The 134,120-nt window shown below is 45.9% G+C and overlaps 2 protein-coding genes across 5 annotated transcripts in view; both read left to right on the top strand.

The window, feature by feature from the left end:
- The window catches only part of EIF2B5 (eukaryotic translation initiation factor 2B subunit epsilon), a 30,711-nt gene extending 922 nt beyond the window's left edge, over positions 1-29,789 (top strand). Inside the window, exons 2-16 of the mRNA XM_032225881.1 lie at positions 7,248-7,372; positions 8,756-8,941; positions 9,753-9,930; positions 12,371-12,451; positions 14,404-14,481; positions 15,157-15,466; positions 17,210-17,355; positions 19,690-19,828; positions 22,528-22,629; positions 22,717-22,824; positions 23,022-23,112; positions 24,665-24,788; positions 26,316-26,441; positions 27,638-27,748; positions 29,453-29,789. Coding sequence (XP_032081772.1) covers positions 7,248-7,372; positions 8,756-8,941; positions 9,753-9,930; positions 12,371-12,451; positions 14,404-14,481; positions 15,157-15,466; positions 17,210-17,355; positions 19,690-19,828; positions 22,528-22,629; positions 22,717-22,824; positions 23,022-23,112; positions 24,665-24,788; positions 26,316-26,441; positions 27,638-27,748; positions 29,453-29,518 — 1,971 coding nt within the window. The 3' untranslated portion in view covers positions 29,519-29,789. The remainder of the gene's footprint in view (positions 1-7,247; positions 7,373-8,755; positions 8,942-9,752; positions 9,931-12,370; positions 12,452-14,403; positions 14,482-15,156; positions 15,467-17,209; positions 17,356-19,689; positions 19,829-22,527; positions 22,630-22,716; positions 22,825-23,021; positions 23,113-24,664; positions 24,789-26,315; positions 26,442-27,637; positions 27,749-29,452) is intronic.
- Positions 29,790-44,631: 14,842 nt separating this feature from the next.
- On the top strand, positions 44,632-126,979 carry DVL3 (dishevelled segment polarity protein 3). 4 transcript variants are annotated; one of them, XM_032225446.1, is made up of 17 exons: positions 44,632-44,864; positions 85,296-85,365; positions 89,215-89,336; positions 89,924-90,030; positions 91,382-91,517; positions 93,640-93,733; positions 95,937-96,006; positions 96,861-97,000; positions 100,611-100,687; positions 103,356-103,423; positions 107,184-107,234; positions 107,350-107,499; positions 113,650-113,781; positions 118,292-118,459; positions 121,060-121,272; positions 125,189-125,581; positions 126,215-126,979. In XM_032225446.1, the coding sequence occupies exons 1-17, from the start codon at positions 44,698-44,700 to the stop codon at positions 126,244-126,246; spliced, it is 2,190 nt and encodes a 729-aa protein (XP_032081337.1). In that variant the 5' UTR covers positions 44,632-44,697; the 3' UTR covers positions 126,247-126,979. The 4 variants fall into 4 exon arrangements, with proteins under 4 accessions (XP_032081337.1, XP_032081339.1, XP_032081338.1 ...); XM_032225448.1 differs by lacking the exon at positions 107,184-107,234; XM_032225447.1 differs by having other exon boundaries at positions 125,189-126,979.
- Positions 126,980-134,120: the final 7,141 nt, after the last annotated feature.

Raw genomic sequence — 134,120 nt, 5'->3', positions numbered from 1 at the left:
AAGTCAGAGGGCACCAAGGACTGCGCAGTTCAGTCCTGAGCTACAAATATTCTCTTCTGGTTTATGAAATGAGAGCAGACCACCCCTCCCTTTTAGCACTGATGATAATGAAATGTCTGCAAACACCCCCCGCCCCCCGACCAAACTGGGAAAGCACAAAGGACTCCGTAGTTCAATCCTAAGCTACCAATATTCTTTTCTATCAATTTAATAAAGATTTTAACTAAGCTAAAGCATGAAGAACCTTTATTTTATTCAGTTGGGCAACTGTCAGTGCCAATTGCATCTCTACTGAATGAAATGTCATTTTTATCGTTCGTAAGGATTTTCTTGCAAATGTCTATGCTTTTGATAACTGCCTGTCATTTTACGCTTGACATCATTTGTCTGATTATGAGGCAGGAAGTCAACTGCTAAAGTAACAATGTATTCTTTTGTATGCATGGAAAAAAATGATAGCTGGTTTGCTTCACTAAGTGTGACACTGCTACAATCTGTGATAATAAGCCATAATGTGGGTTGACTTTGGCATCTTGTATAGATCTAACATTTATTTAATAAACCCTCCCGATTAAAATATGGCTTTGAGTGCCAATTTATTAGAAATAGAGATAGAAATAAAGAGGGTGTGAATTCTAGTTCCTGCCTCAGGCATGAAGTTAGCTGGGTGACTTTGAGTAGTTGCTGTATCTCAAATTAGGCAATTGCCAATAGTCAAAACTGACACGAAGGCAGAAAAAAAAGATTTAGCTGGTTAATGTCTATGGAGTTTCTCAGTCATCCAGTTCATGGTTGTCCCAAGGGTACTTTTTAAGAGGCATCTGGACTTTCTGGTTTTTCTTTTGAAGAGATTTCTCTTCTCATCCAAGAAGTTTCTTCCGCTCTGACAGGATGGTGGGGAATAGGCTCTCCATTCCCCACATCCAGTCAGAGCGGAAGAAGCTTCTTGGAGGAGAAGTGAGATGTCTTCAAAAGAAAAACCAGAAAGTCTAGTTGCCTCTTGAAAAAAGCACCTTTGGGACTCCAAGTGGCCTCAACGACTCTCTAAAAGGATGCAAATGACCAGCTGTCTGCAAGGAGTATAAATCTTTCCATTCCCCACTATCCAGTCAGAGCGGAAGAAGCTTCTTGGATGACAAGCGAAACCTCTTCAAAGAAATACCAGTTGCCTCTTGAAAAAGCACCTTTGGGATTTAGCTGGTTATTTGAATACATAACTTATTTCAAACCAAACAAATTGTGTTTTCTGTTTTAAATTTGATTAAGTCCTTGGATGGGGTTGGCTTTGAAGACAAGACTGGCAGATTCATTTGAGAGATCTTGGATCTTGTAAGATTTCTACCAGTTGGAAGAGACAGTACTGAACTAAATAGATAAGTGATCCCTATATGTTCAAGGCACTGAAAAAGTACTTTACACCTGATTTAAGTAGGATTCCAAAACTGGTTTTCCAATCTCTTTTGTGCCATACAGGTAGTCCTTGCTTAGTGACCAGTCCAAAGTTCCATCTGACTTCCCAAAAGTTATTTATGACCCAATTCCGATACTTGCATACACCCAAGCCTTTGTGGATCTGATTTTGCCAGAAACCAGACATAACTGCCAATTTTTGACTAAACTTAAATAGATCGTGGTCACATGCCCGTTGGAAACTCTAAATGTTCGTAAATATAGTCTGGTTGGTGAGTGCTCAAAATGTCATGTGACCGGGGGGCGTGGCAACTCATCGGAACCTCAAATACAAATCATCAGTAGCCCCCATTAGATCTGCTAGAACAGGGGTCTCCAATCTCGGCAACTTTAAGACTTGTGGACTTCCAAGTTCCAGAATTCTGAGACTTAAAGTCCACAAGTCTTAAAGATGCCAAGTTTGAAGGACCTCTGTGTTTAGTGCTTACTCCATCCTTTGGTAGTATATCAGTTATGGGAAGACAGGCTAGGCAAAGTTTTCCAAACCCGCATTGGTAAATATCCTTGTTCACTTCTCCATTGCCTGAGTCACTATCTTGCAAGTAATTCTGTATTGCTTTTGCAATGAAATGGTAAGTGCGAGGGATAATTGAATGTTCCTACATCCAGTGGCATGAGGAAAGAAAACTTCCAGTTTTTGTGGATGTGTGCAAAACATACTTCATTTCAGGTCAATTATGAAGTGCGTTTACCAAACTGCACAAATTTTCTTTCTTTCCTATGAAATAAATACAGCAGCTTATGTAGAAGGCATGGCACCTTTTGAGTTGTCCTACATATGGAAATGAATACATCCATTTAAGAGTAATTTTAGTCTGTCTTACCGCCAGCAGATAAAACTGGCTTTTCTAGATTGTCTTTTGCACCAACCAGCTCATCCTGCACAGAATTAATTGCTGGTTATACATTTCTGCCTAACAACTAGTAAAAGCATCCAATTAACAGTAAACCTCTATTATTATAAGTTTTCAAAGGCTCCAGAGAAGCTTTCGTGTCAGAAAAGAATTTGGCCAGCTCTTAAGCTAAGCGGTTTTCCTGGGAATATTAAAATTTTGCTAGGAAGTACATCACAACGATGGTTGCTGTGAAGTTGTTATTCCCATCGTTTTAGTTCCTAGATATATTTTCTCTTGTATCAGTGAAGATTCCAAAATAACTATTTTTAAGAAGAGATTTCTGGGCTGCTTGCTTTCATTTTGTAGGCAGTGTCAGGTATTGTGCAGGATTTGTTGGGTTAAAATAGTTGGTATGACTTGAAGGAAGGGAGTTGAGCTAATTTTAACTTCTGAAGGACATCCTAGTTATGGACATTGTGGAGTTCAGAAGAATCTGGAAGAGAATGCAGAGGAAAAGCACTCCTTCAAATTATTGAGCCCTAGTCACTAACAGAGGGACGCGGTGGCTCAGTGGCTAAGATGCTGAGGTTGTCGATCAGAAAGGTTGGCAGTTTGTATCCCTAGTGCCATGTAATGGGATGAGCTCCCATTACTTTTCCCAGCTTCTGCCAACCTAGCAGTTCGAAAGCATGTAAAAATGCAAGTAGAAAAATAGGAACCACCTTTGGTGGGAAAGTAACAGCGTTCCGTGTGCCTTCGGCATTGAGTCATGCCGGCCACATGACCACGGCGACATCTTCGGACAGCGCTGGCTCTTCGGCTTTAAAACAGAGATGAGCACCGCCCTCTAGAGTCGAGAACGACTAGCACGCATGTGCGAGGGGAACCTTTACCTTTGCCTTTAACCACTAACAGGTATAAAAATTATAACAACACCACAAGTTGTGCCCAGAAAGTACCTGGAAGTGGTACAGTTGACTGAAAAATGAAAATCATAATGCTTCTTCCAAAGCTTTTTTTCCCCTGAATGATTGAACATTGCTCAAGGGTATTAAAGCGGCTCCAATATTCTTTGCAAACCAAACATGGAGCTAAAGCGGTGGACGTGATGAACCGGGGCCTTGAGGCTGTTAAAGACTGGATGAGAGCTAACAAACTGGTACTCAACCCGGAAAAGACCGAGTGGCTGTTGTGTTTTCCTCCCAACAATTTGGCTAATGTTCCATCAATCAGGCTGGGGGGGCAAAATTTATACCCCTCAGACAGGGTCCGCAACTTGGGAGTCCTCCTGGATCCACAGCTGAATTTTGACCATCACTTGTCAGCTGTGACCAGGGGGACATTTGCCCAGGTTCGCCTGGTGCGCCAGTTGCGGCCCTACCTGAACCGGGAGGCCCTCACAACAGTCACTCGAGCCCTTGTGCTCTCTAGGCTGGAATACTGCAATGTGCTCTACATGGGGCTGCCCTTGAAGAGCATCCGGCGATTTCAGCTAGTCCAGAATGCAGCCGCGCGAGTGATCGTGGGCGCACCGCGGTTCGCCCACATAACACCGATCCTCCGTGAGCTGCGCTGGCTACCTGTTGATCTCCGGGTGCACTTCAAGGTCCTACTTACCATCCACAAAGCGCTCCATGGTAGTGGGTCTGACTATTTGAGAGACCGCCTTCTGCCAATTACCTCCCTGCGTCCCATCAGGTCGCACAGGGTAGGCCTCCTCCGAATTCCATCCGCCAGTCAGTGTCGACTGGCGACTACGCGGAGGAGAGCCTTCTCAGTTGCAGCTCCGACGCTATGGAACAATCTCCCCGTGGAGATCCGCACCCTCACCACCGTCCAGGCCTTCCGCACGGCCCTTAAGATCTGGCTATCCCGTCAGGCCTGGGGATAGGACTTTACTCTCTCCCTGCCCGAATGCCAAGTGAATGTTGTGCTTTTATTGTTAATTATTTTTACTCACATTTTCTTTTATGTCTTGTCTTGCACTCCCCTCCCTCATTATTGTAAGCCGCCCTGAGTCCCCTCAGGGAAAAGGGCGGCCTATAAGTGTTTAATAAAACATAAAACATAAAAACATAAAAGCCATTGTTGGAAAAAGAAAGATGTTATCCCGAGGGGGCGCAGTGGTTAGGGTGCAGTACTGCAGGCCACTTCAGCTGACTGTTATCTGCAGTTCAGCAGTTCTAATCTCACCGGCTCAAGGTTGACTCAGCCTTCCATCCTTCCGAGGTGGGTGAAATGAGGACCCAGACTGTGGGGGGGCGATATGCTGACTCTGTAAACTGCTTAGAGAGGGCTGAAAGCCCTATGAAGCGGTATATAAGTCTAACTGCTATTGCTATTGCTATATTGGCTTCATTACTGAATCCAGACTCTGGCTAAGCTCTTTGTTTTAGGAATGCTCTTTATGTCTCTCCATTTGCCTTTGTCCCTGTGTGTGTGTGTGTATGTATGTGTGTATTTCTCTACCCAATTGCCGAAGCATTTTTAAATGACAACGTTGCGGCAGCTGTTATTATATTCCTCCGAAGGAGAATGTGGAAATCTCTTTCTTTGCCACCGCAGAGAAAAGGATCCGTTTATAAGAAGCGGTGTGCTCTCAGCAGGCAGCCGCAGTCCTGTCTGTGCTTGGAAGCTGAATAGGGCTTGGCTCACTTGTGAAAAGTTCAAGGGATTCCCCAGCGCTGAAGCCCAGACTGGGATGTCGAAAACCAGTGTCCCTGATGGCGATGGCCAACTCCCCTTGTCTTGTTGCCAAAACAAGTACGCAAATGTCTCCCAAGGACTCACTGGGAGCCAAGCTCGCTCTACGGAATTGCCCTGGCCAGCCTGTCTGGCCTAGATAGAACCTTTTATGGCCGGATAGTGGAGGCTGCCGTTTCTGGATTTGTCACCTGTTCAGAATAAGGATGATCCTGTAATTTATTGGTCTGGAAGGACGGATAATCCCAAGAGTTGCTCCTGGAGATATCCTGGGAGGGGCATCGTCGCATGATTCTTATCGCAAAATTGCAGTCAAGAGAAATGGAGTGTTGCATCAGGGGGCTGTTCCTGCGCCAAACTCTGAATACGGAGTGATGCCAGCTCATGTTCATGACGAGTGTGTTGGGATGCCGTCTTGCCTAGTTGGAAGTTGGCCTCCGTTAAGATCAGGGAGCTTTTTGATTGGTCTATCCAGATCAGGATCCAGAAAAGCAGCAAGGGAGGACTGGAACAAAAACTTTCCACTTCAGCTTGAGTCTCTCTAGTCCTGCAACTGTCTAGTTGCCAGAATGCCGTTCTCTAGGCAGGAGAGAGAGACTGACAGTAGTAAAGCGCTAATCGGGCTAGAACTGGAAGGGACCTTGGAGGTCTTCTAGTCCAATCCCTCCTCGAGCAGGAGACCCTGTACCATTTCAGACAAATGATTATCCAGTCTCTTCTTAAAGATCTGCAGTGAGGGAGTACCCACAACTTCTCAAAGCAAGCTGTTCCATCCATCCGTCCATCCATCCATCCGTCTCTGCCAGTCATATGTCTTATTTATTTATCTCAGAATCAGAATCACAGGTTTGGAAGGGACCTTGGAGGTTTTCTAGTTCACCCCTGTTCAAGCAGGAGACCCTATACCATTTTCAGTCAGGTGGCTTTCCTTCCTTCCTTCCTTCCTTCCTTCCTTCCTTCCTTCCTTCCTTCCTTCCTTCCTTCCCTTTCCCTTGCTTCTCTTTTCTTTTTTCCCTTCCTTCTTTCCTTCCTTCTCTTTCCCTTGCTTCTCTTTTCTTTTTTCCTTCCTTCCGTCCCTCCCTCCCTCCTTCCTTCCTTCCTTCCTTCCTTCTCTGTCCCTTGCTTCTCTTTTGTTTTTTCCTTCCTTCCCTCCCTCTCTCCCTCCCTCCCTCCTTCCTTCTTTTTCCCTTGCTCTTTTCTTTTTCCTTCCTTCCTTCCTTCCTTCCTTCCTTCCTTCCTTCTTTCTTTCTTTCCTTCCTTCCGTCCCTCCCTCTCTCCCTCCCTCATTTTCTCCCTCCCTCCCTCGCTCCCTTCCTTCCTTCCTGTATCTTATTTATCTATCACAGAATCATAGCATCCCAGGGTTGGAAGGGACCTTCTGAGAGTTAGCAAAGTCAATGGGGAAGCCAGATTCATCTAAGCACTGTGTTGCTAAGTTAACAAGTGCAGCGGTTCGCTTAACAACTGTGACATGAAAGGTCATAAAATGGGCCAAAACTCACTTTACAACTGTCTCACTTAGCAAACAGAAGTTTTGGGCTCATTTGCGGCCGTACGTTCGAGACGAGCATTACAAAGTTGGCCTGCTAGTCATGGTATGTTTCAAGAGCTTTATACTTCAACGTCAGTCCGAAGGGCATTGCCAGCAGCAAAGGGACTCCCTAAACATCTGGAAGGCACCAGTTGTCAGGGTTCCAAGTAAACAACGAAAGAAAACTCCAAGGCTAGAAGTTCCCCAAAGCTCCATTTTGTTAGAGATGTCACATTGGCACATCTGGGAAAACCCGAATCTGAAAGCTCCCAGGTTTTCCCCATCCAAGTGAAAGCCCAAATCCCTTCCCCAGCGCCCTCATGTCCATCCCATGGCCCAATCAGGCACCATCACAACTGGAGATGTCTCCCAGTCACGCCCCTCAAGGTGCAGGGCAAGGTGGCCTTGACTATCTGAGAAAGGAACGTTATTTAATAATAAAAAATTATTAAAAAATTTCCCACAGCAGTAAATGTGGCAGGTCTGAAGGCCCAATGCAAAAGATGGCTTCCAGGCCTGACACCAGTTCTATCTCTGGCTTAAGGCAGTTCCTGGTTTCTAATACTTTTCCCCCATGGTTCCTATTTTTTAATGAATACTCTCTTCTTGTTACTGTATTAGAAGGATTGTGTGACTCTTTAAATGTAAGCAGAACTGCAGATTACGGTGGGGTTGTTTTTCTGTCTGACTTTCCTTTGCTTCCCTAGGCTCTGATTCCTCTGGCAAATGTGGCTATGATAGAATATACCCTGGAATTCCTCACTGCGACTGGTGTGGAAGAAACCTTTGTCTTCTGCTGCTGGAAATCGGCAGAGATCAAGGAGCATTTACAGTAAGAGCGGTCATTTTCTCGGTCTCTCCCCCCAAAAAGGAGCCTTTTCCCTTTGCTTTTCATCTATTGCAGGGGGCAGCAGCCTGCGGCTCTGGAGCCGCATATGGCTCTTTCATCCCTCTACTGTGGCTCCCTGTCGCTGGTCGGCACCGCAATTTTGAGAGGAGTTTCCAGGGGGGTTTTTTGGGAGGGGAAGCAGGGTGTGCCAGGAGGAGACTCTATGGCAAGGGGTGGGTTTTCCGGTCAGCTCCACAATTGATAGGGCTTCCGGTTAGGACAGGGAGAGGAAAAAGGACGCTGCGCTGGGAGGAGACACTATGGTGGGGAAACCGGACTTCTGGTCTGCTCCAGAATTGAACGGGGGGAGGAGGGGTTCCTTGTAGCTCTTTGAGTATTTATGTTCACAGACCCCTTGGTCTATTAGAATTCAAGATGGCTGAAGACGGACGGATGGCGGTTGTCAGATAAATGTCACTAAGTGATACCAATAAAATATAATATTTGTAGCTCTGGATTGAAATGAGGGGTCCTTGGTGCTCTCTGAGCTTGGTTGTTTTCTTGCAGATATTTCTTTTCTTTTTTTTTTCAGACTAGCAGATTTTTTTAAAATTATTTTTCCCTTCTACAACACTTTACAGTCATTACATCAACATTGTTATGTCATCATACCTGTACATGTATATAATATTTTGCTTCTATATTTACACACTTTATACACACACACACACACACACACACACACACACACACAGTTTTTTGGCTTAATTAATTTTATTCTTGTTTTGCAGCCATTTGTACCAATTGTTCCAAATTTCATAATATTCCGACTCTTCTTTATCTTTTAATTTCAGTGTTAATTTGTCCATCTCTGCACAATCCAGAAAGTTTTTTTCATCGCTAATTCGTCCGAGGGGGTATTATTTTGTTTCCAGCATTGGGTAAATGCTGTTCTAGCTGTAGTTAGCAGATGTGTTAATATGCACTTAATTTTCTTTGTATATTTCCCTTTGATTATTCCCAGTAGGAAGATTTCAGGTTTGTATTTTACCTGTTCTCCTGTAATTTCTTGCACCCATTTCCAAATTTTTGTCCAATATTTTTGTGTTTCCCGGCAGGTCCACCTTATGTGATAATAAGTCCCTTGTACTTTTTTTACACTTCCAGCAGGTCGGCTTCATGTTTGGGTACATTTTAGCCAATCTTGTTGGTGATAAATGCCAACGATAAAACATTTTGTATATATTTTCTTTAAGTGTTGCTGATTGTGTTAGTTTATAATTTGTGTTCCAAATTCTTTCCCAATCCACTAGATCTTGCAGATGCTTCATGACCCTAACTAGGTAACATGTTGTTCTTGTCTCTGATTTTTTCCCCCCACTCCAGAAACTCTAAGTGGTGCTGCCCGACATCCCCCAACGTTGTGCGGTTTGTCATCTCAGATCTCTATCGTTCCCTCGGCGACGTTTTGCGCGATGTTGATGCCAAGTCCCTTGTTCGTTCCGACTTCATCCTTGTCTCGGGAGACGTGGTGTCCAATATTAATATTTCTACAGCATTACAGGAGCACAGGTGGGTGTTCAGGAGAAAGGCACCGGGTAGTCCTCGACTTACGGCCACAACAGAGCCCCAAAATTTATGTCACTGAGCAAGACAGTTGTTACGTGAGTATTGCCCCATTTTACGACCTTCCTTGCCACAGTTGTTAAGCGCATCACTGCAGTGGTCAGGTTAGTAACAGGGTTTACTAACGAATCTGACTTTGTTTACGTAGAAAGTGGCAAAGGGGGGAAATCACATGAAATTCAGGCGCTTGGCAATCGACTCATATTTATTATGTCATAAATGGGCGCCAATTGCCGAGCTGCAGCCATCATGAATATGAGTCGATTGCCAAGCGTCTGAATTTCAATCAGGTGACCATGGAGATGCTGCAATGGCCATGTGAAAAACAGTCATAAATCAAGGTTTTTTTGGTGCCATTGTAACTTTGAATGGTCACTAAATGAACTTTGCAGGAAACAATCCGTTCATTTGTTCTGGAAAGTTCTGTTTGTGATTACAAGAGAGACTGCCAAGTTTTGCTTTGCCCTGTGTTTTGGAAACTAGTCATCTGGCAGCACTGCAAACGAGATAAGGTGCGTGTGGATAAACATTCCTCTGAAAGACTGTTTGCCAAAGCCTTGCTGACTGTGAATGGAATGAATTCACAGTCATGTAAATAAAAGAGGTTTTGTCAGAACCAAGACTTTGCTTCTTGATTTCTAAGGAAGTTTGGGTCAGAACAGACCTTCTGGCAGGAAAGATGTGTTGCTATCTTATCTGTGAGTGTCCTTTAATAGTATTATTATACAACTGAATTTGTCACTCTCTCCTGGTACAGGACACGGCGTAAAATGGAGAAGAATGTATCTGTGATGACGATGATATTTCAAGAGTGTTCACCAGGTCATCGGGGCCGATGTCCGGAGGATGATATTATCCTGGTCATGGACAGTGTTACGAAACGGGTGCTCCACTATCAGCGGAAGCAAGGCCTCCACCATTTCGGTTTTCCTCTGGTGCGTGTGAATCAACGAGCAAGAGTCAAGCAGCTGGTTTTGCTACGAGTTTAAGAGGCCACTTGACTTAAAGCTGGCAAGGATGAGAAACACCCTATTCAGATCTGTGGACTTCAATCCCCAGAACTCCTCAACCAGCAAAGCTTTCTGGGAGTTGAAGTCCCAAAGAATTCTGGGAGTTGAAGTCTTAAAATGGCTAGGGTTGAGATACACTTAACTTAATAGCTAACAAAATAGAATGGCGCCTTTCAAGGCCCAGTACAGTCATACTAGTGGTGGGTTTCTATTTTCTGTACTACCAGTTCGCTTGCGCTCGCATGTGCTGAAGCGTCTGGGTGGGTGGGCGGAGCCTCCCACCACCGCCACTGCCAGTTCGCCCGATCTGGGCCGGACCGGGAGCAACTCACCTCTTGAGTCATAATCTGCTATGACATTCATTGAATTTGGTACCTGGTGCATTTTGACGAGAAAACTTTGTCCTGGTACTCATGGAATTCAATTCTCACCGGTTCAGAGTTGAGCCAGCCTTCCATCCTTCCAAGGTGGGTAAAATGAGAACCCAGATTGTTGGGGGCATTTGGGCTGAATCTGGAAACCACTCAGAGAGGGCTGTAAAGCACTAAGAAGTGATATATATATAAGTCTTAAGTGCTATTGCTATACTGATTTTTGTTTGAGCTGGAGTGATTTCCCCCTGTGGTCTAATCAGAATCAATACAATACAAGAGCAGAGTTGGAAGGGACCTTGGAGGTCTTCTAGTCCAACCCCCTACTTAGGCAGGAAACCCTATACCGTTTCACACAAATGGCTATCCAACATCATCTTAAAGACTTCCAGTGTTGGGGCATTCACAACTTCTGGAGGCAACTTCTGTTCCACTGATTAATTGTTCTGTCAGGAAATTTCTTCTCAGTTCTAAGTTGCTTCTCTCCTTGATTAGTTTCCACCCGTTGCTTCTTGTCCTACCCTCAGATGTCTTGGATAATAGTTTGACTCCCTCTTCTTTGTGGCAACCACTGAGATATTGGAAGACTGCTATCATGTCTCCCCTAGTCCTTCTTTCTATTAAACTAGACATACCCAGTTCCTGCAACCGTTCTTCATATGTTTTAGTCCCCAGTCCCCTAAACATCTTTGTTGCTCTTTTCTGCACCCTTTCTAGAGTCTCCACATCTTTTCTACATCTTGGCGACCAAAACTGAATGCAGATCAGATTAGAAGAGAGCTGAAAGGGAGCTTGGAGGTCTTCTAGTCCAGCCCCCTGCTCGAGCAGAAGATCCTATACCCGTGATGGCAAATTATGGCACGCGTGCCAGAGGTGGCACCCAGAGCCCTCTCTGTGGGCACGCACGGCGTCGCCAGCTGCTACTGGAGCATGTATGTTGCGCTGGAGTGCCGGAACCCGGAAGAGAGCAGCTGGCCGTTGTGCATGTGCGCGGCAGCCCCCTGCTCTTCCAGGTTCCATCACGCACCAGCTGTTCCCTTCCGGGTTCCGGCACTCCAGCACACACGCACCTGCTCCCGTTTCAGCACTCGGTGCCAAAAAGGTTAGCCGTCACTGTCCTAGACCATTTCAGACAAGTCTCTGTCTGGTTTCTTCTTTAAAAAGTCTCTTCTAGAAACCCAGTTCCCCTATCAAAATTCCCAGCTAGCAGAGAGTAGAATTGACAGTGAATGGAATAGGTCCAAGTCTTCACTCTATTTTTTAAAAAAAATATTTTTAAAACAAACAAAAACAAAACAACATATTACAAAGAACTTTCCTCAATTTTGTCAAGCATGTTGTTTGGTTACAAGCTTTTGTGCATCAGTTTTTACAATTAGAAATAAGATCACTGGTTGTCCATCAAACATAGCTAAATACATCATTATCATTGAGCATTATGTGTTCAGGTTACCATTAATATTCCTTCATTTCAAGCAAACCTTATTTCCTTAAATCCTTAATTATCTATTAAGTAACAATAAATCTTTATAAGATTATAGAATCACCTATCTCTATCTATTGGCCTTACACAAATAAAAATAAATTCCCATCGACTCATATTGTACATCATTACTTTCAATTATCCACAATGTCACCAATCATCCATAGAGTATACAATACTTATAGTGTGACATAGTCAACTCCAGAGATAATTTTCCATTGTTAATCCAAGTAGTTATTGAATATTTCAATTTGTGTATGTATCAATTATTCATTCCATCATCATTAGTCCATTTAACATATAAAAATATTTCCAGTATAACGTGATCAATACTTACAATTATGCATAACGTTCAAATCATCCCACTCTTATACGTTAGATTCATTATTGTCCTTTATATATATCATATGATCAAACACTCTTATTTCATAGGAAAAAAAACTTTCATAGCAATGACTGTGTCTTTCTAGTAATACGTGTCTTCACTATATTTTTGTCGTTGTTGTTCTAGAATCTTTTTCAGGGCAGTGTTGACGAAGTTCAAGTACGGAACGATTTGCTAGACTGCCATATCAGCCTCTGTTCCCCCCAGGTACGTGGCACGAAAAGCATCGGGAATCACGCGAAGCTCGGTTGGGTTCTGTCTCCATCCTGCCAACTTCCAATTTGCTTAATCATGGTTGGGTGGATGACTCCAGGAGACTGCGACCCTCATAAACGCATGCCAGCTGCCAGGCGTCCAGATTTTTTTTTTTTATCAAATATTTATTTTATTTCTTTAAAAAAACCACACAAATATTTCATCATTTGTCAATCATTAAGACATTGAAGTACAATTTTTTTGTGTATGCCCCTCCCTCCCTCCACCCCCCAACCCCCCTCCTCCTTCCCCCCCCCCCCCCGACTTCCCAGAACCCGTACACGGTATGGATTTTTAACTAACACAGTCTAAAATCTATTGAGAAAAAAGAAATAAAGAAATTAATGACATTCTACATTGACCTTAGCTTCTTCTTACTGAACTAACTTTTAACAGTTTAAATCATTTCTGATCTTAAGCATAGGCTAACTGGAATTTCTTGGTCCCGTATTTATTTTGTATATAGTCAATCCATTTTTTCCAGTCTCGTTTATATCTCTCATTTGAATGATCTTTAAGATATGCCGATATTTTAGCCATCTCGGCTAAGTTTGTCCCAGGCGTCCAGATTTTGATCACATGACTGTGGGGATGCCGAAACGGTCGTGAGTGTGAAGAACGGTCCTAAGTCACATTTTTCAGTGTCGTTGTAACTTCGAACGGTCACTAAGTGAACCGTTCTAAAATGAGAACTGCCTGTAGTGACATACGTGTTCCTTTGTGCACTTTACTCCGTGTAGATAGTCCTCGACTTACGACCACAGTTGAGCCCAAAGTTTCTCGAGAAATTCGTTACGTGACTTTTGATCCATTTTACAACTTTTCTTGCCACCTCTGTTAAGTGAATCATTCCAGTTGTTAAATTAGTAACACGGTTGTTAAGTGAATCTGGCTTCCCCATTGACTGCTTGTCAGAAGGTCACAGAAGGGGATCACATGACCCCGGGATGCTGTGGCTGTTGTAAATATCAACCACTTGCCAAACATACGGATGTAAATCACATGACCATGGGATTGCTGTGGTGATCGTAAGTTTGAAAAACGGTCATAAGTCATTTTTTCAGTGCCGTTGAAACTTCAAACAGTCACTAAGCGAATTGTTGTTAAGTCGAGGACTACCTGTACTTAGGATGAGACACATTGGTAGTTTTTCGTGCCAAAGGTGGAGATTTCCCTTGGTGTATTGGTCTCGTTTCAGACAGAATCATAAAATTAAAGTTGCATAAAATCAACTGTCGGGGTTCCAAATAGCATCCAAAATTAAACCAGAGTCCGAGGCAAAGTATTGCTCAAAGTTCCAATTGATGAAGGGAGCCATGTTGGCACATCTGGGAAAACCCGAATCTGAAAGCTTCCCGGTTTTCCCCACCCAGTTGAAAGTTCAAGATCCTGCCCCCACACCCACAAATCCATCCCATGGTCCAATCATCCAATGCCATTCTGGCAGTTTCACCCATCCAGTTCCGGTCAGGTGCAGAGACAAAGGATGACCTTGGTTTTCTAGAAAGAATTTTGTTATAGCTACTTATCATCTAACTCCTTACAATCCCTCCCAAGGTGGCGCAGTGGTTAAATGCAGCACTGCAGGCTACTGCTAGATCAGCAGGTCAGCGGTTCAAATCTCACCGGCTCAGGGTTGACTCAGCCTTCCATCCTTCCGAGGTGGGTAAAATGAGGACCCAGATTGTTGGGGGCAATATGCTGACTCTCTGTAAACCGCTTAGAGAGGCCTGAAAGGCCTATGAAGCGGTATATAAGTCTACTGCTATTGCTATTGCTATTGCTCTCATTTTCCCACCATAAAAATTGCATAGCAGAATAATAGAAAGTGTGGCAGGCCAAAGATCCGAAAGGAAAGATGGCTGCAGGCCTGACATCAACCTTGTTTTGTTCTTCTTTTGTAGGTAGCCGAGCTGTTTACAGATAATTTTGATTATCAAACTCTGGATGACTTTGTCCGTGGCTTGTTGGTGAATGAAGAGGTAAATACGTAGCGAAGGCGTCTGTGGCCGAGTGGTAGTCCTCTTCCAAATCATGAAGATCCAGGGCAAGGGTTGGCAACCTTAAACACTCAAAGAACCACAATGGTTCTAACTGGAAGCCTCCTTTTCAATTCTGGAGCTGACCGGAAGACTGGTTCCCCCACCATAGAGTGTTCGGAATGATAGCCGAAATCGTGTGCTCCCCCATGCTCCGGAGGCCGGAAACAGGCTCATTTCTGGACTTCTGGAAGTCCCATTTTTTGCCCTCCCCAGGCTCTGGAGGCTTTCCTCCAGCCTCTGGGAGGACGGAAACAGTTTCCCTCCGAAGCCACCTGGCACCAAAAATGGAGCATGTGTGTGTGCTTTCCCTGTGCCCCCCCCCCTGCGCATGTGCGCACAACCTCCATGCACATGCCCCCCTCCCGCAAATGTGCATGTGTCTTCCGGCAGAGACCCGGAAATCAGCTGACCAGCAGGAGGCACATGCACATGTGCAGTGAAGCTGACCTGGGTGATGGCTCGCGTGCCCTCAAATAGGTTTCCCATCACGGGTAGAGGGTCTCCTGTTTGAGCGGGGAGTTGGATTCCTAAGGTCCTTTCCAACTCCCTTATTCTGTTCTGTTGTTGGAAAAGAAGGTCCAAGATCTTTCCTGACAGCCTTTCTCTGTTTTTCAGGTCCTGGGCAACCAGATCCACATGTACGTGACGTCAGAAGAATACGGTGCCTCCATTTCCAATTTGTCGATGTACGAGTCGGTGTCCTCCGACATCCTGCAGCGCTGGGTCTATCCCATCACCCCAGAAATGAACTTCATCAACGAGAAGCCGAGCTGCACTCACTCCCGGCACAATATCTACCGGGGGGCAGAAGTGAGCCTGGGCCACGAGAGTGTGCTGGAAGAGAATGTTCTCATTGGGCAAAGAACATCCGTGGGCACGAAATGCTGCATCACCAACAGCGTCATTGGGCCCAATTGCAAAATAGGTACGTCGCGATGCCCACAAAATAGGACCATGTTTGGGGGCCTGAGGAGTCCTGGTGTCGACCTCCGGGTGCAGAAAACATGACGGGAAGAAGTCTTAATACAGATAGTCCTTGACTTACGACCACGACTTACGACCACGACTTACGACCCCAAATTTCTGTGGTTAAACAAAGCATTTGTTGAGGGAGTTCTGCCCCATGTTACGACCTCATTTGACTCAGTCATTAAGTGAATCCTTGCAGTTGTTAAGTTAGTCACCCAGTTGTTCAGTGAATCTGGCTTCCTTGATGATATTGCTTGGCACAAGGTCGCAAAAGCGGATCACCTGACACCGCGAGACTGCGACCGTCATAAATATGAACCAAGTTGCCGAGCGGCTGGATTTTGATCCATGTGACCACATGGAGGCTGCAACGGCTGTAAGTGTGTGAAACGGTCACACTTTTTTTCCCAGTGTGCCGTTGTAATTTTGGGCGGGCGCTAAATGAAGTGTTGTAAGTCGAGGACGACCTGTAATTGTTGAACCCCAGAGGGGAGGTGATGTAAAATATGAGGGCTGGATCAAACGACTGTTCCCATCGCAGAGATTTGGTGCAGTTGCTAATTTACTGGAGGGGAATTTGCAGCTAACTGACTTTCAGAGGCAAAAATCAGACAGGGAGAGAATGTTGGGTGGCTTGCAGTGGTCTAGACCAGGGGTCTCCAATCTTTCGGACGTCAGGGACCACTAAATTCATCATTTTAAATCCCACAGACCACTAATATGATCTGCCTAATGACTGGCTGGGTGGGCATGGCTAGGTGGTCAAGTAACTAGGTAGGTGTGGCCAACATGATGTCACTCACATCGAGGGCATCTCTCCAGCCTCTACTTGCCCCTCCCCTCCCAGCCACTCCTCTCCACCCCGCCTGGGCTCCTTAGGGCCCCAACAGGAAGCAGTTGCTGGAGCTGAGCAGCCACCAGGAGAAAGAGTTGGCAAAACAGCTCAGTTCCAATTGTATCTGACTGAGAAGGAGGCTCAGCAGAAGCACCTCACTGAGGACTAGGAGCATGGGCTTTCCAAGCAGAGGGAAGACCTGCGGGAGTGCAACGGCAGGTACTGGCTCCTGGAGGCTCCTGGAGGCTCAGCGGACTGAGATGGTCAGCCAGTTCCAGGCCATGATGCAGTCCCACTGGAACAAGGCCCTCCGACTCTTCGCCACCAGCGGCTCTTCCCTCCAGCCTTCACCCAAAGCCCCCCACCAGAAGGCCAAAGCAGACCCCCAAATTGGAATTTCTGCCCCCCTCCGACCCCCATGAAAAGACCCCCAAGGGGGAGACTCTCTGCAGCCACACAAACGTTCATTTTTGCTGCAGTTCTTAAGCGAATCTGGCATCCCCCATTGACTTTGGAAGCCAGCTGGCACATTACAAATGATTATCACGTATGACTCCAGGATAGTGCAATTCTCAGAAATACATGCCAGACGACCAGCACCCAAATTTTGGTCATGTGGCCATTGGGTGAGTAGCTTTTTCCAGGCAGTCGTAACTTTCAACGCTCACTGAAGCAATGGTTGTAAGTCGAGGACTGTCTGTAAACATGGCTTAGGAGCAGCGAGAGTTTACATAAAGTGCTAAAGAAAAACAAGCCATTTTATGTTGTGAGACAATGAATAGACCCAACTAACTTAGCTGTTGTAAGCAAACACCTGGATGAGTACGGCATAAAGTGATGGTTTGTTTTTTGGGTACTGAACAGGTAACGGTGTCCATCTGGACCGGGCATTTCTGTGGAACGATGTCCATATAGGAGACGGTGTAAAAATCTATCAGTCCGTCGTTTGTGATGAGGCAGAGGTGAAGGAAGGCGTAACGTTGAACCCTCATTGCGTCCTTACTTCCCAGGTGAGTTAGAGGAGGCATGTTTTCATTATTCTTTTATTTTTGCTCTGGGAGAGCAATGTTTCTTAACCTTGGTATCCAAAAGGTGCTTTTTTTTTCAAGAGGCAACTGGTGGTTGTTATTAGTTGTGAAGTCGTGTCCGTCCCATCGCAACCCCATGGACAACGTTCCTCCAGGCCTTCCTGTCCTCCCCCCTCCTCTGGAGTCCATTTAAGCTCAGCTTTGGAAGCATTGGCAGAAGTGAAAATGGGGAAGGCCACTTTGGAGCCAGAATGGGAGCAGTTGATAAAATAATAATGTTAGTGACCAACGTGAGCTATTGTAAGTTTTGCAACTGCTAGCAAACTTTGTGTGCCGGACTGTTTGTATGATTATGGACTATGTTATTTGGATTATCCCTTCCTTCTCATTAGGCGGCCAAAGTCTTTGAGTTTCCTCTTCAGGATCTGACCTTCTAAAGAGCAGCCAGGGTTGATCTCCTCTAGGACTGACCGGTTGGATGGCCTTGCAGTCCAAGGGACTCGCAGGAGTCCTTCTCCAGCACCAGAGTTCAAAGGCCTCCATTCTTTGGCGTTCAGCCTTTCTTCTTCACTACAACCATTCATTGCAATTGTAGGTTTATTGTACGCTAAAGCTCTCCACTAGAATCTGGAAATAGAAACTACTAATGGTGAAAACAAATTGGCGGTACATAAGAGTCAAAGAAATTGAAGGTGGACTCGTCTTAGCTCTCTTGTGGATATGAAGGGACTCCAGACTGATGACGCGTTTGACACCTTCAGCCTGGTCCTCTCCTACAGGCAGTCTCAGATCCTTATTCTCAAGATTACAACCTTTCCCCATCCTTATCTGCAGGAACTGGGGATGTCTAGTTTAATGAAAAGAAGGACCAGGGGAGACATGATAGCAGTCTTCCAATATCTCAGGGGCTGCCACAAAGAAGAGGGAGTCAAACTATTCTCCAAAGCACCTGAAGGTAGAACAAGAAGCAATGGGTGGAAACTAATCAAGGAGAGAAGCAACTTAGAACTGAGGAGAAATTTCCTGACAGTGAGAACAATTAATCAGTGGAATAACTTGCCTCCAGAAATTGTGAATGCCCCAACACTGGAAGTCTTTAAGAAGATGTTGGATAGCCATTTGTCTGGAACAGTATAGGGCAGTGATGGGTAACCTTTTTGGCATGGTGTGTCAAAAATCGGCAAAAAATCGAGCATAACTCACGTTGTGTGTCACTTCGACAAAAACATAATTTTGCGCAATTTATAGTTTAAACTACAAAAATGTATAATTGCAATATATAATTGTATTTAATAAACCAAAAACAAATTATTTAACATACCTGCTTAGTAACTTCTTTGTTCATCAGTCGATTTCGTATGTTGCCCTTGATATTATTGAACTTGTTTGGGGTGCCGTGAACCAGGGCTGTGGAGTCGGCTGCTTCCAGCTCCACGTCCTCATCAACATGCCGCTCCAGCCCGCCCCTGCTATGAATATTCCTAGTGATGCGAGGGCGAAGAATATGAATATTCATAGCGGGGGCGGGCCGGAGCGGCATGTTGATGAGGACGTGGAGCTGGAAGCAGCAGACTCCACAGCCCTGCCGTGAACTGAGATAAGTGAGGGGGAGGGCGAATTCTTTAACTAACCAGGAGTAGACTCTCTGTGCCGGCCTGACTGGAGAGAGGCGCGCACTGTTCACGCGCTCCTCTCCTGCGGGTCCTCCCTCGCCGCGCTGATGACGTGTGTGCGCACGGCACGCACGCCTTACCAGCAGCCCCTGCGCTCAGAAAGGGGCGGCGGTGATACAGTAAGTGAGTGTGGGCAGGGGAGATCACACGTCCCGCCCCCCCGTTCCTCCAGCACAGATTCTTTCATCCTCGGCGGCCGTGCAGGAGCCGAGGATGAATCGCATGAAATCCTGTGCGTGTCACCCCAAATGGCTACGCGTGTCAGCACTGACACGCGTGTCATAGGTTCGCCATCACTGGTATAGGGTTTCCTGCCTAGGCAGGGGGTTGGACCGCCAAGGTCCCTTCCAACTCTGCTATTGTATTGTATAATTTTTATCTAAACAGTTTATAATGGAACGCAGCACCCTGTCCTTCCCCCAGCCCTGCTGAAGCCTGCAGAGTGCTCCTGGGGGCCGGCGAGGACAAAAAAATATCTTTTTTTCTTACTTACCTCTTCGAAATCTTGGTGCGCCTTATACACCAGTGCGTCTTATGGTCCAAAAAATATGGTATATGAATTGGGGGGGAGGGGCTTGAATCCTGCAAGCCTTTTTTTTGATTTCCCGGAGGGAGTAAATCTGGAAACGTTGCTTAATTGTAGGTGGTGGTGGGCCCTAACAAGGCCTTTCCAGAAGGCACAGTCCTATCCTTGCATCCTGCAGATGAAGAAGAGTACGATGATGATGAGTTCAGCGACGAGGAGGGTGTGAACAAGGAGGAGAGCAAAGTGAAGCAGAAAGGTACGGGGAGAACCTGGTCCCTGCGATTTGTTGGAGAGCGAGACTGTTCTCCTGTGGTTTTCTAAGGGTGCCACAATAGCAGTCGGACCTGGTTACTTGAGAGACCGCCTCCTGCCAGTCACCTCCCAAAGACCTATTAGATCTCACAGACTAGGCCTCCTCCAAATTCCATCTGCCGGCCAATGTTGGCTGGCGACCCCCCCCCCCGGGGGAGGGCCTTCTCTGTGGCTGCTCCGGCCCTATGGAACGATCTCCCCGTTGAGATCCGGACCCTTACTACCCTTCCGGCCTTCCGCAAAGCAACTAAGACCTGGCTGTTCCGGCAGGCCTGGGCTGCTGAACTATCCAGCCCCCTTCGAGGTTACGACTGTTGTTGAATTTTTTAAATTGCTGCTTTCTATTTTTATTTTTGTACCCCCTCCCCTTTTTATTGTTAGCCGCCCTGAGTCTTCCGGGAATAGGGCGCCATACAAGCCAAATAAATCAAATCAAACCAGTCTTCCAATATCTGAGGGGCTGCCACAAAGAAGGAGGGGGGGCAAACTATTCTCCAAAGCTCCTGAAGGCAGGACCAGAAGCAACGGATGGAAACTAACCAAGGAGAGAAGCAACCTAGAACTAAGGAGAAATTTCCTGACAGAACCCATTAACCAGTGGAACGACTTGCCACCAGAGGTTGTTGGGTGCTCTTATCACTGGAGGTTTTTAAAAAGAGACCGGACAGCCATTTGTCTGACATGGGTCTCCTGCTTGAGCAGGGGCTTTGGACTAGCGGACCTCTTAAGGTCCCTTCCAATTCTGTGACTCTGTTATTCTCTTCTGCCTTTTCCCCATAGAGTCTTCCCTTGGGAGCCTGCTAAGGATTTAAGGATAAGGATTAATAACTGCTAAGGATTAAGCAGCTAGAGAAAGAATCTGCTTTGAATGAGTAGGTGGGAAGGAGATGATGATGGAGTGGTGGAGGGAAAGTGGGCTCCAGTCTCTGACTCCTATTTGGATACAGTTGAAATCCCCTTTTTCAGCCATTTTATTTTACTCAGCTTTTGTTGTTCTTGTGGTGCAAATACCTTCTTTTTTTTTTTAATTAGAATTGTGTCCTTCCTTTCGTTCAAGAGCTTTAGCTGTTTTATATATATGTAGCTCTCTCTTTACTCCTACTTTTTGACAAAAGAGAATATTTGTAGCTCAGGGTTGAACTGTGGGGTCCTTGGTGCTCTCTGAGCTTTGTGGTTTTCTTGCAGACGTTTCATTACCAAACTAGGCAACATCATCAGTGCTCCCTCCTAGATTTCCCCCCAATATTGCAAGGGACGTCAGGCAGAGAGAGAAATTTTTGGTGGCCAAGAACAGACTTGCGCCTCGGTGTCCTTGATCCTAGTTCCAGACCTGTCAGCATCAGGAAAATCAGGAGATCCAAACAGTTCAAATGCATATAAAGATTTATTGCAAGCAAAAGCTGTCTACAAGAATCTGAACTACTAACCGTCATGGGAAATTAGCAGGAGAATAGAAAGGAATTCAAGATAGGCTGGATTAGATCTCTTGTGGGGGCGAAGGGATTCGTGACTGTTTGATGCATTTGACCCCTCCCTCGGACTCAACCTGATCATTTCCTACAACACCTTTACCATCACTCCATGTACCGTATTTTTCATAGTATAAGACGCACCTAGCTTTTGGGGAGGAAAACGGGGGGGGGGGGGGGAATCTGCCTCTGCCTCCCAGCAATTTGCCTCCTTGCAGCAAACAGCCTGTTTCAGTTTCAGCACAGCCTGATTAGCACAAGCAGCTGATTGTCGGGCCTTCCAACGATCAGCTGTTTCAGGCTGCAGGGACCCGGATTGTTGGGGGCAAGGGGCTGACTATAAACCGCTTAGAGAGGGCTGCAAAAGCACTGTGAAGCGGTATATAAGTCTTAAGTGCTATTGCTAGTGCTAAAAGGCATCATTGCTTAGGCTAGATGGGGTGAGGGCCTAAGAATGCTGTCCCTGATCCACCATCTTCCATTCTAGCTCTTCCCAATTTGGTGCTAGGATTAGAAAAGCTAGCTAATGAGGTAGATTTGAGGGGTCCTTGGTGCTCTTCCAGACTTCTCGTTGCTCAAACTAGGTAACATCATCAGTGCTAGAAGGGAACAGGGTTTGTAGAGGTGGTGGAGGAGGAGGAGGAGGGGCATTATGGAGACCTTGGTGCTCTCTGAACTTTGCTGATTCCTTACAGATGTTTCATTACCCAAACTAGGTAACATCATCAGTACTAGAAGGAATAGCAATAGCAATAGCAGTTAGACTTATATACTGCTTCATAGGGCTTTCAGCCCTCTCTAAGCAGTTTACAGAGTCAGCATATCGCCCCCACAGTCTGGGTCCTCATTTCACCCACCTCGGAAGGATGGAAGGCTGAGTCAACCTTGAGCCGGTGAGATTAGAACCGCCGAACTGCAGATAACAGTCAGCTGAAGTGGCCTGCAGTACTGCACCCTAACCACTGCGCCACCTCGGCTCTTGCAATGGGGCGGGGGGGGGGGGGATGACCAACCTCCGATAGCATTAAGGACCCCTCGCTTCAGCCTTGAGCTACAAATATTCTCCTTTGAAGTAGACTTTTTTAGGGACCGCTGTCAATGCATGTTTCTTTTGTTTAATTAGCACCCCCCACCCAATGATGGCAATCAAGCCGACATTAATTTTCTACTTCAGGCTACAACACAGAAGAGGTTGGCTTAGAAGGCAGGGGTTACCTTTGGAAAGCAGCCGACGAAAACGAAGCAGACCAGGAGGAACAAAGACACAGCCTTTGGGGTAAGCCAAGTGGAGCATATTCCGAACGCCATGACCAGCATGGAATGACGTGTTGTCCCACAGCCCTCTTTCCTCCATCTTAACTAGGCCTCACCGTCAAGTGTGAAGACGAAAGTGATTCTGACAGTGAGATAAACTTTGGGTCCGTGCAGACGGACAGCTGGACAGATTCCCCTCAGATGGACGACATCGAAGGTAATCTTATTTCTCCCTTTTGTGGCAGGGTGTTGACTCTCGATACACCTTCCTGCATGGCACTGAAAGGGAAACTGAATTGAGCACGGAAGAAAAAAAGAGCTTTCTGGCTTTCAGAATGGAGGCCCAAGGTTGGTTTGATCAGCTCTTCATCCAGCTGAGTACTGACTCAGCTTCTCATCTGCTCTTGATTTCAGTTTTCCAGAAAGAGGTGCTGGGGACTTTGCAAAGAGGTGAAGAAGAGAAAATCTCTTGCGACAATCTGGTTCTGGAGATCAACTCTCTCAAGTAAGATATGGGTCAGGGCTTTTGTGACTTTAGGAGAAAGGGGTGCTGTCCAGAGGGAGGCATGGTCCATGACCTGGAGAGGTAGGTGGCCATTCTCCCACTTTGTGGACACCAGCATTTGGTTTATTATTTAAATTTAAACTGGGGCATTAGGGAATGAATGACAATGAAATTTTGTTCTGGACATGCATTTGTTTAGACAATTTAAATCAGAGGTAGGTTTCACATAATTTTACCACTGGTTCACCGCACACCAAAAATGTGAGCGTGTGTCCTTCCATGCATGCTTTTTGTTTGCGCACGTGGCTTGCATGCGCGCGGCTTAGAAAACGTGGCTAAATAGGACGGCATAGCGCCGTGGTCGCCCTATCACCATGATGGCGAACCTATGGCACATGTGTCACAGGTGGCAGGTGGAGCCATTTGTCAGGGCACGCGAGGCTTTCCCTGTCAGCTGGTCAGCGCATGCTGGCCAGCTGACGTCAGCCTTCTTTTGAGGCCATTTTTCACCCTCCGGAGGCTTCAGGAGCTTCCTTGAAGCCTCCGGAACATGAAAAACTGGCCCTATGGGCAAACTGGAAGTTCAGGAACAAATTTCCTAGGGCCAGTTTTAGCTCTCCAGAGCCTTCCGGGACCTCAATAGGCTTCCCTGAAGGCTCTTAGAGGGCAAAAAACAACAGTACGAGCAAACCAGAAGTGACTTCGGGTTGCTCGTAGGGCCGGTTTTAGCCCCCCAGAGCCCTCAGAGAAGCCCCTGAAGGCTCTGGAGGCCTAAAACCGGCCCTACGAGCAACCCGGAAGTTTGTTCCCGAACTTCCGGTTTGCCCGTGGGCCAGTTTTTTGTGCTCCGGAGGCTTCAGGGAAACTCCTGAAGCCTCCGGAGGGCCTCTGAGTGGCGGTGGCGGGGGAGGCTGTTTTCACCCTCCCCAGGCTCCTATAAAGCCTCTGGAGCGTGAAAAAAGCACGCCAAAAATGGGGAGGTGGTGCTGGTCGTGCGCACATGCACACTGGGGTCATGCGCAAAGCATGGGTGTGGTACGCCTGCACACGACCCCCCTGCACTCCCTCTGCTTTTGGCACACGAGCCAAAAAAGGTTTGCCATCACTGTCCTATCAGTTCACCCAAACCGGTCCGAACCGGCTGAATACCACCACTGGTTTTAAATGTTTAGTCCTGCTCTTCTCTGTATATGACTTTTTATTGTTTTATCAATGTATACAATACAAAGAAAAATAAAAAAAGGAAATTAAGGCAAGGAAAAAGAAAGGGGGAAGGAAAATACGAGGTCGAAGGGAAGGAAGGAAAAGGCGTTGACTTCCGACTCTTTTTAGCACAGTATAAGATAATAATTGATTTAACCTGCTTTGTCTTCCTTGCTGTTGAAATCCTATCTTAGTCCCGCTCTTGTGTCTGTGCCCCTTGGGGAGGTCATTCCTGTTCCAGCAGCATCAGAAAAGCTGTACGTTGTCTTAAGACGGAGGGAACGCAGGAAGGTTGGCATGGCCTGTAAATAACAAGGACGGCTGTTAACAGTTCTCCATCCCTTTGCAGATACGCCTACAACATTAGTCTGAAAGAAGTGATGGCGGTACTTAGCAAAGTTGTGTTGGAATACCCTCTGCAGAAGATGAGCGCGGAAATGGATCCTCAGGATTACGGCACCCTGATAGTCTCTGTGAGCATCCACCTTCCCTTGGTTTAGCCTGCCTTTAAATGCCTTGAGGGTTTCTTCTGCCCAGAGTGTCAGGGGTTGGTTGTTTCAGACAGGTAGGTAAGCTGAAAGATGGAGGATGCACTGCGAAGGTGCCAAGGAGTCTTGTCAGGGCTTTTTTCATGGTTTACTAGCTGATGACCTGGTCTTGCCCGGGTATTTATAGACATTGAGGCGTTTGTCTGACGGGGAGCCATTGAGAGAAGCTGTTCTTTCCCCTACTTCCATGCCCATCGTCCCTGCCCTCTCCCTTCCCCCTCCCATGCGTTCCTCTTTCCCACCGTGTCTACGATCCTGGCGCTTTGTCCTGAATCCATCAGATCCACTGGAGGGCAAACGTTCACATCTGCCGATCCCAGGTTCTCAGAAAAGGAGCCAACATCCAGTCTGAACATCTGGCTGACTGAGAAATGGACCCTAATAAAGAAGGAAACAAAGCAAAATATTCGAAGGACCACTAAGCCTCTTTCTGCTCTTCCCCCCCCCCCCCCCTGTTTCTATCCATCTGTTTGTTTAAGTAATAATTTCACGCCTCCCGAAGGGTGCCTGAAATACAGCCTTAAACGGGAAGAGATTCTAAGATTTGTGAAAATTGGGCTGGCCTCCTAATGCCAACTAAGTTGTAATTTGAGAAGAACATAAGTGGCCCATATTCAAAAGCGGGCTAGGGTCTTGACAAAAATGTGCAAAAACAGACAAATATTACTTTCTCTCTTTCTTTCTTACTCCCAATTCTTGCTTCTCTTCTAATATTTCAATTGTTTTTATCCTGTTGCAAATTTCATCATTAAAATTATTTTGTTTTTAAAATCAAAAACAATATTCATTTTATAGCTTTATAAAAAGCAGTAAATTATATCTTCTTGCAATGTTTATTCTTTGTGGGCTGTGGGTGCTTTATCGCTGGAGGTTTTTAAGAAGAGACTGGACAGGCACTTACCTGAAATGGTGTAAAATCTGCTTGAGGAGGGGGATGGACTAGAAGATCTCCTAGGTCCCTTCCAGATCCATTCTATATTCTGTTCTATTTCTAGTTCTAGTTTAGTCTAGTCTAGTCTATTCCAATCTACTATTCTATCCTATCCTATCCTATTCTACTCTGTTCACTCCACTCCACTCTATTCTATTTTTTTTCTAAATTCTATTCTATTCTATTCTTTTTCTAAATTTTATTCTATTTTATTCATTTTCTAAATTCTGTTCTTTTCCTAAATTCTATTCTATTCTTTTTCTAAATTCTAATCTATTCATTTTCTAAATTCTATTCTTTTCCTAAATTCTATTCCCTTTTTCTAAATTCTGTTCTATTCTTTTTCTAATTTCTATTCTATATTCTGTCCTCTGTTCTGTTCTATTCCGTTCCATTCCATTCAATGCAAGAGCTATTAACAATTTCCAGTTCCAGATTCTTCTATATATTTATTTGTTTATTTAAACCCCCCCTCCTTTTTTTTTTAACCATTCAACCTTCTTTGCTCCCCTTTCTCCCAGTTGCTGAAGAATTGGGCTCCGCTCTTCAAGAACTACATCAAGCGACCGTCCGATCACTTGGATTCTTTGCATGCCATCGAAGAGTTCTTCTTGGAACACGAGAAGCTGACCACGGTTCTGACCAAAGTAAGCTTCCCGTGGGTGTTGACAGGCTAGCTGGAGGTCGATCCCGGGCTGAACAATGAATGACCTGTTGGTTGAATTGCGATTTCCTTCTGTCTCTTAAATCCATGGGAAGGTGCCATGTTCCTGTCACCAAGGTTGGGTGAAGGACTTGCTTGCCAATCCCTGAAAGGTTCCCGATTGCTTGGAAAGACATTGAGTCCACCCAGTTTAAGCTACCACCTCTGCTGTAACTTGCTTGTTGGAAACGAAGACAGGTAGTCCTCAAATTACAACCAAAATTGAGCCCGAAATTTCGGTTGCTAAGCGGGACAGTGATTAAGTGAGCTTTGGCCCCTTTGACGACCTTTCTTGCTCAGTCATCAAGGGACTCCCTGAAGCTGTTAAGTTAGTAACACGGTTATTTAGGTGAATCTGGCTTCCCCATTGACTTTGCTTGTCATACGGTCGCAAAAGGGGGATCACATGAGCCCGTGCCCCCATGGGTCTTCCCACATCAAGCTTGATTGACATCTAATACCACCTAATGTCCTTGATAGAAGAATGTTTCAAACTTTGTTCCTCCCCATTAATTTCGGTGATCTGTTTCCCCCTGTAAGTACCATATTTTTCAGAGTATAAGACCCTCCGAAGTATAGGACGCACCTAGCTTTTGGGGAGGAAAACAAGGGAACAATATCTGCCTCTGCCTCCCAGCAATTTGCCTCCCAAACCCTCTGCATTCCTCGTTTTTTGCAAAACAAAAAAAGGGCATGTAGAGCTTTGGGAGGCTTGTAGAGTCCTCCAAGGGGCTGAGGGGGGCCCAAAAACAAACAAAATATGACCCATTTCTTTGCAAAATGGGCCGTTTTTTTGCAAAACAAAAGAGTATGCAGAAGCTTTGGGAGGCTTGTAGGGTGCTCGTGGGGGCTGAGGGCCCCCCCAAAACTGCCCCTTTTTTGCCCTCCCCAGCCCCCAGGAGCACTTTGCAAGCCTCCCAAACCCTCTGCATGTCCATTGTTGCAAAGGGAGTGGGGTTTCAGTAGGCCAAAAATGCTGTATTCAGTGTATAAGATGCACCCAGTTTTTCATCCTCTTTTTTTTTTAGGGAAAAGGGTGCATCTTATACTCCTAAAAATACGGTAATTCTTTATTTCGCTTAGCGCTGTCCCAGTGTTCCTGACCATATGTAAACCCAGCTTCTCCTGTGGTCCTTGTAGGTCCTGTTGAGATTCTATAAACTGGAAATCTTAGCAGAAGAGATGATTCTCACCTGGTTTTCTGAACGGGACCTGTCAGATAAAAGCAGGCAGCTTCGTAAAAACCGGCAGGTGAGTTACCATCAGTGGGGAGGATCAAGAGATTGTTGAGCCATATCCACCCATCACAACTATTTATACCTCATCCCAAGATGCCAGGTGGTTTGCAAACATTAAAACCACAATAAAAGCAAATAGAGTAACTTGCTGCATAAAAAGCAGAATGTATAAAATCAAATCCAAGCAAAATCACACCCCTGTTCTGACTGAGGCTTCCCAAGAGCATGAAAGAAATTTCTTGTGCCAACAAAAAACCCTTTCATTAATTGACTGTGAATTCTGCTCATTCTCATCCAGCAAAGTCTTTCCAGGGAGGATTTATAGTCACAAACCTTATCTAGCTTGGAGAGCTGCCAGGCCGAGATCTGCAGAACTTGGCAAGGAGCCTCGGAAAGTCACGAACCAATGAAGCGAACTAATGGTCTCCTGCAAACTCCACTCCCCTTTCGTTCCTCTTTTATTTCCTCTGGGAGGGGCCATTCATCGTCCACCTGTGGCCTTACTCCCAAGTTGACCCCTGTTCTTTAGCTGTTCCCTTTGTCTGGAAACTCATCTTGACACATATCTGGTGAAAAACGACTCTGAAAAGTCCTGCGGTTTTTCACCTAATCAAAAGCAAAAAAAATTCTCTCAACCCCAAACAGTCAGTCACATGGTCCAAGGCACTGTTCGAAAGTCTGGCGATATCACTCCTCCTCCCTCCGACCAGGTGTGAGCATGTCCTTGGTTCCCAAGAGAAAGTATTTTATTTTGACTACACAAACCTCTCTACCTCTAATCCCCCCTCCCTATCCCTCAGCTCTAGTGTGGCAGCACTGAAGCTCCAAGATGGCTTCGGCTGGGCCAGCTTCAGGGTTGACACCTGCAGTTGAAATCCAAGATTAGGTTTAGGTTTAGGTTTTATTGGGATTTATATGCCGCCCTTTTCCCTGAGGGGACTCAGGGCGGCTTACAACCACAGGGGAGGGGAAGTGCAAGGTCAAAACAAACACTTTGTGAACAAAAGAAAAATAATAAAACACAACTTTCATTCAGCAATCAAACACTCGGGCGGGTAATTGGAAACCTATCCCCAGGCCTGCTGGGAGAGCCAGATCTTGAGGGCTGCGCGGAAGGTCTGGATCGTGGTGAGGGTGCGGATCTCCATGGGGAGCTCGTTCCATAGGGTCGGGGCAGCAACAGAAAAGGCTCTCCTCCGTGTGGTCGCCAGTCGACATTGACTGGCAGATGGAATTCGGAGGAGGCCCAGTCTGTGCGATCTGATTGGTCGATTTAGGGAGGTAATCGGCAGAAGGCGGTCTCTCAAGTACCCAGATCCACTACCATGGAGATCTGAAGTGCAGCAACCTACCATGTTTCCCCAAAAATAAGACAGGGTCTTATTTTCTTTTGACCCCTGAAATAAGCGCTTGGCCTTATTTTTGGGGAGGTCTTACTATTTTTGAGGTTCAGGAGGAGGCGAGCGTGGTCACTTCACGGCTGCTGCTGTGTAGCAATATTTCCGGGGAGGGCTAATTTTCAGGGGAGGGCTTATTTTAGCTCATGCGCTCAAAAGCCTAATTGGGCTTATTATCCAAGGAGGACTTATTTTTAGGGAAACAGGGTATGAAAGGAATTTTTATGGGTATGTTTATTGTCAAGACATTTCAGGTGGTTCTTCCTAGGAGTCACCGCCGCTGCATGTCGCTCGTCTCTCACCCTGGCATTGTTTTGCAGCTTCAGAAGTTCATCCAGTGGCTTGAGGAAGCAGAGGAAGAGTCGTCCGAAGGAGAGCGAAACTGACCTGGGGGCCTCCGTCCGAAAGAAAGACGAGCTTTGCTCTCTTTCTCAGAAGAAGGAAGGCCCAAAGCACCCATCGTGGCCAAAGGAGATGGCTGAAGAGCAAGAAGAAATCCTGTGCATGGCCCCCCCTGTGCATGTGGGATTCGAACTCTCGGCTGGCTGACAATCCTGTGGCTTATTTCGTTGTATATTTAATGTTCCTGGCAGACACCACGTGTGGGACGGGAGGAAACAATTGCTGGATAAACCAGAGACCTGTGTACTATTTAAAGTCTTTCTAAGGGTGTGTGTGCGCACACGCGTGTGTGCTTTTCGTATGTATGTTTGTGTGTATGTGTGTGTGTGTATATGTGTGTGTGTGTGTGTTTGTGTATATATATATATACATGTATTTATATGTATATGAATATACATATATATATTTAGTGTCACAACCCCTGGTAAGCCCCAATTATGGGAGGAAGCTAACTGCTTCCATCATCTGTCAATCGGCTCATCACAAGAGTCCATCACGACAGAAACCCAATATTTTTACTGTTGCCTTTGTTATATTTGTGTTTTTTTTATTTGTGCTGATAAATAAATAAAGGGAGACTAGTATAGATCTATTTCAAGCTATTTAGCTCTCATCAGCTAGCCATACCCTTACAGCACAGGTTCGAATCCCAGTAAGGGTATGGCTAGCTGATGAGAGCTAAATAGCTTGAAATAGATCTATACTAGTCTCCCTTTATTTATTTATCAGCACAAATAAAAAAAACAACACAAATATACATATATGTATATACATATGTATATATGTATATATACATATATGACACTAAATACATACATACATACACACACACACACACACACACACACACACATTTTTCTAACTATCCTAAAAATACGAGTTCCAGGTTTAACTATAAAAGAAGAGACAGACATTGCGATCTCCGGAACTTAAAATGTATTACCCACTTAGCTTTTGATAGCCTCTACTAACATTGTCAGAGTGTAAAAACTACCATTGAAGAGATATTCGCCTTTATACATCATTGATCAATTTGGCCATTGTGCTCGTGATAGGCCCATCCACCCCCCCCTCCCACCTATAATTAACTCTGTCATTTTTTTGCTTCAGACATGAAGCATAGGCTAACGAAAGCTAAGTGGATAGTATATATTTAAGTTCCGCTGATCGTGATGTCTGTCTCTTTATATATAGGAGGAGAGCCTGTGACTTAGTGGCTAATACAACTACCTAATATGTACAAACAGCCCAGGTTCGAATCCCAGTAAGGGTATGGCTAGCTGATGAGAGCTAAATAGCTTGAAATAGATCTATACTAGTCTATACTATAATCTATACTAGTTTATTTATTCATCAGCACAAATGTTATATATATATAGCATTTGTGCTGATAAATAAATAAAGGGAGACTAGTATAGATCTATTTCAAGCTATTTAGCTTGAGATACATACACACACACACACTACATACATACATACATACATACATACATACATAAGTTACCCACTGGGGACAAAGGAGAGGGTGTCTACTAATGTCCGGGTAAGCAGTAAAGATGTGCAAATCCCAAGTCAAATCTTAACCGTTAGGATCACAACAAGTTTTGAGTTTTTCAAAAACAGATCTCTTGGAATTCCCTGCATTTGCTTGTGTCCATGGGAGGTGTCCCATTGAGTTCAAGAACCAGCTGCAAAGCAGAAAAGAGAAAGACGAAAGGTAGGACAGTAGGATAAGTCCGGACAGAGAAGATGCTACTGGCATTAGCCAAATTGTCCTTTAACCCTAACCCTAACCTAGGGAATTGAACTCTAGAGGAAAGAACTTTCCTGGAGGGGGGAAAAAATTCTTCTTGAAATGAGGGTTATATACGCGCTCACTTAGAAATGTGAAGTTATCCCGAACCACGGAGTCCTCCCCCCGCCTTTTTTTTACTTCTCTTTGCGTAAAACGGGGAAATGCTCAGCTACCTCACAAAGCATTTGTCGATAAGAGAAACCCCTGTAATGAATAAGTTTTCTTAGGCCTCTAACATTGCTGCTCTGTTGCGCGTCAATCTTGCTGACAAGTCTGGTTCTTCGGAGCTGGAAGAGTTGGCTCCCATCCTTGTTTTTGAGGAAAAAAGGGTTTTGTGTGTCTCTTGAAGAGAGCCGAGGTGGCGCAGTGGTTAGGGTGCAGTACTGCAGGCCACTTCAGCTGATTGCTATCTGCAGTTCAGCGGTTCAAATCTCACCGGCTCAAGGTTGACTCAGCCTTCCATCCTTCCGAGGTGGGTGAAATGAGGACCCAGATTGTGGGGGCAATATGCTGACTCTAAACCGCTTAGAGAGGGCTGAAAGCCCTAGGAAGCGCTATGTAAGTCTAACTGCTATTGCTATTGCTATTGAAGCTACTGAAGTCGGTTCTTTTCGACCCCTGACAAATACGTGGGGTTTTTGTCTGTGCGACTTTAGTGGTTCAACTTTGGCCACATACTGACTCCCCATAGATCCTAGCAAGGCCTCTCAGAGACACTTTGCGTAGGATTCTGCTCATTCTGACAGCTTTCAAACCATCAGAGAACTTCTGTCAATGGTGTCCGTTGGAACACTGGTGACTTGAAGTTTGCCAGATAAAAAGGACTATGGTAGCTTGTTCTTTCTTTAACCCTTTAGGCCCTCCAAACTTTTAAGACTCGGGAACTTCAACTCCCAGAATTCCTCAGCCAGCCATGCTGAGCCATCCAGTCAGAGCTGGCTGAGGAATTCTGGGAGTTGAAGTCCACAAGTCATAGAAGTCTATGGAGATTCTCTGTCATCCAGGTCCTGGTTGTCCCAAAGGTGCTTTTTCAGGAGACAACTGGACTTGTTTTTTTGTTTTTTCCCTTTGAAGTCCAAGAAGCTTCTTCAGCTCTGACCGGATAATGGGGAAGGGAAGGATTTATATTCCTCCCCAAAGGATGCAGATGACCAGCTGTCCGCAAGGAGTATAAATCCTTCCCTTCCCCACCATCCGGTCAGAGCTGAAGAAGCTTCTTGGATGAGGAGAGAAACATCTTCAAAGAAAAACAAAGTCCAGTTTCCTCTTGAAAAAAAAAATCACCTTTGGGACAAGTGTGGAAAGTTGCCAACTTTGGAGACCGAGGCTGTTCCTTTTTGTCCCACTGCCATTGCTGATGGGATTCTCAGCCTCTTTCCTTGATGGTGATAAGAATTCTGAGTTCAGAATGGTGGTGACAACCTGCCACCCTTCAAATTTTAACCATTGGCCAGTTCGGATTTTACTGACTCCAGTAAGCCAACATCTGTTCACCTCTGCAATTGCTACGGCAGTGTCTTTATTTTGCCACCATTCTTTCCTAGAAAAGCGGGAAAAAGTGAATAGCAACCCCCGCCCTTCCTCCCACGATTGTCTCGTGTAGTGACCTAAATGTCTGGGAAACATTTCCTGGGGTTTTGGGGGGTGGGGGTGGAGGAGAGTTTGAACACTAACTCTGGTGTTTTACCCACTATTCTCAAATCTACTTGTAAATGCTGGGAAAGAAGCACTTTTTTCCTCTCTCTCTCTCTCGGGTTCCACCACAAAACCGTGTTCGACTAAAGCGCGCTCGACGAAACCGCGTAGCTGACGTCATCACAGCGCGACGAAAAAAGCACGCTGCGAACGCTAAAGCTAAAATTAACACCTAAACCTAACCCCCCTAAACCTAACCCTTAACCTAACGCTAACCCTTAAGCTAACCCTAAACCTAACCCTAACGCTTAACCTAACCCTAAACCTAACCCTTACCTTAACGTGAATCGGCTTGCTTTCAAAGCGCTATTTAAAGCGCCCTTTTTTCTCCGCGGTCGCTGTTGTCGCCCTGCTGATGACGTCAGCGACGCGGTTTAATCGGGCGCGCTTTAGTCGATCGCGGTTTTGTTGTGCCACGCTCTCTCGTCCCTGCTAATGTTCCATTCAGGGAGTCATTAAAGCCCTCTAATGCAAAGAATGACTTGTCTGTTCTGCAATACATTGGAATCTGAAAAAAAAGGGTCACGTTGGAGACGGTGCTAGAAGAATGCCGACATCACCTCAGGCTTAAAAAAATATCTTTTGTGGCAAGACAAATCGGAATCCGCAAGTGCCACCTCGGTGGTGTGTGTGTGAATGTGTCTAAAAGCCTGTTGTATGTCATCTTTGCTCAGTCTTCGCGCCGTTCGGTTTCGCTTCGACGTTCAGGGCTCAGGATCCCGGATGGGACCCTGGAGTTCAGAGGAGCCGGTTGAATTTTTAAAAGAAGATTTCGGTTAATGTCAGGGTTCCAAGTAAGACGAAAGAGGACTCCGAGGCTTGACGTTCCTCAAAGTTCCATTTTATTAGAGATGTCATCATGTTGGCACATCTGGGAAAACTTGAATCTGAAAGCTTCCAGGTTTTCTCCACCCAAAGGAAAGTCTAAATCCCTTCTCCAGGACCCTCATGTCCGTCATATGGTCCAATCAATGTACCATCCCAACTGGAGATGCCTCCCAGTCACTCCCCTCCACATGCAGGGCAGGATGGTCTTGACTCTCTGAGAAAGGAATGTTATTGTGACTATATATCTCCCATTCTCCATATAATCCCCCCTCCCAGTTTCCCACAGAATTAAATGTGGCAAGCTAGAAGGCCCAAGGCAAAAGATGGCTTCCAGGCCTGACACCGTAGTTTTTAACAGTTCTTGCATTCTGAGTTTCCTTGCTTGAATTCTTGTTACTTGCTTTCTTGTTTTACTTATTTATTTTGGAGCCCCCCCTTTTGTCATTGTTATAAATAATTCAAGGTGGTGAACATCTTCAACACACCTTCCTCCTCCTCTTTTCCCCACAACAACCCTGAAAGGTGGGTTTGAGAGAGAGACTGACTGGCCCAAAGTCTTGCAGTTGGTTTTCATGGCTATGGCAAGACTAAAACTCAGGGTCTCCAGATTTAATTTAATCTTATTTATAATTTTATTTTTATTCATTTAGAAAATGTATATAGCCATCGAGCCACCTATGACAAATCTAGACAGCATATTAAAAAGCAGAGACATCATTGTGCCAACAAAAGTGCGTCTAGTCAAGGCTACGGTTTCCCCAGTTGCAATGGATGGCTGTGAAGGTTGGACCATAAGAAAGGCTGAGCGCCAAAGAATGGAGGCCTTTGAACTCTGGTCCTGGAGAAGACTCCTGCGTTGAGTCCCTTGGACTGCAAGGCCATCCAACTGGTCATAGGAGATCAACCCTGGCTGCTCTTTAGAAGGCCAGATCCTGAAGTGGAAACTCAAAAGACTTTGGCCACCTAAGGAGAAGGAAGGACTCCCTGGAGAAGAGGCTCATGCTGGGAACGATGGAGGGCAGAAGAAGGAGGGGACGGCAGAGAAGGAAGTGGCTGGATGGAGTCACCAAAGCTCTCTCAATTATCTATCTATCTAATCTATCTATCATCTATCTATCTATCTATCTATCTATCTATCTATCTAATCTATCTATCTATCTATCTATCTATCTATCTATCTATCTATCTATCTATCTATCTATCTATCTATCTATCTATCTACAGTATCTATCTACAGTATCTCTCTTTCTCTCTCTCTCTCTATCATCTATCTATCTATCATCTTCTAAAACCCAAATACTTCGCCACCTAAGGAGAAGAAAGGACTCCCTGGAGAAGAGCCTCATGCTGGGAACGATGGAGGGCAAAAGAAGGAGAGGACGGCAGAGAAGGAGGTGGCTGAAGCAGTCAGCGTGAACTTAAATGGACTCTGGGAGATGATAGACAGGAAGACCTGGAGGAATGTTGTCCATGGGGTTGTAATGGGTCGGACACAACTTTGCAAATAACAACAACAATATAGCCATCTACTAGCTCCCAGTGACTCTAGGCAGTTTACAAACAAAAAAAACAGTATATATAAAAATTTAAAAAAAAACGTATAAAAATAAAAAGACAACACTCCCCCTCCCCTTACCCCCAGCAATAACACACACTCATATCAGCCACTTAATGGGCTCCATCCCACTCTGGGTGCCCTAAGCCCGCTGACAAAGCACTTGAGGACTGTCTTCAGGGCCTTTCGAAAGAGTGTCGAAGTGGAGGCCCATCTAATTTCCGAAGGGATAATATTCCAAAGGGAGGGAGCCACTACGGAGAAGACCCTTCTGGGCCCCGCCAGCTTAAGGGACAGGACCCACTGTCAGACCTGGAACCCTGACACCCAAAACATTTCTTGCCTCCCTAGTCTGATGGGTCGGGTAGATGTGACCAGCAACAGTCCCTCAGATAACCTGGTCTTGAGCCATGAGGACTGGTTGATTGGTACTATTTGCAGTCCCGGTATCACTTGCGCTAAACGTGGCTTTACTAAGTACAGGTAGTCCCTGACTGCTTGCTATGATGGACCTTATGACCTAACATTCAAAGTTCGACGGTCAGGCGCCCTTTGTAGCCATCTGACCCAACTCTGGACGCCCAGTAATACAGCCACTTCTCTAGCCGTTGGCAGTATCCTGCAGTCACGTGATCGTGTTTACTAACGGTTTTGTCAAAAACCGGCACTTCCACCTTTTGGCAAGAAGCCCTCTACCAACCATGGATTTGCTTAATGACCTTTGTGTCATAACAGCTGCAAAAAAGCTGGTAAAATCAGTTTGGTCATGTTTTACAACCATTACGACTTACAGCTGTAATTGGCAGACTTCACCACAGTCACATCAGTACCTGAGTTTCCAAATCTACAATTGAACTTTAAATATCTGGCTTCTTCTTTTTTTTTTTTTGACATCCAGTTTCCACAGCCATTGAAGTGGTGCCTATTTATCTATTCACTTTGGCAGAAGAGCCGAGGTGGCGCAGTGGGTAGAGTGCAGTACTGCAGGCCACTTCAGCTGACTGCTAGTTCAGCGGTTCAAATCTCACCGGCTCAGGGTTGACTCAGCCTTCCATCCTTCCGAGGTGGGTAAAATGAGGACCCAGATTGTGGGGGCGATATACTGACTCCGTAAACCGCTTAGAGAGGGCTGAAAGCCCTATGAAGCGGTATATAAGTCTAACTGCTATTGCTATTGCTATGCTTTTGAACTGCTAAATGAGCTGGAGCAAGGAACAGAAGCTCACCCCCATCTTGCAGTGCTCGGGTCTCAAACCCTGGGCTGTCAGCTTTCCAGCTGATATGCTCAAGTGTCAGCCTTCGGTGTGCCTCTGGATACAGGTAGTCCGCTACATACGACCATAAGTGAGCCCCAAATTTCTGTTGCTCAGTGTGACATTAGTTCAGTGAGCTGTGTCCCATTTTACGACCTTCCTTGCCACAGTTGTTAAGTGAACCACAGCAGTTGATAAGTTAGTAACCTAGTTGTTAAGTGACTCTTGACTGCCCCATTGACTTTGTTCACAAAAGGGGATCACATAACCTTGGGACACAGCAGTGGTCATAAGTATGAACCACTTGCCAAGCATCTGAATTTTGATCACATGGGGATGCTGCAAAGGTCGTAATACAGAAAATGGTCATAAGTCACATTTTGCAGTGATGATGTAACTTTGAACAGTCACTAAATGAACTGTTGTAAGTCAAGGACTATCAGATGCTTGACAACTGGCTCATATTTATGACCGTTGCAGTGTCCCGGGGTCATGCAATCCCCTTTTGTGACCTTCTGACAAGCAAAGTCAATGAGGAAGTCAGATTCACTTAACAACCGTGTTAACTAACTTTTTAACAACGGCAACGATCCCCTTAACAACTGTGACAAGAAAGATTGTAAAAATGGGGCAAAACTCACTTCACAAATGTCTCACTTAGCCAGAGAAACATTGGTCTCAATTACCTGTAACTACCTGTATACGACATTCTCCTTGCTTTAAAATATTTAACATGACCCCAATTTGCCCGTTTACGCTTCTCCCTAGTGGGCATTCTGTCTTTTTTTCTAACTTTCATCTCACAAAGTGCTGTTGTCTGCATATCTTGAACTGTTTCTCTTCCGACCTCCAATTTGGATTCCAGTTGTCAGCAATTCTAATCCCCAGCATTCTTATATTCCCTGAACAGAATAAACATAGACTATATGGAGATAATATTCAGTCTACTACCTCTCCCTTATTCTAAACACTTTTGTTTCTCCAAATTTAGTTCTTACAGTAGTTTCTTATTCCTTACAAAGGTTCCTCTGAAGCATAACCAGATGTTCTGGCACTCCATTTTATCTTGCACATTTTGGCATGATTTACATACTTGAAGACCTTGATATAATCAAGAAGAGGAATCATCTTAAAGGCTGTTTGTCTCTCCATTATCCATCTTACTTTGTCTAGCTCAGCATTTCTCACCCTTAGCAACTTTAAGATATGTGGACTTCAACTCCCAGAATTCAGAGTGCTGGGAATTTTAAGTCCACATATCTTAGAAGTTGACAAGGTTGAGAAACCCTGAGCTATCTGATTACTCGTGTTAATTTAATTATCTAATCCTAGTACCTCACTGCTTCCACTTACAACCTCAACTGAGCCCAACACTTCTGTTGCTAAGTGAGAGATCTGTCAAATGGGTTTTGCTCTGCTTTATTACCTTTCTTGCCACCATTGTGAAGTGAATCACTGCAGTTGTTACTAACACGGTTGTTAAGTGAATTGGGATTTCCCCATTGACTTTGATTGGCAGAAGATTGCAAAAAGTGATCACATGACATCACGACTCTGCAGCTGTCATAAATATGAGTCAGTTGCCAAGCGGCCGAATTTTGTTCATATGACTTTGAAGGACGCTGCAATGGTTGTGTGAGAAGTGGTCATAAGTCACTTTTTGCAGTGCCGTTGTAACTTTGGTCACTAAATGAACTGTCGTAAATCAAGGACTACCTGTATTATCTCTTGCTACTAGATTGTTGTTATTAGTTGCGAAGTCGTGTCCGATTGATTGTGATCCCATGTACGACGTTCCTCCAGGCCTTCCTGTCCTCTACCATCCCCTGGGGTCCATTGAAGCTCACGCCGACTGCTTCAGGGACTCCATCCAGCCACCTCCTTCTCTGCCGTCCCGTTCTTCTTCTCTTGCCCTCCATCTTTCCCAGCATGAGGCTCTTCTCCAGGAGTCCTTCCTTCTCCTTAGGTGGTGAAGTATTTGGCTTTTAGAAGATATAGATAGATAGATAGATAGATAGATAGATAGATAGATAGATAGATAGATAGATAGATAGATAGATAGATAGATAGATAGATGATATATACATATACAAACATACAAACATACATACATAGAGGAGAGACAGAGATAGAGAGAGATAGAGACAGAGAGACAGACATACAGAGAGACAGATACACAGAGAGACACACAGAGAGAGAGAGATAGAGACAGAGACACAGACACAGAGAAACAGAGAGAGACAGAGAGACAGACACAGAGAGAGACAGACATACAGAGAGAGACAGACAGACATACAGAGAGAGGCAGGGACCGAGAGAGACAGACACAGAGAGACAGATAGAGACACAGAGAGAGAGCGCTTTGGTGACTCCATCCAGCCACCTCCTCTTCTGCCGTCCCCTTCTTCTTCTTTTGCCCTCCATCGTTCCCAGCATGAGGTTCTTCTCCAGGGAGTCTACTAGATTGGGGCTCCCCAAATCTGGATGGCGAGAGTATAACATCTCATTTTTTGCTATTTCTATGTCTGGTGTTTTGGAGCTCAGCTTGGGCACGTACACAGATACACCAACACACACATGGACACACAAACATTCCCTGACCCCCATTAACTTCACAGAATTGTTTCTGCTTGAAAACCTTTGCTAAAATGGACAACGTAAGATGTGGCTGAAGGGTTTACTATAAGACTTCTCTTACTTCATTGTTGTTGCCTTCAGTATATTTTATTATGTTTTTTTCTTTAGCCTATTTTAGCTGAGCTTTCAGTTGTGCATTGCTTCTGGGCAATTCATTCGTTTGTTTGTTTTTCCTTCATGTTGAATAACTTGCTGTGGTTGTGCTGTTTATAAACCGACATCTTAGAAACTTTGAAATCTTACAGAGGAAAAGAATTGGCAGAGTTGCGACGCACCCTGGGTCACGTGGACCAAAGACAAAACAATATACAAAACATGCCATAAAAATTGAGTTAGTATTGTGCACTAAACCAACAGAAAGACATGATAGCTATTATTGGAGTGCTGGGCTAGGACGGAGGAGACGGCATTTAAAATCTTTTGCTTAATTGAAGATAAATCAGGGCATTGCCTGTCTTATTTTCTATCCCCAAATCCTTAAAATGGGCTGATTTTATAGCTCATTATTGAATGTTTGGATTGAAGCAAAATATTATTTTCTGTGTAATTATGTTAATACAATACAAAGTGTATCCCAAAGCTGCTTTTTCAAGAGGCAACTGGACTTTCTGGTTTTTTCTTTGAAGATACTTCGCTTCTCATCCAAGAAGCTTCTTCAGTTCTGGCTGACTAGCTGGGTGATGCTTCCATTCCCCACCATTCAGCCAGAGCTGAAGAATCTTCTTGGATGGGAAGGGAAACATCAAAGAAAAACCAGAAAGTCCAGTTGCCTCTTGAAAAAAAAAAGCACCTTTGGGACAACCTGGATCAGGAGTCACCAACCTTTCGGACCTCAGGGACCACTAAATTCATAATTTTAAATTCTGCAGACCACTAATATGATGTGTGTAATGACCAGCTGGGTGGGCGTGGTAAGGTGATCATGTGACTGAGTGGGCGTGTCCAAGAAGGAGCCTCAGCAGCAGCACCTCACTGAGGACTAGGAGCATAGGCTTTCCAAGCAGAGGGAAGATCTGTGGGAGTGCAAGGCCAGGTACTGACGCCTGGAGGCTCAGCGGGCTGAGATGGTCAGCTACTTCCTGGCCATGATGCTGTCCCACTGGAATGAGACCCTCTGGCTCTTCACCATCAGCAGCATTTCCCTTCAGCCTTCGCCCAAAGCCCCATACCAGGAGGTTGAAGTAGACCCAAGTCAGAATTTCTGCCCCCCTCCGACCCACACAAAAAGACTGGCCCAGGGGCTGTAGTTTGAGGACCCCTGATTTAGTGCAATATAAAAAACAGAAATAATTTTTCTGCAGACCACCAGTTGGTGACTGCTGACCTGGATGATTTAGAATCTCCATAGACATTCTCCCGTTTGTGGCAGCTTCTCAAATATTGGAATACTGCTATCATGTGTCCCCCCGCCCCTCCAGTCCTTCTTTTCTCTAGATCGCTGGACCTGGTGACCGACCTCAGATTGGATCCTGCGTTGTTGTGTCTCCTACTGTGATTCCTTGGATCCTGACTTGAAAAGCAGAATTATGATACCTGTGCAAACAAAAGAAGGAGAGAAGAAAGAGAAGAAACTGGGGGAGGAAGGAGGGAGGGAAGAGGAGAGGGTAGTAAAGAGGGAAAGAGGGAGGGAAAGAAAGAGAGAAGGAGTGTTGAAAGGAAGGAAGGAAGGAGGGAGGAAAGGAGGGAGATTAAGAGAAAAGAAAGGAGGAGGGAAAGAGGAAGGGAAGGAATGTGAGGAGGGGGGATCGAGGGAGGGAAAGGAGGGGGAAGGAAAGGAGGAAAGGAGAAAAGAAAGGAGGGAAGGCAGGGGAGAAGGAAGTAAGGGGGGAGGGAAGAAAAGGGTATGGAAAAGAAAGAAATGAGGGAAGAGAAGAGGGAGGGAAGGAATAAGATACCTAACCTTTGATGTTTATATGATTTGATAGTATGGGAATATCTCGAAATGTAGTTGTATTGTTTTTTACAAGTTATGGATGTTGTATTTTCGTTTTACCAATAAAATCTTATTAAAAAAAAAAAAAAGCAAACGAGCAGTTTTCAGTGGGGGATTAGCTAAGTCACTTGGAGATCAGCCGGCCTGTCTGGACCCATCCTCAAAGAGAACTGAAAAGAATTAATTTACAGAGAAAAGCAGCTATAGAGACCATTGGAAAACTGCTGGGTCTGCCAAGCAAAGATAGCCCATGGGGGTAATTCAGTAGAGAAAGGGGACCTAAAAAAAAAAATCAAAGTTATTTGAAAGTTCATGACTAACAGAATTGAAAGGGACCGGCTAGGTCATCTAGTCAAATCCCCGGCTCAAACAGGAGACCCTAACATTTCTGACAAATGGCTGTCCAGTCTCTTCTTGAAAGCCTCTGGTGATGAAGCTCCCACAACTTCCGAAGGCAACTTCTGTTCCACTGATTGATTGTTCTCACTCAGAACAGAACAGAAAATTTCTTCTTATTTCCAGCTTGAATCTCTCCTTGTTCAGTTTCCATCCATTATTCCTTGTCCGGCCTTCAGGTGCTTTGGAAAATAGCTTGACCCCCTCCTCTTTATGGCAGTCCCTCAAATATTGGAACACTGCAGTCATGTCTCCCTGGATCCTTCTCTTCACTAGACTAGCCATGCCCAATTCCTGCAACTGTTCTTTATGTTTTAGACTCCAGTCCCCTAATCATCCTGCTTGCTCTTCTCTGCACTTTTTCTAGAGTCTCAACATCTTTTCTATAGTGTGGTGACCAAAACTACAGTACTCTAGGTGTGGTTTTATAGGCTTTATAGAGTGGTATTAGTACCTCACATGATCTTGACTGTATCCCTGTGTTAATGCAATTTAGGATTGCATTGTCTTTTTTGGCTGCCGCCGCATACTGTTAGCTCATATTTAGAATAGAGTAATAAGAGTTGGAAGGGATCTTGGAGGTCTTCTAGTCCAACCCTGCCTAGACAGGAAATGTTACACCATTTCAGACAAATGGCTATCCAACATCTTCTTAAAAACTTCCAGTGTTGGGGCATTCACAACTTCTGAAGGCAATGAGTTCCACTGATTAATTGTTCTAACTGTCAGGAAATTTCTCCTCAGTTCTAGGTTGCTTCTCTCCTTGATTAGTTTCCACCTATTGCTTCTTGTTCTGCCCTCAGGTGCCTTGGAGAATAGCTTGACTCCCTCTTCTTTGTGGCAACCCCTGAGATATTGGAAGACTGCTATCATATCTCCCCTAGTCCTTCTTTTCCTCAAACTAGACCTACTCAGTTCCTGCAATTTAATTCCACTAAGACTCCAAGGTTCCTCTCAACAGTTACTGCTATTAAGCCTGGTTTCACCCAATTTATAGGTGTCCTTTTGGTTTTTCTTGCCTAAGTGTAAGACTTTACTTTTCTCCACATTGAAATTCATTTTGTTAGATGGGGCCGAGTGTTCAGGTTAGTTGTTAGTGTTAGTTCACCCTTTCCAGTTTGTGGCATAGTTGTGGTAAGTTTCCAACTACTTTACACTTTACAAGGAATGGCCAAAGGAAGCCAACTACCTCAACCAAGAAGGTCATTTAATTAGTTATTTATTTTTTACAATGTATAGGCTGCCCATCTTATTTCATGGTAACTCTGGGCGGCTTCGTCATAAAAAATAAATAAAAGCTATATAAAGTAAAAACATAAGTAGTATAAAATCCAGAACATGGCTTGTGGCAACCTAAGAATCAGGTTTTTATTGCAAGAAGAGTGTGTCCGAGTCCTTCCCTGCCCAGCGCAAAACGGATGGCAGGCCTTGCCCCACAATCTCAGGGACCTCCAGGCCTGGGTGTGAAGATAAACACCAGCATGGGATGAGACTCAGAGGAAGCTGGGAACACAAAGGTGCCAAAAAGGCAACTGAAGGGATTAGGTGGCTGGAGCTGCTCCCAAACAGGAAAGACTCCAGCCGTTAAGATCTTAGATGACAATGACAGATGACAAGAGGCCTGACTCAAAAATAAAAGCAAGTATGACCTAGATGAGAGAGAGAGAGAGAGAGAAGAAAGTGGGTGTGAGAGAGAAACAGGAGAGAGAAAAATGTGTGTGTGTGTGTGAGACAGAGAAAATGTGAGAAAAAGAGAAAACAAGATTGTGTGCGTGAAAGAAAAAGAGCAAGAGAGAGAGAACAGACAGAAAAAGACATTGTGTGTAAAAGAAAGAGAGAGAAAGGAAGAGAAAGCACAAGAGAGATGGAGAAAGCGAGAGAGAGAGAAAAAAACCGAGAAAATGAGAAAGGAAGAGAGAAAGCCAGAGGAGAGAGAGAAAAGAAAGAAAGGGAAAGCAAGCAAGAAAAAATGAGAAAGGAAGAGGAAAAGAAAGTGTGTGAGATTAAAAGAAAGAAAATGTGAGTGAGAAAAAGAGAAAACAAGATTGTGTGTATGTGTGAGAGAAAACGTGAGAAAGAAAGAGGGAGAGAGAAAGCAAGAGAAAACACAAGAGATATAAAGCAAGGGAGAGAGAAAGAAAGAGAAAAAGGAGAAAAAGAAAGAGAAAGCACAAGAGAGAGATAAAGCAAGAGAGAGGGGAAGAGAAAGAAAAATAGAAAGAAAAAGACAGAGAAGCACAAGAGAAAGGAAGCAAGAGGGAAAATGAGAAAGGAAGAGAGAAATAAAGTATGTGTGAGAGAAAAAGGAAGAAAATGTGAGTGAGAAAAAGAGAAACGATTGTATTTGTGTGTGAGAGAGAAAATGTATGTGGGAGAGAAAGAGAGAGGAAGAGACAGAGAAAGGAAGAGAGAAAAGAAAGTATCTGTGAGAGAGAAAGAGAAGAGGAAGAAAATATGAGAGAGAAAAAGAGAAACCATTGTGTTTGTGTGTGAGAGAAAGAGAGAGCGAGAGAAAGCAAGGAGAGAGAGAAAAGAAAGTATATCTGAGAGAAAGAAAAAATGTGAGAAAAAGAGAAACGATTGTATTTATGTGTGAGAGAGAAAATGTATGCATGCATGAAAGAAAGAAAGAAAGGAAGAGAGAGAGAAACGACCGCCGGATTCTTCCACCCAAACTCCATGACCAAAGGAACCGCCTTTTGGCCCACCTTGGGGACAACATCGGGGCCGGCCACCCCCAGGCCAGCTGTGAAAAGCGGCCCACCTTCCTCCCCCTGCCGCCTCCAGCCGTGCAGAGCCCCCCCTCAGCCTCAGGGAAAGCGAAGGCCGCGAGGCCTGCCCAAAGCCCAACCATCCCCGCGGTGTGTTGTGTGTGTGAGGCGGCGGGGGGTCCCGGGCGCGGCGGTTGTGGCTGTTGCGGCGGCCTCTCCTCACGCAGGGGAGGAGCCGGGAGAGGAGGAGGCGGAGGCGGAGGCGGCGCCGGCTGTGGCCGGAGTTTGCGCGCTGGGGCGGCGGGCGGTCGGGCGGCGCTGGCAGCCGGTGCGAGGCGAAGGGGACGAGGAGGCCGGGCCATGGCGGCGCCGGAGACCAAGATCATCTACCACCTGGACGACCAGGAGACGCCTTACCTGGTCAAGCTGCCGCTGCCGGCCGAGCGGGTCACGCTGGGCGACTTCAAGGCGCTGCTCAACCGGCCCAACTACAAGTTCTACTTCAAGTCCATGGACGATGATTTCGGGTGAGAGCCCGCAGCCTCGGGGGGGGGGGGGGAGAATGATGGGCCTTGGAGTCCCGCCGCATGGGAGCAGTAACCCCTCCCCATCCTTCCCGCGTCCTTTCCACCCACCCCGATCTTAACCCGCCCCCAGCACTATCTTGCAACACCCCCCCTCCCATTCCCCACCCCCCCCACGCCTTCTCCCCCTTCGGATTGCAACTCCCATCCTCCCCGGCCCGGGCGCCGAACGGCCTCGCTGGCGCCGCGTTGCCCGGGCGGCGTTGGCTTTCGCTGCGCCTTTGGCCGGGGTGGTGGTGGAGAAGGGAACACAAAGCCAGCCCCGGGCTTTACCCGCGCCTAACCCGCTCGTGGCTTTGGCCAGGCTGACTTCGGCTGCCTGGTTGACTGGAGCCGATCGACGCGGGTCGGGAGCTTTGGGGGACGGGTGGTTTTGGGGGAGACCCTGTGTAGGGAAACCCTCTCCAGGTTGGCCTGGGTGAGATATGGGCCGTTGTCCTTTTTTTTTTCATCCTGCCCCCAACCCCCGTTTGAGGGGGGGGGGAGTCCTTGGTGGTCTCTGATCTTGCTTGTTTTCTTGCAGACGTTTCGTGACCCACACTAAATAACATCATCAGTGTTAGGAGGGAGGAGGAGGAAGGGGAGGAAGGGGGGCAGGAGAAAGGGGGGGGGGCTGTGGGGTCCTTGATATTTTCTGGGCTTGGTTGTTTTCTTGAAAACATTTCATTACCCAACTAGGTAACATCATCAGTGCTGGAAGAGAGTGTGATTTGCAGGGAGGGAAAGGAAGAGGGAAAGGGGAGGCTTGTGGGGTCCTTGCTATTTTCTGGGCTTGGTTGTTTTCTTGCGGACGTTTCATTACCCAACTAGGCAACATCATCTGTGATAGAATGGAGTGGAGGAGGAGGAGGATTTGGCGCTCTCTGAGCTTAGTTGTTTTCTTGCAGGCGTTTCATTACCCAACTGGGTAACATCATCAGTGCTGGAAGAGAGTGGGGTTTGCAGGGAGGAGGAGGAAAAGGAAGAGGAAGGGGAGGACTGTGGGGTCCTTGGTGCTCTCTGAGCTTAGTTGTTTTCTTGCAGACGTTTCATGACCCAAACTAGGTAACAACATCAGTGCTGAGATTGGGGTTTAGAGAGAGGAAGAGGGAGAGGACTGTGGTGTCCTTGGTGTTTTCTGAACTTGCTTGCTTTCTTGAAGACCTTTTATGACCCAGACTAGTAACTTGGATTCATGAAACATCTTCAAGAAAACAACATAAGAAGAGAGAGCAGCAAGGACCAGCCCTCATTCCAACCCCAAGCTATAAATATTCTCATTTATCCCAATAAAATCTGCAAAGGCCAACTTCTTCGGCTCCTTCGAAGGAGGAATCCCATGTCCATCCTCTTCCCCATGGGAGAAATCAAAATTTTCCCCTCCGGAGCATAGAGCCAGTTCCACTGCAGCTCAACTCAACTTCAGCAACTCAATTTTCTTCCTGGATTTATTCGTCGATTTTGATTCCCCCTAATTTCTTTTGAGGTGTGGTCTGTAACCACTTCACCTGTGGGGGATTGCTACCCAATAGGTTGTACTTTAAGCTACTTGAGCAGTCTGGGTTGAAATAAGACGCGCAGGCCCAGAAATCTTGTTGTTAGTTGCGACGTCGTGTCCGAACCATTGCGGCCCCATGGACAATGTTCCTCCAGGCCTTCCTGTCCTCTACCATCCTCTGGAGTCCATTTAAGCTCATGCCGACTGCTTCGGTGACTCATCCAGCCACCTCCTTCTCTGTCGTCCCCTTCTTTTGCTCTCCATCGTTCCCAGCATGAGGCTCTTCTCCAGGGAGTTCTTCCTTCTCCTTAGGTGGCCAAAGGATTTGAGTTTCCTCTCCAGGATCCGGCTTTCTAAGGAGCAGTCAGGGTTGATCTCCTCTAGGACTGACCGGTTGGATGGCCTTGCAGTCCAAGGGACTCAATGCAGGAGTCTTCTCCAGCACCAGAGTTCAAAGGCCTCCTTTCTTTGGCGCTCAGCCTTCCTTATGGTCCAACCTTCACAGCCATCCATTGCAAGTGGGAAAACCATAACCAGAAATCTTAGCCCAGGTTTAACCCGAGGCACCGAGCTTTACATCATGATGATCCCTGTGGCTGGACTGCTCATTATCCCAATTAAGATGGCAGCGTTCCTGCCGTTTATAAAAGCTAGGCCGTAATTGGCAGTTCCAAGGTCCCAGCTTTAATTGGGATAGAGTCTGGAAAAACGTCCTGTCTGAACTTCAAGAGCAGATCCGTGTTGACTGGAGCGTTATCGTTTATAAAAGAAATAACTTGTGGAAAGTTGGATGTTTCCCCCTGTTTCTCAATTGGACCGCTAACACGTTAGCAACTAAATTGAATAGATATGTCTCCAGCATCCATTACAGGTAGTCCTTTATGGTTTGCAACCATTTTTTAAAATTGGGTGTTCAAAGTTACAACCGCATTGAACAAAAGGGACATAGAATTGGTCTTCGCATGGACATTTTATTGTAAGCCGCCCTGAGTCTTCCGAGAGTGGGTGGCATACAAAACTAATTAATAATAATAATAATAATAATAATAATAATAATAATAATAATAATAATAATAATAATAGTATTATCCTGATATAGTCCCATGATCCAAATTCAAGTGCTCAGCAACTAGCATGTATTTATGAGAGTTGCAGGGTTCTGGGATCACAGGATCACCGTTTGGGATCTTCCTAGCCGGCTTCCAACAAGCAGAGTCAAAGGAAGAGTTCAGATTCACTTAATGGCCATGTAAGGCGCTTGAGAACTGTCACGATTTGCTTAACAGCTGTGGCAAAAAAAGATGGCAAAACCGGGAACGACTCACTGAATAACCGCTTTGCTTAGCAACGGGAATTCTGATCCGATTGTGGTTTTAAGTGGAGGATTACCTGACTTACATCCCATTCATTTAGCGACTGTTTGAAGTTAACAATAGCATGGAACATAGCGACCGTTTTTCACGTGTAAAAACCATTGCAGAAATCCCCATGGTCCAAGTTCAGATGCTTGGCAGCTGACTCATATTTACGATGGCTGCGGTTGTCCCGAGGTCATGGGATCCCTTTTTCTGCGACCTTCTGACAAGCAAAGTCGACGGGGAACCAGTCACTTAACAACGGTGTTACACTAACTTAACAATGGCAGTGATTCACTTAACAACGGTGGCGAGCGGGGCCGGAAAAAAACGGGGCAAAGCTCACTTGACAACCATCTTGCTCAGCCACAGAAATGTTCGGCTCAGTTCTGGTTGTAAGTCGAGGACTACCTGGATTGCATTGGAAGATTGGGGATTTGCCGCTCCTCCCCAACCCCAAATTCTACTAAGACTTGCACTCAAGTTTAATTCTCCAGGATTCTCAATGCTTTAGAACGGGGGTCCCCAAACTTGGCAACTTTTAAGAATCCTGGGAATTGAAGTCCACAAGTCTTAAAGTTGCCAAGTTTGAAGATCTCTGCTTCAGAATCTAACTAAATCCCATCCTGAGGTTTTTACAAAGTCCACAATTCACAGTTTCTGAAGATCTGCTTCAGATCAAGCGGTTTGGCCCATGGCGCGGGTTAATGGAGAAAAGATGCTCCTTTAAGATGGTGAAACCCTTCAGGGCAGAGGGGATTATAGTAGCCAGACGCAGTTGCACTCCTGGGCTTTGCTGCTGCTGGCCAAGAGGGATCTTGGTTTGTTTTCCTGCCCTATGGAAACCAGAGGGGCTTCCCTTTGTCAAAGCCATCCGATCCCATCCTGCAGTTTTTTTGTACGGTTGTCTAGTGACTGATCTTCCCAACAATAATGTGGTCTTTCCCCCCAAACAAATAATCCAAAACGATGAATGCTGATTGTTTTTGGATCCCGTTGGATGCCTGTGCAGAGTTCAGGAGAGTTTGAATGCCAACTTCGTAATCTTCCAGAAAAATGGGGGAAGGATGAGTCTTTGATCAGTCCGGAGTCTGGGTAGGATCCTGCCATAGACTCACATTTCTCCTCCTCCTCCTCCTCTTCACTGTTGTAACTGCTTGGCTGGAAAATACTTTTGGTGGAACTCAATCTCTTCTCAACAAATGGTTTCCCAAAATAGCCCTTTTGTCCCTTGCTAGTTCAGAGTTCAGCTGGTGGGGTAGGACCAGCCTAGGAAGTTTTGATGCCTGGGGCACACAAGGAGGCCCCCTTTGTCTCGCTGACTCCCTACCTCGTGGTTGTTTAAAGGCAAAGGCTCCCCTCACATATATGCACTAGTCATTCCCGACTCTAGGGAGCATTGCTCATCTCCTTTTCAAAGCCGAGAAGCCGGCGCTGTCCGAAGACGTCTCCGTGGTCATGTGGCTGGCATGACTCAATGCCGAAGGTGCGCGGGACGCTGTTCCCTTCCTACCAAAGGTGGTCCCTAGTTTTCTACTTGCATTTTTATGTGATTTCGAACTGCTAGGTTGGCAGAAGCTGGGACAAGTAGCGGGAGGTCACTCCGTTATGCGGCGCTAGGGATTCGAACCACCGAACTGCTGAACATTCGGATTGACAAGCTCAGCGTCTTAGCCACTGAGCCACTGCGGCCCTGTCGTGGTTGTTTAGCCTCCTCCAGCTTATTGGAGATGAAGTACAGATAGGCCTGAATGTACAATAGTTCATTTACTGACCGTCTGAATTTACAGCGGGGCTGAAAAAAGTGACTTATGACTGTTTTTCATGCTTAACGACCGTTGCAGCATCCCCACGGCCACATGATCAAACTTCACACACTTGGCGACTGACTCATATTTATGACGGTTGCCAGTGTCCCACGTGAATCCCCTTTTGCAACCTTCTCACCAGCAAAGTCATTGGGGAAGCCAATGTTCACTTAAGGACTGTGTTACTAAGGTAACAACTGCAGCGATTCACTTAACAGTTGTGGCAGGACAGGCTGCAAAATGGGACAAAATTCATTTAACGTCTCGCTTAGCAACCGAAATTTTGGGCTCGGTAGCTGTGGTCGTAAGGCTACCTGTAGATCTGGCCTGAATAATCTTCAGACTGTTTTTCTTTTTCACCATTTGAAGGCTGAACTATTTGCTCGTAACAAGGTGATGCACGGAGTTCAGATGAGTAAAAGCTACTTTAGGTAGTATACCTAGGGATCCCTCCAATTTTTCCCACAATAATCCTAGGAGGTAGATTCTGTAGCTATGGGTGGATTAGAACTAGAGCAGGAGTTAGCAACCTTAAATACTCAAAGATCCACAAAGGTCGTAACCGGAACACCCCCCCCCCCCAGTTCAATTCTGGAGCCGACCGGAAGTCCAGTTCCCCCACCATAGAGTCTCCTCCTAGCACGGTGTCCTTTTTCCTCTACCTGTCCTAACCGAAAGCCCTATCAATTGTGGAGCTGATCGGAAAACCCGCCCCTTGCCATAGAGTCTTCTCCTGGCATGCCCTGCTTCCCCCACAAAAAACGGAAGCTCTTTCAAAATTGTGGTGCTGACCGGCGACAGGGAGCCACAGCAGAGGGATGAAAGAGCCACATGCGGCTCCAGAGCTGCAAATTGCTGACTTTCGAACTAGCGTCTCCTTGGTGCTGGTTCAGTACAATTGTGGCTCTTGTGTTGCATATTAGCACAACCTCCCCCCCAAAAAAATTGAAAGATGTAAAAGAAATGATTTTAAAAGTGCTAGTCGTTGTTCAGTCACTAAGTTGTGTCTGACTCTTTGAGACTCATACATTGTAGTACTCCACGTCCCCCTAGGTTTGCCCATATTCATGTTCATTGTGTGTTGATGACACCACCTATCCATCTCATCCTCTGCCGTCCCCTTCTCCTTCTGCCTTCCATCTTTCCCCACATTTTCCAATTTCTTTTCCAAGGAGGGCCCTCTTCTCATTTGGTGGCCAAAATATTTCAGCTTCAGGATCTGTCCTTCTAAAGCAGGGCTCTCCAACCTTGGCAGCTTTAAGACTTGTGGACTTCGACCCCCAGAATTTTCTCAAGAGTCTTATCCAACACCCCCCAAAATGCCACAGATATAATTTGAAAGTTTGTAGGGATGATTAAGACAATCCAACCGGTCAGTCCTAGAGGAGATCAACCCTGGCTGCTCTTTAGAAGGCCAGATCCTGAAGAGGAAACTCAAATACTTTGGCCACCTAAAGAGAAGGAAGGACTCCCTGGAGAAGAGCCTCATGCTGGGAATGATGGAGAGCAATAGAAGAAGGACGGCAGAGAAAGAGGTGGCTGGATGGAGTCCCTGAGGCAGTCACCGTAGGCTGAAATGGACTCCAGAGGATGGTAGAGGACAGGAAGGCCTGGAGGAATGTTGTCCATGGGGGTCGCGATGGGTCGGACACGACTTTGCAACTAACAACAACAGGGATGATTAAAATCGTTGTGCCTCTCACGATTATAGACGCTTGGCAACTGGTTCATATTTATGATATAAGCAAAGTCAATGGAGAAACCAGATTCACATAACAACCGTGTTAGTAACTTAACCGTTGCAGTGATTCACTTAACAACTGTGGCCAGAAAGGTTGCAAAATGGAGCCAAACTCACATAGCAAAATGTTTTCCTTAGCCACAGAAATGTTAGTCTCCATTATGGACATAAGTCAATGGCTATCTGTATTTATCTACCAAATTTAGACCTCGGCCTCGTTCATATCCAAGGGACTCTTTGTTATCAAATTATATCTGCCTTAGTGCTTATCATATTTCCTATGCATATAACTGGAATAGCATCCCCTTGTTTTGTTACCGAGGAAATAATCTGAAATCACATGAAGCCAAAGTCTGAGATAACATTGGAATTCTTCTTCAGTCTGTGCCAGTGATGGCAAACCTTTTGGGCTTGGCTTTTCAGAAATTCAAAAAATGCCTACCTTGACTGTGTTGGCATCCCTCCCCCCCCCCTCACACACACAATCTTTTTTCTCTCTGTTCTCTCTCTGACACACTGTCTTTCTCACCCACAGTCTCTTTTCTCTCCCGCCCTCCCTCTTTTTTCTTTCTCTGCTCCCGCTCTCTTACTTTCTCTCTCCCCCCCCTCTCTCACACACAATCTCTTTTTCTCTCTGTTCTCTCTCTCACACACTTTCTCTCTTTCTCACTCTCAGTCTCTTTCTCTTTTTTCGTATACATTTTCTCTCCCTCCCTCTTTTTTCTGTCTCTGCTCCCTCTCTCTTGCTTTCTCTCTTCCCCCCTCTCTCTCACACACAATCTCTTTTTCTCTCTGTTCTCTCTCACACACAATCTCTTTTTCTCTCTGTTCTCTCTCTCACACACTTTCTCTCTTTCTCACTCTCAGTCTCTTTCTCTTTTTTCGTATACATTTTCTCTCCCTCCCTCTTTTTTCTGTCTCTGCTCCCTCTCTCTTGCTTTCTCTCTTCCCCCCTCTCTCTCACACACAATCTCTTTTTTTCTCTGTTATTTCTCTCACACACTTTCTTTCTCACCCATAGTCTCTTTCTCTTTTTTCTTATACATTTTCTCTCCCTCCCTCCCTCCCTCTTTTTTCTGTCTCTGCTCCCTCTCTCTTGCTTTCTCTCTTCCCCCCTCTCTCTCACACACAATCTCTTTTTTTCTCTGTTATTTCTCTCACACTCTTTCTCACCCATAGTATCTTTCTCTTTTTTCGTATACATTTTCTCTCCCTCCCTCTTTTTTCTGTCTCTGCTCCCTCTCTCTTGCTTTCTCTCTTCCCCCTCTCTCACACACAATCTCTTTTTCTCTCTGTTATCTCTCTCACACACTTTCTTTCTCACCCATAGTCTCTTTCTCTTTTTTCTTATACATTTTCCCTCCCTCCCTCTCTCTTTTTTCTGTCTCTGCTCCCTCTCTCTTGCTCTCTCGCTCGCTCTCCCTCCTCCCCCCACAAAGGCCTGGGAGGTCAGTAAGCCATCCATAGCCTATTTCCTATTTAGGATTCACTTTCAAAACGAGTATTTTGTCGGAGTCCTTATTGATTCTTTCTTCCCTCTGCTTTTGTTCTTGGTGATGGTATTAAAATTACTTGGAGGTTCTGGAGATGGAAAAGAGAGACCTTCCAGCTAGATTTCATGAGGAAGCACAACGTGAGGAATTAGACTGGAAGAAAGAAAACCTGATATTTTGGATATCTTTCTATGGGTGTCTGTGGAGATTCTCTGTCAACCAGGTCACAGTTGTCCCAAAGCTGCTTTTCCAAAAAGCAGCCGGACTTCTTTTTCCTTGAAAACATTTCGCTTCTCATCCAAGAAGCTTCTTCTGTTCTGATTGAATGGTGGGGAATGGAAAGGCTTATATTCTTGGCAGATCACTCCAAATCCGTCCATTCCCTCCCCATTCAGTCAGAACGGATGAAGCTTTTTGGAGGAGAAGTGAAACGTTTTCATGAAAACAAAGCAAACCCAGAAAGTCCAGATGCCTTTTGGAAAAGCACCTTTGGAATGCCTTTCTATGAGCTTTCATGGGGATCCAAGTCTGTTGGTCTTGATGGCATTCCTCTGCGGGGATTGTAGGACGGGTGGGAAATGAGGGCCCTTTTATGATTTGTGGACTTCAACTCCCAGAATTCCTGAGCCAGCATGGCTGGCTCAGGAATTCTGGGAATTGAAGTCCACAAGTTATGAAGGAACCATCATTCCCCACCTAGGAGATTAATGGTCTTGTACCATCGGCTAGCTACTCGGAGACAAGATAGGCCAGGGTCCCATCTGAGTGAACATTACTGTATTTTTCGGAGTATAAGATGCACCTTTTTCCCTCAAAAAAGAGGCTGGAAATCTGGGTGCATCTTATACACTGAATACAATATTTTTTTTGCCTCCAGAAACCCTGCCCCCTTTACAAAAATGGCCGTGCATAACCTTTAGGAGGCTTTCAGAGTGCTCCTGGGGGCTGGGGAAGGCAGAAATGAGCAAAAAACGGGTTGTTTTTTGCTCAATTTTGCCCCCCCCCCAGTCCCGAAGAGCACTCTATAAGCCTCCTAAAGGCTATGCATGCCGTTTTTTGGGGGGGGAAATGGCCTGTTTTTTGCTTGTTTTGGGGTCCCCCCCCCAAGGAGCACTCTACAAGCTTCCTAAAGGCTATTCATGCCCCTTTTTTGGAAAAAAAAAACGGGCCCGTTTTCACAAAAAACGGACCGTCTTGGGGAGGTTTGCGGAGTAAAAAACATTTTTTTTAAAAAAATTGCCTCTTGGTGTGTCTTATATTCTGAAAAATACGGTACTGGGTTTAGCTAGTCTAAGGAAAAGAAGAATCAGGGGCGAAATGATAGCGGTATTTCAGTATTTGATGGGCTGCCACAAAGAAGAGGGGGTCAAATTGTTGTCCAAAGCATGCGAGGGCAGGACAAGAAACGATGGATGGAAACTAATCAAGGAGAGAAGCAACCTGGAATTAAGGAGAAAATTCCTAACAGTGGGGACAATTAATCAGCGGAACAGCTTGCCACCAGAAATCGTGGGCGCTCCATCACTGGGGTTTTTGAAGAAGAGACTCCTGTAGGTTCTCCTGCTTGAGCAGGGGGTTGGACTAGAAGACCTCCACGATCCCCTCCAGTTCAATTCTAATTATTTACTCCAGCTAACAGATCAATGGCAAGAGATTGAGAGTTCCTGTCCAAAATAGCTAAATAGGATTTAGACCGTAAGAGTGGAGAGCTTCAAGGAAGGAAGTGTTGCAACCAAACTCATTCAGCCATCAGTTCCACTATCTGCCAGGGAGCCGTGGCTCAGACAACACGCTAAATGATAATAATGTTTGTTTGGTTTGGGGCTTCAGCATATTGTGTAAACTCTTCCATGGGTGGGTTAGCCATCCTTAATTTCTGGCTCGCCCTATTGTGTGGCCACCCGCTGGTTGTGTAATTTATTTAGCAAACCATTGGTAAAACAAACAATAGCTTAGAGTGCTTTACAAGCCAGATATCAGAGGAATGAGGATAATAGAAAGGAGCGCAGAGGTCAAATGTGCCAACTCAAATTTTGGGGAAGAAGGATGGGAGAAAAGCTATGCAAAAAAATACAGGTAGTCCTCAACTTACGATCATTCATTTAGCGACCGTTCGATGTTAACCGCACTGGGAAAAGTGTCTTATGGCCATTTTCACACTTACGACCGTTTCAGCATCCCCGTGATCAAAAATTCAGACCCTTGGCAACTGGCTCATATTAATGACAGGCGCAGTGTCCCTGGGTCACGTGATCCCCTTTTGCGACCTTCTGGCAAGCAAAATCGGTGGGATTAAGCGAGATTCACTTAATAACCGTGTGGCTGACTTACACAACGGCAGTGATTCCCTGAACAACTGTGGAAAGTAAGAAAGGTCACAACATGGCGCAAAACTCAGCCGCGGAAATTTGGGGCTGCGTTGTGTTCGTAATCTGAGGACTACCTGTACGCATACCATAAAATTTTGTGGAAATAAAATAATATTCATTGTCTGAATTTTGTTTGATAAAATAAGCTTCGTTTGGGAGACTTTGTCTTCTTCCAATGACATGCAGTGGGAAAACTAGGTCAGGGATGTCAAACTTGGGGCCCGCGGGCTGGATTTGGGCCAACGGATGCTTAAATCTGGCTCACGGTGACAGCCTGGAAATAGCAAAGGACCGGCTCGCGGTGCCTCTGGCAGCCAAAACGGGGCAAGGGTGGGCCACGCCCCCCTGGCACCCTGTTTTAGGTTGGGCGGACTCCTGTAACACCCTGCCGGCCAAAACAGGGCAATGCATGCCCCGTTTGGGCCAGCAAAGTGGTGGAGGCCATCCAGGCTGAAAATGGGGTGTGGTGGGAGACTGCATGCGACCCCCCCCCCCATGCCCTGTTTTGGCCGGCAGGGTGCTGCAGGAGACATCAGTCCCATCTCCCGACCAGCCCGCGAAAGAGAACCGCAACGCTGATCCGGCCCTCGAAGAAACCCAGTTTTGACATCCCTGCTCTAAATAATTAAAGGTAAAGTTTCCCCTCGCCAAATATGTGCTAGTTGTTCCCGATTCTAGGGAGCGGTGCTCATCTCCATTTCAATAATTAAATAATTATTGCTCTCAATAATCAGCCTGCTGTAATTCTTAAGGATTTCAATTTTTTTCTGTTCAACTTCCATCCATTTCTCTGTCACTTTTTGATTTTTGGCTCAAGCTGCCAAATTTCTGCGTTGCAGCGACCTCCATTTTGACTCTGGATTCTGGCTGGCCCTCACAAGAAGCCCTTGTTTGTTCTTTTGGAAGCGTCCATTCCCCCCCCCCCCTTACAATTCCCCCTCCTCTAAAGCAAACACCAGTAAGATAGAGCAGTGGGAGAGCTTCTCGCCTAATCCAGGTTTCCCCTGACTGGAAGTAGTGTGTACTTTTTAATTCCAAGCCGAATCGAATCAAAAGCTCTCCTTAGCCGGTGCCTGGCAGTTGCAATCCCAACTGCTACTCTGAGGATACAACAGAGGCCTCTTAATTATCACTCCCTTTTCCTCCCAGGGGTTCATGCAGGGGTGGGAATCTACCGGTTCGGACCAGTTTGGGTAAACTGGTAGCTTCGACTATCAGTTGGGAGTGAACTGGTTCGCTCTGATGATGAAGTGGGCCTGTCCGCCTGCCCCTACGCTTCACTCACCTATATCTTTTCAGCGGACTCGCTCGGCAGAGCGAATTGCCGCGCCTCAGCTGTTTTCCTCCCCAGCAGTAATGCAAAAGGTACTTTTTCTCAAAACTGCGCACAGCGTGCGTCAGGCATGTGTGCGAGCAAAGTGAGTGATAGCGTGCGAAGCGCGTCATCGCCGAACCGGTTGTTAAACCGGTAGGATCCACTACCGGGATCATGGCTGCCTTTTTTAAGTGGACAGGTTTGGGAGCCAAGCAAGGGAGACTGGAATTCCCAGGGCTGCTTATTTTTTTGGCAGCCGTCTCTCGCGCAGGGGAAGAGACATTGACGGGGATAAAACAATCTGCTTGATTTATTTCCATTGTGCGAGATTGGTTTGAAATCCGTGCCAGAATTATTCCCACCACCATCACCTTCCTAGCAGAGAAGGTTTCTAACGAAAGGCTTGGATCTCTCGCTCAATGAGCTGCAGCTTTTTCAAACGCTGGCTGGTGTGACGCGCCCTCCATTTCTCCCTCAGCTTTACCGGCTGCCAGCCGTGGGGTGTTCCAAGTTGGCATTTCGGTTTGCTGACGACGGTTGGCGGGAGCTGCTTGGGCTGTTCTGGGCTGGCTAGAGAGAGCAGCACCGTTGCGAGACCCGGGTGTACAATACGGCTTGCTTTCTTTGCTAATTTTTCCCTTGTTGCACATTTGGCGGATCGGCAGGCCTGCCTTGCCTTGCCTTGAGCAAAGCTGTAGTGACGTGGTCCTCCACCCATTTTGCTGCCAACAGGCTCAGTCAGGGAACAAGGAAAGTGCCGTCCTTAGATTAGTTTGGCGCCTGTCATGCCTCTCAAAAGGAATTAGCTGGGTTTTTTGTGCAGGCCTGTTATGTCACTGCCCCAATTCTTTAAAGCAGGGGTGGGGAACGGAGGGCCTTTTTATGACTGGTGGACTTCAACTCCCAGAATTCCTGAGCCAGCCATGGCAAGCCTTTGTGGATTCCCTGTGACTGGCTCAGGAGATGACTGGATACTTTTAAAATACTGCTAGCTGATAACTCGGCGTTGGCCGGGTATTTATTTATAGGGGGGAAATGTCCAGACCAAATGTAATTTCTAATGTTGGACTTTCCCCCTTACCAGAGGGAGCCTCCTTGTGGAGTACCGTGAAGCCATTACCAAGGCAACTCTACTGCGCTGTACAGTAGAAGCCATTTTACGGCAGTACAGTAGAAGCCATTTTAAGGCACAACAGGATGTATCTTAACAGAACACACACACACTGAGGGGTTTTAGGGGTGTCTTACCTCCACAATATTTGTTTGCAGAGAATAAGTCATCTGTATACCAAGTTTGGTTGAAATTGCTCCAGGCATTCCAGAGTTATGCTGGAAAACAAACAAACACACACACACACATTGGTGCAAGGGTTAAGATATCAGGCTTGAAATCGAGAACATGAGTTCTAATCCTGTCTTAGGCACAAAGCCAACTGAGTGTCCTTGGGCCAGTCACTTTCTCCCAGCCCTCGGAAGAAAACAATGGCAGACCACTTCTGAAAAACCTTGCCCAGAAAACTTCAGGGGTTCGTCCATGCCGTCTCTGAGAATTCAACCTGATTGAATGGAAGAACAATTAAAGAAATAAATTAAAAATCATTACTGTGATTTTTTTTTTTTTGCCCTGAGTAATTTCTTGGCAGAAGTTACCTCATTAATTTAACTTGGAGGGAAGAAACCTGTAGATCAGCCTTCCCCAGTCTGCTGCCTTCCAAATGTGTTGATGCTAAAAACCATTATCCTCAGCCAGCATAATTGAAATAAATGGCGGTTTAGGGACCAAATGGAACTTGGCTGGAAAAAGAGAGCAAGGGTGGCAATCCTTTTGGTTGGCCAGACGTGGCGTTTTGGGGAAGCCCAAGGGTGGTAGAGATTTCGAGTAACCTGGCCATGTTCTTTTTCCTTCCCTGAGGTGAAAGGGGAGAAATTAAGCACCTGAATTGATCACCTGGTTGGCAGCACCTAGACAGCTGGCCTGAAAAGCATAGCTTGCTTCTCCAGACCTACTGTATTTCAAGACAGAGAATAACAGAATAACAGAGTTGGAAGGGAGCTTAGAGGTCTTCTAGTCCAACCCTCTGCTTAAGCAGGAGATCCTATATCCGGGATGGCAAACCTATGGCACGCGTGCCGAAGGGCAAAAAACAGCCCTAAGAGCAAACTGGAAGTCACTTCCAGTATGCTCGTAAGGTGGTGTTTAGTCCTCCAGAGGTTTCAGGAAACCTCCTGAAGGTCCTGGAAACCTCTGGAGGGCTTAAACTGACCCTACCAGCAAACTGGAAGTCTGTTCCCAAACTTCCTGTTTGCCCATAGGGCCATTTTTTTCCCGCTCCAGAGACTTCAAGGAAACTCCTGAAGCCTCCAGAGGGCCTCCGGAGGAGGTAGGGGAGGGTCTTTTCACCCTCCCCAGGCTCCTATAAAGCCTCTGGAAGCTCCTCACCAGGCGCGAGGCGTTGCCCTGTCAGCTGGCCAGCTGGCCCCATTTTTCGCCATACCCAGGCTCCAGAGGCTTTATAGGAGCCTGGGGAGGGTGAAAAGAGACTCCCCTACCTCCTCCGGAGGCCCTCCGGAGGCTTCAGGAGTTTCCCTGAAGTTTCTGGAGCGCAAAAAAACGGCCCTTTGTGCAAACAGGAAGTTTGAGAACAGACTTCCGGTTTGCTCATAGGGTCAGTTTAAGCCCTCCAGAGGTTTCAGGGACCTTCAGGAGGTTCCCTGAAACCTCCAGAGGACTAAACACCACCTTACGAGCAAAATGGGTCCTTTTAGGTCCCCGAAGCCTCCGGAGGGCTTAAACCGACCCTACAAGCAAACCGGAAGTGACTTCCAGTTTGCTCGTAGGGTCATTTTTTGCCCTTCGGAGGCTTCAGGGAAGCCTCCTGAAGGTCCCTGAAGCCTCCGGAGGGCCTCCAGGGGGGCGGGGGATGCTGTTGTCGCCCTCCCCAGGCTCCTATAAAGCCTCTGGAGCCTGGGGAGGGCGAAAAAAGCATGGAAAAATAAGAGGGGGAGCACCTCTCATGCATGCATGTGCACGGGGGTTCACACATTGCATTATGGGTGCGGCACGCCCATGCACGACCCCCCTGCGCTCCCCCCCAATGGCACGCGAGCCAAAAAAGGTTCGTTATCGCTGTCCTATACCATTTTAGCCAAATGGCTATCCAACCTCTTCTTAAAAACCTCTAGTGATGGAGCATCCATAATTTCTGAACGCAAGTTGTTCCACTTTGTGAGGATTGAGCCTGGGAGTTTCCTTATGCAGAGTTTTTAAATTTTGGTTTACAGTTATTTAATCGACATCGTTTTTTTCATAATCCTATTTCCTGGAGTGTAAAGATACACAGGTAGAAACATAGGTATGGGTAGTCCTTGATTTACGAGCACAATTCAACCCGGAATTTCTGTTGCTGAGCGAGGCAGTGGTTCAGTGAATTTTGCCCCATTTGAGGCTCAATTGTGGTCGTAAATCAAGGACTATCTGTACCACTGTGAGTTTACATAAAGAGGGAGAAATGTGCTTTCCCAGGTCAACAGCGTGCAAAGATGGTATTTGTGTCTGTATATTTTTTATTTCCGTCTCTGTTTTGTGTCCGGGGTGGGATTGTCTGAAATTTAGTCTCACCTTCTTTTGGGTAAACAAAGGTGGTCCTCAACTTAAAATCAGAACTGAGCCTGAAGCGAGATATTTTTGCCCCTCTTGGCCACCGTTGTTAAGTGAATCACTGCACTTGTTACATCGGCGACACAGTTGTGAACTGAGTCTGACTTCCCCATCGACTTTGCCTGACAGAAGGTCACAAAAGGGGATCACGTGACCCACCAGGACATTGTGACAGTCATAAATAGGAGTCAGTTGCCAAGCACACGAATTTTAATCACGGGGATGCTTTCACAGTCATAAGTGCGAAAAACGTTCATAAGTCCCCTTTTTTCAGCCCTGTTGCAACTTTGAACGGTCACTAAACAGACGGTTGTAAGTTGAGGACTACCTGTACAGTGAATGCTAGGAGAATGAGAGAACGTTGTATGTTTAGCTTTGAGAAGAGGCTGTTGAAGGCATATACAGTAGGTAAAGGTAAAGGTTCCCCTCACACATATGTGCTAGTTGTTCCTGACTCTAGGGGGTGGTGCTCATCTCCATTTCAAAGCCGAAGAGCCAGCGCTGTCCAAAGATGTCTCCGTGGTCATGTGACCAGCATGACTAAATGCTGACGGTGCACGGGATGCTGTTAACTTCCCACCAAAGGTGGTTCCTATTTCCCTACTCTCATTTTTACGTGCTTTCGAACTGCTAGGTTGGCAGAAGCTGGGACAAATAACGGGAGGTCACTCTGTTACGCGGCGCCTGGGATTCGAACCGCCGAACCACCGACCTTTCTGATCGACAAGCTCAGTGTCTTAGTCCCTTTGAAGGCATATAGGATAGCTCTATTCCAGGACTTTAAAAGATGCCAAAAATGGGATCTGTATCATCTCAGAGTACAAAATGGATTTCAGAATGGATTGTGGTAGAATATTTTGAGCAACGGCAAGAACCGGTCAACATTGGAATCAGTGGATCACTGAGAACTTGAGATCCCATTGGTTGGGGTACTCAACACAACACAACAAATCAACACAAGCCTGATATTAGAGATATTTTAATTTGATTTCCTGCAACGAATAGGGAAGAATGATTCAAAAGCCTAATGGTAATCTTCCAACACCGTGACACTGTAATTATTTTTTTTTCTAACCCAGTGCAGTAGCTGTCTTGCTCCATGAAATATAACTACTGCTGGCAGATGTTTTGCAGAGAGCCTGTTCCCAGGGTTTGTAACACAGAGATCGGGTTAAACCTGAGGCTGTAGAGCTGCAGATAGACCGTCTGTTGACATTCTCCTTTGTGGTGTAATGAAATGGCTGCCTTCCAGATCCAGGCTCAACCCCAGAGCTGAATACAGTATTTTTGGTATTTTTTTTTGGTATTTATTGGACATTTATAGGCCGCCCTTTTCCCTGAGGGGACTCAGGGCGGCTTACAATCAAAAAGGAAAGGGAGTGTAAGACAATACAAAAAGAAGTGTGAGCAAAAGTAAATTAAACAGTAAAACTCAACATTCACTCAGCATTCGGGAGGGGCGAAAGTAAACTTATCCCCAGGCCTGACGGGCTAGCCAGTTCTTGAGGGCTGTGCGGAAGGCCTGGACGGTGGTGAGGGTACGAATCTCCACGGGGAGATTGTTCCATAGTGTCGGAGCCACAACAGAGAAGGCTCTCCTCTGAGTAGTCGCCAGTCGGCACTGACTGGCGGATGGAGTACGGAGGAGGCCAACTCTATGCGATCTGATGGGACGCAGGGAGGTAATTGGCAGAAGGCGGTCTCTCAAATAGCCAGATCCACTACCATGGAGCGCTTTATAGGTGGTGAGTAGGACCTTGAAGTGCACCCGGAGATCGACAGGTAGCCAGTGCAGCTCACGGAGGATCAGTGTTATGTGGGCGAACCGTGGTGCGCCCACGATCACTCGCGCGGCCGCATTCTGGACTAGCTGAAGTCTCCGGATGCTCTTCAAGGGCATCCCCATGTAGAGCACATTACAGTATTCCAGCCTGGAGATCACAAGGGCTCGAGTGACTGTTGTGAGGGCCTCCCGATTCAGGTAGGGCCGCAACTGGCGCACCAGGCGAACCTGGGCGAATGCCCCCCTGGTCACAGCTGAGAGATGGTGGTCAAAAGTCAACTGTGGATCCAGGAGGACTCCCAAGTTGCGGGCCCTTTCTGAGGGGTGTAAGTTTTGTCCCCCCAGCCTGAGTGATGGTATGTTGGTCAAATTTTTGGGAGGGAAACACAACAGCCACTCGGTCTTGTCTGGGTTGAGTATCAGCTTGTTTGCTCTCATCCAGTCTTTAACGGCTTCTAGACCCCGGTTCATCACGTCCACCGCTTCATTGAGTTGGCACGGGGCGGACAGATACAACTGTGTATCGTCCGCATATTGGTGGTATTTTATCCCGTGCCTTCGGATGATCTCGCCCAGCGGTTTCATGTAAATGTTAAATAGTAGGGGGGATAGGACCGACCCCTGCGGCACCCCATAAGTTAGGCGCCTCAGGGACGATCTCTGCCCCCCCACCAACACCGACTGCGACCTGTCCGAGAGATAGGAGGAGAACCACTGCAAAACAGTGCCGCCCACCCCTATTTCCCGCAGTCGTCGCAGAAGGATACCATGGTCGATGGTATCGAAAGCCGCTGAGAGGTCCAGGAGAACTAGGATGGAAGCATGGCCTCCATCCCTAGCTCTCCAGAGATCATCGGTCAATGCGACCAAAGCGGTTTCTGTGCTGTAACCGGGTCTGAAGCCAGACTGGAAGGGGTCAAGATAGTTAGCTTCCTCCAAGGTACGCTGAAGCTGGAGAGCCACCACCTTCTCAACAACCTTCCCTACAAAGGGGAGGTTGGAGACTGGACGATAGTTATTAAGAACAGCTGGATCCAAGGACGGTTTCTTCAGGAGGGGTCTTACCACCGCTGTCTTGAGCGCGGTGGGAAAGTACCCCTCCCGAAGAGAGGCGGTAACAACCGCCTGGATCCAGCCTCGTGTCACCTCACTGCTGTTGGCAACCAGCCAGGAGGGACACGGGTCCAGTATGCAGGTGGAGGCACTCACAGCTCGCATAGCCTTGTCCACATCCCCAGAGGCAACTTCCTGAAACTCAACCCAGAGATGGTTTGCCAAGTCTTCTCCTTGTGTCTCGGCTGGATCTACTGGGGTGGAGTCCAGGTCCGCTCGAAACCGGGCAACTTTGTCCGCCAAGAACTGGACATACTCCTCAGCCTTACCCTGTAGGGGGTCCCCCGTCTCCCTCCTATTTAGGAGGGAGTGGGTTATCCTAAACAGGGCGGCTGGGCGGGACTCGGCGGACGCTACCAAGGAGGCAATATATGTTCTTTTTGCTGTTCTTAAAGTCCGAATATACTCCTTGGTGCATGCTGTTAAAAGTGCCCGTTTTGACTCGGACCTATCGGTCCTCCACGAGTGCTCTAGGCGTCTCCTCCGGCGCTTTACCTCCCGGAGCTCCTCAGTGAACCAAGGAGGCCTCCGGGGGCCGCTGACCCGGAGGGGCCGTAGCGGCGCAATCCGGTCTAGAGACTCCGAAGCTGCCGAGTGCCAGGGAGCAACGAGGGTCTCCGCCGAACTGTGGGCGAGGGTATCAGGAATAACCCCAAGCTCCGTCTGGAACCTAACAGGATCCATCAGTCGCTTGGGGCGGAACCAGCTGGTCGGTTCCTCCTCCCTACAGTGGTGGTTTGGCCTCCGGAAGTCTAGCCTCAGTAGGTAGTGGTCTGACCACGACAGGGGTATGATCTCATTACCCCTCAGACCAAGATCGTAACTCCACTGCTCCGAGAGGAATACGAGGTCGAGCGTGTGACCCGCTGAGTGAGTTGGGCCTCGGATTACTTGAGTCAAGCCCATGGCTGTCATGGAAGCCATGAACTCCTGCGCTCCATCAGAGTGTTCACCGAGCGAAGGCAAGTTGAAGTCCCCCAGAACAATAAGTCTAGGGAACTCAACTGCTAGCTCGGCTACTGACTCGAGGAGCGAGGGGAGGGCTGCTGCAACACAGTTGGGAGGCAGGTACGTAAGCAGCAGACCCACTTGACCCTTGAGGTCCAGCTTCACCAGCAGGGACTCACACCCGACAAGCTCCGGAGCAGGGATCCTACGAGGTACTAAAGACTCCCGGACTACAATAGCCACACCGCCACCCCTTCCCTGGGCTCTCGGCTGGTGTAGCACCTGAAATCCAGCTGGGCACATCTCAACGAGGGGGACTCCTCCCTCCGTGCCCAGCCATGTTTCAGTAATACATGCCAGGTCTGCGCCCTCATCAGTTATCAAGTCCCGGATGAGGGGGGCCTTATGAACGACAGACCTGGCATTTAGCGACAGCAGCCTGAGACCAGGGTCCTGATTACTCGCGCCATCTGACCTTGGAGTGGGACTCCTAGGGCCGGAAGGAGGGATCTCTATGACACAGCGAGCCCTCCTTCCCCGATGATGGCCTGCCCTAAAGTCCCCGCCATATCTGCCTCTCCAAGGGGACATAGACATTCAGACACCCCTTGGAAAGCACAAGGCCTTCGTGTGTTTTCCTGAGCTTCTCAACTACCGACCAGGCTTAAGTTTAGGTGGCCACCAAAAATGCCATCCGAATATCGAGATTCTGATTTTAAGTCGAGGACTACCTGTGTTAGGGAATTGTCTTCAGAATCTTGATGGTAGGATGGAATTTTTGGTGGCCACCTAAATTTTAAGCCTGGTCGTCAGCTGAGAGACATATTGGCCTCATGAAACCTGGTTATAGCAGTGAGTCATTCTCTTCACTGCATTGAATGACAGAGTAGCAGGCATTTGTGCAGTGGTGGGATTCAAATAATTTAACAACTGGTTCTCTGCTCTAATGACTGGGTGAGTGGCAGTGGTGGGTTCCGGATCCCGTTCCAACCGGTATGATTGGAACGGGCCCAGCGGTGTCCACATGGAGGTGTGCAGCGTGCGCATGCGTCTTAGCACCTCCGCGGGTCTCCGCGATGCTCAAGCTTCTCAGCGGAGCATTGCACAGATGCTGTATGCGCTCTGCGCGGAAGCGCCAAAGACTTAAAAGACTAGTAAGGAGCTTGAGCATGAGGGTGGGCCTACCGGAACACCATACCGGAATGGTATCTGGTGCTCCGGGCAGGCTCCGGTATGCCTGTACCGGGGTGTACCGCCTGCAACCCACCACTGGTGAGTGGGCATGGCCAGGCAGGGTGGGCGTGGTCAGGGTGTGTGACAGGCAGCATTTGGCCTCCTGCACCCCGCTGGGAGCCAAAACGTGCTGGGGGCGTTGCCCTCTCCCCCGTGTCCCGTTTTGCGCCTAATAGGCCTCCCTGCAGCCTCCTGGGAGCAAAAATGAGCCGCAGGGGGGCCACAGCACACCTCCTCATGCACTTACCTTGGAGCCCAAATGAGCCGCTGGGTGACTCCGTGAAGGAGTGGGGCAGGAAGGGGTGGAGCCAGTCAGCAATTTAACAATGGGTTCACTCAAATCAGACCGAACTGGCTGAATCCCATCACTGGATTTCTGGCTTAGCTTGAACTTGTCTCCCTTACTCTTTAAAAAATTTTTTTTTATTTGATTTTTATTTTTAAGTATATATCCATATCAATACATGGAACAATGTGGCCCCTGGGTGTAATTCATTTTGATAAAAAATCAATAATGATAATCATAACAGTTGTTATATTAATCAAATGTATATAATCCTAGTATTAATATACATGGCTTTTTAAAATGTTTTAAAGTTTTTTAAAGTAGTTATTCAGTGTTTCAATATTCCATTTTAATGCCAATAATATTATTAGCATACATAGTAATATCATCTTTCAACCTCTGATCTTTTCCATCAAATTATTACTTGTATTCTCTTATGTAAAAATTACATCTGCTAATATTCCCCCTATTTCTTATTTCTATTCTCTATTCTAACATCTAATCAGGTCGGCATTGCTAATCCTAGCATTTATATGAAGCAATAGTTAGACGGAAAGATTGGAATTCTTAGGTATGTTTAAATAAATAGGAAGAACTTGAACGGCATATTGTGACTTTGAACAACCAAATAATGAGGGGCTGTGTCTTAATATAAACGTGTGTATTAACTTGTCTCCCGTGCTCTTAAGCTGCTTATGACGTTCGTTGTTTGATTTGCTGATAAATTTATAAGATTTTTTTTTTCAGAACAGGGCTGCGTGCCGTTGCAAACTTTCACACCCGTTCTCATTTGTAAATTCCTGCCAGGTTCTCGGTGGCATAGGATATTCATTGGATAACAAATCATAAAAGGGATGGGGGGTGGGTTGTCTTCTAAGACCTTCCTGTTCAAGAGCTCATAATAATAATCAATTCTGAAAAAGATCGTTTAGTAGAATAGACTTGATCGCCAGAAATGCATGCGCGCTAGAACTACTGCAATGCGCTCTACATGGGGCAGCCCTTGAAGAGTATTCGGAGACTTCAACTCGTCCAGAACACAGCCGCGCGAGCGATTGTGGGTGCACCTCAGTACACCCACGTTACACCTATCCTCCGCGAGCTGCACTGGTTACCGATCAGTCTCCGGATACGCTTCAAGGTGCTAGTCGTAACTTATAAAGCCCTTCATGGTATTGGATCTGGGTACTTGAGAGACCGCCTGCTGCCAATTACCTCCCACAGACCCATTAGATCTCACAGGGTCGGCCTCCTCCGGGTGCCATTTACCAGCCAATGCCACCTGGCTATTACCCGGGGGGGGGGGGGGGGGCTTCTCTGTGGCAGCTCCGGCCCTCTGGAATGAACTCCCCGCAGGGATTCGGACCCTCACCTCTCTCCTGGCCTTCCGAAAAGCCGTCAAACCTGGCTTTGCCGGCAGGCCTGGGGGTGATGAGTTCCCTCCCCTCTTGACATGTATGGTTGTGCGACTGTTGTCTACTTTTATTATTTGTCTTTTGTCTTTTATGTTCCCCTTTTTCCCCCCCCCCCTTGAATTATACGCCGCCCTGAGTCCTCCCGGAGAAGGGCAGCATACAAATAATAAAATACAAATACAAATACAAAATACAAACCCGAAAGTTTGGCTTTTCCGGAGCACAGTTCCACTCTGTGCTGAAAAGGTTCGCCATCACTGCCTCGTTCCATGAAGAAAAAGCTATCCTTGTGTAAAATGATGCAACAGACGGAATTTCCTTCCTGCTCAATGAGCTGATTAAGCAGGGAGGAGCAGAAAAATAGTTGCGAGTGTTGATTGTTGTGCTTACTCCTGATAGCATCTCCTCCCTCAAGGGAAAAACCCTGGCTGGGGGCCCTAATATTCCAGTCCATTCTTAACCGTAATATAAAGCCATCCGCTTGCAAATATGCAACACCTGATTTAAAAACAGCACAACAAAAACAGCATCTGATTCTTTGAGGCCGGTTCGACTGGTTGTGGAGTTTGCCTGTTTTTGCAATTTATTTTGTGAAGTTCCTAAATCCAAAGGAAAGTGAAGCAGGAGCGAATGAGAAATTTTGGAAGAGAGGGAAATTTGTACGAAAACCCAAATTTTGGAGACAAGACGCGACGGGGATAGAATTAGCAATCTCAGAGAGCGTGCTAACGACCAAATGACTGCAAGGAATATAAATCCTTCCATTCCCTACCATTTAGCCTGAACTCAAGAAGCTTCTTGGATGAGAAGTAAAAAAATGCCTTCAAGGGAAAACAACGAAGTCTAATTAACTTTTGAAAAAAACCCTTTTGGGATATGGTGGGCGACCTATAAGATTGCCTCCCAAACATTTTGAGCCCGGTTTGCTTAGAGGGAGGCAGACATGGAGACTTAAAGTCCCAGGAAAATGCCTTAACTGTTTTTAACATACCTCACCTTTCAAACAGCTTGTGAAAATATCCAGATTATTAAGGTGTAGGGCAGTGATGGCAAACCTATGGTACGCGTGCCATAGGTGGCATGCAGGGCCCTCTGCGGGCACGCGAGCCATCACCCCAGCTCAGCTCCACCACGCATGCGCGTGTGACTCCCGCCACCCAGCTGATTTTCATTCACTGCCGCGCATGTGCAGTGGGCGGGCACTTGCGAGAGATGGTTCCACCACAAAACCGCGTTCGACGAAACCGCGCTCGACGAAACCGCGTAGCTGACGTCATCAACAGGGCGACAACAGCGTGGAGACAGAAACTCGCTGTAAACGCTAAACCTAAAATTAACCCCTAAACCTAAACCTAACCCCCCTAAACCTAACCCTAAACCTAACCCTAAACCTAACCCTTAACCTAACCCTTAACCTAACCCTAAACCTAATCCTAACCCTAAACCTAACCCTAAACCTACCCCTACCCCTTAACCTACCCCTTAACCTAACCCTAAACCTAATCCTAACCCTTAACCTAACCCTAAACCTAACCCTAAAGCTAACCCTAAACCTAACCCTTACCTTAACTTGAATCGGCTTGCTTTCAAAGCGCTATTTAAAGCGCCCTTCTTTCTCCGCGCTCACTGTTGTCGCCCTGTTGATGATGTCAGCGACGCGGTTTAATCGGGCGCGGCTTAATCGAGCGCGGTTTTGTCGTGCCACGGCGAGAGATATGCTTGTATACATGGGGTGGTGGTCACACACGCATGCACGGAGGGTAGGGGCAGCGTGGAGGGGATGCGTCGTGGCCCCCCTGCAGCCCGTTTTTCCCAGGAGGCTGCAAGGAGGCCTACTAGGCCCAACACGAGGCGAGGGGGGGGATCAGGTGGCATGCAGAGCCCTCTCTGCGGGCATGCCAAGCCGTCGCCCCAGCTCAGCTCCACTGCGCTTGTGTGCACACCTCCTGACAGGCAGCTGGTCTTCGGGTCTCTGCCATGCGTGCAGCGGGGGGGGGGAGCATGTGGGGGATGCGTGTGCACATGTACAGGGGTGGGCGCATGCACGGGGGGTGCTCACATTGTATTTTCGGGATTTGCACATGTGTGCGCGCCCCCCCCCCCCCGCACCCTGTTTTGGCCGTGGAAGGCCTTCTGCACCAACCTGAAAGCCCCGTTTTGGGGTACATGCGCGGGGGCGCTCACATTGCATTTTGGGGTCTTGCGTGCGCGCTGTGGGCACTTGGCACCAAAAGGTTTAGCCATCACTGGCCTAAAGAATGCAATTGCAATTTTAACGTGGCAGAAGGAGAAAGGTGTTCAACATATATGACGTCCTTTAAATGCATCTAATGATACCTGCTGTATATTTCATGCAACTACATTTCAATACATGGATGTGTAAATGTAGAGACTCAACGTAGGTTATAGCAGAGATTTTTGTACGGAGTTTAGATTTGGAAAAGGGACAGTCAAGTCCTCATGGAACTCACTGGGTTGTGGTAGGGAAATCCCCCTTGAGAAAATCCCATTGAGAAGCGTAGAATACAAATGCAACAACAACAACAACAACAACAGCAGAACTGCAAAAAACTGTGCTACTTGGAACATCTTATACTTTAAGAAGGCACTACTTGGTTGATACCTAAGACACTGGCAGCAAACCCTATCAACCATTAGCACCAGTCACTGGCATTTGTAATGCATTTTTGAATGTTCCGTTGGCTGAGTTTCATGTTTAATGAATAAAGTATATAATAATAATAGTGGAAAAAGAAATCGTGTGTTGTCCTGATTGTAATTGGAGCCCTTGGAGCAATACCTAAAGGGCTACCTCGCTATTTGGAAATTTTAAATATATCAGACTTGAACATTCTGATTCTACAAAAAAACACCCTACATGGAACAGCTTATATCCTCCGACGTTATCTTAATGGTTCCCAAGTCGTTGGTTAGAACTCGAGCTGTTGAGCTGCTAACCAGTCCCAAAGGCTGTGAATCTCACCAAAGATTACTCAATACTGGTTCCACCACAAATCCGCGTCCGACTAAACCGCGTCCGACTAAACCGCGTAGCTGACGTCATCAACAGGGCGACAACAGCGCGGAGAGAGAAGCACGCTGTAAATCCTAAACCTAAAATTAACCCCTAAACCTAAACCTAATCCCCCTAAACCTAATCCTAAACCTAACCCTAACCCTTAACCTAACCCTAACCCTAACCCTAACCCTTAACCTAACCCTAAACCTAATCGTAACCCTTAACGTAACCCTAACCCTAAACCTAACCCTAAACCTAACCCTTAGCCTAACCCTAACCCTAAACCTAACCCTAAATCTAACCCTAAACCTAACCCTTACCTTAAGTTGAATCGGCTTGCTTTCAAAGCGCTATTTAAAGCGCCCTTCTTTCTCCGCGCTGGCTGTTGTCGCCCTGTTGATGACGTCAGCGACGCGGTTTAACCGGGCGCGGCTTAGTCGAGCGCGGTTTTGACGGGTCACGCTCAATACTACTACTACTATTACTACTAATGTAAATTAAATCAGACACAGGGTTTGTGCTGGCTCTGTTCCTTCTTTCTTGGACTATGGTCCAGGTGCAGCTGTTGCCTCAGGAAAAAATATGCATTTATGGTATAGGCAAGGAAGCACAATTCCTTCTTTTGCTCTAGTGATCTCTATTCATTGACTCAACTGCTTTGTCTTTTCTGGATGATCTGTACTGGTAGTCCTTGACTTACAACCATCCGTTCAGTGACTGTTCAAAGTTACGACAGCACTGAAAATGTGATTTATGACTATCCCTTGAGGAACAAATGAATGAGTGTGTGTAAGTTTCCATTGCTAAGTAAAACAGTTGTTAAGTGATTTTTGCCCCGTTTTACTATCTTTCTTGTTAAGTGAATCACTCCAGTTGTTCAGTTAGTAGCACGGTTGTTACGTGAATCTGGCTTCCCCATTGGCTCTGTTTGTCAGAAGGTCGCAAGGGTCGGGATCACATGACCCCGCGACACTGCAACCGTCATAAATGCATGCCACTTGTCAAGCGTCCGGATTTTGATCTCTTCACCACGGGGGATGTTGCAATGGTCATAAGTGTGAAAAACAGCTGTTAGTCACTTTTTGTAACTTTAAACCGTCACTGAGCAAGTGGTTTTAAGCCGAGGACTATTTGGGCAATTAATTTGGCAAGAGTTGCTTGTTGGTTTTGCAGATTATCCTGTGCAGGGGGACAGAGAATGTGGGGTCACCCAGGGCTTCCCTCTTGTCTAATTTGGGACTTCTGACACTCTTAAACCTACATCCTCCGGGAGTGGGCAGCATACCTTTTGGTATGGGTCAGTAGTAGCTCCGACCCTTTGGAACGATCTCCCCGTGGAGATTCGTACCCTCACCACCGTCCAGACCTTCCGCACAGCCCTTAAGACCTGGCTATCCCGTCAGGCCTGGGGATAAAGATTGTAATCCGTCCCCACCCGAATGATGAATGAATGTTGTGTTCTATTTTTACTTATGTATTGTTATGTCTTACTGTCTTGTATTCCCCTCCCCATAAATTGTAAGCCGCTCTGAGTCCCCTCAGGGAAAAGGGCGGCCTATAAATAATAAACCATAAACCATAAACCATAAACCATACAAGACAAATAAATAATAATAATAATAATAATAATAATAATAATAATAATAATAATAATAATAACAACAACATTGTGCCCATGCTGAATTACGACGCTGTGTTCTCTCTAGCGCCTAGATTTGGAGTGGCAAAACTCCAAGCAGGTTAGTGTGTCAGGATGTGTGTGTATTTGGCACAAGAATTTTCTCTCAAAGCCTGCCAGTTTTGATTCTCAAGCTTTCACAATTCACGTTGTTGTTCTTTTGGTGGGTTCCTTTTTTATTTTTTATTTGAAGGCAGATGCTTCTAAAACAATGATGGCGAATCCAGAGGTGGGTTCCTTCCGGTTCGGCCAAGTAGGTAGTAACTCGGCCTGCCATGCCCCCTGAACCGGTTCTATTGTCGGAGCCACCGTTTTGATTTTTGGTTCTGCGCATGGGCAGAACACTCTTCATTGAAAAAATTGTATTTTTTTCCCTTTTAAGGATTGCATCCTCCACGTGAAAGCTTTCTACATTCTCTACCAGTTCTTTTGACTTTCTGCAAAAAGACCCTCACAAAAAACCAGCAGGAAGGCGGGATGTTTCCATTGAAGAGCCATTGTTTTATTGTCTGTAGATGTGGGACTAGACATGCTTCGTTCTCAAGAGTTCCTGGAGAAATAATGAGGGGTTTGTGTGTGTCCCTACAGCTTTTGCTGGGTAGATGAAATTTGTAATTGGGCCAATGTGGCATCTTAAGCCTTATACCTTTATCTGGTCAACAGACCTTCTGTTTCTGTGTGTTCCTTTTAGTTTCCATTAATGAAAAAAAAAAAACCCACTTCAGATGGAGAAACAAGGAACCAAAAAGATCTCTGGCTAGCTCCTATGTCTGGTGGTTTTGTGTTTTGCTTTTTTTTTTATTAAAGAAGAAAAAAGTATTAAGGACTGTTTTACATTTCTAGCAAATGGCTCTTTAAAGGAAGAAAAAAATGAACTGTCTTTGGAATTTTTGGTGTAAACTACAGCTAGTTGCTCTTGTTGTCTATGAAGATTCTCCATCATACAATAATACAATACAATACAATACAATAATACAATACAACACAACACAACACAACAACATACAAATACAAATACAATACAACCCGACAATTGCGTGATAAACATATGCGCGCTGACAAAATAGCGCCAATTAAAACGCAATGTCAAAATCGTATCCACAAATTCGCAACATCAAAATCGCGCCGACAAAAGCGCGATGACAAGCACAATAAAATCGAATTTTTTTTAGGGTTAGGGTTAGGGTTATAACGTACGTATACGCGTCCCACTATGTTAAAGGCCCCGCACACTCACTGGGCTGTCTATAGTTTGTTGATGACGCGATTTTGTCGGCGCTCATTTGTCGAAAATCAATTAGCGATTGTGATGGCGCTCATTTGTCCATCGCGGTTTTGTTGGCGCACATATGTCTATCGCGCATTTGTTGGTGAACCACAATACAATACAATAGCAGAGTTGGAAGGGACCTTGGAGGTCTTCTAGTCCAACCTCCTGCCTAGGCAGGAAACCCTATACTGTTTCAGATAAATGGTTATCCAACATCTTCTTAAAGGCTTCCAGTGTTGGGGCATACACAACTTCTGGAGGCAATTTCTGTTCCACTGATTAATTGTTCTCACTGTCAGGAAATTTCTCCTCAGTTCTAAGTTGCTTCTCTCCTTGATTAGTTTCCACCCATTGCTTCTTGTTCCGGTCATGATTGTCCCCAAGGTGCTTTTCCAAAAGGTAACTGGACTTTCTTGAGTTTTTTTTTCTTTGAAAACTTTTCACTTCTCATCCAAGAAGCTTCAAAGAAACCCCCCCAAGAAAGTCCAGTTTTGGAAAAACGTCTTTGGGATAATGAACAGAATACAGAGTTGGAAGGGACCTTGGAGGTCTTCTAGTCCAACCCCTGCTCAGGGAGGAAACCCTTATACCATCCAGACAAATTGCTCTTGATTGTTTCTTGGATTAGGAAGCTTTGTGATTCTCTATAGAAAATGTATATCAATCATAGAACGTGCAGCCATCTACAAGGTTTGGTCTTCTCAGCTGATATTAGATTGTGGCATGGTATACGCCCAGAGGTGAAATCCTCTAAAGTCTGCTACCGGTTCAATAAATTGCATGGCACAGCTGATTGTTGGAACTACCGGTTCACTCGAACCAGTAGCATTTTTTTTTACTACCGCTTCTGGCGAACCGGTCCGAACCGGTAGCATTTCACCCCTGTATATAGTACAGCCAATAAATAAATAATAACTCTTATCTTAGCTTACTTTTCATATTTGGTGAAGAACCATCCTAAGTGAAGGCTCTAAGCTGAGGGTAGTTATCAGTAATGGTTTGGGATATATATTATATAAAATGTGGCCAATTTAGGTAATGTTGAACTCTGGGTAATTGCGTAGTACGGCAGTAATATGAAGCTGGTTCACTAGTGTCATGGTTGGGGCCATTGTTTTGATTTCCCACTGTAGCTTACAGCTTCGAACTTTATGGTAATCCTCCAGCCATATGACAGGATAAGAGTTAGAAGGGACCTTTTAACAGAAGAGTTAGAGAGCCGAGGTGGCGCAGTGGTTAGGGTGCAGTACTGCAGGCCACTTCAGCTGACTGCTAGTTCTGCAGCTCGGCGGTTCAAATCTTATCGGCTCAGGGTTGACTCAGCCTTCCATCCTTCCGAGGTGGGTAAAATGAGGACCCAGACTGTGGAGGCAATATGCCAACTCTGTAAACCGCTTAGAGAGGGCTGAAAGCCCTATGAAGCGGTATATAAGTCTAACTGCTATTGCTATTGCTACCTTAGAGGTCTTTTAGTCCAACCCCCTGCACAAGCAGGAGACTCTATCCCATTTCAGACAAAAGGCTCTCTAGTCCCTTCTTAAAAACCTCCTGTGATGGAGCACCCACAACTTCTGGATGCAGCTGTTTTTGCTTCCAAGCCCAGCATGTATCTTCATAATTTCCATTTATATTTTTTGTTCTTTACTAGATGGATCAAAAAACCCTCTGTAATCGGTTGATGTACTTTGATGTCATCCAAGCTTGGATGAGGCCTTATTTAAAAACTCTGCACATCGACCCCCGGTTCTTCCTTTTCTGTAGCAGGCTACCATGAAATCAGTGCAAGTATAAACAGGTCCGATGCATGGAATTGGATGCCAATGTCTTAGCCCTCGAAGGCTTTTGAAGTAGGAAGGTAACGCTTGATAAAATATTGGAAGCCAGGAAACACAGTGCAATGTCAAATAGTCTGGGGCCGACTTCATAACTTGCGGAACAAGAGTAATATACAAACCCAGGAAGCATCATCTAATATGCAAAACATCTGGAGCAGAAATGGTGGAACTAAGAATTTCCTTGGCTTCCATACCGTGTGCGGCTCAGAAATGCCTTCATTTCTAAAAGTGAGACAGTACCATGTTTTCTCTAAGACATTACAGACAATAAAATAGTTCTAACAGCATAGTGAGGAAAGGGGCATTTGGTTTACCTTATTTTTATGAGTATAAGATGCACTCCCCCCCCCCAAAGAGGGTGAAAATTTGGGTGTGTCTTATATGTAGAGCCACCCACCCACCAGCCCCCACACACTTTGGCCTCCACACATCATCGTGTTTTAGACTTGTTCTAGGCTGCAGGGATTGCCACAAACCATTACCCCCTCCCTGCCTTATGTTTTTAGCCTCTGAACCCTCCGTTTGACACCCTTTCAAGGCTGCGGGTATCAGCAGAGCACATTGCCACCGATCGCTGCCTCCGTGCATTGCTTTTTGGGCCTCTGCACATGGCATTTTAGGTCTCCGCACACTCCATTTTTGGCCTCTGCGTGTCGCGTTTTTGGGTGGTGATCGGCGGCGATTTGCTTTGGGAATCCCTCAGCCTTGAATGGGTCTCAAACGGAGCATTCAGAGGCTGAAAACGGGAGATGCAGAGCCCAAAATGGCAAACTGGAAGAGCTGCTGCCTTGTCTTACTGCTTCCGCGCTTCGCCTATTTTACTCACTGAAGCGGCGACGATCAACTGGGCTTTTGAAGCTGCGTATCAGCGCCAACGAGGCAGCCCCAAAGAGCGCACTCACAACCAGCGAACTAATGTTCTGAAGCTGGCCAGGCTAAGGACGCTAGCTAGATGAATACCTAGTAGGCAGAGGCAGAATTTTTTTTTTATCTTCCTCTCCAAAAACTAAGGTGCGTCTTATACTCCGGAGCGTCTTATACTCCGAAAAATACGGTAAGCCATTTTAATTCCCATGCAGTGCATGCACCCAACAATCTATTAAACTATTAAATTTCAGTTCTGTTCCTCCAACCTACATTTCAATCCATACTTTCAATTCAGTTTGTACCTATCCTCTCATATGTTTAAAGAAAACGGCAGTCGGGAAATAATAGAATCTGTGTTTCTTTGGGAGAGAGAGAGAGAGAGAAAGAACAAGAAATTGAACATTATTAAAGATTGTAGCAGAAAGCTAGCATCTTTTGACCGTGAAATTTGCAAGTTTTGTAGAAATCGTAAATCACAGCTAAACAGCTTTGTGGTTTGAATTAGTTGATATGCCTTTAATGGATTTGGAGAATGATGTGTTTCTCTGAGTCTGCATCTGATCTTATGGCCTAAAAGATAAAACTTTTATCAGTTAACTTTTGGAATATAGATAGTCCTCAACGTACAACCACAATTGAGCCCCAACATTTCCATTGCTGAGCGAGATACAGTAGTTATATGAGTTTTGCCCCATTTTACGACCTTTCTTGCCACCGTTGTTAAGTGAACCACTGCAGTTGTTAAGTCAGTAATGTGATTGTTAAGTGAATCTGGCTTTCTCATGGACATTTCTTGTCAGGTTCGCAAAAAACGATCACACGAGATATTGCAACCGTCATAAATATGAGTCGGTTACCAAGCGTCTGACTTTTGATCGTCGAACCATGGAGATGCTGCAGTGGTTGTAGGTGTGAATAACGGTGATATGTCACTTTTTTCAGTGTCATAACTTTGGTCACTAAACGAATGCTCGTAGGTTGAGGCCTTAAAAAGAAAATGGATAACCATTTGTCTGAAATTGTATAGGTTTCCTGCCTAAGCAAGGGGTTGACTAGAAGACCTCCAAGGTCCCTTCCAACTCTGTTATTCTGTTTTATTCTATTCTAAAACCAACTGAATTATATGCAGGTAGATCTTGATTTACAATCATTCATTTAGTGCAGTGTTTCTCAACCTTGGCAACTTGAAGATGTCCGGACTTCAACTCCCAGAATTCCCCAGCCAGCGAATTCATTCGCTGGCTGGGGAATTCTGGGAGTTGAAGTCCGGACATCTTCAAGTTGCCAAGGTTGAGAAACACTGATTTAGTGACTGTTACAATGGCACTGAAAAACGGGACTATTCTATTCTATTCTATTTTTACCTTCCATTGATTAATTCTTGTGCCTTTTTATCTCACCTTATTTTCTGTTTTGATAACCATATACTGTTTTCAACCCACATCACTCTTAAGTCTTTTAATAGTTAAACTGTGTGTCTTTCCCCTCAGACAATTAAAAAAAAAACGTAGACAATTATTCTGCTTAAAAAAAGAAAACTTGCTAGGGGTTGCAAAAGTTGATCATAACATCAGGACTTTTAAAAGCCCCCCCCCCCCCCCCCCCCGAGATTTAAAAGCAAGGAGCATAATAATACAATCTGAAAACCCAGGAGCTGGTAGTGACTTGATTTCTTCTGAGTTTACTTTTGGGCGGTAAACAAATATTTATAACGCAAATCTCATCAGCCCCCCCAAAAAAGATAAAGTGAGAGATTGTGTTTATCTCTGTTTATATTGGTTTTTAAACTCCTGATGAAGTTGGTGGAGGGGAAGGGGATGGTTTTCAGTTATAATGTTTTGTTATTCCCCCCACTCAGACGAAGAAGAACTGATTGTGAACAAAGCCAAGCTGTATTTAACAACACTCTGGGAACAAGTGGTGTCGGATAAAAGTTGCTGCTAGTTAGAACATCAACAAAACCATATGTTTCTGCCGAGAATGATAGTTTCCTGCTTTATCGGGGCTGCCAATTACTCCCCCGCACAATATTTGCCAATTTTACGGTTTTTTTGCTTGCTTTCTTTTTCAATTAATTTTCTTCTTGTCTCCTTTCCTGCCTCCCCCTCTCCGCCCAACCTTCCTTCTAACACGATGCCTAATTAATCCTTTACTTACATTCCACAAAACACAATCACTCTGTTTGTACAACAAGCAAGGACAAAATAAGCAAGCAGGCTACCAGATGGTTTAACCGCGATTGTCTGGGAAACGCAAAACACAGAAGGACAAACTATCCAAGCCTCCCCTTTGACTAGCATATCCTGTTGGCTCAGCCTGCGGGAAATGGGCTTACATGAAGTCAGGTAGTTGTCAGCTTTTTAGCAGTTTGAAGTATACAAGTAGTCCTTGATTTACAGTCATTCATTTATTGACAATTCACATGTTACAACAGTGTTGGAAAAAAAACAATTTATAACCATATACATACAATACAATAGCAGAGTTGGAAGGTACCTTGGAGGTCTTCTAGTCCAACCCACTGCCTAGGTAGGAAACTCTATACCATTTCAGACAAATGGCTATCCAACATCTTCTTAAAGACTTCCAGTGTTGGGCCATTCACAATTTCTGGAGGCAATTTCTGTTCCGCTGATTAATTGTTCTCACTGTCAGGAAATTCCTCCTCGGTTCTAAGTTGCTTCTCTCCTTGATTAGTTTCCACCCATTGCTTCTTGTTCTGCCCTCAGGTGCCTTGGAGAATAGCTTGACTTCCTTTTCTTTATGGCAGCCCCTGAGATATTGGAAGACTGCTGTCATGTCTCCCCTAGTCCTTCTTTTCATTAAATTACAATACAATACAATAGAATACAATAGCAGAGTTGGAAGGGACCTTGGAGGTCTTCTAGTCCAACCCCCTGCCTAGGCAGGAAACCCTATACCGTTTCAGACAAATGGCTATCCAACATCTTAAAGACTTCCAGTGTTGGGGCATTCACAATTTCTGGAGGCAACTTCTTTTCCACTGATTAATTGTTCTAACTGTCAGGAAATTTCTCCTCAGTTCTAAGTTGCTTCTCTCCTTGATTAGTTTCCACCCATTGCTTCTTGTTCTGCCCTCAGGGGCCTTGGAGAATAATTTGACTCCCTCTTCTTTGTGGCAATCCCTGAGATATTGGAACACTGCTATCATGTCTCCACTAGTCCTTCTTTTCATTAAACTAGACATCCCCAGTTCCTGCATATAAGGATGGGGGAAGGTTGTAATCTTGAGAATAAGGATCTGAGACGGCCTGTAGGAGAGGACCAGGCTGAACGGGTCAAACGCGTCATCAGTCTGGAGTCCCTTCATATCCACAAGAGAGTTAAGATGAGTCCACCTTCAATTCCTTTGACTCTTATCTACCGCCAATTTGTTTTCACCATTAGTAGTTTCTATTTCCAGATTCTAGTGGAGAGCTTTAGCATACAATAAACCTACAATTGCAACCTTGGAGGTCTTCTATTTTAACCCCCAGTTCGAAGTTGCTTCTCTCCTTGATTAGTTTCCACCCATTGCTTCTTGTTCTACCCTCGGGTGCCTTGGAGAATAGTTTGACTCCCTCTTCTTTGTGGCAACCCCTGAGATATTGGAAGACTGCTATCATGTCTCCCCTGGTCCTTTTTTTCATTAGACATACCCAGTTCCTGCAATCGTTCTTCATATATTTTAGCCTCCAGTCCCCTAATCATCTTTGTTGCTCTTTTCTGCACTCTTTCTAGAGTCTCCACATCTGTTCTACATCGTGGTGACCAAAATTAAATGCAGTATTCCAAGTGTGGCCTTCCCAAGGCATTATAAAGTGGTATTAACCCTTCACGTGATCTTGATTCTATCCCTCTGTTAATGCAGCCTAGTACTGTGTTGGCTTTTTTGGCAGCTGCTGCCCACGGCTGTCTCCTATTTTAATGGTTCTCCACTAGGACCCCAAGATCCCTCTCACAGTTACTGCTATGGAGCAAGGTACCACCTATAATGTCGCTGTGCATTTCGTTTTTCTTGCCTAAATGTAGAACCTGACTCTTTTCACCATTGAATTTCATTTTATTAGATAGGACCCAATGTTCAAGTTTGTCAAAATTAATTGGCCTTTGCTTCATATAGAGTCTCCCCTGGTCCAGCTGCTGCACACGGCTGGCTCCTATTTAAATGGTTGTCCACTAGGACTCCAAGATCCCTTCAATATAAGGAGACATTCTTGCTGGTAGTTAAAAATCCTTAATATTATTATTTGCAAACAAAATTAAGATTTTTTATTCAGCTTGCAGAGCTTGGATTCATTGAATGAGTTCACCCAAAATGTAAATGTTGCAGAATACACAGCCTCATTAGATAATTAAGCTCCATTTCGTGATGAATAAACTAAATTATTAAGGTATCTTAAATAGAAAAGTATATTTCGATAGATTTCTTTTTTACTCCAAAAGCATTTTATTAAAATAAATTTGATATTTTTTTTAAAAAAATCTATTAAAATTTTTAAAAATCTGATTTATTTTATTTTATTTTTAAAAAAATCATCTATTTTTATTCACTCTGTGAGGAAAACAACATCCTCTAAAATGGCCATCATGCTATGTGGAATTTCTATGATAGAAATAAGCTAGCCAGCCGATTGGTAGATAACCATAGGAAATTTAGGACCTGTGGACTTCAACTCCCAGAATTCCTGAGCCTGCATGGTTCAGGAATTCTGGGAGTTGAAGTCCACAGGTCCTAAGGTTGCCATAGTGCATAACCTCCCGCATAGCTTGCCCTAAATCCTGCTTGTTTTCCCGCTAAGTCATCTCACTGGTCAAAGAGAAAAGGTTGGCCGGTTTAACGGGATCTGAAAATAAATTGGAGTGGATTTTCTGCACAGAGATGGGACAAGTTTCCTTTGATTTTTTTCAAGAAGAAGAAAGTAGCTGAGAAGCCAATCAGAGTTGTCGTATTTAATTTTTGAGAAAGGCAGCCCGAGCATTGTGTTTGGAAAAAAAATAATTGCTCAGATTCAGGTGGTCCTCGACTTATGACAACAATTGAGCCTCAAATTTCTGTTGCCGAGTGAAACACTTGTTAAACGAGTTTGACCCGTTTTACGACCTTTCTTGCCACAGTTGTTAAGCGAATCACGGTAGTTGTTAAAGTAGACAAAACTGCCGTTAAGGAAATCTGGCTTCCCCGTTGATTTGGCTTGTCGGAAAGTCGCAATAGGGGATGATCACATGCCCCCAGGACACTGCCACCGTCATAAATGTGAGTCAGTTGCCAAGCATCTGAATTTTGATCCTGTTGGAAGAAAAGTCGTCCGTCTGGATTGAGTTCCAAGCAGGGAAAAAGACACTGGAAACATGGAGGTTGTTTGGAAAGATGGTTTAATGGTGGACAGGATTACGTGCCTTGCGTGGAAAAGGGAAGAGATGCTGAGAGTCCCTGGGTCTTATGCCCTCTTTGGGCTTTGAACTTCCTGGGGCACAGGAAGAGTGTCCTGATTGGTTGCTGTCAGAGGTCATAGCTAGCTTTGTAGGTTGTCTGTGTGCTAAGTTTGGTTGAATCTTGGGTGAGACAATGAAGGGCAATGAAATGGCTCTGTCTGAAGAGGGTAGATCTTTGTTATGTAGAATAGAATGGCTCAGGCCTTAATGTCCCATGGACAACGGTGGGGGGACGGGACTATTAAGAGTGAGTCTGTTTCCTGCCTAAAAACATAGCAATAGCAGTTAGACTTATATACCGCTTCATAGGGCTTTCAGCCCTCTCTAAGCGGTTTACAGAGTCAGCATATCGCCCCCACAGTCCGGGTCCTCATTTCACCCACCTCGGAAGGATGGAAGGCTGAGTCAACCTTGAGCCGGTGAGATTAGAACCGCTGAACTGCAGATAACAGTCAGCTGAAGTGGCCTGCAGTACTGCACCCTAACCACTGCGCCACCTCGGCTCCATAAAAACATGTTTCTCCGTTTCTCATCCAGGGAAATATAATATTCTGCCTTTTTAATGTTTCCTAAAATATTTCATTCTTCTAGGAGAGGGGTGGGGTGCTAACTTCCTTCGATCCCATGACCGCAGGGATAAGTGCCAATGGCCGTAAGTGTGAAAACTGCTCAGGAATCACTTTTTTTTAGCCCCACGAATGATTGTAAGTCGAGGACTGCCTCTCTATCCTGTACAGGCAAGAGTAAAATATATATATATATATATGCTGAATTAACTTTGCCGTAAGCCACGTATTTCCGTTTCGACTAGATTGGCGATCGTTTGGAGAATGACGGAGTTGTGGTTTCGGTAACTATGTGGTGGTGGATCTTTTTTCCCCCCTCCTAGGTGTGCAGGAGAAGAAAATGCCCTCGGCGTCCCCCTCCTTTCCCTCCCTCCTTCCTTGCCCTCTTGCTGAGCTGAGGTTCTTGCTGGAATGAGCTTTTCTGCTTGCAAAGCACATTCCTCAAAGCCTCAAAAACTCCGTTTTGGCAGCGGCGGGGATGGCCTGCTGTTGAAGCCAGAGCCGGGCCCAATTTGACAGTCTTCCTTAACAAAAGCCGAAGTGGGTTGCGGTGTGTGTGTGTGTGTGTGTGTGTGGTGGTGGGGTTGGATGGAGGCAAGGAAGCTAATGGAGACCCTCTTCTCAATTGTCAGCTGCTTCTCCTCTTGACCCTTCAAAGGGCCTTCTGTCTCTGGGGAAACAAAGACCCCTTCTGTAGCCCTTTGAGGCTGGACAGTTTTGTATGGGGACGGGATTCGGTCCCTTAGGGGTAACTAATGCATTTTTAATTATTATTATTTTTTCCAGTTAATCTCTTTTCCCTTCTGTCTATGTGTGTTAGCTGCAGGGTGGATTTGATTTCCATCGTGATTTAAAATCACTAGTAAAAAGGCTTGATTTAAATCAACTCGATTTAAATTTTTTTTTACAGAGCAACTGTTCGTTTCTCTCCTCTGACCCGCTGTTGACTCACCGACAGTCCCAATTTTGCAGAATATACACTCATGCTACATAACGAAGCTCCGTTTCATGCTGAATAAACTCAATTATTAATGTATCTTAAATAGAAAACTATCTTCAGATTGATTCTTTTTTACTCCAAAAGCATTTTATTAAATTAAGCCAAAATAATATGATTTTAATTTTTTTTTTAAAAAAAATCATTGATTTTTATCCACCCTGATGAACTAGCTGTAGCGCCTGCTGACCTTGATGGATTTCAGAAGATAAATAGGTTTATTTGAGAGAATCCCAGGCTTAGATTGGAGAGGTGAAAAATGTTCCAGAAAAAAGACAAAAAAGGCGCATCATTTCAGTAATGCTACCAGCAATCCATATATCTATATCTACATCTACATCTATATCTATATCTGTTTTCGTAGATTTTCACAGGTACAGGTATGCAGGTCTTGGCGTATTCGGGTCTTTTCCCATGTAAGATTGAAAGTATCTTGGCAACGTTTTGACGAGGTCCCACCCGCCAACTTCAGGCGACTTCAGGCCTTCGGCTTCGTGCACCAGCCTGAAGATGGCGAGTGGGACCTCATCGAGACATTGCCAAGATACTCTCAATCTTACACAGGAAGAGACCCGAATATGCCAAGACCTGCATATCTATATATATCTATGTCTATACGTATCTGATTATCTATCTATCATCTATATATCTATCTATCTATCTATCTATCTATCTATCTATCTATCTATCTATCTATCTATCTATCTATCTATCTATCATCTATCTATCTATCTATCATCCACCATCTATCTATCTATCTATCTATCTATCTATCTATCTATCTATCTATCTATCTATCTATCTATCATCTAAATAGCTGTGTGTGTGTATGTGTGTGTGTTCGGGGTGTTCTATTAAGATACAGCCTATTGTGCCTTAAAATGGCTTCTACTGTACAGCGCAGTAGAGTTGCCTTGGTAATGGCTTCACAGTATAAGGGGGCTCCCTCTGGTAAGGGGGAAAATCCAACATTAGAAATTGCGGCGACGTTCATGGAAGGAGGTTTGGGATAAATAAATACCCGGGGAGCGCTGGGTTATCAGCTAGTAAATTCATAAATAGTCCTTAAGTACTGAGCTTGACTTGAAAGCGCCTATACTTTGCCACTTCTAGAGATTAGTGACATAAAAAAAATAGAAATACTTCTTTTCTTTATTCGAATCAGAAGGAAATTAAGAAAGAAATTGAAATAAAATGGTATAAAACAGGTCATAAAAACATAGCACATAAAGAACTGTTGTGGCCCAGCAGGAGCCGTTGAAGCTGCCACCAGACTCCGATAGTGAGGAACCCTATGAGTCGGCTCTGGAAGATGTGGAGGACCCTGGACAGGGTTCTGACTCTGAGCAGGGCGCAGAGAGGCTGGTTGGCCACCAGGAGGCGCCTGAAGCCTGGAGCCGCGGTGAGAGCCAAAGGGAGCGTGCTCCCGAAGCCTTGGAGCAGTGGGGAGGAGACAAGGGAGTGTGATCCTGACGTTATGCATTGGAGCAGTGGGGAGGAGACAAGGGAGTTGGTCCTGGATGCCGGGCAACGGAGGGCTAATAGGCGTAAAGAACAGTTACGCAGTTACAGGAGATAATTGGACTCAGCTGGTGGTAATTAGGCTCCTCTCAAGACTATAAAAGGAATGGCTTTCCACAAGCTAGTTGCAGGAATCAAAGTATTTACTAGAGCTGGAGAAGCTATCGTGGCTATCTTGGCAGGCTGGATTGCTGCCAAGGTCTGTCTGTGCTGGATTGCTGCCAAAGTCTAGTCTGTGTGTTAATAAATCCTTGAAGTATCTTCGTCTTGGCGTGCTTTGGTGCATGACGAGGGGGGTCAGAACAAAGAACTATGCAAAATAAATGAGGTTGAAACTAAATGACATTTGCCAAGTATTGGGCCACGTTGAGAGCATTTTCTCTTGCCAGTGTGAGGTCTTTATACATTGAAGGATATTGTAGACACCGTATAATATGTGAGATACGTTGAGAGAGAGAGAGAGAGTCAGAATAGAGCTGGAAGGGACCTTGGAGGTCTTCTAGCAGCCTAAAACCTCCAGTGATGAAGCACTCACAACTCCTGGAGGCAAGTAGTTCCACTGATTAATTGTCCTCACCGTTAGGAAGTTTCTCCTTAATCCCAGGTTGCTTCTCTCTTTGATTAGTTTCCATCCATTGTTCTCCCTTCTTTGTGGCCACCTCTCAAAATACTGGAATACGTCATCACAGTGACGGTGAATCTTTTAGACACTGAGTGCTCAAAGGTGCATGTGCAAATGCACATGTGCACGGACATGTGTGGACATGCGCATGCATGGACATGCGCATGCAGAGACCCAAAGATCACCTGGGCGGTGGGAGGCAGAACATCACCACGCTGCCAGTGCAGCAAGAGGTAAGATCTTTTCCTTTCGTGAGCTTCTCTTTTCGTCGTTTGCAGGGAAACGTAAGCTCACGAAAGGAAGGCCGCGGAGATCTGACCTGGGGCAACAGAGCTCATGCCAGCAGAGAGGGCTCTGCGTACCACCTCTGGCATGTGTGCCATAGGTTTGCCATCATGGCGATATCCTGTCACCCCGATCCTTCTTTTCTCTAAACTAGCCCTGCCCAATTCCTCCAACTTTCTTCCGATGTTCTTGCTATATGCTATCTCACTAGCAATACTTTGCGCAACATCATGTCATTTTGCTTTCTCTCTCTCTCTCTCTCTCTCTCTTTTTAAAAAAAACAGGGTGGTGAAAGAGGAAATTTCGGACGATAACGCAAAGCTTCCCTGCTTCAACGGGCGAGTGGTGTCGTGGGTAAGTAGCATTTTTGACAGAGGATCTTCGTACGCTTCTCGTGCTCCGCGATTCTGATGCCAATTCAGCGTGCCTCGTTCATGGGGCTTCTTTCCCTGACCTAGAGGTTCCTCCATTGAGGATGGGGCAATTGATTTATTTATGGAATGTCTGCACTGCCAGTTTCACCTACCATATTTTTCGGAGTATAAGACGCACTGGAGTATAAGATGCACCAAGGTTTTGAAGAGGCAGATTTTTTAAAAGTAGATAGGTAGAGAGAGGGGGGGAGAGAGAGATGGAGATAGAGAGATAGAGATAGATAGATAGATAGATAGATAGATAGATAGATAGATAGATAGAATAGATAGATAGATAAATACAATAGATAGATAGGGAGAGAGAGAATGTGTGTGTAGGTAAGTAGGTAGGTAGAGAGATAGAGAGAAATAGAAAGAGAGAGAGAAATATAGTAGATAGGTAGGGAGAGAGAGTGAGTAAGTAGGCTGGTAGATGCTCCCAGGTGTATTTATCCATGTGCTGGAGAAGGAAATCGCTGACAATCTGCAGCACCTAAGACTTTGTTTCTGCTGGCACAGCTCTTGATCAATGTAATTCTCATCAATCAGTTAAAAAGTTTTCCAAAAGGAAAAAAAAAAGTTTTTCCACTCTGCAAACCTCCCAAAACCGCCCCCCCATTTTTAAAAAAAGGCATGAATAGCCTTGGGGGGGGCTTGCAGAGTGCTCCTGGGGGGGGGCAAAAATGAGCAAAAAGGGACCCGTTTTTCACAAAAACGGGTCCGTTTTTTTTTAAAAAAATTGCATGCATAGCCTTATGGAGATTTATAGAATGCTGCTGGTGCCTGGGGGGGGGGGCAAAAACACCCCCCCCTTTTGCTGATTACTGCCCTCCCCAGCCCCCAGGAGCTCTCTGAAAGCCTCTATAAGGCTCTGCACGGCCATTTTGGTGAAGGGAGCGGTCGCTTCAGGAGGCAAAATATGCTGTATTCGGTGTATAAGATGCACTCAGTTTTCCTCTTTTTCGAGGGAAAAAGTGCGTCTTATACTCCGAAAAATACGGTAGATGACCCTGGGCTGTTTGCCACATCATACAGGTAGTCCTTGACGTACGACCACACTTAAACCCTTAAAATTTCTGTTGCTAAGCGAGACAATTGTAAGTGAGTTCGGGCCCATTGTGTGGTCTTTCTCACCACAGCTGTTAAGTGAATCCAGTAGCTCCTAAGTTAGTGGCATAGTTGTTAAGTGAATCTGGGTTCCCCATTGACTTTGCTGGTCAGAAGGTTGCGAAAAGGGGATCGCACGACCCGAGGATACCGCAACCTCCATAAATATCACCCAGTTGCTGCAACGGTCGTTAAGTGTGAAAAATGGGCATAAGTCTCTTTTTCTTATTGCTGTTGTAAGTCTCAACGAAAGGTTGTGAGTCAAGGTGTTGTCTTATGCCAGTGATGGTGAATAGTTTTCGCCTCGGTGTCAAAAGCACATGTGCGCACTATCATGCACAACAAGAATTTAATCACACCCACCCACCCAGCACCGTGACCCCCAGGTTTTTTGGGCCCTGAGGAGGGCGGAAATGGCCCATTTCCTGACTTCCGGTGGGCCCGTTTTTCGCTCTCCCCAGGCTCCAAAACGTTCTCCAACGTTTATATACATATACATATGAAGTGTTATGTCAAAGCACCTGATATGCCCAAATATGGGAGGCAGTATACTGCTTCCCTTTTGCCTTTCAGCTCCACCCTAGGAGCCTTCCAGCCCAGGTTCGAATCACAGTAAGGGTAAAGCTAGCTGATGAGAGCTGAATAGCTTGAAATAGATCTATACTAGTCTCCCTTTCTTTATTTATCAGCACAAATGCAACACACACACATACACACACATGCTAAAAAAAAAAAAGTACGTTGAAGACTCTCTGTACATTTGCTGTCCTTCCATCTTTACAATCTGAAGGCCCTTAGATCCCCCCTGCCCTCCCCCACCTCCTTCCCCCTTTCCCTCCACCATGAATCATTGATTAGTGATGACTTAGCAGTTGTACAAAGCCTTTTGTGTGGGGGCGGGGAAAGGGATGTTGCCAACACAGAGAGAATAGGAAGTTGCAGAGACACAACCGGCCATTAAACTTTCTGCAGTTAAACCCTGCTCGCCCTGTGAATGTTTTCTTGTTCGTGGGTGACTTTTTAACAAAAGAACCGTCTGGGTTTGATTGTACGGTGCGGTGAAGAATGCCAACTTTTTAAGCCCGTGCAAATCGAGAAGCCACACGCTATAAAACGTTGTAAAAGTGTAGAGACCGAAAGGGAAGCTTAAGGTCCCTTTGGAGGTGAAAACTTCCCACCCTGCTTGGAATCCTTTGGTATTCCTTAATGGGGGCTTAGTGGGTATCCATGCGATGCCATGGCATGGATGATTTTTTTAATAGAGCTTGCGCATGAATGTAGAAGGAGAGGTAATTTTTCCCCCCAGGCATTTTATTTATTTCTGTTAGTTATAGAAGAGAATATTTGTAGCTCAGGGTTGGAATGTGAGGTCCGTGGTGCTCTCTGAGCTGGGTTGTTTCCTGGTAGACATTCTGTCACCCAGCTAGGTAACATCATCATCAACGGTGGGTTTCGACATTTTGTTACCACTGGTTTGTACCACTTCCACGCATGCGCCCAGCCTTCCGCGCATGTGCTTTGCTCGTGCGTGCGACTTCCGTGCATGTGCCAAGACCTCAAAAATATGCCTAAGTAGGATGGCATAAGCCAGGGCACCCTTGATTTTTCCACTACAGGTTCAGGTGAATGGGGCTGAACCGGCTGAATACCACATCTGATCAAAGCTTGAAAGGAGAAAGAGGAGAAAGAGGAGGAGGAGGACTGTGGGTCCTTGGTGCTCTCTGGTGTTTTCTTTCAGACATTCCATGACCCAACTATGTAACATCATCAGGGCTAGAAGGGGGGAGGAGGAGGAAGAGGAAGAAGAAGAGGAGAAGGAGGAGAATTAGGACTCTGGGGTCGTTGGTGCTCTCTGAGCTTGGTTGTTTCCTTGCAGATGTTCTATGACCCAGCTAGGTAACATCATCAGTGGTAAAAGGGAGGAGGGGAAGGAGGAGAAGGATTGTGGAGTCCTTGGGGTTCTTGGTGCTCTCTGTTGTGGCCTGTCAGCACAGCTGGCAGCAGATTCGGACAGTGAGGAGGTTGGGGAGGAAGATGGGCCAGTCCTGGAGTCTGGGGAAGGCTCTGATGAGGGCTCTGTGTTGGAGGCAGAGAGGGGGCCAGGGCCGTCCGACAGTTATCAGCTGCCTTCAGAGTCAGACATCAGTGAGGCAGAAGAACAGCTGGAGCCTGTTCCCAGTGTGCACATGCGCAGAGTTGCCAGACGAAGGGAAGAGCTAAAGAACAGGGGTCGACTTGGGAGTAAGGCCACAGGGGGACGATGAATGACCCCTCCCAGAGGGAATAAAAGAGGAGCGAAAGGGGAGTGGAATTTGCAGGAGACAATTGGTTTGCTTCATTGGTTCGTGACTCTCTGAAACTACTTGCCAAGTTCTGCAGAGATTGGCCTGGCAGCTCTCCAAGCCAGATAAGGTCTGTGACTGTAAATCCTCCCTCGAAAGACTTTGCTGGATGTGAATGAGCAGAATTCACAGCCAATTAATAAAAGGGGGAAGGAGTTTGCTTCCTGCTCTTGGGAAGCATAGGTCAGAACACTCTCTGAACTTGGTTACCCAACTACATAACACCATCCGTGTATTAGTAATACTTTGCAAGAACTTTGCATTTCCGTCTCTTGAAAAGGAAAAAGTTTTTTTTAAACTCTCCCACTTGACTCATCTTCTGTGAACCTTTCTCCTTTCAGCTCGTGTCTGCCGAGGGATCTCATTCGGACGCTGGGTCCGTATGTGCCGAAAGCCAGCCGGAACTGCCACCCTCCATTGAGAGAACTGGAGGCATCGGAGATTCCAGGCCTCCTTCGTTTCAGTAAGTCATGCAGCAATGCCGTGAGAAGCTTTGGAGTGAGCAGAAAGTTATTGGGTTTGAGATGCGGAACACTTCGAGCCTGGAAATATTGGGGCTTTTTTGCAATATAGGTTGCAGTGGCAAGTCCCTAGATTTGGTGGTACATTACAATACAATACAATACAATACAATACAATACAATATCAGAGTTGGAAGGGACCTTGGAGGTCTTCTAGTCCAACCCCCTGCCTAGGCAGGAAGCCCTATACCGTTTCAGACAAATGACTATCCAACTTCTTAAAAACCTCCAGTGTTGGAACATTCACAACTTCTGGAGGCAAGTCGTTCCACTGATTCATTGTTCTCACTGTCAGGAAATTTCTCCTCAGTTCTAAGTTGCGTCTCTCCTTGATTAGTTTCTACCCAGGACAAGACAAGGACAAGAAGCAATCCCGCCTCCCAGTTTCCCACAGCATTAAATGTGGCAGGTCTAAAGGCCCAAGGCAAAAGATGGCTTCCGGGCCTGACAGGCAGCTTGCCTAGAAACAGAAATACTCATTTGTTGGGGTTTATACTACCTAGTGAAATATACGTTTTTTGCCTTGCAGCCCAAATAGTGGAGGAAGCCGAGAGAACTTGGACAATGAGACAGAGACGGACTCTGTGGTGTCAGTTCAGAGGGAACGGCCCCGCAGGAAGGAGGGTCCTGAGCACGGTGAGGATTCCCCCCCCCCCGAAATAAAAACTATGGCTGTGTTCGCACAACATGTTTCCTTGTGCTGAATCCTAATTTCCTCCGCTTGTCCCTGAGGCTGGATTCCTCCCTCCAATTGATAAGCTAAAATGCAGTTGGTGAGTTTGAGAACTGGGTGGATTTAACGTTTGAGTAGTAGTTGTTGTTTTGTTTCTGTGCTTCATATTGATATATGGTCTAATGTTCTGGCCATTTATGATTCTGTTTTGCTTTATTTTGTGGTTGGTTTTTTGTTGCTATTGTTATGTTTACCCAGAGTTGCGTTCTTTGATTTGGATGGCCTTATCAATCCAATAAATATTAGGAAAGTGGAAATAGAGTATATTTTTAATCCAGCTTGGGTCTCCTTCAAAGATCTGGGCCTTTTCCCGGGCTTACAAGCTAGCCACGCAGGGTCAGGGAAATGCACCCTTGAGTTCAGCAGGCAATACAGGTGACCTGTGGTGAATTTGGATCACACACACACACCTTCCTCTCATACTGATCTACTCATGGGGTGCTTGTTTTGGAATTAAAATAGAAAAGGCTCCCCCAAACCTCAACAGGCCACACACAGGAGTGTCAAACTTGATTTCATCGAGGGGTGCATCAGGGTTGTGTTTGACCTCGGGAGGTCAGGGGGAGTGGTGGCTGGGGTGGGCGTGGCCAGCTTGATGTCACTTGTGTGATCAAAGGCCACTTTTCTTAGTAGTTTGTTTTGGCAACACTGACAGCGAGAATGGAGCATGGGAGGGCCATGTGAGCGCCGTCCTGTGCCGGCAGAGGGCTACAGGAGGCCGTTGGAGCAAAAAATGGAGCACGGGAGGGCCACAGGCGGCACTGTAGGCTGGTTCTTTGCTGTTTCCATGGGCCAGATCTGAGGGGCTTGACAGCCCTGGTCTAGGACAACTCACCGCGGCTGACTCACACCAACCATCTCGCCCTGGCCAATTTGTCCAGGCTGACTCACTGTGGCCAATTCTCTGTGGCCAACTTGCCGCGGGACAGCTCAATGTGGGCTTTGTGTTGCTCTAGGTTTGAACCTTCTGAGATTGGAAGTTTTTGAGGCTCAAGTGAGCTGCGATTCTACTTGTCCCTCTCTGGAGTTATCCCACATTGAATTGTCCTGTGGCAAGTTGGGTGTGGCGAGTCAGATGCAGTGAGGCAGCTGGAGTGAGTTGGCCATAGGCAAGTTGTCCTATTACGACATGCATTGCCTTGTCATCCCAAGACAGAAGGTGGAATAGAAAGAGTGAATAAGCAAAACTGGCTGATTTAATTTGTACACAGTGCTTTTTCACAAAGAAAAAGACTCCGACTCTGTTTCCTCCAGCCCCCAGGGTGAACGGGATGACCAAGGGGGACCGGCGGCGGGAACTAGGGGGCTATGAAAGCTCCTCCACCCTGATGAGTAGTGAACTGGAGACCACCAGCTTCTTCGATTCTGATGAGGATGATTCCACCAGCAGGTAAGGAAGAGAACGAGAAGGTGAAATGATTTGTAAATGATGCCGTTGGTCGCTTTTTCTTTCCGGGGTTAAGTGACTTGATGATGGAGGATTTTTTCTGACATGGGCTGGGATTGAACCCTGCACTCAGCTGATTTATCGAATAAGTTCCAGATGGTCAGGTTTTCCTCATATGCTAAAGTACAGGTAAAGTAGTCCTTGACTTACAATCATTTGTTTAGCTGCTTTTGAAGTTACAACCGCACTGAAAATCGTGCTTTACGACCGTTTTTCATGCTGACGACTTACAGCATCCCCCATGGACGTGTGATCAAAATTGGCAACTAGCTCATATTTATGACGGTGTTTTGCTTCTGCGGATGGTACAATAACAGTTTGTTTAGGGATAATTCAAAATTACAACGCCATTGAAAAAAGTGAGTTAGCTTAAGATACAGAGTAAAAAATAAGATGTATTAAAAAGTTTTGACAAAAAAAAAAGTTTAATACTTTGAAGGAAAGAGGAGGGTGAAAGAAATCACATCAGCACCTTTTGTGGCTTCTGACAAGGTCAAGGGGGAAACCAGATTCACTTAACAACTGTGGGACTAACTTAACAGCCGCAGTGATTCGCTTAACAACTGTGGAAAGATAGATGATAAAGTGGGGCAAAACTTAACACATCTCTCACTTAGCAACAGAAATTTTGGGCTCAATTGTAGTTGTAGGTCATGAACTACCTGCAACAGGTTTACTCATCAGATTGCCTGTGGACACAGATCCTACTAAGGCAGAGGTGGGGCAAGATAGCCCATCTTTGACTTGTGGACTTCAACTCCCAGAATTCCTGAGCCAGCATGGCTAAATAAATAAAGAGGGGCCTACTTCGAATCCCATTGGTCAAAGAACGCCAACGTTTGGGATCCCAAAGAAGAGCCTTCGCTGCTGTAGCGGCCACCCTTTGTAACATCTTACAGGTAGTCCTCATTTTACAATAGTTCCCTTAGTGACTTAGTTACAGCAGCGCTGAAAAAAAAGTGACTCATGAATGTTTTTCACAGTTATGACCATCAAGCATCCCCATGGCCACATGATTTACATTTGGATGCTCGACAACTGACTCCGCTGAAGCCAGATTCACTTAACAAATGTGTTACTCACTTAACAACCGCTTAATGAATGTGGCAAGAAAAATCGGTTCCACCACAAATCCACGGTAGACTAAAGTGCGCTCGACGAAAGCGTGTACGTGACGTCATCACGACACGCTGTGAGCGGTAAATTTAAAATTAACGCAAAAACCTTACACTAACCCCCCCAAACCTAGCCCTAAACCTAACCCTAAACCTAACCCTAAGCCTAACCCTTAACCTAACCCTAAACCTAACCCTTAACCTAACGCTAAACCTAACGCTAACCCTTAACCTAACCCTAACCCTAACGCTTAACGTAAGCCTAAACCTAACCCTAACCCTTAACCTAACCCTAAACCTAACCCTTACCTTTATGTGAATCGGCTTGCTTTAATTTTATTTTAATTTAATTTTAATTTATTTTTAATTTTATTTGTCGCGCTGCTGACGTCACGTACGCGCTTTGATTGGGCGCGCTTTAGTGGACCGCGGTTTTGACGGGTCAAGAGAAAAATCATAACATAGGACAAAAATCTCACTTAACATTCTCACTTACATACATGCTCATAACATAGCAATAGCACTTAGACTTATATACCGCTTCACAGTGCTTTTACAGCCCTCCCTAAGCAGTTTACAGAGTCAGCCCCTTGCCCCCAACAATCTGGGTCCTCATTTTTACCGACCTCAGAAGGACGGAAGGCTGAGTCAGCCTTGAGCCTGGTGAGATTTGAACTGTTAAACTGCAGCTAGGAATTGCCTGCAGTACTGCACTCTTAACCGTTGCGCCACCTCGGCTAAATTATGGTTGTAAGTTGAGGACTGCCGTACTCTATAAGGTAAGATTTGAGTTATTTGAAGATCCATTTTTAGCTACACCCGAATGGTTACACCGGAGGGCTCTTTTAAGTTCTCATCCAAAAACCCAAAGGTGATGTCCTTCATCGCAACTTATTACTGCTTCCTGGTGAAGCAGGCTTCTAATTCTTCCTCTGCTCTTTGTCTTGTAGGTTCAGCAGCTCTACAGAACAAAGCAGCGCCTCGCGCCTCATGAGGCGACACAAACGGCGTCGGCGGAAACAGAAAGTAGCCCGAATTGAGAGGGTGAGAGGCCCGGCTGGGCGGTTGGGGATGGCACAGTCTCAGGGACAGAGGGACAGAATCCAGATCGTGGGAAGGGTTAATACCGCTTTATAAGGGCCTTTGGTAAGGCCACACTTGGAATACGGCATCCAGTTTTGGTCGCCACGAAATAAGAAAGATTTTATTGTATTGTATTGTATTGTATTTTATTATTTGTATGCCGCCCTTCTCCAGGAGGACTCAGGGCGGCGAACAATTCAAGGGGGAAAAAGGGGAACATAAAAAACAAAATACAAATAATAAAAGTAAACAACAGTCGCACAACCATACATGTCGAGAGGGGAGGGAACTCATCACCCCCAGGCCTGCCGGCAAAGCCAGGTTTTGACAGCTTTTCGGAAGGCCTGGAGAGAGGTGAGGGTCCGAATCCCTGCGGGGAGTTCATTCCAGAGGGCCGGAGCTGCCACAGAGAAGGCCCTCCCCCGGGTAATAGCCAGGTGGCATTGGCTGGTAGATGGCACCCGGAGGAGGCCAACCCTGTGAGATCTAATGGGTCTGTGGGAGGTAATTGGCAGCAGGCGGTCTCTCAAGTATTTTGAGACTCTAGAACAGTGGTGTCAAACTGGATTCCTTCCAGGGCCAGATGCTGGCCCAAATGGGGCGTGGGGGGATGTGTACGGATTGTACGAGCCCCCCGCAGCCTGTTTTGGCTGCCAGAGTGCTGCAGGAGGCAGTCCAGGCCAAAAGCGCGGTGTATGTGTGGGGCGCATGCTCCCCTCCACACGCCCCATTTTGGCTGCTGAGGCACCATGGGCTGGTCCTTTGTTATTTCTAGGACAGCCCCGAAGACCAGATTTAAGTCCCCGTGGGCCTTGAGTTTTGACACCCCTGCTCTAGAAAAAGTGCAGAGAAGAGCAACAAGGATGCTCAGGGGTCTGGAGGCTAAAACATACAAAGAATAGTTGCAGGAATTGGGCATGTCTAGTTTAATGACAAGGATTAAGGTTGATATGATAGTCTTCCAAAATTTGAGGGGCTGCCACAAAGAAGAGCGAGTCAAGCTATTATCCGAAGCAACGGATGGAAACTTGTCAAGGAGAGAAGCAACCTAGAACTAAGAAAAAAATTTCCTTGACAGTTAGAATAATTAACCGGTGGAACGATTTGACTCCAGAGATTGGGGGTGCTTTAAGAAAAGGTTGGACAACCATTTGTCTGGAATAGAATAGAATAGCAGAGTTGGAAGGGACCTTGGAGGTCTTCTAGTCCAACCCTCTGCCTAGGCAGGAAACCCTACACCATTTCAGACAAATGGTTATCCAACATCTTCTTAAAAACTTCCAGTGTTGGAGCATTTACAACTTCTGGAGGCAAGTTCTTCCGCTGATTCATTGTTCTAACTGTCAGGAAATTCCTCAGTTCTAAGTTGCTTCTCTCCTTGATTAGTTTCCATCCATTGCTTCTTGTTCTACCCTCAGGTGCCTTGGAGAATAGCTTGACTCCCTCTTCTTTGTGGCAACCCCTGAGATATTGGAAGACTGCTCTCATGTCTCCCCTAGTCCTTCTTTTCATTAAATGAGACATACCCAGTTCCTGCAACCGTTCTTCATATCTTTTAATCTCCAGTCTCCTAATCATCTTTATTTCTCTTCTCTGCACTCTTTCTAGGGTGCAGAGAAGGATAGGGTTTTCTGCTTGAGCAGGGGGATGGACTAGAACAGGGGTGTCAAACTCTATTTCATTGACGGCCACATCAGGGTTCTGTTTAACCTCGGGGGGGGGGGTGTCCAGGGGGTGTGGCCAGCTTGATGTCACTCATGTCTGGGTTGCCTGTAGGGGCACGAGTGCTCTGCCAGTGAAAACGGGCTCCCAAGCTCCATTTTTTCTGCAGAGGCACTGCGGACTGTTCCTTTGCTATTTCCAGAGCGGCCCCATGGGCCAGATCCAAGCATCCCCGCGGGCCACATCTGGCCCCCGGGCCTTGAGTTTGACACCCCTGGACTAGGAGCTCTCCAAAGGACCCTTCCAACACTTGCTATTCTGTTGTTATTTAAATGACTTTGCGATCTTTAGGGCCAGGCCTGCCTTCTGAAAATTTGTAGGAAGAGCCATGAATGGTATTTTATCCCCATCCTTTCCCTACTGGTGGGACCAAGACTCCCATCTGTCAGTTTTGACCAGTGAGCCACACATGTTCTTACCTCACCTTCTCCTTTCTTTGCAGTCTTCGTCTTTTAGCAGCATCACCGATTCCACCATGTCGCTGAATATCATCACCGTTACGCTCAACATGGGTGAGTTCAAATCGGCTGCTTGGAAATGGGCCCAGGAGTAGAACTTGGCAGGCGGAAGGAAGATAACCCGTTTAACATTGTGAAGTGACAATTTAGCACGAAGAAGGCTTTGAGGAGAGGGTTTTTTATTCTCCCGTTCCAATATAGGTAGTCCTCAACTTACGACCACAATTTGAGCCCAAACATTTTTATTGCCAAGCAACAAGTTAGTTTTGCCCCATTTTGCGACCTTTCTTGCCGCAGTTGTTAAGTGAGTCACGGCACTCATCAAGTGAACCCGTCTTCCCCGTGGCTTGTCCGAAAGTCGCAAAAGGGATCGCGTGACCCCGGGGTATTCGCAACCGCCATAAATATGAGTCGGTTGCCAAGTGTCTGAATTTCGAGGACATGACCGCGGGGATGCAGCAGTCGTAGGTGTGAAAAGTGGTCGTAAGCAGTGGTGGGATTCAACAAGTGTGAATAACCCATTTGCTGAGCATGCTTGCAGTGCATTTGGAAACAGCTCAAAAACTTACCTACTACTGCAGCCCTGGTGAGTAACATTCACTCTGCTGCGCCTATCAGCTGGGTTTCAAACAAAGGAAATCTAGGCCAGAATAGCGCAGGGGAAGGCGGGTGGGCCCACCTGTTCATTAGAGCCAATCTGTTCGCTCTCAGCTGATCATTGGGGGAACCAGTTCACCTGGTTCTGGCTGAATCCCACCCCTGGTGATAAGTCACTTTTTCAGTGCTGAGCAGTTACTAAATGATTTGTTGTAAATTGAGGATTACCTACTGATCGTTTCTTGATTGAATAGACCAAGAAATGCTGGTTGTAACCACCACACACACACACACACACACCTTTTTTGCAGAAAAATACAACTTCCTGGGCATCTCCATCGTTGGGCAAAGCAATGAACGTGGCGATGGGGGCATCTACATTGGCTCCATTATGAAGGGAGGCGCTGTGGCGGCTGATGGAAGAATTGAACCCGGAGACATGCTGCTGCAGGTAACCTCTTTTATGGAATGTTGTAATATAACTCCTTGTGTAGGTGTGGGTCACCCATGGCCCAGTGCATAACAGGGCATGCGCAGCCACGCTGAACCACATAGGAAAAAACAAACTCCTAAAGAACAGAACATCCTGATAGTATTCCATAACATCCTGATAGTTCGTAACATAACATCCTGATAGTTCACTCTAGATGTGCCTTACCAATGACGCCCAGGATTTGACCATATATAGGCAGAACTTCCCTGAGCAGTAGATTAGCAATTGTAGTTTGACAGGCTGTCTTAAATCACATGCTGAATTGCTCCTCCTGCCTTTGTCCTATTTCAATAAAAGGGGCTCCTAAACTCCAATCTGGGTCGCCTCATCCCGAGAAAGCTCGTGTCCGTGTCTTCTCAACATTGGCCTCATGGACGAACCACGGGTACATCACAATGGAACACCTGAACTCAGGTTCAGGGGATCCATAAGAAACCTAAGTGAGTTAAAAGAGGAGAACAGGTGCTTTACTCGTGGCTGGACTCATTTAAGAACAATGTTGGTCAACCCTGGCCATTTTTAAGGCGTGTGGACGACTTCTTCTGTTTTGAATACAGTGTATTTTCAGTGTCAGGGTTCCAAATAGCATCCAAAAGTAAATCAAGAGTCCAAGGCAAAGTATTGCTCAAAGTTCCAGTTCATTAAGAGAGTTGGCATATCTGGGAAAACCTAAATCTGAAAGCTTCTCAGTTTTCCCCACGCAGTTGAAAGCTCAAGCCAGCTCTGGTCAGGTGCAGAGACACAAAGGATGATTTTCTAGAAAGGATTTTGTTATGGCTACATAGCATCTGACTCCTACAATCCACCCCTCCCATTTTCCCACAATAGAAAATGCCTAGTAGAATAATAGAAAGTGTGGCAAGCCAAAGAACCAAAAGAAAAGAAAAATGAAGATAAAACAAAATGAAATATTAACACATATACTGGTAACAATAGTAATAATATAACGGGTACATCACAATGGATGTGGCTCAGTTTCTTCTTTATATTAGCTTATTCATAGTTCTGTTAACTAAATTAGCATATTTATAATGATGAACCATCTTTATAAATTTGTTCATACACAGCACTCATCTTTCTTCATCTAATTTCTATCTCTGATCTTTAACCATTCATGAAATCTGTTCCATGTCAAATAATATTCTGCGTCTTTTCTTTTTAAAGTCAATCTATCCATCTCTGCACAAGGTAATATTTTCTGAATTACATCCTCATCTGATGGAGTGTTCTTTTTTCAATATTGAGCAAATAACAATCCTTGCTGCTTGTCAGTACATGCAAAGCTAAATATAGAGTCCCTTTATCATAACCTTCCGGCATTTTAGCCAACAAAAATATTTCTGGTTTCAGATCTATATTTTGCTTCATCATCTTTTCTAACCAAGTATGTATTTTCTTCCAATATTTTCTTGCTTTCATACAGGTCCACCACATATGATAATAAGTACCTGGGGTCTGATTACATTTCCAACTTTTGGCAGACACATTACTAAACATTTTTGCCAATCTCGCCATGCTGGCTGGGGAAATCTGGGAATTGAAGTCCACGCATCTTAAAAGTTGCCAAGGTTGAGAAACATTGTGTATGAACGTGGGGATGAAGGCTTGAATCTTCCATCTTTTGTTGGTGACTTATGCCCAAGGCATGAACAGCAAGGGCTCATTTTGCCTTTTGTGGCTGCTCTTGGCTTGTGAAAACTTGTATAAGTGGTGTCCTTTTGATAGCTGGAAGCATGTTGTTGGCTGTTGGCTGATCAGCAAAGGTGAAAGAGTATTAATCTGGAAGCAGATATGGATTTCCCAGGTAGGTCTGGGAAAGTAAAAATAAAGTCTCAAATCAAGGTCACTTCCTGGTGACTTCAGGAATGTGTCCATGTAGAGTTTGTGTTTTTTCGTTTTTTCGTTTTGTTTTAGCAACCATACAAAGGTAGTTTGCCACCAACTGGGAATTTTCTTAACTTCCTAGTCCAGTTTACATCCTTGGCATTTCAAGGTGGTTTCCTGTTCAGATATTCTCATCAGTGCTTCGCTTTCAAGCTCCGAAAAGGTTGACCTGATGTGGATCTTGGGCCGTTATGGCAAACCCATGGCACACGTACCCAAATGACATACGAAGCCATGCTGCTGGCACGTGTGGCCTTGCCTGATTGTCTGCCGGGTTTCTGGCGTACATGCGTACGCGATGAACAGCTGTCCTTCACGCGTAGGGGCAGCGCCCAAAAAACATTGCACGGATGTGCGGCGGCCAGCTGATTGGCGGGGGCACGTGCGTGCTAGAATCCGGAAGTTTTTTGTTTTCCAGAACGTGGCCCTGATGATCTTGCACATGTGCGGGCAATATTTCTGCACAGCCTTTTTGGCACTCGGTGCTGGAAAGGTTCAGCATCACTGATCTAGGAGAATGTGCGGGCAACTCGCCGCAGCCAATTTGCCATGGGAGAAGGGTTACACAAATATAAATATAGAGCTGAGGTAGCGCAGTGGAGTGCAGTACTGCAGGCTACTTCAGCTGACTGCTAGAAGCAGTTCAGCAGTTCAAATCTCACCGCCTCAAGGTTGACTTAGCCGTCTGTCCTTCCAAGGTGGGTAAAATGAGGACCCAGATTGCTGGGGGCAAGTAGCTGACTCTGCTGCTTAGAGAGGGCTGTGAAAGCACTATGAAGCGGTATATAAGTCTAAGGGCTATTGCTGTTGCTATATAGAAGAAATAGAATCATTGAAAGGATGCCAAAGGAGGAACAGAAGGAAATGCAAATGACAAAAATTAAAATATTTTAAAAATTATTTTAAATAATTGATTTGTCGAATTGTCCTGCGACAAGTTGATTGCAGTGAGCCGGCAACACTGAGTTGCCCCCCTTCTGCTTTGTGTTGGGAGGCTGAAAGGGAGGGGGCTCCTCTAGGGGGTGTAGAGACATTCAAATTTAACTATGTTTTGGGGGGGAAATGTCTGTGGTCAAATATTTGCTCTCTATCTGCTGTTGCCCTAGGAAAGATAGGGAATGGCAGATTCCTGTAATATAGGCGATCAACAATAGGGCAGCCTTAGGGCTGTCCATGAGTGGTTCTGGTTGCTTGTGCCTTGACCTAACCCAACTTGAGGATACAGGGATACGGTGGCTCAGCAGTTAAGATGCTGAGCTTGTCGATCAGAAAGGTCGGCAGCTTGGTGGTTCGAATCCCTAGCGCCACGTAACAGAGTGATCTCGCGTAACTTGTCCCAGCTTCTGCCAACCTAGCAGTTCAAAAACATGTAAAAATACAAGTAGAAAAAAATAGGAACCACCTTTGGTGGGAAGGCAACAACGTTCTGTGCGCCTTTGGCGTTGAGTCATGCCAGCCAGGTGACCACGGAGACATCTTCGGACAGCCCTGGCTCTCTAGCTTTGAATCAGAGATAAGCACCGCCCTCTAGAGTCAGGAACAACTAGCACATATGTGCAAGGGGAACCTTTACTTTACCTTTAACCTTAAGTTGGGGATACTGGTCTATCCAGCCTCAAGTCTTTTTCTGACAACTCCATGTCTTCTTACCTCATCCTCTTTCATCTTTGATTTATCTTTGCAGGTGAATGATACCAACTTCGAGAACATGAGCAACGACGATGCTGTGCGAGTGCTGAGAGAAATTGTGCACAAACCGGGGTAAGTCCTCCCTTCGGCCTCCAGTTTCTTTTGGTGCAAGCTTGAATGATGTATATGTAGTCCTCCACTTATGACCACAATTGAGCCCAAAATCTCCGTGGCGAAGTGAAAAAATTGTGTTGTGAGTTTTGCCCCATTTTACGACTTTTCTCGCCACATTAAGAGAATCACTGCCATTCTTAAATTAGTCATGGAGTTTGTTAAGTGAATCTTGTTTCCCCATTGACTTTGTTTGTCAGAAGGAGATTGCATGACCCTGGGAAAACTGCAATCGTCATAAAAGTGAGTCAATTGCCCGATGTCTGGATTTTGATCATGTGTTCATGGGAATGCTGCAACGGTCATAATTGTGAAAAATGGTCACAAGTCATTTTTTTCAGTGCTGCTGTGTTCTGACCCCCCCCCCCCCCGGCTCCGTCCAGTAATGAATGCCAAGACAAGCTTAAATGGAATGTCCTTTAATAACAAGAAGCCAAAATCTCGGTGGCTGAAAGCCAAGCAAACAAACAGATAAGGACCTTGGCAGCAAGTCAGACAAACCTTGGCAGCAATCCAGCCTGCCAAGTTAGTTACGTTCTCTTTAGTCAATGACTTCTGCAAGAGGGGCGTGTCACAAGCAGTCTTTTTTATAGTCTGGAGAGGAGCCTAATGACCACCAGCTGAGCGCAATTACCTCCTGTAATTGTATAATTGTTCCTGACGCCAAGTAGCTCTTCGATGGCGTGCATCCAGGAGCAACTCACTGCTGGCTTCTAGATCACTCTCCCTTGTCTTCTCTGAGCCGACTCATAGGGCCCCTAGCTGTCGGAGTCTGGTGGCAGCTCCAACGGCTCCTGCTGGGCCACAACATGCTGTAACTACTTCCTATATAGAATACAAAACATCAGAGTTGGAAGGGACCTTAGAGGTCTTCTAGTCTAAACTCCCTGCCCAAGGAGGAGATTCTATATTACAGGTAGTCCTCGACTTACACTCACAGTTGAGCCCAAAATTTTGGTTGTCAAGCGAGACATTTGTTAAGTGAGTTTTGCCCCATTTTATGACTTTCTTTGCCTCGGTTGTTAAGTGAATCACAGCAGTTGATAAGCTAGTCACTTGGTTGTAAACTGAATCTGGCTTCCCCATTGACTTTGCTGGTCAGGTGGTCACAAAAGAGGATCAGGTGACCTTGTTGGGGACACAGCAATGGTTGTAAGTATGAAACAATTGCTGAGCATCTGAATTTTGAACGCATGTTCATGGGGATGCTGCAAAGGTCGCAACTGTGAAAAATGGTCATAAGTTACTTTTTTTTCTGTACCGTTGTAACTTTGAACAGTCACTAAAGGAACTGTTGTAAGTCGAGGACTACCTGTGTCCATCAGGATTGCTGAGAATGCTGGAGAAATACCAGCCTTAGTCTATAGAGGAGTCAGTAAATAAACTGTTGTAAGTCGAGGACTAGCTGTATTCCGGATAAAAGGTTGTCCAATCTCTTCTTGAAATCCTCCAACAATGGAGCACCCTCAACTTCCGGTGGCAAGCCGTTCTACTGGCTAATTGTTCTCACTGCCAGAAAATTTCTCCTTAGGACCTAGGTTGTATCTCTCAAAGGTTTCACAAGTCTGCTGAAGAGGTGGCACCAGAAGGGATCCCAGGAAGCCCTCTGTTTGAAGGCCTTCTTCCTTTTGTCCTACCTTAATCCACCAAAATGATTCTCCCAAAGGAGCTTTTTCAGGAGGCAACTGGACTTTCTTGTTTTTTTTTTTTTTGGAAGACGTTTCGCTTCTTCTCCAAGAAGCTTCTTCACCTCTGACAATTCCCCACTATCCTGTCAGAGCTGAAGAAGCTTCTTGGAGGAGAAGCGAAATGTCTTCAAAATGAAAAAAAACAAGAATGTCCAGTTGCCTCCTAAAAAAAGCACCTTTGGGGCAACCATGAACTGGATGACTGAGAATCTCTAAAGGTAAAAGTTCCCCTCGCACATACGTGCTAGCCGTTCCCGACTCTAGGGGGCTGTGTTCATCTCCCTTTCAAAGCCGAAAAGCCGGTGCTGTCCGAAGACGTCTCCATGGTCATGTGGCCGGCATGACTCAACGCCAAAGGCGCACGGAACATTGTTCCCTTCCCACCAAAGGTGGTTCCTATTTTTCGACAAGTCACGGGAGCTCCCTCCATTACGCGGCGCTGGGGATTCGAACCGCCAAACTGCTGACCTTTCTGATCGACAAGCTCAGCGTCTTAGCCACTGAGCCACCGCATCCCGTGACCCTGAATCACTGGGTCTGTAGAGATTCCTGTAGAATCTCTTCAGACACCAAAATGGTTCTAACTGAGGTAGTTAGTGAGGTAACGTGAGGTAACCGTCTAACAAACAATGAAAATAAACAACAATGGGTTATTGTTTCGTGAAAGCTTCTCGTCTTAAGGTTCGACGCCCCCGCGAATGCTGCCGTCCTTTCTGTCACGTACCCAAAAGACGTAGGAATTTCCCAAATGCTTCCCGCCTTTTTTTTTTTTTTTGATATCTTTGTTCATATTTCTAGGGGGAAAAAAATCTTAACAGAAAGGAACGGAGTGGGGTGGAGCTGTCACTGTTTTTAATTCCCCTGAGGGAAATGCCAGCGATGGGGGTGCCCGGGTGATGAACCAACTTGCAGGATGCCAACCTTTTTGTCTTTTGCTGCAGGCCCATCACGTTGACCGTCGCCAAGTGCTGGGATCCGAGTCCCAGAGGCTGCTTCTCGTTACCCAGGAGTAAGTGAGCTTCTGCCCGTGGTTTATTCGTGGTCAGGCATGTTAACGTAACGGTCGGTTTTACATTGTGCGGGACTGAAAGTTTTGTTATTAAAAAAATCCACAACTTTTTTCCCTAGTTTGTATTATTGGAAGGCCTGAAGGAACCGTTGGGGACAAGCGGTCACCAACTGCTAGTCTCTGGACCACTGATGGTCCGTGAGAAAATTTTGGTGGTCCGCCGAAAAAAATATTTGCATTTTTTTATATTGCACTAAATACTTTTTTTTTTAAAAAAATGCACATTAGTGGTTCTTCAGGATTTAAAATTATGAATTCAGTGGTCCCTGAGGTCTGAAAGATTGGTGACCCCTGGTTTGGGAGACAGATCATTGCAGAGAGAATAAATCTTGGCGGCTGGTGGAGATGATAGCAATAGCAATAGCAGTTAGACTTATATACCGCTTCCTAGGGCTTTCAGCCCTCTCTAAGCGGTTTACAGAGTCAGCATATCGCCCCCAACGACAATCCGGGTCCTCATTTTATCCACCTCGGAAGGATGGAAGGCTGAGTCAACCCTGAGCCGGTGAGATTTGAACAGCCAAACTGCAGAACTGCAGCCAGCTGAAGTAGCCTGCAGTGCTGCATTTAACCACTGCGCCACCTCGGCTGCTGCTGCTGCTGATATCAACAATAATAATAATGGGTTATTAAATTTAAGTGCTTCAACTCCCAGCAATTCTGGGAGGTGCACCAATAGTTTAAAAACATTTAAAGAACTAGGAAACGACAGCCCTCTCCAGAAGTAAATAATGATGGCAGAAATGACAAAAATCGGGCAAAACGGAAAAAAAAAGAGGCAAGACATGATTGGTTTTCTAACCACGCTGACCAGGGGTGGGATTCAACCGGTGTAACCACTGGGTTGCTGAGCACGGACGCAGTGCGTTTGAAAACTGCTGTAAAACTTCCCTACTACTGCAGCCCCAGTGAGTAAAACGGCAGAGCGGCAATCCGCTCTTCCGCACCTATCAGCTGGGCTTCAAATGAAGGAAATATAGGATAGGCTAGTGCAGGGGTGGGTGGGTGGGGTCAACTGATTGCCGGAGCTACCAGTTAGCGCGAAGCGGTACGAAACGGCTGAATCCCACCACCCCTGCCACAAAGGGATCTACAGGCCTGACCCTTTCCAATTTCCATATGGAGGAATAGTCACGTCGGTAGAGTCCGACTTGCCATCAAAATTGAACCCCGCATTTCCGTTGCTAAGTGAGACAATTCTTAAGTGAGTCCCCCCCCCCCCTTTTACGACCTTCCTTGTCAGAAATGTTAAGTCAGTGTTTCTCAACCTTGGCAACTTGAAGATGTCTGGACTTCAAGTCCCAGAATTCCCCAGCCAGCATTCGCTGGCTGGGGAATTCTAGGAGTTGAAGTCTGGACATCTTCCAAGTTGCCAAGGTTGAGAAACACTGTGTTAAGTGAATCATTGCAGTTAAGTTAATAACACACAGTAGTGAATCTGGTTTCCCCACTGACTGGTCGCAAAAGCGGATCCCAGGACCCCGGGACACTGCAACCGTCATAAATGCGAGTGAGTTGCCCAGCGTCAGAATTCACACGACCATGGGGATGCTGCAATGGTCATAAGTGCGAAACCTGGTCATAAATCACTTTTTCCGTGCCATTGTAACTTTGAATAGTCACTAAATGAACCGTTATCAATCTTGGGCTACCTGTAATAATGAATATATGCAAGTAATCCTCCAGTTACAGCAGTTAATTTAGTGACCGTTCAAAGTTACAACATAACTGGAAAAAAAATGACACGATCGTTTTCACGCTTACGACCGTTGCCGCATCCCCACGATCACGTGATCCAAATTCAGATGCTCGGCCACTGACTCGCATTTATGATGGTTGCAGTGTCCCGGGGTCACGTGATCCCTTTTTGCGACCTTCCGACAAGCCAAGTCAACAGGGATCCCTGATTCATTTAACAGCCCTGTTACCCACTTAACAACTGCAGTTATTCACTTAACAACAAAGGTGGTAAAATGGGGGAAAAACTCACTCAGCGACAGAAATTTTGGACTCAATTTTGATCCTAAGTTGTAAAACTGCCTGTATTTTATGCCCTTGCTAAGGGAATAATAGAGCTGCTTAGTAAACGAGGGTGAAGAGACAAAACTAGAAGATAACATTGGGAGGGTAAACCTACAGACCTTGGAGCGATATAGTTCTTGATAATTCCTCATTTAAAAACTCTGCCAATGTTTAGTGAGGACTCCGTCATAAAGACTAGCCCACAGGAAGAAAAGGTTTTCCCATTGAAGATGCTTGTTTTCTACATGTAGAGAGATATTTGAGACATTCCCAGGAAAGCAATCAATTGGACTTTCTTGATTGAATTTATATTTACCGACAAAGAAATAAACGCAGACTAGTATAGAACTTTTTCAAGCTATTTAAGGCTCAATAGCTTGAAATAGATCTATACTAGTTTCCTTTTTGAAGTGGCTCAGTGGCTAAGATGCTGAGCTTGTGATTAGAAAGGTCGGCGGGTTGGCGGTTCGAATCCCCAGTGCCGCAAAACGGAGTGAGCCGTGACTTGTCCCAGCTTCTGCCAACCTAGCATTTCGAAAGCATGTAAAAAATGCAAGTAGAAACATAGGAACCACCTTTGGTGGGAAGGGAACAGCGTTCCCTGCGCCTTTGGCGTTTAGTTATATCGGCCACATGACCACGGAGACATCTTCCGACAGTGCTGGCTCTTTGGCTTTGAAACGGAGATGATCACCCCCCACCCCCACTAGAGTCAGGAATGATTAGCACATATGTACGAGGGGAACCTTTACTCTTATTTCTTTGTTGGTAAATATAAATTCAACACAAAAATAGTTTGTTGCAAAAGCCGACTGTCTGCGAAGGCTCCTGGATTGGGGTTGAAAGGCAAAAGCGGAAGCAGGATGCTCCGCCCCATATTTGGGTAGATCAAGTTGCCCTGATAGACCAGTCTCACGGGGAAAAAAACACTTGTTTTGGGGTGGGTTTTTTTGTTTTCTTTGGAAATATTTCACTTCTCATCCAAGAAGCATCTTGGATGAGAAGCGAGACATTTTTCCAGGAACAAAAAATAAAAAATCAAGGAAGTCCAGTTGTCTTTTGGAAAAGCACCTTTGGGACAACTGTGAGCTGGATGACTTGAGAGTCTCCATAGACGTTCCCAGGAAGGGTTTTCTCCTCCTTTGGGGCTAAATCAGGGGTCAGCAACCTGCGGCTCTGGAGCTGCATGTGGCTCTTTCATCCCTCTGTTGCGGCTCCCTGTCGTCAGTCGGCTCCACAACGGATTGGGCTTTCGGTTAAGACAGGTAGAGGAAAAAGGACGCCATGCTAGGAGGAGACTGTGGTGGGGGAGCTGGACTTCCGGTTGGCTCCGGAATTGAACGGGGGGCTTCCGGTTAGGACCTTTGCGGCTTTTTGAGTGTTTGAGGTTGCTGACCCCTGGCTTAAATTCATAAATTGGCTTGTGGTGTGTGAAAAAAAAAATCCACTGAAGTTCTCCCACCTTCTTCCCTGTGCTTCTCTTCCTTCCTCTTCGCCTCTCTCCTGCCATTTTCTGGGACTTCCTATTTGATTGCTTTTTTCCATCCCAGCATGGACAAGTTCTCCTCCCTGCATGCATTTTCCCTCCCTTCCCTTCCCTGACCTGCTAATCCTTGGGCGCCAGTTGGATCTCTCTCTGTATCCCTCTCGCTGACCACCCCTCTCTTTTCTCCCCCAGTTGCTCCCCAGCGAATCTGGGCTGGGCCAGACTCTCCGTGCTCCGATCCGGGTGAGTCCCGGCTGACCCTGGGGGAGGACAGGGCTGTCCAGAGGTCTCGGGGTCCAGCGTAGGGGGTGACCGTCGGAAGAGACAGCCTTCTCACGAGGTGCGTGTTCCCTTTTAGGTGAGCCTATCCGACCCATCGACCCGGCGGCTTGGGTGTCCCACACCGCGGCGATGACCGGCACCTTCCCTGCGTACGGTATGAGCCCATCCATGAGCACAATCACTTCCACCAGCTCTTCCATCACCAGCTCCATCCCAGAAACGGAACGTAAGTTCTTGTACTCGCGCATCTCCCATCCATTGCTTGGCTTCCGGTCAACCGCACGCCTCATCCGATAGGAACCATACCTGGACAGGGCCCAAGGTCCCCTTGGCAGAGGAAGAATCTTGACCCCTCTAAAACAGCCTCAGTAACGAAGGATTGGTTTCCTGGTAGACGCTGAACTGCTGAGCAGGGATGTTAGAGTCTCTCTTGATAGGATGTCCCCCAAAGGTGCTTTTTTTCAAGAGGCAACTGACTTTCTGGTTTTCCTTTGAAGACGTTTCACTTCTCATCCAAGAAGCTTCTTCCGCTCTCACTGGATGGTGGAGAATGGAAGGATTGATACTGTCAGGGTTCCAAATAGCATCCAAAATTAAATCATAGTCCAAGGCAAAGGATTCCTCAAAGTTCCAATTGATTAAGAGAGCCATGTTGGCACATCTGGGAAAACCCGAATCTGAAAGCTTCCCAGTTTTCCCCACCCAGTTAAAAGTTCAAGATCTTTCCTCCCCACCCACCAGTCCATCCCATGGTCCAATCTTCTACTGCCATGCTGGCAGTTCCACCCATCCAGTTCTGGCCAGGTGCAGAGACAAAGGATGACTTTGGTTTCCAGAAAGAATCTTGTTATGGCTACATAGCATCTAACTCTGTACATTTCCCCCTCCCATTTTCCCACAATAGAAAATGCATAGCAGAATAATAGAAAGTGTGGCAGGCCTAAAGTCCAAAAGAAAAATGACTGCAGGCCTGACAGATACGCCTTGCAGACAACAGGTTATTTGCATCCTTTTAGAGGGCTGTTGAGGCCACTTGAAGGTTGATCTGTGTCCTCAGGGCCACCTGAGTGGTGCAAATGGGTGTGGCGCCTTCTTGGAACTGTTGAAAAGACCGTGTTGTTGATTGGAGATAGATGATGTCATATCCCTCCCCCTCTTTTGAGGATGGGCTATTCATCTTATCGCCAGTCTACAACACAGTCCTTTTAGCAGTTCCAAGAAGGCTCCACCCCTATTTGCCCCACTCAGATGACCCTGAGGACACAGATAAACTTCCAGGTGACCTTAACGACTGTTCTGACCTAGGCTTCCGCCAAAAGCACGAGGCAGAGTCCTGGTCCAGACAAAACCCCTTTTATTAAACAAACTTGAATTCCTCCCATTCACAGTCAGCAAGGCTTGGCAAACAGTCTTTCAGAGGAATGTTTATCCACAGGCACCTTATCTCACTTGGCGAGCTGCCAAATACTAGTTTCCAAACGCAGCGCAAGGCAACACTTGCCACAGATTCTTTTAAAGTCTTTCCACTCTTGACACGACCGAATGAACAAATTGTTTCCTGCAAAAGCCCACTCCCCGTTCTCTCCTCTTTTGTTTCTTATGGGAGGTGCCAATCACCTCCAAGGTGTGGCTTTACGACCCCGATTTCTAAGCTGTTCTTTTCTTCTGGCAGCTCTGCACATGTGCACATTGGGAACAGGCTCCAGCTGTTCCTCTGCCTCACTGCTGTCTAGCTCCGAAGGCAGCTGAGAATTGCCAAACAGCCTTGGCCCCGTCTCTGCCTCTGATGCAGAGTCCTTGTCCGAACCTTCCCCAGCCTCCAGGACTGGCCCATGCTTCTCCCCCCCCCCCCAACCTCCTCACTGTCCGACTCTGCTGCCAGCTGCTAAAAGCATGCAAATGTCCAGCTGTCTGCAAGGAGTATAAATCTCTCCATTCCCCACCATCCAGTCAGAGCTGAAGAAGCTTCTTGGATGAAAAGTGAAACGTCTTCAAAGAAAAACGAGAAAGTCCAGTTGCCTCTTGAAAAAAGCACCTTTGGGACAAGCGAGACCTGATTGACTGAGAGTCTCCATTAGACTCTTGAAAGGATGTCCAGGGATTTGAACAGAACTGCCCCCAAGATGAAAGTGGAGGGAGAGAAATACAGGAAGTATCAGCCAGGAGGAAGTACACTATATTGCCAAAAGTATTCACTCACCTGCCTTTACTCGCATATGAACTTACTGTAAGTGACCTCCCATTCCTAATCCTTAGGGTTCAATATGACGTCGGTCCACCCTTTGCAGCTATAACAGCTTCAACTCTTCTGGGAAGGCTGTCCACAAGGTTCAGGAGTGTGTTTATGGGGATTTTTGACCATTCTTCCAGAAGCGCATTTGTGAGGTCACACAACTGATGTTGGAGGAGTTTACGTGGCCTACCGCTTCGTGGCTGAGTTGCTGTCGTTCCCAAACACTTCCACGTTCTTATAATACAGCTGATAGTTGACTGTGGGATATTTAGGAGCGAGGAAGTTTCACGAATGGATTTGTTGCACAGGTGGCATCCTGTCACGGTTCCACGCTGAGATTCACTGAGCTCCTGAAAGTGACCCATTCTTTCACAAATGTTTGTAAAAACAGCCTGCATGCCTAGGTACTTGATTTTATACACCTGTGGCCATGGAAGTAATTGGAACACCTGATTCTGATTATTTGGATGTGTGAGCGAGTACTTTTGGCAATATAGTCTATGTGTAATCCTTAACAGCGGAGCCCAAAATTTCTGATGCTAAATGAGACAGCTGTTAAGTGAGTTTTGCCCCATTTTGCATCCTTTCTTGCCCTGGTCGTTAAGTGAATCACTGCAGTTGTGAAGTTAGCAACACCGTTGTTAAGTGAATCTGGCTTCCCCAACTGACTTTGCTTATCAGAAGGTCACTCAAGTGGATGGCTGATCCCCAGGACATGGCAACCGTCATAAACACGAGTCACTTGTCAAGAATCCGAGCTTCGATCACGTGGCCACGAGGATGCTGCAATGGTTGTGGGAAAAATTTCCGTGTCACTTTTTTTCAATGCCATTACAACTACGAATGATCCCTAAACTGTTGTAAGTCAAGGACCACCTATAGAAGTTGAGCTCAATAATTGTTTGAAACATGTGATCATAGAATCATAGGGCTGGAAGGGACCTTGGAGATCTTCTAATCCACCCCCCTCCTCCCCCTTTCCATAGAGGATTAGTTAGAAAGTCTGGTGAGTATCCAGATACTCAGCTGTAAAAAGTGATCAGCTCTTGGTTGGCTTCTACTGGCCAAGATGGATTGGGGTGGACTATCTTCCAAAGAGGCAAGGTGGCTTATGAAGCAGAGTGTCAGCGTTCCAAATATCATCCAGAATTAAATCAGAGTCCAAGGCAAAGTATTCCTCAAAGTTCCGATTTATTAAGCGAGACATGTTGGTACATCTGTGGAAACCCGAATCTGAAAGCTCCCTGGGTTCCCCCACCTAGTTGAAAGTTCATGATCTTGCCCCCACACCCACAAATCCATCACATGGTCCAATCTTCCTCTGCCGCGCTGGCATTTCCACCCATCTAGTTCCAGTCAGGTGCAGAGACAAAGAATGTCCTTGGGCTTTCTAGAAAGGAATGTTCTATTTTGACAACAACACATTCTACAATTCTCCTCCTTACTATTCCCCCTCCCAATTACCCCACTAATGAAACAGCATAGTAAAATAAGAGAGAGAGTGTGGCAGGCCAAATATCCTAAAAAGAAAATGACTGCAGGCCTGACACAGAGTGGCAACTGGTAAGCAAAGTCCTCAACTCACAACCATTTATTTAGCGGCCGTTCAAAGCTACAGCATTACTGAAAAAAGTGACTTATGAGCGGTCCTCACCCTTACGCCTGTTACCGTACCCCCACAGTCATGTGATCCAAATTTGAGAGCTTGGCAACTGGCATGTATCTACAACAGTAGCAATGTCCTGGAGACACCTGATCTCCCTTGGCTGCCTTCCGCCAACATTGTCTTCTGACAAGTAAAGTCAGCGCGGGGGGGGATTGATTTGCTTAACAACTGCATGATTCACTTTGATTCACTTAACAATCACAGCAAAAAAAATATCCCGAAAGATATTTGGGGTTGCAGAAATTCTGGTCCTGATTGTGTCCTGAATCGAGTAACTGCCTGAATTGTGTTTCAGAGTAAGCTTGTGTAACAACATGGGCATAAGACTTCTTTCCTACCTTCCCTGGTGGATGAGGAAGTAGGGAGAGATGAGATTAAAGCCCAAGAGAGCCTATGGGGCATTAGAACAAAGAAAAGATGGGTTCCTCATGGAACCTGTGTGGCCATGAGGAAGATCTGGAGGTGATCTGGCGGTAGCTACGGATTGTGCTTTAGAGATCTTCAATGGAGTTAAGGTAGTCATGAGAATGATCTGGAGATGATCTAGAGGTAGCTACGGATTGTGTTTTAGAGATCTTCAATGGAGTTAAGGTAGTCATGAGAATGTTCTGAAGATGGTCAAGAGGTAGCTATGGATTGTGTTTTGGAGATCCTCAATGGAGCTAATGTAGCCATGAGGAAGATCTGGAGATGATCTAGAGGTAGCTACAGATTGGGTTTTGGAGATCTTCAATGGAGTTAAAGGTAGTCATGATAATGTTCTGAAGATGGTCAAGAGGTAGCTATGTATTGTGTTTTGGAGATCTTCAATGGAGTTAAGATAGTCATGAGAATGTTCTGAAGATGGTCAAGAGGTAACTATGGATTGTGCTTTGGAGATCCTCAATGGAGCTAATGTAGCCATGAGGAAGATCTGGAGATGATCTAGAGGTAGCTACGGATTGGGTTTTGGAGATCTTCAATGGAACTAATGGGGCCATGAGAATGATCTGGAGATAATCTAGAGCAGTGGTTCTCAACCTTCTCAATGCCGCGACCCCTTAATACAGTTCCTCATGTTTTGGTGCTCCCAACCATAAAATTGGTGTATCGGTTCCTAAGACCATCGAAAATATGTATTTTCCGATGGTATTAAGTGACCCTTGTGAAAGTATTGTTCAACCCCCAAAGGGGTCCCGACCCACAGGTTGAGAACCACTGATCTAGAGGTAGCTACCGATTGGGTTTTGGAGAACAGGCATGCACAGCAAATTGAATAAGCCATGGCTTTGAGCACAGAACAGTTGACTTGTGAGTTTTTCAGATACAATCCAATCTCAAACCAGCTCATTTTGAGCATACATAGCAATACCAGACTTAGACTTATATACCGCTCCACTGGTTTTTTTTACAACCTGCTCTAAGCGGGTTACAGAGTTAACATATTTCCTCCACAATCTGGGTCCTTGTTTTACTTACTTGGAAAGATGGAAGGCTGAGTCAACCATGAGCCGGTCAGAATCGAACTGCTGGCAGTCGGCAGAATTAACTCGCAGTATGAGTCATTCACAGCCCGTAATGATTCACAAGCAGTCTGTGAAGATTCCGACAGATGTCTGCTCGAGTTGACACAGTCTTTCAGGGTAATGTTGATAAGCACCCGCCTTTATCTCCTTTGAAACGCTGCCAGAGACCAAATTGCCAATTAGTTTTGCAAGGCCAAAAGTAGCACAGAGTCAAACAAGACTTCTCAGAGCTTGAACCGACTAGATGAACTAATTGGTTCCTGCAAAGGCTCACGTCCGTTTGTCCTCTTTTATGTCTCATGGAAGGGACCAATCATCTCCAAGCCTTACTCCTGAGTGGCCCTTTTTTCCTTCATTGTTCTTGCCTTCTGGCAGCTCTGTGCATGTGCACCCTGGGAACAGGCTCCCACTGTTCTTCTGCCTTGCTGATGTCAGACTCTGGAGGCAGTACATCATTACCAGATGGCCTTGTCCCCCCCACCCCCTTCTGCCTCTGACGCAGAGCCATCGTCCGAGCCTCCCCCAGACTCCAGAACTGGCCCATGTTCCTCCCTAACCTCCTCACGGTCCGAGTCTGCTGCCAGCTCCGCAGGCCACCAGCGGACCACAACACAAAACACTCACAATTCATGTCAGACAGAAGCAGATAATTTGCTAAAATTTAAAAAGAAATGGCACATTCTGACTTCAACGCAGTTTTTGATGTGCGCCGGTGGTTCAAGGAGGAGTCTTGTTCAGTGGGAGACGGTATCTCCACGTGGCTTTTAGCGTATGCCTGTCTGGTTTCCCGGCCCCTATCTCTGTTGCACCCTTCCTCAAATTTCTCTCCTTCAAATGTGTTGGATTCCCAGGACCTCCTGTTGACCGGTCTGGAGAACATTGGAATCTGTTAGTATGTGGCGCTCAACGTGCATTCTTCTACCTTTCTCTCAACTCCACCTTCCTTCCTTTTTTTTTTTTTTTTTTGCACAGGTCTCGATGACTTCCATCTCTCCATCCATAGCGACATGGCCACCATCGTCAAAGCCATGGCCTCGCCAGAGTCGGGCTTGGAGGTGCGCGACCGCATGTGGCTGAAGATCACCATTCCCAGTGCCTTCATTGGTAAGACCCGGATGGAGGAGGCGATGGTTGTTTTGTTTTTTGACAGCTGCTAAGTCTTCAGTGGGCCTCTTAAATGGGTAGCTTGGATGGATAGATGGCAGACTGAGATTGGAAGATACCAATGTTGCTGTAGAGCAGGAGGTCAGGAATGAGGGCCGTTTTGTGACTTGTGCCATGCCCAGGAATTCTGGGACTTGTAGTCTGCAATTCATAGAAGGGCCATAGTTCCTCAGACCTGCTGGAGAGGATAATTTGTTGAGCAGCTGAGGAATCTGTTCATCTTTAGATGCTTCTCCACAGAATTTTGATAGCCTGTTCATACGTTCAAATTGCTTCAGGTCTGCCATCTTAAAACTGGAATCCCTATGAAGAAGGATTATAGAGAAGATATTATATCCATACTGTGGATCAGTGGTTCTCAACCTGTGGGTCGGGACCCCTTTGGGGGAGTCAAAAGACCCTTTCACAGGGGTTGTCTAAGACCATCGGAAAACACATATTTTCCAAAAAATATGGAAAACATATAATAATTTTATGGTTGGGGGGTCACCACAACATGAGGAACTGTATTAAAGGGTCGCGGCATTAAGAAGATTGAGACCCACTACTGTAGATGGAGGCAGGAGTGGAAGCTAGGTCTTGTCTGAATTGCATGTTGAGTATCTATCTCCTTCATCATTGTCTCTATAGTCCCTTCCTTCCTTCCTTCCTTCCATCCATCCATCCATCATCTCTCTCTCCCTTTTTCCATCTTCTCCACCTTTATTATTTTCACAAATAATTCATGGTGGTGAACATATCCAATATACCTTTCTCTTCTTATATTTCTCATAACAACCATGCTGTGAGGTGAGTTGGAGGACTGAGGAGAAGTGACCTGCCCAAAGTCACTCAGCTGGCTTTCATGCCTAAGGCGGGACTAGAACTCCCCATCTCCTGGCCATTGGCCCAAAGTCACCCAGCTGGCTTTCATGCCTAAGGCGGGACTAGAACTCCCCATCTCCTGGTCATTGGCCCAAAGTCACTCAGCTGGCTTTCATGCCTAAGGTGGGACTAGAACTCCCCATCTCCTGGTCATTGGCCCAAAGTCACCCAGCTGGCTTTCATGTCTAAGGCGGGACTAGAACTCCCCATCTCCTGGTCATTGGCCCAAAGTCACTCAGCTGGCTTTCATGCCTAAGGTGGGACTAGAACTCCCCATCTCCTGGTCATTGGCCCAAAGTCACTCAGCTGGCTTTCATGCCTAAGGCGGGACTAGAACTCCCCATCTCCTGGTCATTGGCCCAAAGTTACTCAGCTGGCTTTCATGCCTAAGGCGGGACTAGAACTCCCCATCTCCTGGTCATTGGCCCAAAGTCACCCAGCTGGCTTTCATGCCTAAAATGGGACTAGAACTTACCCTCTCCTGATGATTGGCCCAGAGTCATCCGGCTTGCTTCCATGTCTGAGGCAGGCCTAGAATTCATGGTCTCTTGCTTTCTAGCCTAGTACCTTAACCACTAGATTCGGGGTGTCAAACTTGCAGCGTGCTGGCCAGATGCGTCACATGCTGGCCCCGCCTCCGCCCGGTTTAGCGAAGGAAGAAAAAGTCCCGATACATCACGTGACGCCGTCATGATGGCGAGAGTTTGACACCCCTTCATTAGACAAAACCAGCTGTCTTATGTTAGATTCTGGAGGCTAAAAACATATGAAGAACGGTTGCAGGGACGGGGGATGTCTAGTTTAATGAAAAGAAGGACCAGGGGAGACATGATAGCAGCCTTCCAATATCTCAGGGGCTGCCACAAAGAAGAGGGAGTCAAGCTATTCTCCAAAGCACCTGAGGGTAGAACAAGAAGCAATGGGTGGAAACTAATCAAGGAGAGAACAACTTAGAACGGAGGAGGAATTTCCTGACAGTGAGAACATTTAATCAGTGGAACAGAATTTGCCTCCAGAAGTTGTGAATGCCCCAACACTGGAAGTCTTTAAGAAGATGTTGGATAGCCATTTGTCTGAAACGGTATAGGGTTTCCTGCCTAAGTAAGGGGTTAAACTAGAAGACCTCCAAGGCCCCTTCCAACCCTATTATTCTATTCTATTCTATTCTATTCTATCCTACTCTACTCTACTCTATTCTATTGTCTTGCCTAAAGATTAGTGAATGTAAAACAAAAGAAAGAAAAAGAAGCCAACAAGAGAGTTTGTTTCTTGCTCTCCTTATTGCACTGCGGTGTGGAGATATGGACCGAGGACTCAAGTAGAATCTGACAAGAACGGAATAGAACAGTTGCTTGTTGTGATATGAACTCCCGTTAATGTTTTCCAAGACAGCTTTTGAGTGTTTAGCGGCAGAATCCCTCTGTTGAGTCATCTTTAATTTGTGGTTAAGGACTCCCAGTTCCTCTTCATGTGCCTACTTCCCTTCCTGTCCTGGTGCTTTTCATGTTTTTTTGTCCAGATTTCAACATTTCGCCCTGTTCAATTCCATCCCGTTCATTTCAGTCTAAGCCTAAAACTTATTTTTTAACCTTCTCTCTCTCATTCTCTCTCTTTTCCTCTCTCATCTGAAGTATTTACCACTTCTCCCACCTTTGCCTCAGTTGTCAATTAAGCCACGGGTCCTCAACCCCTGGGCCGCAGCCCACTAACGGGCCGCAGCCTGTTCAAAACTGGGCCACGGGAGAAAGGGGCTCCATTCACATGAGCAGCGGGCAAGCACATGCACACGTGAAACTCCACTCACGTGAGTGGTGGGTACTTGCACAAGTGGAGCTTCGCATGCAAGCACAGGTGTCTCCACTTGCGCGAATGGAGCTATGCATGTGGCACTCATGCGTGAAGCTCCATTCGTGTGAGTGGAGGACGTACGTGCCTGCTGCTTGCACAAAAAGCTGTGTTCCTGCGCCTGTCACTCACTCTACACACACACCCTGCACCCTGGGCCACCAATCTGGAAAGGTTGGGGACCTCTGAACTAGACGAGGGTCCCCTCAACTCCTTTTCCCAAGTCATTAATAAAAATGTGGAGGAGCATCAGGCCCAGGACAGAGCCCTGTGGCCCCACTCCATCCCTCCAAGCTAAAGTGGGACCATTAAGGAGCATTTGTTAGGCATGGCATGTCAGCATCGCCCCTAGTAGTAGCACTTAGACTTATATACAGCTTTACAGTGCTTTGCAGCCCTCTCTAAGCATTTTACAGAGTCAGCATATTTGCCCCCCCCCCCAACAATCTGGGTCCTCATTTTACCGACCTCGGAAGGATGGAAGGCTGAGTCAACCTTGAGCCTGGTGAGATTCAAACTCCAGACTGTGGGTAGAGTTTTCTAGGGAGGGAGGAAGGAAAGAAGAAAGGAAGCCACAAAGAAGGGAGACAGGCAGGAAGGAAGGAAGGAGGAAGGGAAGGGGGCAGGAAGGAAGGAGGGAGGGAGGATATAAGGAGGGAGGCAGGCATGCAGGCAGGCAGGGAGGAAGGAAGGAAAGAAGAGCACTAGCATTTATGTACCACTTTACAGTGCTTTATAGTCCTCTCTAAGAAGTTTACAGAGTCAGCCAACTATCTGGCTCCTCATTTTACCTACATCGGAAGGACAGAAGTTTGAGTCAACCTTGAGCCTGGTGAGATTCAAACTCCAGACTGTGGGTAGAGTTTTCTAGGGAGGGAGGAAGGAAAGAAGGAAGGAAGCCACAAAGAAGGGAGGCAGGCAGGCAGGAAGAAAGGAGGAAGGGAAGGAGGCAGGAAGGAAGGAGGGAGGGAGGATATAAGAAGGGATGCAGGGAGGAAAGAAGAAAAGAAGAGCACTAGCATTTATATACCACTTTACAGTGCTTTAAAGTCCTCTCTAAGCAGTTTACAGAGTCAGCCTCTTGCCCCCAACAATCTGGGTCCTCATTTTACCCACATCGGAAGGACGGAAGTTTGAGTCAACCTTGAGCCTGGTGAGATTCGATCTGCCAAATTGCAGGGAGCTGGCAGTCAGCAGAAGTAGCCTGCACTACTGCACTCTAACCACTGTGCCCCCTTGACGGTTTCACCTGTTTCTCTTAGTGATGTTCTCCACCCTTGAGGATCCTGTCCCTACTGGCCTTCCTTAAGATCTTAATGACTTTGCTTTCCCCAGGGTAGGGAGTCAGAGGGATGGATAAGCCTTCTGAAAAGATTTTTTTGACGGAAACATTGCGGTCTAGCCTGGGTTGTAATATGTCCCATTGGTTTTTTGTTCTTAATTTTGTGGGTTTTTATATTAGTTTGAATCCTATGTTATCAATCAGGCGTCAATAGTCTGAGCTGGGGAAGAGGTCACATATATTAGTTAAATATTGTATTTTTCGGAATATAAGACAACCTTCCCCCACCCCTCCCCTGCCCCCAAAAGAGGGTGAAAATCCGGGTGTGTCTTATACACTGAATACAGCATTTTTGCCTCCTGAAACTCCGCCCACTTGCAAAAATGGACATGCATCACTTTCCCTTTGTCGTTGCCTCTCTCCCTTGTTCAATTTTGCTTGCTCCTGCCCCTTTTCCAGGTTCGGATGTGGTCGATTGGCTGTACCATCACGTGGAGGGATTTACGGACCGGCGAGAATCCCGCAAGTACGCCAGCAACCTGCTGAAGGCTGGTTATATCCGACACACAGTCAACAAAATCACCTTCTCGGAGCAGTGCTACTACATCTTCGGAGACCTCTGTGGAAGTACGGATTGTAATCCTAGCTATGGCCTGGGAAGGAGGGGTGGCTTAATTGCAGGTAGTCCTCTACTTACAACCCCAGTTGAGCCCCAGACTGCTGTTGCTAAGGGAGGCAGTTGTTAAAAGTGGCTTTTGCCCCATTTTAAGACCTTCCTTGCCACAGGTGGTTAAGTGAATCACTGCAGCGGTTAAAGCTTACTAGCCTGTTGTTAAGTGAATCCGGCTTCGCCATTGACTTTGCTTGTCAGAAGGTCGCAGAAAGGGATCACATGACCCAGCGATACGGTATCGGTTGTAAGTGCAAAAAAAAACAGTCGAGTCAATTTTTCCAGTGCTGTTGTAACTTTGAACAACGGTCACTAAATGCTTTCATTTAGTTTGAAGTTGAGGACTATTCGTATTTCAAGGTCAGACTTTCCCAGCTTGGAACAGGGTGTTTTGATCATTTTGGAACCATTCCAAGCTGAGTGTGGGATGTGTCTTTTCTTTTTCTGTCTCTCACCCCCCTCTTTGCTTGAAAATGTTCCAGGATTCATTGGAATAGCTCATTTTGCTGCTCAAAGCCAGCGGCCTCCCAGTGTTCAAAACAGAATGTTTAAATTGAAGACAGTTTAAGTGTTTTAAATGCCTCTCTGGGAAGGAAGGAAGGGGTGATTTAGCAGAAAAAGAAAATGACTTAGCAAAAAAACCCCAAGCAGATGGGTGATCATGAATGGCCTTGGGTGGGGTCTCTGCAGAAGGCACTCTTATCCTAAATTAGCAACAGGAAGAGACTGTGCTGACCAGACCCTGAATGGTTTGCTAAATCCCGCCCTTCTCCTTTTCTTTTTCTTCTGCCTTGGGATAGGCAACTGACAAAACAATCACTATTGATAGACAGCCAGGGAAGTGGCCATGAACGAAATGTTCAGAAACATTGTTGTTGTGGCCCGCCAGCAGAGCTGGCAGCCAAGTCGGACAGTGAGGAGGTTGGGGAGGAACATGGGCCAGTCCTGAAGGCTGGGATGAGGGCTCTGCGTCAGAGGCAGAGATGGGGCCAAGACAGCAGTGAGGCAGAGGAACAGCTGGAGCCTGTTCCCCGTGTGCGCATGCGCAGGGCCGCCAGAAGAAAAGAACAGCTCAGAAATCAGAGTCGACTTGGGAGTAACGCCACAGGTGGACGGTGAATGGCCCCTCCCATAGGACATAAAAGAGGAGCGAAAGGGGAGGGGGCTTTTGCAGGAAACAATTCGTTCGTTTTGGCTATTAGTTCATTTCAGGAGTGTGAAGATCTGTCCGTGAATCTCAAAGACTCTGTGCCAAGTCTTTCCTCACACAGCACTCCATTTGAGAAATATTATCCAGCTTTCCAAGCTAGATAAGGTCTGTGGTCATAACTTCACCTTTGAAAGACTGTTTACCGGGCCTTTGCTGAATGTGAATGAGAGGAGTTGACATTAGTTTAATAAAAGGGGTTTTGTAGGGACCAGGACTCTGCCTTGTACTTTTGGGGGAAGCCTAGGTCAGAACAGTTGTATGCCAAAATAAGAAAAGCATTCCTTAAGTCCTGAGAACAGAGATCATACATAGTTGAGGTTGGCTCCTCCATGACTCTTCTGGGGTATTTATTTATTTATTTATTTATTTATTTATTTATTTATTTATTTATTTATTTATTTATTTATTTATTTATTTATTTATAGAGTTGGCCTCGAGAACTGAGGAAACGAAAGCGCCATTAGTGTCAAGTGCAGGAAAATCAGGAAGTCCAGGAAGTTTAAAATGAATGTAGAGGTTTATTGCAAGCTTTTGTTCCCTACAAGAATCTGATCTACTTATGGTCAAAGCAAATTGGCGGAAAGCTCCATTTGTGCAAGCGGCGTGCGTGTGCGTCCACTGCTTGCTGTTGTGGCCTGTCAGTTGCTGGCCCCTCCAGCAGCTGAATCAGAGTAGGAGTAGGAGGCGTGGGAGTCAGGGTCAGCATCAGAGCAACCTGGGAGCTCCGACGGGGAAGAGAGAGAGACAGTCAGAGACAGAGAGAGAGACAGACAGAGAGAGACAGAGACAGAAGTGGAGCCTGGGCCGTCCGTCAGCCCTCAGATGGAGAGTCAACAACCCCCAAGTCTGGAGGTGGCTGATGAGGAAGAGGAGGAACAGCTGGGTCCAGTGCCTGATGTGCAGCTGCGCAGAAGGCAGAGGAGAGGAGAGCAGTGGAAATCTATGGACCGGTCCTTGGGACGGAAGAACCACCGCTACTAGCGAAGCCCCACCCGAGCTCTGGAGATAAAAAAGGCAGGGGGCGGAGATGGATAGATGTGGCAGACAACTATTCATCTGCCGGCCGGCCAGTCGGACTTGTTAGCCTGTGAGAGGAACTTTTTGCCAGGGCTGCCAGCATTCCTAATAAAGGAATCTTTTGAATTCACGTCAGAGGGTTTGTCGTGTTTGGAGAGCTGGGTCAGAACACTTGCACTAATGGAGCTGTGCGCATAACACAGCCTGTCGCTTGCGTTGAACCATCCTCTCCTCCCCCCCCCCCCCGCCGCCTCCCTCTCTGGTCCACAAAAGTTTGGGGACTGTTGATTTAACCTTTGCTGATTTTCGGTGTCTCTTTTCTCCTTGCAGACATGGCCAACCTATCGTTGCATGACCACGATGGATCCAGCGGGGCCTCTGACCAAGATACGCTGGCCCCGTTACCTCACCCAGGGGCAGCCCCCTGGCCCCTAGCTTTTCCTTACCAGTATCCACCTCCACACCCCTACAACCCCCACCCCGGCTTCCCTGAGCCGGGTTACAGCTACGGAGGGGGCAGCGCAGGGAGTCAGCACAGTGAAGGTAAGCATCTACCAGGATTTTCCATTCCACCTTCCAAGCCTTGTAGAAGGTTGGCCCTTCTTTCTTCGGCCTAAGCTGCGAATCGTGCCGTGTCTTGGGTCCCACTCTGGGAAACTTTAAAAGAAAGGTCAGGTGGCATGCAAAATCTGGGTTGTGGGAACAGCCTCCGCCTCCTCCTTCTTCTGGACACTCATGTTCCCTCTCAACCAAGGAATGAGTCTAGCTTTTGAGCATTTGAAAAATTTTCATTTGATGCATCCGCATTCTAAATCGGTCACTTAGGCCAGGATATCCCTATGGATGGCTCTCTTGCTAATCAATCCTTCCTTCCTTCCTTCCTTCCTTCCTTCCTTCCTTCCCATTCATTCATTCATTCCTTTCTTTATTCCTTCCTTCCTTTATGCCTGCCTGCTTTCCTTCCTTCCTTCCTTCCCATTCATTCATTCATTCATTCATTCATTCCTTTCTTTATTCCTTCCTTCTCTCCTTCCTACATTCCTTCCTTCCTTCATTTTCATCCATCCATCCATTCATTCATTCATTCATTCATTCATTCATCACCCATCTCGTATCCAATGACTCTGGACAGTTTACAACATAAAAAACTTAAAAATCATTAAAATCATCAATCCTAAAGAAGCACAGCCAGTAAAATCATTAACATCATTAATACAAGATGGCAAAAGAGGGAGCCGGATACACGAAGGAGGGAGGTGGGGTTAAGTTTTAATCATTCAAAATCTGAACGGAGAGAGAGCTCTAGAGTCTCCTGGTTTTCAGCCTGGTGCCTTCACCATTGGACCGAACTGGCTCTCCATTTTAATAGCCCTTTCAGTGGTCTGTCTCATGTTCCAATTGCAATGTTTTACTCTTCCTGTGGGTACAGGTAGTTCTCGACTTACTGCAATTCATTTAGTGGTGGTTCCAAGTTGCAATAGCACTGAAAAAAGTGACTTATGACCATTTTTAGAATAGTGTAGAGTAGAGTAGAATAGAATAGAATAGCATTTGACAGGAAGCTCTCCAGCTGGACAGACGGGGGCGATGTGAGCTCTGAAGAGCCTCCCATGAACCCTGTCTGACAAACCAACTCCGGGGATCCTTTTTTGGATCAAAACCTCTCTGGAAAGGGGGGGGGGGCGAAGAAGGGGCAGCGTCTCATCAGACCCAGGGGGAGGCAACAGGTCTCTCGCTGGTCGGATATTTGCCCTCTGAATTGGAGTAGGGGCGGCAGCATAGCAGCATGGCTGCACAAGAAGCTGGCTTCCAGCCAAAGCAACTGAACAAGAGTGTGAGGTCAAGATGAAAGACCAGTAAAAAAATTCATTTAACCCACAATCATAAATCAAAACTTGGAAAAGGCAAAGAATCTTGAGAGTACAAATAATGTTAATACACAGATCTGGATTTTGGCAAAAGGAAGGAAAGAAAGGAAAATGGAGGGTTGAAACACTAGCCCCTAAAAAAAGACATTTGTTTGAAACAATTCAGACAGAAAGGGAGAAAGCAGGGAAGTAACAAATCCAATCAATGCAAACTCTAAATTTGGTTTTGGATTTGAAATAGAAACCAAACATTCTGAAGGAATTACTTCGTCCGAATGTCTTCCAACTAATATATCTTAAGCAACTCTAATCAATGAGAGATGGAATGCAACAATGGAGAAAGATCTAGAAAAAAGCACTATTTTCTCACTGGCAACTGATAACCTAATCTTGCCTGTGTGGGAAGTTTTAATTAACCAACTGCCTAAATCAGAACTTGGAAAAGCAGGAGGCGAAAGAAACATACCCGGGTTTGGCTGTATGCAAGTGTGTTCCAATTGATACATTTTGAGCAACTCTGGCCAACGAGAGGTGGAGAGTGGCAAGGGAAAAAAATAATAACAAGGTCAAGAGCTGTGAAAATATGAAGTTTTTTCTTCTTTTTTTCTGCAAAAGATCAAGATGCGTCCAGCTTCTCTTCTGTTTTCATATTAGTTGAATTAGCAAAATTTAAGGTGGACCAGAACTTTGAAATAAGATCTGTATAACTAACTGCAATTTTGGAACTGGACATTAAGGAAGAACAAAAGACTAAAATGGCTCCCGTCGTTCTTTTCCATAGCAGCTGAATAAGATAAATTTAAGGTGGACCAGAACTCTGAAATAAGAACTGAATAATTAACTGTAACTTTGGAACTAGGCATTATGAAAAGGTGGGAATTTGAAGAACTATGTGAAATTATTAAAAATATATGCATAAATCATTAAAATCAAGCCTAAATAGAATTCTGAATTCAGAGAAATAGGTATAAAAGGTAAGAAGGAAGGGGGAAGAGATAACGAAGGGGTAGAAACTATTGGAAATAAAAAGCAGACAAAAAACTCCATTGGGTTTGGGAGTGGTATAGGAAAAATTGAAAAGGAGGGATTTGTCCCAACAAAAGGAAATAAAAAGCAGACAAAAGATGTTTCGGAGGTTGACAGTAGCATAAGGAAAATTGAAGAAGGAGGTTACGCCCCAACAAAGAGAAATATAAAAGATTTCTTTGACGGTGGTTTGGGGAAAATTGAAGAGGGTGGATGTGTCAAAACAAACAAAAGGGAAAAGGCAGGAATAGAGAAGTGGGACAAAAGACTTACTAGGAAAAAATCAGACAACTAAATATTGTTATATGGGAAAATAGAAAGCTGAGATAAGGTGTTTACTCCTAAATATGACAATAAAATTAAGTTGCTAACTGATTGACTATGATATTCTATAGATTAAGGGAATTGTAATGAACTTTGAACAGTAAGGATTGCCATTTATAGACAATTAAGGCTAACCTCAACCAAGATATCCGTTTAAAAGCACAATAACTACATATATATACTTTCCCCCCTCTTTTTTTAAAAAAAAGGAAGATATATGTTAAAATTAAATATGTATATTGAAAAGGGATTATAAATACCATCAACATAAAATGGAGCTTTTCTCAGAAGCTGAAATACACCAAGTAAATGAGATGAAGAGTGGGAAGTAGAGGAGAGAAGTAAGGGAAGAAGAGACGGATATGAGAGAGGGTGGGAAGAGGAGGAGAGAATTGAGTGAAAAGGGGAGAGAAGAGAAGGAGAGAGGAAGGGGAAATAGAGAAAGGAAGAATGACAGAGGGAAGAAAGGAGGTGGGGAGGGAGAGGAGAAAGGGAGAAGAAAGTGATGGATAAGGTACAGATTTGGTGTATGCAGAGCAGAAGAGCCAATAATTGTTTTTGGGAGTTGATGGCAAGACAAATTGATGTAAACATTTAATAATACAATACGATGTTGGTTAAGTAATAGTATACATGTGGTTATATATTATGAAAATGAAAAAATAAACAACTTTATATATATATAAATAAAAAAGAATAGAATATAATAGCAGAGTTGGAAGGGACCTTGGAGGTCTTCTAGTCCAACTCTCTGCTCAGCAGGAAACCCTATACCATTTCAGACAAATGGTTGTCCAATCTCTTCTTAAAAACTTAAAAAGTGTTGGAGGGGGACGCTGCAAACGTCCTAACTCTGAAAAATGGTCCTCAGTCACTTTTTTCGTGCCGTTGTAACCTTGAACCATTACTAAAGGAACTGTGATAAGTCGAGGAGCATATGTATTGGGCTGTTTTGGTGGGGAATGCAGATTCCTGACCTGATGTAGCAAAGCAGAATGTGCATTTTAGTCCCTGCTGGCTGGCTTCCTCCCACAGATTCCCTCCTTTTAAATAAGGTAAGTCTTCTAAATCCAGCCTTTCTCAACCTGGGCAGCTTGAAGTTGGGTGGACTTCAATTCCCAGAATTCCCCAGTCAACACAGGTGGCTGGGGAATTCTGGGAGTTGAAGTCCACCCAACTTCAAGCTGCCCAGGTTGAGAAACACTGTTCTAACTACTCTCAATTGTTTACTCCTTCTGCAGGAAGCCGCAGCAGCGGTTCAAACCGCAGTGGCAGCGAGAGACGGAAGGACCGAGACCCCAAAGCCGGGGAGTCCAAGTCGGGTGGTAGCGGCAGCGAATCGGACCACACCAGCCGTAGCAGCATTCGGCGGGAGCGAGCGGCCAGCGAATGCTCCGTGCCGGGCAGCCAACGTAGCCATCACTCCATGGCTCACAGCGTGCGCAGCCACCACAGCCAGCAGTCTTATGGCCCTCCCGGCCTCCCACCTCTCTACAGCCCTCCCATGCTCCTGATGCCGCCACCCCCTTCTGCCCTGGGACCTCCTGGGGCTCCCCCGGGCCGAGATCTGGCCTCGGTGCCCCCTGAACTGACCGCCAGTAGACAGTCATTCCGAATGGCCATGGGCAACCCTAGTGAGTTTTTTGTGGATGTAATGTGAAGATCCCGCCCCCCCCTCCCTCTGCCTTTCTGGGCTGCCCCCCTCCCCTGGTTGGTTTGTCTCCTAGAAAGAGCACACTCGGTGTGAGATGCATCTCTTGTCTGTCTCTCTCTCTCTCTGTCTGTCTCCATCTCTCTTTCTCTGTTTTGTTTTTTTGACTAGGCTTTTATGAAAAGGGGTTGAGGAAATCAAATGAACTAAACCAGTGGTCCCCAACCTTTATGGCTTGGAGGGGAGGAGAGGGGAACTGGCTCACCGCTACTGCAACTCGAGCCAGCCAGCCACTTGTGTGACCTGGTTCTGGACAGGCCACAGCCCGGGGTGGGGTGGGGTTGGGGACTCCTGAACTAAACTGTTTGATTCTAATCTTTCCCGCAAGTGTCTCCAGCAGCTTCTCCCGAGCACCACCCTCCCCATATTGTGATTGCAGAACAGCCCTAACCCAGCTTGTATTTTTACCTGTTAACCTGCACGCTAATCCATTAATCTGCACCCATCCGGGACCTCTGCTGCTCGCCCATTGTTGTTGTTTTTTCCACGCCACCAGCCCTAAACACCTGCCCTCTTTCTCCTCCTTGCCCCTCTTGTGTTCCTCTCTGCCGAGCAGCCAAGAATTATGGGGTCTTTGACTTCCTTTGAGTTGGCCAGCCGTGGTTGGGGAGAGCGGTGGTGGTTTGGTTCCTCCTACCTCCAGGAGAGGAAGACCCAGAGCCTTTTCAGCCTGCTTAGGGGGCAGAAGATGACTTCTTGGTTGGGAGATGTCCTTCCTTTACCCATCAGCCCGGAAGGGAAGCAGGGCTGAGCTCCTCTTCAGCAGCAGCCTGGCCTTCACCCATGAGACTCTTGAGATGGACCTGCTTCATGGTGGCGCCTTCCCCTTCACCGCTGAATCCTCAAACCAGGACGAAGGTTTTCCTGGGGAAAACGCGGGAGGCTAAACTTGGTTTTTGGATGCCTGATATCTGGAAGAAATCCAGGATGAGATGGCCAGGATGCTGTCTCCACTCTAAGGCTAGATTTTTCATGATATCCAAAACTTTTTTCCTTCTGAAAAAAATAAAACTTGAGTAAATGCAAAGAAGACTCTTCTCAAAACCCCAGGATTGCTTGCTTGCTTTTTGGAACACCAGTGATGATCATAAATCACATTTGGGTTTCACGCATCTGTAGATTCCCCTCCCCCCCTTGCTACCATTTTCTCCACAAACTTAGTCTTCCATCTCTGTGGGAAATTTTGAGTTTCTTCCCATCTCGCCTTGCCCTTATTTTGTTTTAAACCCCATCATTGGTTCTTTCCCTTTCATTGCTATGTGGATTGGCACTGCCTTTGTTCTTTTGTGTGTGTGTGTGTGTGTGTGTGTGTGTGTGTGTGTGTGTGAAAACAATCCCGAAACAAAGGGAGGGGGGGAAGAAACAACAACTAAGGTCCTGGGAGAAATGTAAAAAGCATTTTATCCCTGAAAGGAAGGACTGACGACTTCGATGAGATTGTGTTAGAGTTGACACGCTTTCGTTCTCTCCTTCCCTATCTCCCATCTGCATGATTTCTGGGAGTTTAACCAACTTTTCTGCTTGTACGTAGCCTGTTTTTGGAAATAATAATGGTCGCGAAATGAAACTTTCGCTTCCCGTCTTTAGCAAATCAGATTTCCTCTTGGTTTTGAAGTTGGACGATTTGGACAATTGGCTTTTGAAATCTTCCAAGGCCAGGAGAGAGACGATGCTTATTCCTCCTGTGGCTCAGCACATAACACGGGAATAATGAATGCACAAGCAAGGTGAGATTTGCCAGCCTGGTATTTTTCCCATTGGCTCTCCGACCTCATCCCACCATCGAAATATGGACAAATTGTGATTCTCAAGGGCTAGTTTCCCGCAACACACGGAAAGCACAAACTAAAGATTCATATGACTTAACTCTTAATGACTTCATGGACTCCTCCAAGTAGCTTCCTTATCTTCCTGGGATATTGTCTTCTCACTTCCCTAGTCCGGCATCATCAACAACGGATTTCCTACTGACTGAGCTGTCCAAATGCTAACCAGGTCCAGCTCACTTCGTTGTTTGGAGGTCAGCCAAGGTCAGCCAGGAGCTGCGACATGCTGGGATTATCCCACCCGCTTTAACAACACTAATACGTGGTGTGAACCCATCCAGTAAGCTACTTTGTGGCGTTCCCCCTTTAGTTGTGGCGTCGACAGCTCCTCCTTGACTATTTCCTTGTGCAGGATCACATCAGGGATGTGTAAGAGTTCTTTCGCTTTTTAGCTTCAGTGTCCATCCGTCGAGCGTCACTGTGAAGAGCGAATCCGAAGAACCCACGAGCGATACTTGGGGAACTTAACAATGGCGGTTAAGCCCAGCTGTTTCTCAACATTTGGGATGCTGGAAGAGAAAAGCGAGGCGTGGCATTTGCTTTGCAAGAAAAGGATTCGTACGGTCCACGGCGACCAGGAAAAATAAAATGCTTATAATCATGCCAAGTGACTTTCTACCCTGTTTCCCTGAAAATAAGACCTCCCTGGATAAATAAGCCCAATCGGGGGTTTTGAACGCATGCGCTAAAATGAGCCCTCCCCGGAAATATTGCGACACAGCAGCAGCCATGAGGTGACAGCGCTCGCCGCCTCCTGCACCTCAAAAATAATAAGACCACCCTGAAAATAAGGCCATGTGCTTATTTCAGGGGAAGGAGGGTTTCAAAAGAAAATAAGACCCTGTCTTATTTTCGGGGAAATACGGTAGTCTGGCTTCATCGCTTTTGGTTTTACTTTGAGGCAAAATTCTGTTTGTTTGGGCCACTTTTGGTCTTCCTACTGATTTGCTCTACCTAAGAAATTCCCTTCCCTACCTTGGTACAGTGGGCATGGCCATCGGGCTTTCCGAATGGGGAGAGGGGTTTTGTCAGCTCTCCTCAATTCTAGGCTGAGATGCTGCGATTCCAATAAGCCTACGCCTTTTCTCTGACTGGTAGCCAAGAATAATAAGTTGGCGCTGTATGGTGAGACCTTTATGGTCCTGCTTGCCTGATGTTTGGTAGAACCAGGCAGAAGATGCTGGTCTGAGGCCACATCCAGTCCAGCCCCTTTCAGGTTACCATTCACCTTCATTTCCTGCTGGGTTCAAATAGCATCCCCATCTTTCAGTCTGCGGTGAAGTGGCGAAGGAAAGGAAGGGGCTGGGGAACCGTGCCGGCTGACAACAAAGCTATTACAGGTGATCCTTGACTTACAACCCTTCAGTGTCCGTTTGAAGTTACAACTGAAAAAAAATGACTTACAAGTGGGCCTTCAATGTTACGATTGTTGCAACATCCCCATGGTCATGGGTCAAAATTTGGATTGAGATGTGTATGTATGTATACATACATACGTACATACATGCATATATATAGAATAGAATAACAGTCGGAAGGGACCTTGGAGGTCTTCTAGTCCAACCCCCTGCTTAGGCAGGAAACCCTACACCACTTCAGACAAATGGTTACCTAATCTCCTCTTAAAAACTTCCAGTGTTGGGGCATTCACAACTTCTGGAGGCAAGGAGTTCCACTGATTCATTGTTCTCACTCTCAGGAAATTTCTCCTCAGTTCTAAGTCGCTTCTCTCCTTGATTAGTTTTCACCCATTGCTTCTTGTTCCGCCCTCAGGTGCTTTGGAGAATAGCTGGACTCCCTCTTCTTTGTGGCAACCCCTGAGATATCGGAAGACTGCTATCATGTCTCCCCTGGTCCTTCTTTTCATTAAACTAGACATACCCAGTTCCTGCAACCGTTCCTCATATGTTTTAGCCTCCAGTCCCTAATCCTTTTTGTTGCTCTTCTCTGCACTCTTTCTAGAGCCTCCACATCTTTTTTTTACATACACAATCATGTGATGGTTGCAGTATTCTGGGGTGGTGTGATTGACGTTTTGCAACCTTCAATTTGACTTCCTGCAAGGAAATCAGATTCTCTTAACAACCGCGTTGTTCATTTACCGAGTGGGGCAATTTGCTTAACAGCCAACGCAAAATAAAAAGGGGAGGATCGTAACATTGAAGGTGACTCACTTCATTGCCTTGCTTAGCAACAAAATTGATTCCCATTGAGGTTGTAAATTGAGGACCATCTGTTTTTTTGAATTTGGTGAGGGGGGGCAGAGTAGAATTGGTGTAGGAAAAACCAGTGGCGTTTTGCCCTTCACGCTTGATTTCCTTTTAGGATTTCTGTCCATCCTGCCTTCTCTTTATGGGTGAAGGAACCACAAATGTTTGAAAACAGGGGAAGAGAAACCTCACCTAGTGACTGCTATCCTGAAAGCCCTTTGCTTAGGTACAGAGCCCATATTACAACAAGGATTGTGCAGTTCCATTCGCACGCACACTTTCCCTGATGCTTTGTAAAATGTCTTCCGGGTCAACAGCCACATGGGTTTCCTTAGCCCAGGGGTCAGCAACCTGCGGCTCTGGAGCCGCATGTGGCTCTTTTATCCCTCTGCTGCGGCTCCGTTGCCGGTCGGCGCCACAATTTTGAGAGGAGCTTCCGGTTGGGGAGGGAATGTACGGCACGCCAGGAGGAGACTCTTTGGCAAGGGGTGGGTTTTCCAGTCGGCCCCACAATTGATGGGGTTTTCAGCTAGGACAGGTAGAGGAAAAAGGACGCCGTGCTAGGGGGAGACTCTATGGTGGGGCAACTGGACTTCCGGTTGGGTCCAGAGTTGAACGGGGGGCTTCCGGTTAGGACCTTTGTGGCTCTGAGTGTTTAAGGTTGCTGACCCCTGGCTTAAATTCATAAATTGGCTCAAGGATTATCTTGTTTCTGTATCGTTTTTAAACCTTCTGCAATTCCTTTGATTCACAGTTGGTATTTTCTTTCAGGCCACCACCCTTAATTTTATCTGCCACCCTAATTTTTATGTCCTCTTTGCAACAAAGGCAACTTTGACTCTCTCCCCCGCCCTCCTTCCCCGGTCCCCCTCCCCTTCTTTCTGGTCCCTTCCCTTTGGTTCTCTTCTTTCTGACATTGGTGCTACCTTTTCATCACGCATATTGCCTTACCTCCTCTTCCTTGGTTTTATATCAATCGAAAACTTCCTATGTGTTTTTATTTATAAAAATAGTTTTATTGGACTCCACGCTGGTGTGTGTGTGTGTGTGCTTTTTTTTCCTCGTTAAAAAACAAACCCACCTCTGCCTGTTTCAGACATTCACTGGGGAATGTGATTTATGACACAGACAGGGGAGGGAAGGAACGGGTAAAGTTCACTTATAAATCAAATAAGGCTAAGATCTGTCTAAGAAAAGATCTTGCCAAAATAAATGATCCTAATAAATGACTAATTTTCTTTTGAAGTTTGGCCCGAGGCTCATGAACCAATTAGGGCATTTTTTGGAAACCTGACACATCGGTTCACAAAGGCGACTTGGCTTCAGGGGTGTCCGCAGAACATGGTTAAGAAAGAGGTTCAGATGGTGCAATGGAAACTCCACTTGAACTCTCACCACTGTTAGATTGCCTTTTTTGTTTCTAACCATGTATTGGGCTACTCCTTGAGTGGTGCGGTGGCCTAGAGGTGTGGAGCTCTCGCCTCACAATCCGGAGGTTCTGAGTTCGATCCTAGGCAGAGGCAGATATTTCTCTCTAGCCACATTGAGAACATACCTGCTGAATAAAACTCCGCATTGGAAACAGGGAGGGCATCTGGCCAATAAACATTAAGCTGAGTGGTGGGATTCAGCCAGTTTGCACCTATTCAGGAGAACCGCTTGTTAATTTTCTAAGCAGTTCAGAGAACCGGTTGTTGAAAGAAATCTTATTTTGTTTTTTCTCACTTTCCAGGGCTAATCCTGTAAGGAAGGCAGGAAGGAAACATTCTGGTGGTGTTTCTACCCTAATCTTTGTTGCCCTGCTTACAGAAACTGCCTCTCTGGTTAACCCTTATTACATTGTTAACAGCTAAAGCGAAGTGCCCATCAACATGAGTAACATTGAGTTGGCCATGCCCACACAGTCACATGACCACTGAGCCACGCCCACCGAGCTGGCATTAGGGCAGAGAACTGGTTGTTAAATTATTAGAATCCATTTAGTAGCCCAGACTCCACCTCTGCAAGGGATTATGGGGTTGTTAAAAGAGGATTGCGGTATTTCTTGATTTCCTAAAATAGATTGTCCCACTTTCTGTTTTCATTCTGCTCTAAGAAATGAAACATTTTCATTAGGTAGAAAAAGATATATTTTTTCTGGCCCTAGAGCTGTGGAATGAAAAAGAGGTTTGGAGGAATGGTTTGAAAAGCTGACTTTTATTTCCCAGAGGGGCTATTAGAAAATAAAAGAATAAAGAAGGAATAGTGGGGAGGAGAGGTGAAATCACAACACTGAATCTTTTGTACGCTTTCTGTGATATTGGTCTTTTTAAAAAAAAAAAAAAAACCCATGTAATTGTGCTCGAAGTTGCTGTAGAGTTTAGGTGGCCTTGAAATTAAATAATGCCTAATGCATAAAATAAGAAAGAAAGAAAAAAACACTCTTAAAAGGGAAAAGAATAGGGAAGTCAAAATAAGTACCGTCTAAGAGAAGCAATATTAAAATAGGTGAAAAATAACCAGTATTAGAACTGGAGAAATAAGTATGGAAGAGGGATATTTGTTATCATTTTGGTTCTGGTTTTGATCATCTGAATTTGTAGAAATCTCACCTGGTGCCAACTCCACTAGATAGATCAGATCAAGAAATCAACTCCATAGGAAGACTACAGAAGACCTCAACTTACAACAGTTTGTTTAGTGACCACTCGAAGTTACGACGGCACTGAAAAAAGTGACATGACCATTTTTAACACAACCCTTGCAGCATCCCCATGGTCACATAATCAAAATTTAGAAGCTTGGCAACTGGTTCATATTTATGACGGTTGCAGTGTCCCGGGTTCATATAATCACCTTTTGTGACCTTCTGACAACAACTGAAGGCATTCACTTAACAACTGTGGCAAGCTGTAAAACGAGGCAAAATTGACTTAACGAATGTTTCAGCAACAGAAATTGTGGACTCAAATGAGGTCGTAAGCCAAGGACATACTTTTATTGACAGTGGCTATAATAATAGAATCTTGCAAGTGTATTATTTAGCGTCTCGATTTAACAATTCAGTGAATTGGGGGGAGGGGGGGTCTGAATCACTTCCAAATGTGATCTGGCTGTTAGGGATTTAAAATACATTTTACCCCTTGTCTTGGCATTAGAGCTGGCCTATCTTATACAATACAATAGTATTTATAAGAGTTGGAAGGGACCTTGGAGGTCTTCTAGTCCAACCCCCTACCTAGGCGGGAAACCCTCTACCGTTTCAGACAAATGGCTATCCAACATCTTCTTAAAGACTTCCAGTGTTGGGGCATTCACAACCTCTGGAGGCAACTTCTGTTCCACTGATTCATTGTTCTCACTCTCAGGAAATTTCTCCTCAGTTCTAAGTTGCTTCTCTCCTTGATTAGTTCCCACCCATTGCTTCTTGTTCTACCCTCAGGTCCCTTGGAGAATAGTTTGACTCCCTCTTCTTTGTGGCAACCCCTGAGATTGGAAGACTGCTATCATGTCTCCCCTGGTCCCTCTATTAAACTAGACCTACCCAGTTCCTGCAACCGTTCTTCATATGTTTTAGTCTCCAGTCCCCTAATGATTGTCCACTAGGATTCCAAGATCCCCCTCACTTACTACTATTGAGCCAGGTATCACATATACTGTACCTGTGCATTTCGTTTTTCTTGCCTAAAGGTAGAACCTGACACTTTGGACGTGATTGGGATAAGCTCCCTAATTCACCGAATTGTTAAAGTGGAGAAGGGGCTATAACCATGATGGCGAACCTATAGCATGCGTGCCACAGGTGGTATGCACAGCCCACTCTGCGGGCACGCCAGCTGTCTCCCCAGCCCACTTTCACCACACACGCATGCACGCACGCCCCCTGCCGGCCAACTGGTCTTCAGATCACTGCCACGCATATGAGGGTGGGTGGGGGGCATGCGGAGGATGTGCACTTGCATGCGTGATGGTGGAGGGCTACTCCCATTGCATTTTGGGGCTTCTTGTGGCAATCTTGCCCAATAGTAGTAACTGTGAGAGGGATCTTGGAGTCCTAGTGGACAACCATTTAAATAAGAGCAAGCCGTGTGCAGCAGCTGTCAAAAAAGCCAACACAGTTCTAGGCTGCATAAACAGAGGGAGAGAATCAAGATCATGTGAAGTGTTAATACCACTTTATAAGGCCTTGAAAAGGCCACACTTGGAATATTTGCATTCAGTTTTGGTTGCCACAATTTAGAAAAGATGTTGAGACTCCAGAAAAAGTGCAGAGAAGAACAACAAAGATGATTAGGGGACTGGAGACTAAAACATGAGGAACGGTTGCAGGAACTGGGAATGTCTAGTTTAATGAAAAGAAGGACCAGGGGAGACATGATAGCAATCTTCCAATATCTCAGGGGTTGCCACAAAGAAGAGGGAGTCAAAACTATTCTCCAAAGCACCA

Source organism: Thamnophis elegans, chromosome 10 (assembly GCF_009769535.1).
Source record: "Thamnophis elegans isolate rThaEle1 chromosome 10, rThaEle1.pri, whole genome shotgun sequence".
In the NCBI taxonomy this organism is placed as follows: domain Eukaryota; kingdom Metazoa; phylum Chordata; class Lepidosauria; order Squamata; family Colubridae; genus Thamnophis; species Thamnophis elegans.
The sequence above is the reverse complement of the archived record's forward strand: the minus strand, read 5'-3'. Positions and strand labels throughout refer to the sequence as shown.

What these genes read in the sequence shown, in the direction of transcription:
- DVL3 (XM_032225446.1), top strand. Translation starts at nt 44,698, where the DNA reads ATGGCGGCGCCGGAGACCAAGATCATCTACCACCTGGACGACCAGGAG. An exon ending in ACGGGCGAGTGGTGTCGTGG is followed by an intron (nt 85,366 to 89,214) that starts GTAAGTAGCATT and finishes TTCTCCTTTCAG; the next exon opens with CTCGTGTCTGCCGAGGGATC. An exon ending in CATTCCCAGTGCCTTCATTG is followed by an intron (nt 113,782 to 118,291) that starts GTAAGACCCGGA and finishes CCCCTTTTCCAG; the next exon opens with GTTCGGATGTGGTCGATTGG.